The following is a 101,285-nucleotide window of genomic DNA, read 5'->3' as shown; positions in this document are numbered from 1 at the left end:
ATTTCTATTTTTACATGACTGAGTACTTGCGCCAAATTAGGTCCTGAAGTAAAAACATTTGTATCATTCGCAAACAAAATGAGCTTTAACGAATCTGAGACTATGCACAGGTCATTAATGTATAAAGTATATAATGTTGGGCCCAATACTAACCACTGGGGAACACCACATGTAAAGTCCAGGCAATCGGACTCCATATCACCCAGCTTCACAAACTGTTTTCTACCAGCCACGTAACTCTGTTCCCAATTTAGTGCAACCCTTCTGATACCATATCTTTCCAATTTGTTGATTAGCAGAGAATGGTATCAAAAGCTTTTTTGAGATCCAAAAAAATCCCCAAAGCGTATTCCTTTTTTTCTAATGCATTTGTGATTTCTACAACTGCTTCCATAATTGCATATGATGTAGATCTGTTGGTCCTGAAACCATGTTGATTGTCTGATAATAACCCATGTTTTCTATGAATTCATAAAGTCGGTTAACATTTGAAATATGAAATTTTCATTTGTTCTGGAAATGTACCAGATTTAAAAGTTAAGTTAAAAATAAATGCCAATATCAATATCTTGAAAATCTGTAGATTTTTTGCTTTTACATTAAATAAAAATGTCTATGATTTCAATTTCATCCACAGGTTTGAGGAACATTGAATGTGGGTTTTTCTCAGTCAGTTTCAATGAATTTGTCAGCAGTTGGATTAATTAAAATGTTAGCTGCAAACTCAAGGCCTACATTAACAAAATAATTGCTGAAGTTATACATTTCCATTTACTGTAAAATAAGTTCTTTGCCTTGAACAATTATTAGTGACCTTATTTAATTATTTTATATTATTTTGGTTTTTAAACAGCCATTTCTTTTCATATTCCTTCTTACTCTTTCTTATAACATTGGTTAACTTGTTTTTATATATTTTAGAGAGAGAAGAGAAGTTTAACACCATAAATTGCCCATATGGAAAAGCACACACGTTTGTAGTTTGGAGGGAGACAGCTCTACACTAGATATGCGTGTAAAAGCCATTTCATTGTATCAAATATAGTCACACTTCTCCTAATGGCTGTGGCAGCTGTGTTGGTGTGTTTTCATGCTGTACTCCAGTCACTTTGATCAGCTATGCTGTCATGACAGAAGTCACCCTGCTCACAGACACTGCAGCTGCCTGCCACACACTAACACACATATAGGCCACATATGAAAGCAATGGAGCATGATGAGCAGCCTGGCCCCTCCCACCTGCGTCAGCCCTGTGTCACATGACCCAGCCAAGCCGTGGCGTCACATGATATGAACGCAGCTCTGAGGGGATCCCTGTAGCACCACAGCGACAGCACAGCCTGGCCTAGAAATGATGCACACACAGACACAGGGACTGATTTAAATGGCAACAGTTGCATAACATCCCTCTACAGCAGAGTGAGGAAAGAGTGATGTGAGAGTGATGTGACAGAGGTGGAACAAGAGCCTTCAGAACATCCTGGACTAGTAGAGCACAAGGATGGTATTCAGGTTCAAAAGACAGCCATCTGCACCTGCATCACATCTGTAACTAAACCTTACCACACATATGACAGGATCATTGAAGGAGAACTGCAGCTGTTATCTCTCCATGTGCTATGGTATGATCCTTGTGACTAAATAACATGGATTATATATCGATAAGAGATAAGTCTGCGTTGTCCACTGCGCACTGAATATATAAGGCCTACGTGTAAGAGGACTGGGCCCATAGACTGGGTGCTGACCGCTGAAGGCCGGTGCACCCATTGTCCTGAGTTATGGGTGACAGTAGAGCAGAGCAGCAGAAAGGAGCACAGACAGCAGAACAGTGATGGGCGGAATCCAGTCCAAGCTGTTTGGAGCTGGAGGAGTAAGAGTAGGCTTTTGAACAGAACATTTTGTATTGTGCCCAAAACTGAAGGTCAGTGGAGGTGAGGAGTGGTGAGATGTGATCTGAACAGTGCAAGGGTTTGGACGCATTACAAATTAGTTTGTGGTATGATGACAAATAAAATATTCTAATAATTCAGGATTGTCAAAGCCACAGTGAGGACTGGATAAGAGAGGTACAGATAGGCTAAAGCACTGACAGAATAGGTAGTAAACGAAAGCACTTATAGTCAAATCAATCAGTCAAATAGGTCATAAATAACTAATTTGTCCCCTGTGGTGTCAGTGAGTAGTTTCAGCAGAGGTTAAAAGGGGGCCTAGTCAGGATCAGGAAGTCAGGCAGTTTTGTGTCAGGGCAGTTTGATTGAGGAGGATAAGAGCCCTGGGGACAAAGGTGCCCTTCCTCCTCTGTGACTTGTAAATGCTTACACATAGGTCTACATCAGCTCCAAGACAAAAACCCTCTCACCTCTGGCTCTGCCTCCTCCAAACCTGCACAAACACTTTCAAAAGAACTGAGGTCCAGTAATCCAAGAGACTGGATCTGTAGAGGGGTCTAAAGGCTTTACTTAGCCTAGAAATAGCCTAAACTTTATTATTGCAATGCAGACAGAGCCAACTGACTTTCCCCTAATGCCTCCAGCTGTGTAAAACCCAAGGAAAAGTCTTTAAGAAACAAACATTAGCTGTTTATCTCTGTACAGAAGTACTGTAGTGGCAGAGCACAGGAATGAAGGTTCTCGGAGAAAAACAACCAGGGTAAACCGGAGCGACAGAGTGCCCTCCAACATCTGCAGCAGCCCACACTTGACCCTGTGCTCCGCGTCTCCTCCCGTCTCCTCCCGCTGACAGCTGCGGGGCCCGATTGCTCCACACACCCAGACAGGACGGTCCAAAGCGCACATGGATGACCTAGTCCAGAGGAAAATAACAGCGCCGTGTGGGCGGTACGGCTGACACATCACTAAAAGCACAACGCCATCAACTTCACATAGCAGTAACGCCATCGAGTTGCACTAGAGCGGCTGCAGCCCGTTCCACTAAACTAATTTGTTTTGATCACATTACAATGATGCAAGTGCGCGTTTTAGACCTAGTTTGGCCTCTGTCCACAGATCGGGGCTAGCGCTAGCTGCTAACAGCAATCTTTTAACCTTCAGCTGAGAGAAGCGCGTCCGCGCACAAGCTCTCTCCTCCCGCTCTCACCTCTGCAGCTCTCCGAGCTCCGCAGCCTCTGCCCGGGCACACAGCTCTGCTGAGCGCCGCTGATGATGCCGCTTTATAAACTATACCCGTCTGTCTCTGGCACTGCTCCAGCCCTAGTCCCGCAGCACGGAGCACATTCATAGCCCCGCGGATCTAATGCCCCACTCACGCGTATTTACCTGCACATGCACGCTGGCGTCGAGCCCCGTCCTCCGGTGTTCTCTGTGCGCCGCCACCGTGGACACTCCGCCGCTGTGACTGCCCTCCTCAGGAGCACACCCCGCTGTAACACCCCCAGTCCCCGCTCCTCCAGAGCTGCTCGGAAAACTGCTCACTCACCTCGGTTTTCCAACAGCCACCTTCAGCAGTCTGTTTAAGTCTATGTTATCACTAGTGTCTATGAGGGGCCTGTGGCTGTCTATAAGAGAACTGTGAAAGGCTATAAGGGTCTGTGGGGGTCTGTCAGGATCTGTGGGGGTCTGAGGAGTCTGTGCGGGTCTGAGCGGGTCTATAAGGCTCTGAGAGGGTTTGTGAGGGTCCAAAAGTAGGGTCCGAAGGGCCTCTCTCTGGTGTCACCTTAATGACAGGTTGAACATTTCATTTAAAAAGTCTGAATTTTACAGGCTACAAGTTCCAACTTGACTTCCAGCTGTTGCAGATGGCAGTTGCAGATGGTTGAGGACTAAAAAATGTATTGAAGTAATAGTAACGTTAGATCAAAATAATATTACTCAAGCAGAAGTACAACATTAGTCAAAGAAATTACTCAAGTAAGAGTAAAAAAGTATTTGGGAAAACTACTGTTCAAGTTTACATTACATTATATTATGTATGTATTATATTACATTACATCTGATTTATAATTTGAAGTTAATTCAAATGGAAGGACAAAATGTTAAATAATGCTCAAATTCAGATATTTTCATAGGAACTTCAAACCTAATCGTAGGCCCACCTAAAGGAGCAGTGCGAGAAACACAACTGTTCAAATCAGTCTTTGTCACTTATAGACTTAGTCACAGTGGGAAGAGTAGCCAACACTATTACTCAAGAGTACTGTTACTTCAAACTAAATATTACTCAAGTAGGAGTGTGGTATCAAAAAACTAGTCTGAAAAGTAAAATTTCTTTAAAAAGTTACTCGAGTAAATGTAACTGAGTACTACCCACCTATGACTGTCCTTTTTCTTAAAGGGCCCATATTAGACTATTCTCTGCATTGTAATGTTTGTTTCCTCATCAGAAACAGACCTGGAGTTGTGTTGTTTCATTCACACATGTTTGAATAACCCTTTATTGTTTTATCCTGTCTTCATCTCCAGAGCTCAAAATGTTCTGTTCCACCTGGCGATGTCATGAAGCTTCCTTTTATGTTTGAGAGAAGAACTTGCCCTAAATATGCGGGGTGTGTTAAACATGTGTGAATGAAACAAAAAAAACACCACTGGTATGTTTTTATAAGGAAAAAACATTATCACATAGATCAGAAAATAGTCTACAGTAATATGGCTCCATTAACATACAAACCCTGAATATTTAAGATACGTTCTCAGTTCCACCTTGTGATGTCATGTGGTAATACAGAGGAGACAGCTCACCACTGTATTTTTAAACTCAAAACATACACCTTCAATAGACTCATTTGAATAATTTCAGCCCTTGAATTGCACATCTCTAGTGAAAGGAGCTGTTAACTAGAAAACTACCACCTCATGACATCACAGGTGGCACAGATCATTTTGAGATTTCGAAATGTAGACAGGGTTACTCAAATATATGTGATGAAACAAAACACAACTCAAGGTATAGTTTTGATGAGGCAACTACTTTATAACATGACTTAAAGCTCACAAGAGTCCATTTTGGGTAATGTAGGACCTTTAAAAACAACTGCACAACTCAAACTGGTGAAATATGCATGCTGATGAAAACATAGAACACAATATGGACACACCCACTACCACCAGTTATGTTTTTATGACAACATATGGGCCAGTAGATTTTTTAAGGTGGACCTGTGCAGTTCTCCTCAGCTCCTCGAGTCCTCTGTCTAGCTAGTGTCTGCCTCCGTATGGCCTTTGCAGCGTACCTCCAGAGCAGGGCTGTAATTAGGATTATTTTAAGAATGTCCGAGAATCCAGTGGTTAGAGAGAGAGAGGGAGAATGTGTGGTGCAGCCCTGAACCCTGCTGCTTCAGAGTAAGGTGAACACAGAACTGCATTCCAGTCTGTCCAACAGGAAACCAGCCTAACTATTCCAATCAAACAAGTGTGACTGTGCACCACTGTGGCTCCACCAAGACCAAGAAGGGACTGCATCAACTGGCTGAAAGTGGCAGGTTTTCATGTTTTTCTGATTATTATGATTATTATTATTGATGGGGTAGTACCTATGGTTAAACAGGCCATATTACACTATTTTCTGAGGTATGTTAAAATGTTGTTTCCTCATCAAAAACAAACCTGGTGTTGTGTTTTGTTTCATTCACATGTTTAAAACACAATCTTGCATATTTAGTCTCTTTAAAGTTCTTCTCTCAGAAAAAAAACACTCTGTTCCACCTTGTGATGTCATGTGGTAATACAGGAATTGGAATTGCCACTGAACAAAAGCCAAAAGGAAGCTGTTAACCTTAAAACTACCTCTTCGTGACATCATAAGGTGGAACAGAGCATTTTGAGCTTTGGAGATGTAGACAATAATAATTAAGATTTCTTCAAACATGTGTGAATGAAACAAAACACAACTCCAGGTATGTTTTTGAGGAGGTAACAGCATTACAACATGGCTCACAGTTCACAAGAGTCAATTTGTCATAATAGGAACTTATTTATCATACTTTTAAATCAGATTAATGTGGCCCTTTTTTACATTGTGTTTGGTAGGTAATAGTTATGTAATGACTTCTGTTATGTGATGTCAGCTGCCAGTGTCCAACCAGGAAGTTGAAATAAAACTTAAAAAAAAAAAAAAAAAAAAAAAAAAAAAAAATAAAAATCTGTTAAAAAAAAAAAGTAATTATGTTAACTATGTGAAATGGGCAGTGTAACCTGTCATATGCACTTTAAATCTAAATGTATGTGTTTGTTCAGCAGTTTGGCTAACCATACCTCTGCACAATATTTATAGAGCAGACTGGTTTGGGTGCAACAATAGTCAAATCTCATGATACATTAAAGATGTATTGTGTAACTTTTCTGGAAGTGGGTCCATCAAATGCTTTTCTCCATGGAGATGTTATTGCTTTGTCTGGAATGTTTCACAGTATAGTTAAACCTTTCTGTCTTCATGGAGACCAAACCAGATCAAGTTACAGGTCAGATCTGTGGAGAGGTGACCCCGCTCACAGTCAGAATGCCTGTGTTTCTTCGTATTTGAGCTATAAAACCACTGTAATTGAATAAATGTAAGGTAGAGCTGTTTAATGTGATACTGTGGAACATTCCAGGCAGGCCAGTGCTGACATTTCCATAGAAACAAGCAGGTTACAGACCCTCCACTAGAAAAGTTACACAGTTCACCATTACCATTACAGTATAACCCGTATTGTTAGGGCAGGGGTCATCAAACTAAGGCCCGCAGGCTGACTCTAGCCCTCCATGCCCCTTTGACCGGCTCTCTCAGTCCCTCTGCCCCCACCATTTTATTGGCCCAATGAGGCAATCCTCAAAATTTGTAATGACTTTTATTTAAATTACTTTTTGGTAAATAATAACACGTCTGCATCTTGTATTTTGTTGATTTTTTCAATTAAAAAATTATATTTATTTGAAGTATTTATATTTGCTGCCTAATTTTCGTCACCTGACAAGCTCGAGATCAAACAGTGACAGCCAACGCATGTGCAGAGTTCTGTAGTGCAGTTAAGGACAGCAAAATATCGAGTGTTAAAGTACGAAAAGTTGACAGAAAGTGCTGAGTTTTCAAAGAACAGTGGACGACCGATTATTTTTTTGTTCAGTGTAAGGACCATGCAGTTTGTCTGATACGTAAAAAAAAGTGTGGCAGTTTTTAAAGAATATAATCTGCATCATCAGGGTTATACAGTTCTGTTATTCAGCCGACCCAACCCCAGCCCCCACCACAAACAGAAGCAATAATGTGGCCCCAAAGAAAAAAAATTGGTGACCCCTGGTTTATGGGGTCCTGACAACAATACAGAAATTCTGGTCACCTGCTTGTCTCCATGGAGATAGCCTGCAGATGAAAATAAGTCTAATGCCTTAATGTGGAACATTTGAGGGAAAGCAATAATATCTCATGGAGACAAGCAGCTGGCAAAGTCACATACTGCATCTTTAAAGGTATGAAATGACACAAAATGGATTCTTGTGAGCTTTAAGTCATTTTATAATGTTGTTACCTAATCAAAAACATACCTGAAGTTGTGCTTTTTGTTGTTTGTTTCATTCACATGTTTTAGTAATCGTTTAATGTTAGTCTGTCTACATCTCAGAAGCTCAAAGTGCTTTGTTCCACCTTGTGATGTCATGAAGTGGTTCTTTCAGGTTAACAGCTTCCTTTTTAGTCCAGTAGAGATTGGCAATTCCAGGGCTGAAATCATCCAAATGGTTCTAGTGAAGGTGTATGGAGTTTAAAAGCACAGTGGAGCACTTCCTGTATTACCACAAGACATCACAAGGTGGAGCAGAGTGTTTTCTGTTTGAGAGAAGAACTCTAAACCTAAAAATGCAGGGTTTGTGTGTTAAACATGTGTGAATGAAATAAAACACAACTCCAGGTACTGTATGCGTGTGATCACATAGACCAGAAATTAGCATAATATAAACCCTTTTAAATAGCTGACAATACTCGGAAAAATGATTCTCAGGGGAAAAAAATGAGTCTTTGGAAAAATGACTTTAACTTTGATATTGCAACACCACACAATATTGCTAAATCCCTGTCTCACTTCTTTTACTGAGCCATGGTTAAATGGAAATGATGACTTCACAGCACGGAGGCAGAATTTGTCTTTACATCTGGGCCAAGCAGGTGGTAAAAAGTTTGCAAGTAAAATAGTACCCCAGATTTAAGCTTTTCTACTTTTCACAGGGACTTTCCACTTTTCCAGCAAATATATTGAGAAGTGGTTTTGTATTAGTGTTCTTGATGATATTCAAATTCAGGAAAACTCTCTGGTCTCTGAGAGTGAGGAATAACTGGACCACTGTAAACCATTTAAAATTAACTAGTTCTGTAAAAATCAGGTACAGCACCTTAAATAGTGATAGTAAGAGAAATTTCGATACTATAAAAAAAAATGCGGGGGTTAAATTAATACTTATATAAAGCAAGACTCTTCTAAAACTACTCAGGAAAGGTCCAAATTTGTTTTCAGTATCAGTACTTGTCCAATTGAATATAAACAATTTAGTATCAATTAGTATTAGAAACAAAATAACATCAATTATAAACCCATTTTACCCATCCTACACAACATAAGATTTATACAATGTTATGTCATCCTTAAAAACATTGAGTTGTGTTTTGTTTCATTCACACATCGCATTATTACAAGTCTGTCTACGTCTACAAAGCTCAAAATGCTAGTTCAACCTTGTGATGTCATGTAGTGATAGTTTCCAAGTTAACAGCTGCCTTTAGTTCAGTAAAGATTGCAATTACAGGGCTGAAATCATCCAAATGATTCTAATGAAGGTGTATGGAGTTTAAAAACACAGTGGAGCATGTCCTGTATTAGCACATTACATCACAAGGTGGAAGCAGAGTGTTTTCTGTTTGAGAGACGAACTCAGAGTTTGTGTGTTATGTGTGAATGAAACAAAACAAAATTCCACATGTTTGTGATAAGGAAACATTATAACATAGATCAGAAAATGACACAGTATAGACCCCCTTCATTGTTTTGTCAGGCGCTCTTTTCAAAACCTGGATTTCTCAACAGTAGGATTTATAGAGGTTTAACTTGGACATAACTTTGCAGTAGCACCTCTCTGACCTTCCTATAGGCAGTCACTGGGTGTGCGTGGATGACCCCCAGGGATGAACAACTGAACTGCTAATGTAAACATAACCAGAGCATAGCACTTAGAAGCTTTGTACTGGTGTTGACCTAATCTTAACTGAAAGTGCGCTAACTCTTATTCGTGGAAGTGGACACACCCTTTTGCTCCACTGTGGGAAACGCGCCAGGGCCATTGCATTCCAGCTGATAAGAGCATGAGAACAGTGATAGAGGTCCAGAGCACGGCCAGGCTCCTACAGGGAGGGACTTCAGACAGAATGCACAGGGGTCATTTCAAGCAACACTTCATGCCTGGAGGAGGTGCTGAAAGTACAAAATATCTTTCTCTAAATGCAGTACTTGATTCATGATTAAGGTTGTCAAAAATAAAAAATCAGATACTAAAATATACTAAAACTAGTATATAAACTATAGAAACTCACTTTAGAAGGTATCAGGTATCAATTTTTAAAAATCTAATTAAAGGAACTGTATGTAGCCTGAACTCTAGATATAACAAAAGATATAACAATCACAGTTGAACCTGTGTTGCCAGTGCCTTAACCTACAGATAAAGGATATATACAAGATTTTCTCAGTATACGGACACAATATGCCTCATGTGAAAGCTCAGAACCTCCACAATTCACTCAATGAGCTGCAGAGGTTGCACTAGCACTGCTTCATGATTGGCTGCAGGTGCTGGCGATTCAGATCAGAGAAAGTCCTTTTAGGTTTAAACAGACAGTATTTTTGACATGGATGTCGTGTGAGGCTCATACTCCTTTCTGACTGTATAATCATCTTGAAAATTAAAACAACAAATTATAACATAAACAACTTGACCATCGTGCTTAATGTTTTTTGTAATTAAGAATAAATCAGCATTACAATTGTTATTGGTAAAATAAATATATGATTTTTTTCCATCTTCATCTCTGGGGACACAGTTGGAATTCACGGAATTCTTCTGGTTCTTCTGGTATCATATTCAGTAAAAAGTATCGAGTCTATTCCTATATTCAACTCAAATTTGAGATGAAAGTTCAAAATTTCAGTATTATAACACTGTTCGCAATGTCATACATTTTGTTTAACAGATTGTTTAGAGGGAATAACAGAGAATCATATGCAGTATGGACTGTTTTCAGGCTGTAAACATGATGAGTTCATGCTTTCAGATGCTATTGTTTAGATTATAATGAATGAGAAATACACAAAAAAAGGTCCCCAAATGTTGAATCTATTATTTACTCCAATGGAGTGGTCCAAATACATCCCAGTACTGTAGTGATGTCATATAAAACACATGTGATGATTTGTCATTGTTAGATTATATATGGTGTTCTGGTACATGGATAACCCTTAAAACCAGTGTTAAAAGTTTACCAAATCAATATTTTGATTTTGCATAATGCACTGGAGTTTCATGTTCACAATGGCCTTCCAATCAGAATCTTCAGATCTTCAGAATTAGTCCCATTTTAAACACAGCAGATCCACCTTTCATGCAGTTGTCAGTGGATAAATAAGTGTATAGTTTTGCAATTTCTAATGAATTTATGTTGTTTAAAAGTATCAATATCCATCTTGATAAACGTATTGTCAAGAAGTCGGTACTGATATTTTGAGTACCTTTCAAAAATATGATATATGAGGTTTATTGCCATGGCAACATGCCTTGGTTTTAAAGATGCTTGAAACCCATGAATACTTCACAAAATACAATGTAATACAGTTGTAGATTAACTGCATCCCCTCATCTCAAACAAGCCTATTAGAGTGTGTGAATTTGTGGAGTAATCTGGACCATTACAGTTGTTGGTACAGTACATATCATTTCCTTAGAAAAAAAAAAAAAAAAAAAAAAACTAAAATGACTTGTCCATAACTTCATTTCTTCTGCACATTATTTTTGGTCCTTAGAGATTCTAGAAGCCCTTTTATCCTCTCACTGGCAGGTTCAACTTTTCTCTTCTTCCTGCGCTTGACGGCAGAGATCTGAGAGGGCTGGAGCAGTGTGGTGAGGGTTCCTCCGCTCTGCATCATCCACGCGCTCTCCTGACACAGGGACACGAAACGCTCCAGCTGAGCCGTGTTGACGTTCTTACTAACATTCAAGGAAGTCTCAAAGGGGTTCTGGATGTACAGGGGCCCCAGCTCCGGCTTGTGCTCCTCTTTACCCTGTCAGATAAGAGATAAGAGAGTGTGTGATTAGGACTTCACAAGCTATCGCAGGACTATTGGTTCTGCGGTTTGGATGGTTTGGGCTGGAAAAGTTATGTGAAACACTATCTAACTAAATGTGAGTGAATAATATTAGAATTACTTTTTTTTACATCTTTGACTACAGAAAATCTACTTCTTTAAGCCTGGTGAACATAATTCTCTTAAGTTAACTTGTGTTTTACATAAGATTAAAATTTTTATCAAAATAGTTCCTTGGTTTCCTTACAGCTTTTACACACATTTAATTTAAGCCCTCACTGCATTATTCTCTGCACAACAGTCACTGCAACAGAGTGGTCAAGACTTCAACTACTACAGCCCTCTTTTAACTATGCACTTTAGGTTTGATTTATTGTGACGTTTACTGAGGTGGTTCAGGTGTTACAGTGCCCTCTACAGGAAGCAGTTTGATATTGTAACAAAGATCCTGTCAGAAATTACAGTAAAGAAAGTAGGTTTTAATACCTTTCTGATGTTGATAGACATTCTGTTGAAGAGAAACGTGCTGTAAAACTCAAAGAAGTCACTCAGCAGTTGATCTGAAGCAGAAAAGGGTAGTTAGTAATAGTATTAGGGCTAAATGTTTTGGCTCAGTCCCACCTAATGACTCTGTATTGGGCTCCAGCTGAATCTTGTCGAAGTCACTGGTGAACGTGCAGTCATTTCCATCTATGATACACTTCTCTGAGGGCTCTGAAAGGAACAGCATTTTAATTGGATTAACTTAGACACAGGATCTATTCTCTTATGATATTTGGATCTACACTGCTTCAGAGTACATAGGCTTACCTGCAAGCTCTTTAAGGCGGTCGAGTGTGGGGAGAATGGGGGGGTTTCTCCTCTGGAGGAAGAAGACCACCATGAGGGTCAGGGAAAAGTTGGTGATCCAGGCTCCGGGGATGGAGCTGGTGACACCATTAGCTCGAGCCCAACAGCGTACAGTGAAGACCAGAGCCCGCACCCGAGGGTCCAGCTCTCCGAGCAGGTACAGCATCTCAGTGCTCCGCATGGCCACCCTGACAGAAAAAGCATCAAACTCAGCATTTTTTGTAACCTCTGCTTTAAGGCTGGAGTTCCTTGCTTCCTTCTTGTTGTTTTTTGTGCCCATGAGGAGTATATGGCAAAAGCAGCTAGCTCTATCTGCATTTGCATTTTACTGTGACATATTGAGAACTATTTTTGATGGGAACATTAAAAAATTACAAGAAATACGAGAGATAAAATTAAAATCGAAATCTTATCACATTAAGCATTCAGCGGAGTATTTCAGGACTGAAACCCTGGCAATCATTCAGTGAAATCTAAAAATAAATGATAAAAAACAAATGTCAAAATGAAGGCTAATTACAGCCAGTTTGCACCCATTACATACTATGTTTTTTATTGTACAAGAAAAAGGAGTCTCTATGTTACAGAACTGTAGTAATATATGTCAAATGAGTATAGACCTGTTGTTGGCGGTGAGGTCACACTGAAAGCCTGAGGGCTGGTGGGTGAAGCGGACCAGAGGACAGCGAGCATTTAGGATCTTCTGCACCCCCACACAGCCTGGACCAAACTGTTCTAAGCACTCTGCAATGACTGACAGCACGCTTTGAGTTACCGCTCGCTCCGAAGTGGCCCTCTTCATGTGGTACTCCACGTACATGCCAGACTGGGGCTGTGAACATAAACAAAGTACACTCAAGCCATTCTGGTATCAATAAAGGAAAAATATCATGCTAAATTGCCTTACACCTACTGGCCTACTTATGTTCTGGTTTAGGCCTATCTTAAACCTGAATTAGACCTGGTTTAATACCAGATTAGATTTGATTTAAATCTTATGTCCAGACCAGGTATAGTCTTTGTTTTGTCCTGATTTGGTCCATGGTTAACTACTGGTTTAATCCTACAGATTTTGGGAATTTCAGGGAGATTTTTTCACCCACCTGGTTCTTGGCCAGCCCCGCAGCAAGTTTTTGCTAATGATTATTCATTATAATAGATTACAGCAGCTTATACCTGACAGAAATTTGCTTATGAGCTTTTGCTACAGCAACGATCGTGTTTGTCTGGCCCTACGTGGCACATGCCTGGATTGGAATTGGGGGAAAAAACGCCCACCCTTGACATAGCAAATAATGATGGTTAAGTACAAGTTCAGTCCAGGTGTCCTGGTTCAGTCCTGGTGCTATCTTAAGTGTAGTTCTGGTCTAGTTCCAGTCCTGGTGGAATTTTGAAAGCCAAATACTATCTGTGAAAACACTGAGAATACTAATAGTCTAAAACAATTACCATATTTGAGCTGCCTGCACTAATGGCATCTAGGTCCAAAAACATATCGAGGTCACAGCCCAGCTTCCCAAAGCCGTTGACAGAGGATCCAAAGGGCCTAATGGAGCTCTCTGGGAAATAGGCAGCAGAGATGTCATTGAGCAGAGAGCAGACCAGGAAACGCAGACGACTGTTCTCCTCCGTCAGTGAGTGGGCTTCTGTCAGGGACATGATCTGCTGCTCCAGCTGGGTCAACAAAGAGCAAACTTTTCACAATAAAGACATGGAGGGCAGCAAAGATGAGTTACATGGGAGTTGAGAATTAGCACTAGTGGCTACTAACTCAACTGTTTTAAAGCTATGTCTGATTGCATTTGGGCCTGTAATTACATTCAAATAATTACTGTGTTTAATTTCTTCTATTTATTTAATGCAGTTTATTATTTATTTTTACAGTATTATACAATTAAAATTGTTTTTTTAAATAATCCTTAAGGCTTCTGGTGCTAGTGGCATAGTTTCAATACTATCCTTTATCGTCCATGTTATCTTAAACAATATATATCGCATGTCAAAATGTGTTATCACGACAGGCCTAATTGCAATGTCTGCCAAAATAGATGGAATAACAATAGCATAATAATAGTGTTAAAGGTGCAGTATGTAATTTTCTGGTGAAGAATCCACTACATAACACAGAGATGTTATTTCTTTGTCTGGAATGTTCTACAATATACCTTTAAACTCACCTATTTCAGAATTCCAGAATTCATTTTAATTAATTTAGCAAACTTTACTCTTGTGAATTTTAAGCCATGTTAGAATGTTTTTACTTTACCAAAAACATACATGGAGTTGTGTTTTGTTTCATTCGCATGTTTGAGTAACCCTTTATTATTAGTCTGCTTGGTTCCACTTTGTAATGTCATGATGCAGTAGTTATCAAATTAACAGCTACCGTTGAGTTCAGTAGTGATCTGCAATTCTAGAGCAGAAATGATCCAAATGATTCTAGTGAAGGTGTATGGAGTTTAAAAACACAGTGAAGCATTTCTTGCATTACCACATAACACCATAAGGTAAAACAGAGTGTTTTCTCTTAGAGAGAAGAACTCAGTCTAAATATATGGGGTGTATGTTAAACATGTGAAACAAAACGCAACTCTCTGTATGTTTTTTTAAACAACATTATAGCATAAATCAGATAATAGCGTAGCATTCATTCTTACTTAAAGAGGCATAGCATCAGCCAATTCACCTTTTTGTATAAGAAGTGAATTGTATCTTATCTACCCTCCATCACAAACTTAAACTACAGACCCCTAAAAATTAACACCACCGATCATCTTCACTTACATTGTCGCAAGAGGACAGCTGCTGGATGAGCTCGTTGATGGACACAGTTCTCTGGGGCTGACACTGGGGAATGTTCTTTATGTCTGTGTTCACAGTGTTGATGCTTCGTAAGGACAGTAGTCTGGACCTCAAAGGCACTACAGATTCATGACTGATGCTGGGGATAGTTGCACTGTCAAGAAGAGATTGCACCCCGTCGTTATCTGAAAACTCCACCACAGCATAGGTGCCCTGGAAAATAAAACATCCAAAGTGTTAATTTTCACTACAACTACGACTATGACTCCAACTACTACTACTACTACTACTACTACTGTAGTCACAGCTGCAGTCAGTCTGATCATCACCAGTCACTCATGCCCACACAACACACAGGGTAAGATTAGTGTCTTACCTAAAGACACAATAACAGTATGCGGCTCCTTCAGGTTGGTGGACAAGTGCTTGGTCAACTTTAGCCACTGGAATCCAAACATTGCCTATATTTACACCAAGTCTGACCATTATCTGATTTCTGGAGTTGTCAGATTATTAAAATTTCATGTAAACAGTTACATATTATGTTGTATAGCAGCAGTTAGATCCTCATCTTATTTTTTCTAATAACATAGGACATAGTAATTTAAATTTAATACTAAGACTAAAGCAGGTCCTAATATATAGTACTTCTTGGACATAATAAGTGTCCTTGGACATAATACATCATAATGACGTTCTACAATTGGGGGTGGTAAGCCTCTATTACAGTCAGAACTTCCTTGGATTAGACTGGTGAAAGCTTACTTGTGCAGACACTACAGACTAGGTAAAATGTCTTGCCTAAGGACACAATGACAGTATGAACCTCTGACCTTCAAGTGCTTGAACCACTTGAGCCACTGGAATCCATGATGGCAATGTTGAAAATCTGATTTCTTTCTTATTCAGATTTCGACAAAGGAAATTATGCAATAAAGATGTTGTATTGATACACTAGTAGATGAGTGAGTAACACTTTACTGTTTGTGATTACTTGTGAAATCTTTGTAATTTGACATTTTTAACACTCATGACCACTTCCATACTGTTGTCATTCAGTATTACTGTTAATATTCCTCCATGACAGTCAGATAATGCTTTACTTACAAAGCTTTCATAGAAGAAGCATTTGTTGACATGTCCGTGTCTGGACAGGTAGTTGAGGAACTTATTGTGGTGAGTTTTGGGGAGACAGCTGATCAGGACCGACCTCTGCCTCTGCTCGACGCTCTGCTTGAAGGACGTGCAATGCCTTTGGTGTGTTCTTCTTTTTCACTAAGAATGAAACAATATGTTGTTCATTTTTAAGTACACATATTGGTGGTAATTTGTCAGAAGAGTTCAGATAAAAATTGGTCCATTCACGGAAGATATGGATGATTTAAACACTTCCTTTTGGAAACTGTGTGTAATACAATGGGAATTCTATAGTTCTGATTTGAAGTGGAAATGTGTGAAATTATGCCTTCTATAACAATATAATTACTTCCCTATAACAATTTGGTAAGTTTTCTAATAATATAATACATATTGATTTCTGAAGCAGGTTCCAAAATACATTAGATTGGATCGGCGTTTTTGTCAATAAAACACAAAAGGTCCAAACCAAATGGTATCCACATATTCAGTGTAGGGTATTCTTTGCCTGCATGGTCGTCTGTCAGACTTTTATTGGACTGAACATTGAATCACCATCTTACATACACTGCAACATAAACCGGGACCAGCGCTTTACCCACCTCCCTCGTCCTTCGGTGAGCCCTCGGCCCGTGTTACGTCTACACCAGCTCGGGTAGAGAACAACGCTTCAAGCTTCTGGAGACATTTGGCATGACATTTTCTTTCCCTCACATTGAACCAGCGCATTGCAATGGACGTCGCCATTGTTGTTGTGACATAAACGGGAGGACGCATGCGCCAAAACGTCTTCGTAGCCCTTTACTGCCCCGCCCTGGCGCGACAGATTATTACACACTGCTGAAACACACGGAGCTCATGATGCAAAAATGAGAGTCATCGTTTACCAGTAAAAAAATAAAAATAAAAATAATAACACACTCCCATCCACTCACACCTCCCCCGCACCCCAGCAGTGTCCTATCCTCTACTATCCTCAACTGACAATACCCTCCTCTATCACTAACCCTGGATAGATCTATTGTCACTGGCCCGCTCTGACCCCTTTCTTCTCCTCCTCTCACCTCGGTCCTGTCGCCTCCTCTCACTCTTATTAGCTCTCTTTCTGGCAACGAATGTCGATTTCATTTTTTACAAATGTCCATTTCAATAAAATATTCATTTCTGATTCAAGTTAAGACTTTGAACTGTTCCAAAGCAATTCGGTGATAAATGACTGTGTTGTAATCCCCTCCCTATCCTCCAGTGTATGAGGTTGATTGTTGAAAGTGCACCGTGAAGGGGGCTGTGCTGTGCCTGAGTGCAGGCGCACCAGTACCATCTGTCAGCGCGACTGGACCGGTCTGCTGTGAGGAGGTGGCCGGGGTGGGGAGCTGTCGGCGCTGCCGAGCATCTTGGGAAAGTCATTGAGTTCTGGTAAAAAGGATGAAAACGATGAGCGGTCACCAGACGCACCGATGCCAGCTTTGACTGGGGGGACATCGGCACTCATCACCGGAGCACTGCGGGCTCTGTGTCTGCCACAGCCGCAGAGCGCACGGCCCCCCGCTGCCTGCTGCCGTCCAGAGCCCCGCACTGCTCTTACCACAGCTCGCTTCACCCTTTCGGTAATTCAGCCAATACAAGGTAAGATTTCTGTTTCTGTATATGTTTTCTGATCCTGAGTCCACCTGTAGACTAACCTCTAGGCATCTATTTTGCCATAAGGCTATTGGTTCTTTTACTGACTTAATGTGTTTTGTCTTTAAATAATAATAAATGCCATGTTTTTGGATGTTTTATAATCTGCGGTTCTCCTCCAGAGTGCGGGAGGTGTTTTGTCCCCCCGCAGCCGCCGTTGTGATGGGAGAGAACATGTCCAAGCGCCTGAAGCTGCTGTCCTCAGACGCAGAGATGGAGGAGCGCTCTTTCCCAAATCCATACCCAAACTGGGACCCAGGCACGGCCAGCTCTCCTGTGGAGGCAGACGCGGACCCCCGGGAGCCCATCGACGATGGCAAGGTGACTGTAATGCGATCCACTGTCTATATTTTATGATAAACATTCTGCTAAGCTAACTTTAGCTAGACATAAGCGCTCCAAAGCATCTGTTTTGACAGGCCGTGTTTAATCTGTACCAGTTTGTGCTTTGGCACCTTACATAATGTTAAATGCTTCTTGAGTCACTAAATACAGCTGTAGGAATGCATAAATTAAATGAAATATGTCTCAGTGACAAGACAAACACAAGCAGAACATACTGGAGTTTATGGATTTGTACGATTACCCCAGTCAGCCAACCCCGAATCTCGGACAGTTTGAACCAGTTATGTTTTTTTTTTTTTGTTTTTTTTTTTTACACGGTAACTTGTTATCCACATCCAGACTGTGCTCATTGTTTAATTATTACTTTAAACACGCCTTTCCTTCTTTATCTCCAGAAATAGCATTACATGTTCAGTATGCATGGCAAGGGTTTGGTATAGTTTCCCTCTAACATGTGCCTCTGTTTTGTATGTTTAGATAAGTGCATCCTTCCAGAGGAGAGTGCAGAGTAAGATTAAGGACCTTCTGCAGCAGATGGAGGAGGGTCTGAAGACTGCAGACCCTCATGATTTCTCAGCCTACACTGGATGGACAGGTGCCACCTGATGTCAGCTGTTAATTTGGTCCATTATTGGTGGAATGGCTCATGCTTTGTCATATGTGTAGGTATTGCCCTATTGTACCTGCAGCTGCACAGGGTGTCAGGAGAGGCATCTCACTTGCAGAGGGCACTTGACTATGTGAAAAGGAGTATGAGGATCCTTAATGGGCGCAGAGTGACCTTCCTGTGCGGAGATGCCGGGCCCCTGGCAGTTGGCGCTGTGGTGCACCACAAACTGGGCAACACTACTGAGAGCAAAGACTGTCTGTCCCGGTGAGTCCCTGTGAGGACAGCTGTACCTCATGTTACCTTTTTGTATGTTTCTGATATGATCCAGTGCACCCACATGTGTAAATGTGCTGGTGTTTGTGTGTACAGTCTGCTGCAGCTGCAGGCCTCTGTGTTGGGCCCTGATGGGGATATGCCTGATGAGATCCTCTATGGGCGCTCCGGATACCTCTTTGCTCTGCTCTATGTCTGCAAAGAGATTGGAGCTGAGGCTGTTGATGAGGCCACACTCTCACAGGTGACAGGAGCATACAGCATTTCAGCAGACAAGATTTTTCAGATACAATATTATGGTCAATATAGTTGGGCAGCAGTTGTTTTTTAACACTTTGTACTTCTGCAACTGATTGGAGTGACTGTCATGGTATGATCTTATGAGGCTCTGTTTGAATATGTTTAGTGTTCTACTTTCATGATGAAAAGCAGTCAATGCAAATTTGAGGATGGTTGCATTCTTTTTGTTGAAGTAGTGTTACAGCATTGCTCAGTAGTTGTATTTCGGTTTACAGGTGGTGACATGCATTGTGGAGTCTGGAAAGAGCTTGTCAGCAGAGCAGAAAAAGTCTGAACGCTGCCCCCTGCTGTACGAATGGCACAAGAAGCAGTATGTGGGAGCAGCTCACGGCCTGGCTGGCATCTACTACATGCTCCTACAGGTGAGCATATGTCCTTCCCTCTTCGCTATGTACAGTGTAGCCTTCTGCAAATAAAGAGTGAGCCCATACTACAGGACTAATACAGATGACTGTGTGTATGTGCCACAGCCCAGCGCCAAAGTCCACCCTGACATGTTGGCAGAGCTGGTACGGCCCAGCATCGATTACGTCCGCCACAAGAAGTTTCGCTCAGGCAACTTCCCATCGTCCCTGAGCAATGAGACAGATCGTCTGGTACACTGGTGCCATGGGGCGCCTGGGGTCATCCATATGCTCCTGATGGCCCACAAGGTAAGCTGCTCTGCCCCCTGTGTGCAGGCATGTGCACTGCTACTGTAGAGCTGTCACTCATGACTCTTAGGACAACACGCTGCATGGGAATGTTATGTTTGATATATCTGATTATCTTTGCTACAGCATTACTAACAGAATTATTACCATGTGGTTTGTCACTCACATACAGGTGTTTAAAGAGGAGAAGTACCTGAAGGAGGCCTCAGACTGTGCTGAGGTCATCTGGCAGCGCGGCCTGCTTCGGAAAGGCTACAGCATCTGTCACGGCACTGCAGGCAATGGCTACGCCTTCCTCTCCATGTATAAAGTCACTCAGGAGCAGAAGTACCTGTACCGGGCCTGTAAGGTCAGCCTGACCACCACTGTTCAGTGACAGTGTACTGAGTGTCCTGAGTATGGGAAGAAGCTCATGTATGTGTCTGTGTGTGCAGTTTGCAGAGTGGTGTTTGGACTATGGCACCCATGGCTGCCGGATCCCAGACAGACCCTACTCTCTGTTTGAAGGTACACAGAACTCTGAACACTGTATTGGAGTGTATCTTATAGATAGAATAAATCAATCCTTAACCGTGCGTGTATGAGCCGGCTTACCTCAAATCTCAAGATTAAAAAAGCTAAATAAATAAAATATATAATACACAAAAACAGATCTGAGGCCACATTAACAACACTTAATTGAAGTCTGTGGTTTCAGGAATGGCTGGGACCATCCACTACCTGTCTGAGATGGCAAACCCTGAAGCATCTTGTTTCCCGGCCTTTGAGCTCTGATACTGACTTGGGCCCTCACAGAGGAAGGGCACTTGATAGAGAAGAGGGCCCTCAGGAGCCAGGAGCCCCTGTTGTGTTGTACCTGGAGGACTGTGGAGCAGCGTGGACTGTATTGTGTGTTGTCTGTGCTGGCAGCACTGAGGCCAGAGACCCTGGCTGTGCATGCTCTGTGTAACTGGTGTCTTTTTCAGCTCTGCTCCTCTCATCATGAAACACCTGTTTGAACACGACATGTCCAATAGCATGCACAGGGCACAAAGGATGCTTTGCCTGTTCAGCTTGGCTTCACCACCATTTTAATTGACTCTAAATGCATTATTCTCCATGTGCCTGTTAATGCATAGAACTTTGACTCAAAAATATTAATACAAACAATTGTTTGTAAAAGGGGGTTCTGGACATAATTCTTTTTTTTTTTTTTCATGTAGGCCATTAAATATTTAGTCTGGTCAGCTAAGAAAGTAGGGCTGGCTCCTCAGGTTATCAGTATGCAATATTCTAGTTGTGATTGCTGAAGTTTGTTTGGAGTTCTTATATTTCTTTCACTGAATATCTCGTTTTAGGATGACAGTGGTTTAGGGTAAAGATTTCGCCCACAAGTGGAAGGATGCTGGTTCCATCTCCCTAAATTCTAGGTGCAAACTACTGTTCCATGCATACTACTATTAAAGGTACAGGTGCATGTTTGTTTCTGTACATGTCAGGAGCAGCAAGAAACTGCAATTCAGTGCATGGGGACCCATCTCCAGAGGTAAAGAGCCTAGAGGACACTGGGGGAATATGCAAACTCTTTACAGACCTAGGAGTTGAACCAGCCTGCAGGGGGAAAGAATGCTTACCCCTTAGCCATTGTGCCTGGACATTTTTTCCCCATTACCTACTCCAATCTCTATGTCTGGCTGGTTAGAAGGGTCTCTGAGATTAAAACTGCCAAACTGAATAAAGGGATAAGGAACAGAAGATTAAAATATTAGAATATCCTTCACTTTTAGTGACCATATTTATATGACATGTTTGTTTAGCATCCTAATGATTCCAATCTCTTTCTTTTTGACCTCATGACACGTTTCTGTTGGAGTAAACAGTAAGAGGACTGTACATGTGTGTTGTACCTCCCTCTGCAGTGTCCTGTCTGTTATGTAGCTGTGTGTTGTGTGGTGCCGACAGCCCGTGAATGCACAGACCTCCTGAATGTGAGTGCATGCGTCTGATTGGCCAGCCCTGTAACTATGCTTCTGTGTCCATGCAGCCCAAGAATAAGTATGTGCTTGTTTCTATTTCACATTCTAAGTACCTTTAACAGTTCTCAAAGTGCCAACTAATAAACTGGTGTTCCTAAGCAGAGCCTCTCAGTTTTTTCTTTTTTTCAACAGAAAGTATTTTATTGTTAATGATAAGTATACTAAACTAATAATTGCATTTATCACATTCTCGTGTGACAGGATTTTAGATGGATTTAATTTGAGTAGTTTTGTTAGGTTATGTAATGACAACTATTACTGGTTTGTTAATGTTGAAAATTAACCTTGAAATTAGCAAATAAATCTGTTGATAAAAGTGTATTGGACTTATATAGCACTTTTTTGATGTGCAATGCATTATTCATTCACTCTATGGTTGCACTATTGTAGCCACAGCTGCGCTGGGGCAGACTGACACAAGTGAGGTTGCCAATTGGTTATCGGCCCCTTAAACCATGCACACATTACTTTCATACTAGGCACTATGGTTGAAATGTATTGCCAAAGGACACAAACATTTTTGCCACAGGTGTCCCACCTGGTATTCCCAGCAAATATTAACCAAGCCCAGCCCTGTTAAGCTTCTGAGTTCTGACAAGATCAGGCTTTCACAAGGTTTGGTAACAAATGGTTAATGGAGCTGGTATAATTCTCTTACGTCATTAACATAAAAAGGTTTGAAAAAAAGACACAGGCGCATAAAAACCATTATGACCTCCATGACACTAATCAGTCAGAAGACTGAACACTTTCACCCACTGCAAGGCACATTTAGCTGATTACATCAAGGGACATTTAGACCAGAAAAGACTGCGCTTCTTTAAAGGTGTGAGACGCAATGTTTTTATTTGATTTGTTCAAAGGCCTGGCACAGCCACCTGAAGTAGTGCCACCTCAAATACGCACCTCCATTTGTGCTCAAACAAGTCCATCACATTTGTCCATTGTCTGCACAAAGAATACAACATGCAAACATGAGCCCTGCTAACCAGCAACTCCACAAGCTACAAGAAGTCCACCAATCTGCAATGGGAAAAACTACAGACTTGTGCCTGGACAAAGTATTTGGCAAAGTGTCATTCCTTTTTGGTGGCATGGTCCTCTATGTTGAGTCCTCCTTCACTCTTCTTGAAACTTTAGGTTTTGGTATTTGCAGAAATACCGTTTCTGAAGGTGCCGAACTATTCCCACCCCTCAAAGAAGTTTACATGTAGAACAGATCAGCAGAAAGTGTATGGACTTTAAAAACACACAGAAGCACTTGTTGAAAAGGAAGGAGGTGTGGCTCTGCCCAGAAGGAACCAACAAATATACATCCATGTACAGGATAAATTTGAGATGCAAAGATGGACAATAGTTTCAAAGTCAGTAAGTATAAAATTGAAATCCAGCTATCTTAAATTTTTATAATTCAAAAAGTTTAAATCATTAAAGGCCCTGTACCTGATTTTTTTCCATGTTTCTGAGCAAAATATGTCTTGCCCCACTACAGATATTCTATAAGCAGCTCATGAGGTCAAAATAAGCCTGCCATGTACTGTTTGCATCCAATTATAAAGCAGTTTATTGTCCAATAATCAGGAAATGTGCTGTAGCATGCTAGATGTTATTAGCTTAGTGATGGCAAAACTCTGCTGTCGTCTCTGAAAATTGTGAAAAGCATTTATAAACTCATCGTGGTGAATAATTAGAATGCCCTGAATTTAAAAAAGTCTGGAATAACTTTGAATCTCTGCAAACCATTTAAAATGAACTAGTTCTCTTTTTCATGTTTTAAGTAAAAATTAAGGTACAGCACCTTTAATAGACTATTTGCAGGAACAGTTACAAGCTACTACAGTGAAGTCACTTACTCCAAACTGAAATTGTACATACATTTTACTTTGAAATGACCAAAACCTGCCTTTTCATAAAGAGAAGTAAAAAAGGCAGAGAAATATAGCCTACATGTTAAAATTATTTCTGCCAGTGTGCTTTGGATTTTTCTGCCACTCACGTACTGTACCCTGTGTCTTTTGTAAATATATGTGTGTTGGAAATTTGTAGTTTTAGGTTGAAAGTTTATACAAAGAATGTGAAAGTGTCATTAGGACATCTTGAGTAGATCCTGTAGAACCATGCTTTTTAAAGATCAATTTTCCTTTGGCTTTAAGTATGGTCAAACAACCACATTTCAGAATCGCTACTCAGTTACTGACACTAGCCCTACTGTAAGTCCTACTGTAATGATCTTAATGGCCCATCATAATCAAGCTCTTGTAACAGTAAAAAAGGTGTGACATGTGCTCTAGCTTTAACCTTACCTGCATACTGTTGTGGATCACATCATTTTGTTATCTATTATTTTTTAATAGGACACTAGAGGCGCAAATCTAACCATTAAAAGTTAAATAAATTTTCTAGGTCCACCCTCAGCTGTCATAGAAATTTTACTTTACTTTACTTTAAATCATTGCCGTGTCATGCTGTGTGTTTGGTGCTGCAGAACCATTGAAACAAACTCCAGTTCATCTAAGAGAGGGTTCCTTCAGTCCCTCAGTCCAAAAGTCTGTGCTCGGAGTTACGTCTTGTTGCTGTTTTGGAATATTTGTTCATAGGAGGGTGGGGGGTGGTTGCAGTAGGACGGTGGTGGGGGGTAGGAGGCTGGGTACACCACAGGTTCGGGCACTCCGTTCACCCTGTAGGCATGGACAGGGCCTGGCTGCTGGGACACTGTGGACAAGAGGACATCACTCAAACATCATAACATAATAATACAGACAGGGCTCAAAACAATGAGTTGCAATCCCCAATAAAAACAGATGTATCCTATGTAACCGTAGGCCAACAGCTAAAGACAGAAATCTGCTTTTCCTGTTGTTGTTAAACACTTTATTGTCCCTGTAGGGAAATTGTCCTTCAGTATCGCTGGGGCAGCCTGTCAGAAGCAGTGAGCGTTCAGAGACCAGTCGCCAGATCTTGAGCTAGGCTTGGTCAGGACCAGGGCTGGAATTAGCAATTTGGGGGCCCTAGGTGAACTTGAGTTTGAGGCCCTTACTATAATGTAAGTTTTTTTTGTTTTTGTTTTTTAAAAATATATTTATTGTCTGTTTTTCCCCCTTCGTCTTGATACATGCACATCTCTATTTATTTGAATTATGGTGGATTGGAAACTTGTCTTATTAGTCAGGTAGCCTACTAGATAACCAGAACTGAAAGTAGTTTTTTTTTTTTTGCTAATACAATTAAATTTACATCCATTACATATGATTTTTTTTCTTATGATTATTGTTTAAAAGTACATTACTCTCATTTAATGTCATATTGAGAGAAAATCAAATTGCTCTGAGGCCTCAGCGATTAGTGGCACTGAGGGCAATTGTTTGAGGGCCCCCCCAGGTTTGGGGGCCCTAGGGAGCCATCTACTTTTGCCTAATGGTACTGCTACCTCTGGTTAGCACTACCTGGAAAGTACATGTTTTGGGTTCATGGGGGAAAGTGAAGTCAGTAAATGACTTTTTATAGCTCCTTAGATTTACTGATTATAATGACTTACTTTCAGAACACACATGTGCATTTGATACATTAATCTCCTCATGTAGTGCACACACAAGCCTGGGGTACCTGGAGAGTTGACAGGGTGTCTGGTGAAGGACACGTTGAAGGCGGGTTCGTCCCTCAGAGGAGATGGGTACATCCTCCTGCGAATGAAGAAGCCAGCTCCACAGCAGAACAGCACGGCCATCATCAGCAGCAGCCTGAGCACACACGCACACAAAAGCACACACAGACGCACACACAAACGCGCACACAAACGCGCACACACACACACACAAAAACACATAGATGCACACAAACACAGGTTGGATTTCTATGTCTTAAGGGGACATTACTTTGACATTAATTTCCTGGAGACTGATCCTGACCTTAAAGTCACTACTTGCCTAACCTTAATCTAAACCCTAACCTTAACCTATTTTAACCCATATCTTAACTTTATATAATGTTGTTGATCTAATAATAAAGGATTACAAGGGAGACAGGCCCCCATGACGCAAGTGTCCAGATTTTAGTCCCCACAATGTGATAAATACCCACTCACACACATACTCACTAATGTAATGTCTATGCCTGGTGAACCTGAGCATCTGGAGACAGAGAAACGCAATTAAGTCCTCATCGAAAATATTCTATCTCCACTATGCTGTTTTCCAGATCCAAGACAGATATAGTATTTGTCATAGATTGACAGAATCTTGTCATATTATTCTTGAAGGGGCACTATGTAACTTTTCATTTGGGGGTCCATTGCCTGCTTGTTTCTATGGATATGTCATTCCTTTGTCTGAAATGTTGCACAATATGTCATGAAACAGCTATATTTATTCATTTACAGGTGGTTTTACAGCTCAAAAATGCCTATTGCCTCTCCACAGATTTGACCAGTAACTTGGTCTGGTTTGGACTCCATGACAAGAGAAAAGATTAATACCATACTGTTAAATTTCCAGTCAACGCAATAACATCTCCACGGAGAAAAGAATTTGATGGGCCCTCTATCAGAAAAGTTACATAATCTACCTTTGAAACTTTGGTCCTTTCAACTGACAACAATCACATTTTTGGGTTGAATAATGTGGGTACTACTGCAATTGTAAACAAATAATTTTGCTTTTTTTTTTCTTTATGCTGACAAAGAAGATTGTTTCAAGTGGATAGGCTCAGTTATTATGGAACTATTAACCCTAAACCAGATTTACATGTAAAAAAAAATGCAATCTGACAGCTAAGCAGCAAATTCCACCTTGGAATTCTGACCTACCCTCTACCTCAATCTTGAAATCATAATGTCACAAAGGCAAATTATACTTATTTATATCCATATACGCCATAATGATGTATATCCATACAATGAGTCTATCCATAAATGCACCAATCGCTAAAAAGTCTTGACGAAATGTATGCAGGAACAAAAATAATGTAATAACTTAATTTCTACCACTATGTACCAGAACCTTACAAATCTCTATTACTAGGCCTATATTTGTTAGAAGTGAAGACTCACCAGAAGTACCAGAGCCTCTGAATGGACAGAGCCCGCACACAGCAGCGTGTGCCACAGCAGTCCTCATACGAGCGGCATCTGCAAATCACAACATAAGCGTGAGTTTGCATTTTGGTTAAATATAGCCTATTGCAGACTGTACAGTTTGTGTGAATGTGAAGACAGGTAACTAGGAGACCACCTATGTTTACTGATGCATGCTGGTTCTACCATTTCATTGGTTTTAGCTCGGGATGCAGGGATCCAGCTTTTTCAATACTGATTTCAATTCTACGAATTAAAGTATCTGTCAATACCTGATGCCAACTGATACCATTGCAGAGACTGAAAATAGTATTTTATTTCCTTTAAACAAAAATACTATAAGGCAAAACTGATCTAAGTGCATTATGTAGAGGTTATTAATCTCTAAAGTAACTACAGAACAACTTTGTACCAAGAAATGTTCAAACATTATGAGATTTTCTGGGATGACTACGACCAGTAAATAGTTTGGCAACAATCAAATGGTTTTCAGCATTCTAAAACCGATGGAAAGGACACAATGAGACAAAGGAACCACATTATATCAGTATATGACCATGAGTTTAAGGTTATTACACACTTGAGAATGTTCTTGAGTGTTAGTTTTCCCAAGATAAGCAAGTAAATGTACTCTGCGAAATACAAGCAAACACAATACACCAGGTAGTAGGACTGTGCAGTAAATACATTTTTTTGATATTCAGTCTTTTCTAATCGTGAATGATCAGCACACATATTTTTCAGATGTCTACAGTCAATCCTCTAAAAGGCAAAAAGCATGTGGTTTAGGGTGGAGTTCAGATTAGAGTCAAATTTTCAACTACATTTGTGTTGAATTGCACTGGTTAAAATATGTCAGGAAATATTAAATGTCTGTTTAGATTACGTTTAACTAGATGAAATCAAATTAAATTATGATTGATGGTTATGATCTACTGTTAGAAAAGCAATCTACTCACATAAAGTAGATGGGGTATCCTCCTTCAACGTACCAACAGTACTTCTTAGCTTCAGTCACCTGCAACCAAGCATAATTTCTTAGGCTATATGACCACAGAGATGAACAAAGACCAAAACTGTAAACACATGTGTGCTTTGAGGAAGTGGGCTGAAAAGAGCTACTGTTAGGGTTATGCAAAGTGTAATTTTTTTTTATAAGAATGTTTTCTAAATGTATCATTTAGAAAAAAATAAAAATACCTAGATGTCCTACTGGCCCTGTGACCCAGAAAGATTGTCAACCTGCGTCTTAACAACACTAGAGAAGAGATGGCACGTATGGAAGGATGGATGCAACATCTCTTACTGTTGTTATATGTTAAATCCAGGCTACAACGTGTTATAATCTTGTTAAAACTAGTAATTTTCCATGACATTGACAAAATAAAATTACAAATCCACCCTAAAACAAAAAGATCCACTCACCTCCAGCAACAGCCCGAAAACGAGGGCCAGTGGCGGAACCAGTGCGCTCGGCATGTTTGGGTCAAGACAAGAACACCGAGACGACGGGGGGAAGACGCTCCGATTAGCTGCTACGTGGAGGGGGTAGAGGCGGTCATTTGGCCCGAGCATCAGCGGGCTCCTCTCGGCCCTCCATCCGTGCGCAGAGACAGCAGGGTCGCGGTGAGGCGGCGGAGGAGACACGGGGCCTGTTCGGTTCCTGAAGGAGCGGAGACAAAGCTGCATCAGGCGGTGACGTGAGACGCATTACGCACAGTTCCGCCCCAGTAAATCAAACAAGGAGATGCTGGATACGTGGGCATGGATGGCAACCGTTACGTAGGCCTATAATTAGATTATTTTATGATTTTGTTTTTTTTAAATTATCGGATTAGATTATATTGTGTCAGGGAAGTTCATATCCAAACGGAAAATTTATAGTAAAATACTTTATCCTGATGAAGCCTTTGGAAATGGGTTTATTTAAATGTTAAATTATTTATTTATTTTTTGGCAACACGTTATATTTACAGCCTTAATAAAGCGTGACTTAAAGGGCATATATTACGCCATTTTCTGATCTATGTGATAATGTTTCCTCATCAAAAACTTACTGGTGTCCAACTAGAAAAGTTACTTGCGTCTTTAAATTAAGCATAAGACATGGATAGGCATTGTATTCTGTAAAGTATTATCCATAGTGGTGGTAGTTTAGTAAACACACAAGCAAAAAAATATTTTAGTAGCACTTTTGACCTATTATCAATCTTAAATTCAATCAATAAGAATGAGCCCTTACACCAGTCTTTCAATGCTGAAATCGAGTTGGTTAGACAACTACAGAAATTCTTGATCGGCTAAAGTCCTGTCGATCAATTAGTCGAGGGGGCGTGACAAAAGCTCACAATACTATTTTGTATCTCTGTGTATCTGACCCAAACTGTACAAACTACACCTGCACGAGTGTTCAAGCAGCAAAAACAACTATTTATGCAGAAAGTACAATGAAGCAACGTATTTATATAAAGACAGATTAAACTTGTTTGTCATGAGTTTAATCTGTTTTTGTATATATATATATATATATATATATATATATATATATATATATATATATATATATATATATATATATATATATATATATATATATATACCAAGGAATACCAAATCTTCATCTAACTCACTCCCTAGTTCTCCTTTACAGTAAAAGGATTAGTCGACTAATACACATTTTCACACCTTCGACTAAATGAGACGAGCCGAGTTTGTGGTAGTTCCATTAAAACTGTCCGAGTTCCATTAAAACTGTCACTATAAATCTACTAAAGTAGCCTAAGGTGTGTGAAGAAGGGAACGTGGAGGATTTATTGACTTATTATTAAATATTATTATTATAACAAGGTGTAAAAAATAGCCTTATACATTTTTCAGAATAGGCCTAATACCCTTTTAATTCACCAGACCACAACTCTGCTCCCAACACTAATACAGAGACCAGCACTTTAAACAGCAGGATGGAGCCTAGTCATCATTTATTTTCCTTTATCGGGGATCTATATGACCTATGGGAGCCTATAGTCAATATTGTCCTGTCAGTTTTACAAAAACACTGCTTCGTAATACATTCCCTCCACCTCATTCCTTAAACACAGCTCTGCTCCGTCCTTCGGGCTGATGTTGTGCCATAAAAGCCATTAATGTTCGGAGCAGCCTCGTCCCCTTCGGGATTTTTGGGAGAGATTTGCAGGAGCTCAACTGCAGATTGGCTCAATATTTAATCCGGACAAAGCAACTGGAGCAAGAAAACATGAATCTTAATTGGATAAATAAGCGAGCTGAGGGAGGCTAAGACCGCGCAATGGGAGCCTTAATACAAAGCTGAGATGCGGGACTTGAGGCGGACGGTGGTAAGTGCCCCTGGCTGCAGCCCCTAGATTTGGATTTGACGAAATGTGGCCAGAGGTTAGTCGACGGTGGAGCAGCTGTCGTTGGAGGGAGAAGCTCTGGCTAGAGTTCAGGCACTTTAGCTGGAGTTTTGATTCATTCACATCTTAAACACACAAATCCTTTCAAAATGTGTAGGTTCTCCTCTCAAACTGAAAAGAGAAAACAGTGATCCAGGCAATGTTTTCAATACCTGGAATGTTTCACAGTATGACATTAATTCCCATCTCTCTTGCCTTGATATAAAAACAGATGAATTACACTGCTAAAAAATATTTTGAAAAACATGCATTCTTGCTGAAAGCAGGTTTGCCTCTCCACAGATCTGACGTGTAATGGGCCTGGTGAGTATGCCAAGAAAATGTGTCCATGGAGATAACAAATGTAATACCATACTGTGGAACATTGCAGGCAAAGCAATAACACTCCAGAAAAGTTACAAAGCGCAAATTTAAAGATAATACTTAAAATATGTTAGGTTTAGAGTTTTCTTTATTGACAGCGTTGAGTGACAAATGCAGTAAACAATATTAATGTGATTTGACTTATCCCACATGCAGCTCTAAAATGGCATTATGAATACAGTAAGGAACAGGAATTTCTACATATAAAACATTAAAAAAAAATAATAAAAAAAACACACAAAAAAACATAGACACATGAACAAGGCTTGCAGTGAAGGCAACAAATGTAAACACATAGTAGAAAGAACTAGAAAAGAGTAGAAAATATGCACAGCCTGGTGGTACATAAGGCCTCCACAGTGCAGCCAGACTAATGGGTTTAAATGCATTAGAGCAGAGTACTGGTGAATACTGGAGAAGGAGAGAGTCCTGGTTTTTCATATTTCTGATTCACATTTACTGTTATGCGCATTGAGAGAAGACTGTAAAATGTGTAAATAAATGAATAAATAAAATCTGGGCAAAAAACTGAAAATAATAATAATAATAATAAAACACAAGTGCAGAAAATTTGCTCAGTGGAACAGAATTGTGCAGTTGTGAATAGAATTCGATTTTAAACGAAGGAAACTATTGATTCAACAACAGGATTTTGAGCTGCAAAAATTATCACAATTGAAATTAAATCACAGTTTTTGAGCAAATAACAAGCAGCTGTTAGGCAATAGAATATTCTCTGCAGACAACAAATTATCCTGTCTCCATGAGGTCTTACCATGTATACAAGCTGCTAACCCTGTAGCTTAGACCTCTACAAACATGTTCTCAAATGCAGTTCAGGTTGTGTTTAAAATGTGCACAAAAAAACAGAAATTGCAAGTTTGTACGGTTGATGCCACAAAACGTACATTATTGCATATTATACAGTGTATGCACCGGACCAGAATCACATATTGCAGAGCTAACATAAAATACATACACAGAATTCTTTATTAATGTAGATTTAAAATCATGTAAACATGATATACCATTCTAGAAGATAGCAAGTGGAAGACATGCGTAAGAACAGTTCCGGTAGTTGAAAACAGGCCCTAAAACAAGCCCTGTTAAACTATAAAAAGTCAAATTAAATAAAAATTATTTCATTTGATTCAACTAGTCACAAATAAATAAATAAATAAAACAAATAAATCCCTAAAGTACTATATTTTCGCTGCTCTGACATCAGGCAGTAAAGATTGTACTAGTTACATAAAAACACAGTGGAATAGTGGAAAAAGTCTATTTGTTGTATTTTTTGATTCCACCAATGCAATTCTATACACTGTACATCAACATAAGATGTAAAAAAAAAAAAAAAAAAAAAACTTGGGAGGTGATGGCAAATTTACATAGGATTTGAACATTTTGATAAAGATTTTAAGATGAAAATTACTAGTCTCAAATTCTACGTTAAAGGCAATGTACTTGATTTTTCACATTTTTTGGGGGGCAATATTTGACTTGCCCCAGTACAGATATATTGTATAAGCAGCTCTGAGGTCAAAACAAGTATGCTGCGTACTGTCTGCATCTATTTATGAAGTGTTTTATTGTCAGAAAATCAAGTGGAGGTGCACGTTAGCATGCTAGTTGCTGTTAGCTTTACTGTCATTGGTTTCTCAGAGTAGTGAAAAGTGTTTATGTACCACTGCGAACCGTATGAAATGAACTAGTTCCATTTATAACAATTTAAAAATCAGGTACAGCACCTTTAAATGACCAAGAATGTGTTACATAATAATTAACCAGATTGCCAATAAAGTTTACTCTCTTCTTTTTAATGGTTTTGTCATGTCAGGGGCTCTGTATCAAGTAAAACCCTAACAAAATATGCCATCTAATTCAGACAATATGTGGGAAAATAGTTAAGTTTCTTGACCTGCAAGATTCATCTTCTTTAGTACTGTATTTCTGAAAAGCCCGAGCCCAAGCAAGAGTCTATGTAAAGTTCTGATCTGTACTAACCATTGTGTGTTACAATTGTGTCTTACAATGAGATACAGACTTGTGATGCCATCATGAATTGAATTTAAATGTCTATATATCTGAAGTACAATAATAATTTATATCTACATGTATTGTACGTACATAACACTTAATAACAGACTTCTTGAGCATTGACTCTATAAAAGGGTGTTTTTATGGCTGCCTATTATATATTATCCACACAATAAAAATGAAAAAGAAATTAATAATTTTGAAATAAAATAAAATAAAATAAAATACAAATTCTTGCATCCATCACGTAGTCTTGGTGAGCATGTTTACTCACAAAATATTTTTATTGAATGAAAATAGGTATTTATTGATGGATATAAGAGGTTTGCGTCATATCATATCTGTTTTAATGTATTTAAGAGTGCATTTGATCGGCATATATTTTGAAAGCAATAAAAAAGGTGTATACTTATCTGCTATGTTTAGTTTCTGACAAATGTCTCCTTAAAGCAGTCCTTATTTTTCATGTTCAACAGTGTTGTGACCCCGTGTCCTGCAGTGGTAGAATCTGATCTCCACAGACACAGTATGCAGACTGCATGTACCGGCTCCATCTCTCTCTGGAGCGAGGGGGGGTCTTTGTTCTCTGACCCCGTGAGATGATGGCCCGGTGGGGCTCACTCCAGGCCGAAGGTGCTGGTCTCCTCCACAGCTGTCAGCAGCTTCTCATAAAGCATGGAGTAGGACGGGTATGGAGGCAGGTCCAGGCGGTTAAAACATGTGTGCGCCCTGAGAGACGAGACACACAGTTGCAAGTCAGTATTTCACACATTTAAAATCATTGTGTAGAAATATTAAACCTGAAAATCCTACTGGTTTAAAATAGGCATGCACTAGTACAATACTGGTACTGAATATTGGCCCTTATACTGAAAATATATATTTTGGCCAAGAATGTCTCATAATGTTTGAACTTGAACAAAGCTAATCAATAGTTAATTGACAATGGGATGTCTTGTGTAATATGTTAACTGTGTTTTAAGGTAATAAGTGCCATTTTCTGTCCCTACAATGGTATGAGTTAATATCAGTTATCGGCAGATACTTGTAGTAAAGTACTGATGTCAGTATCATAAGTGAAAAAGCTGGATCGGTACACTCCCAGTTTAAAAACAACAATAACATCACAACTGAATCTGGGCTGCCATTAGCTACCATATTGTGAAGGGATATCATAGTATAGACTCCTTTAATGTTTACAAACTGTGGCAAACCACACTGGAAAATTGGCTTGAGAATCAAATCACAAATTTACAACAAAAACATTTAAATCATGTAAAATGTTTTTAGAATTGTGAATAATTATTGTTATAAGTAAAATGAATATATGACCATGTTTACTTCATATCAGTATCTGGGAACTTATATAAAAATACCTTACTATCTTAGAAATTATATAGAATATGATCCTTTTAAGCCATAAATTAGACATTTGCATCACTATATTCAAAAGCTTAGCCCTGAGTCAGCACTACATGGCTAACAATGGGACTGTGAACAAAAAGGAGGTTTCAACAGCAGATTCACTGTATTAGGGATAAACTTGCATACTAGTATAACAGAAATGCATTTTCTATAAAACAGACTGTCCAGATGAGCTTTTGAAAACATTTTGTCAGTCTTGCTTGTGTGTGTCAGACCTGGGCAGTGATGTGATCTTGCCCCACTTCTCGATACAGAAGCGCCGTAAACCGTTGGACCCTCGCAGAGCAGCGAAGCCTTCGTAGGGCACACTAGACGTCCCAGTGACAAACTGTAGGAGGCGCAGTCTCTGCTCGTTGTTGAATCTCTCCACAGCTGCCCAGAACCAACGCATTACTATGTGGCCGTCATGATAGCCTGTCAGGGGGACACACAGAATAGAACTGGGTTTTCCTGGAACACTTCATTTGAGTTTAATACTGACAAGGCAGCAAGTTTGTTTTGAACTATTCTAATAAGTCAAAAGATCTGGCAAAAATAGAGATGGGTAGTGTTAAAAACTATATAAGAACCATAAGTCATATTTACTAGAGTAATTCAGTAATGCATACATTAGTATACTGCTTGGTTACTCTTTCCACTGGGAGTAATCTAAGTATGGCACTTAAAAATGGTACTCTTTGTCAATATATTCCTTATATTTTCAGATTTTTAATCAGTTAGTTCTTTTAGAAATACCAGAATTAAGATACAATCTTTTGTTTAACTAAAACATAAACACGTACTAAGTACTTGGTTAGAAATTTTAGCCAAATATTATGTTAACAATGCTTCAAGACAAGAAAGGCACAAAACCTATATGTAATGAGGTGTGTACATTTACATTTGCATACATTACAACATACCTCCTCTATACTCAGTGTTATTCCTCCAGTCGTTGAGATCGATCTCCACTCTCCCTGCGATCACCAGCTCCAGCTCCCGAGCATCGAACACCGACACCAGCCTGGAGTCCACCACCTGAGGGACACACAGCTTTCAGAGCAGCTCCTCATGCTTTTAATTTTACAGTGGAAAGAGCTGTGTGCTGCCTGACCTCATAGAAGCCCCTGATTAATGCCTCTGTCTGCTGGACCACCCCTCTCTCCACTCTCCACTTGGTCATTCTCTCGATGTAGTCCTTCTTGTTCTTCTCTGTCACCTGGATGTTGGCTCCTCCAGACTTCAGCTCTCTCTCTGTTACCTGTTGGGACATGTAGAAGTTTAGTTAGCATTAGTAGTATTAGTATTAATTGCTAATAATTGAGCCGTTGATAATTATATTTTATTGTATTTAATTGGCTTATTAATAGGTGCCTGGAAAGAGCTAGTTTGATATTAAAGAGCTAATACAAGTGCCTCTGTAATGTCATTCTGAAATGGCCCCATTGAAATTATTCAGGAAGAGCAAATTAACATCCTTCAACAATATAACAATACAGTTTTAGCTAAAAAAAAGTATATTATTATACCGACCATTTTTACTCTTTCTACTTGACAAAAACTAACCAAATATAAAGCACAATTTGTTTATCTTCATATTTAACAATATTCCTGTACAGTTAAGTTTAGCTAATGTTTTGTAATGATGATTTCTCTTAAGGCTTATTAAATGTGACCTGTCCAAAGACTTCCTCGTTGACAGTGAAGGTGAGCTCCAGGATGTTGGTGATGTCATTGTCCTTGACCCACTGCAAAGACTGGTGGAACTCCTCGTCCAGGTACTCCAGGTCAGACAGGTCTGTAGGTCTAAACGCCACAGGAACAAAGCAACTCAAATCAGACGCTATCTCAACATTTTACACACAATTAATGGTCCTATATTTATGCTCTATTTTTAACTTCCTCTTAAAAATATACCTGGATTTATTTTATATACTGTATATCCTTTACACACGGAGTAATCCTGCATATTTAAGATGTTTTCTTAGAGTTCACAATACTTGGTCACACTACACGACTTCATCAAGTGGTAGCCGAGAAAATGCTTTTTTGTGCTCATTGTCCAAATTCATACACCACCAGACACATACATGTATCAGTTTGCATCCAAACTTTTACAGAAGCAGTTTTGTTTTTAACCTCACTGACAGTATTTTAAAGGGCTACGATTTCTAATTAGGTTAACCCTGTTGTATTCTCACATAATACCACTAGGTGCTACCTTAATGTTACTGCTGTCTGTGTGTACCAGGTTTGGTCTGACAGAAGGTGACCACAGGTGAGACTTAAGATCAAATATTTAAGGCCCCGGAAACATTGTAGGGAAAGAAACTCAAATTTTTTATGCCTAAAAATGTTACTCACAGTCTTAGAAGAGCCTTGTAAAATGGACGGGTGAAGAAAGCATCCAACAGGTACTGATGGATCAACGCCAGACCCAAGATACGACCACAGAATCGGAACCTGTAGTGAGTTGAACAAACGTGTGTGAACTGTGTGTGGGGGAAATATGAGAGGGGCTACGTGTGGGTACTACCATTCCAGGTGGTTCTCGACAAAGGCGGACATGGGGCTGATCTGAACAGTGTATGTGTCATTGGCCGAGTATTCGAACAGGCCGTAGTAAGGGTTAAAGAGCTCCTGAGACAATAAAAAGAAAAACTCTCTAGAGGGACCGCTGTAGTCTAACCTGAGAACAAGACAATGAAGAGAGATCAGAGGAGAGATTGGTTAACAAATATTTACTGACAGATAAACTAGTAAAAGCACACTGAGTTATGGATGGGTGGTATATTGTATGAAAATAATAATACAATTATAAGAATTAAAATATTGCCATTGTCATCGGCAAACTCAGTGGAAAAAATAAAAACAACCGTGTAACTGTCAAAACACATTTCTGCACTTTTGTGATCACTTCAGTGGAATATTAGAATCTCAAACAAGTTACATGCACTTTTAGAAATTTTCTCAATTTGACTTGATTTTTGTTGTTGTGAGACTAAAAAAAAAAAAAAAAGAAATTATAATTTATGTCAGTAGTAACCCCCTACACTGAGAAGACTAAACACTGAATCACATACCCTTCCTCTCCATGAAAGGTGACGTAGAGTTTGCTCCGCTGTAATTCTTTGCGAGAATAGGCCATGATCTGGTTGAACGTCCCCTCTAAAAGGTGCTCTCGTCTGATAAGTAATCTACATAGAAACATTGAAGTACATAGTATTATTATATTGGAATAAGAAGGTGTTTGAGTTGATTTGAGTTTTTGAATGTGTGTTCAACTGACTTGATCTTGCCCGGTCCCTGACCGTAGCCTTTAGCTTCTAACTTCCTGTAGAAATTTCGGAGTTTGGCTTCAAAGTCTCTGCGGTACGGAGCAGGTGCCCTGGCTCTCTGCGGCCCTATTTCACACAACAGAAGCACAGTTAACATGACTGCACAGGTTTTAGATTTTACACATAAACTTATCACGTGTGTAGACAAAAATAAACATAAAAACATTGTCTTCATTCATGTTACTTTCCAAAAAACACAAAAATCTACATAATTAATTACAAAGATGTTAATTGTCAAAAGCTGGTCTCAAAATATTGAAAAACATTATTTATTTGTTTATTAAGAATAGAGCAGTCTTTTTGAATGAAAACATGGGAAAAACAAATGTCAACTAACTAATTGCGCTAGTTGATCTAAATTATAAAATTCAATATTCAATGAAAGAAAAAAGCAGCTTGAATAAACACAATGATGATCATGCTTTCTGCCAAACCCAAGTTGTTCATATAAAAGCTTTTATTAATTACACACATATTTGAGTTCAGCCTCTCCTGAATGTCACGATCAATTGCATTAGTGCTCTCCAAGTGACTGCTGCCCAGAACTGTGCCAATCAACCAATGTCTTTCCCTCATGCCTCTGCTTATGTTTGCTACTCACCAAAATGCTCCAACAAGGACAAACTGGACTTTCATTGAATGACATCAATCAAAAAAACAATACATTTTTCTTTTTTTCCCCTAAATTGTAATAAAATGCACAAACCTGGAGAGTTTTGCGGGGACGAGCCGGGAGAACAGCGCGGTGAAAAGCTAAAACCAGGATGGATTGGATGAGGGGACACATAAGACATCACCTCGTCCTCAAATAAACTGCAACAGTACATCAAATATGACCATAAAGGACTGAAACATTGAAGAAAAAATGTAATAAAATCAATTATAAAGTGCCTGTTTTTCCTTCTAGTCACTGCTATGTTTTTACCTGAGAAGAATGACCAGGTCTGCATCACATGACAGCTTCTCCACCGCTGCAGTGCCTTCTGTGCGGATGTAGTGGATCTTCTCTCTGCCAGGAAAAAGCATTTATTCCAATTGATCATATTTACAGTAAGGAATGGTGTTGTAGTGTTTAATATTAGATCTGAGAGGTACCTGAGAGCATGGTTTGTGCTCAGACTTGGCTGGCGATCCTGTAGCATGTCAAAAATGTTTGGTTGTCGGAGGAAGGCCACAATCTTGTCATTGTACGCTGCAAAAAAAAATCTATTTTTAACATTCTGGTGGAGGGTACACCACCTGCTTGTCTCCATGTAGATGTGATTGCTTTTGCCTGGAATGTTCCACAATATACATAATATGGCATGCATCTATCTTGCAATTACAGGTGTTTTTATTGTTCAAACACCTTGGGAAAAAAGTGCATTCTTACTATGAGCACTGTTGCGTCCCAACAGACCAATGTGTAACTTGGTCATTTGTTTGTCTCCATGGAGATAGTTTAATGCCATCCGGGGGACATTCCAGGCAAAACCAATAACATCTCCATGGAGACAAGCTGGTGGCGGACCCTTGATCAGAAAAGTTCCACAGTGTACCATTAAAATTGCTTTATTTGGCATATTAGTATATTAGATGAATAAAACTCACAAGGAGGGGACATTTGTTGATCTAAGTGCTGGTTGCGTATTGCAGCGATCAGCATGTTGGCTGGTCTTGCCATCAGAGAAGTCCCACGGTTTCTAGACACTTCTGATGCCTGCAAGCACACATCACACCATGAACGAAGGAGAAAGCTGTCCTCCTCCAGGCTGAAATAAGGATTGAAATAATTGTGTTTGAATAGAGATGAGTCTGTACCTCTCCAGCACTGTAGCTCCGCAGCCTCTGAAGATGTTGTTTGTGAGCAAGGTAACCAGGAAGACGACCATTTTGTAGAGGGATTCGAGGGTCGATAAAGGTGGTAGCACGACTGTTATGATCTACAAAGAAGGACTAAAAGAAAGAAGTTGAAAGTTACATAATGTAGAAAGACCCATCCAGCCTCCTTATCCATGACTGAACAGAGAATAGTTGAAATGCCTGCCAGGAGAGTTCAGTGTAATACTTACTGACTATCAGAGCTCTGCTGCTGTTGAAACCACTGACTGTTGCCAAATAATATCTCACATGAAATACAATTGCTATTCCCATTTTCTCTTTGTATGCATTATTGCATGGATATGCTTAAGTAAACAAAACAAAGCTCAAGAAAATCTTTGATATTATAGTGTATTTTTTGCAAGAGAGTTCTACTGCTCATTTTGAATTCATTGACCAGCACTTCACATATCGAAGTACATCAGTTAAGTTTCAGAACAGGATTCACTTAGCCAAATCTAATAAGCGTGAATGATAAAATTCAGATGTCTCTCTTCATAACACTAAAATTTGACTACAACTGAACACTACCAGGACTGTTTGCTTACCTTGCCCTGAGGGTCTGTCTTGATTTCCCAGCCCCGCGGCAGCTCCAGTTGAGTATCTGCAAACTTATTAAGGAACACCACCAAGTCTCTGTTGTGTTGATACCGCTCAAAGTTTCTGGCATCACGACGGACCTTTAAGATCATGTGTTTGACACAGCTACTGCTGGTGAACATCCTGTAGGCTGCCTGTCACACAAGAAAGAGAAGCCCGTGTAAGGATATACAACACAAACCATACCAGACACACGAAATATAAAACATTAACTAAGGTATTTTTGAAGTTATCATATCTGTGTCAATACTATGACTCACATAGTTACTGTGCAACACGGTGAAGAACTCCGGATGTGTGATGAACTTGACAGCAGGTGACTGGAGGAGATGGCTGAGTTTGGTGTTACTGGATTGAGAGCCTGGACCTGCACAGGTCAGAGTGGTCAGGATATGGTACACTTACATATTACAGTACATGGGAGAGTAACACAGTGTAAAACAAACACAATTTTGGTCTGTTATCTATTGCATTCAAAATGTGCCATGGGCTATCACTAGCAGCATTAGGACCATATCTGCTGCCTTAGGTGCACTGGACCAGCTATAAGTTTCCTGATGATCTAACTCTGACCACACAAGTGCTCAAAGAGCATACGCACCTGTTGGAGTCCACTCTGCCTGTGTGTCAGAGCTGCTTGTACGCTCCGGCCGCGAGCTCTCCCCATCATCCTCTGTGGCCATTGTCCTCTGGATACTTTCATATCTGTGTCAACAATTATGTTAATCAGTCATGGGAAAAATCATGCATTGCAGTCATCATACTGATATGATTGACAAAACATTATAAAGCCTTTTGTTTGGTTTGGTACTCCTCTAGACCTGTTTTAATTTAAGTCGATTCATGTTTTCTATGACTTGGTTTATACCCAGTTCAGAGGAAGTGTGGAGGCAGACTAAAATGATATTTTTAAAATTATAATGATTGCAAAGCCCAGACATATAATGTTGTCCAAAATGTAATTATTTCCAATCTAAAATGGAATGTTGTTGATATGACAGAACATGTATTGACCTGCGGTTGAGCTGCTCCATCTGCTGGGTGGAGCCGGATCGGGGCAGACCATGGCCACACTTGGTGCCACACTCGCTGTGGTTGGGCCGGTGCCAGGTGGTGGTCCGGTGCACATGGTCCACATAGAACACTCTGCCATGGCTGTCCACACGGGCCTCCCAGTCTGCAGCACATACAGCATTAGGTTAGGTTCAGGATTACTTTATCACATAACTGCACAAAGTTGGAAATTTTGTTGACGAGCAGGTCAGAATTCAGTGGTAGAATTTGTTGTCTAACTGTCAAACCACAGATCCTCGTTTAAGGGTAATATTTCATTGGGCCTAATCACATAAAACTAAGTTCCATGCCTTCTCTGTCAGCTCAAAAGAACTATATCTTCAAAGAGTGGTAGTAGTGAAATTATTTAATCACAAAGTCGGGCCTGTTACATGGACTTTGTGCCATAAGTTTAATATAGCAAACTGGTGGACCCCATTCCCAAAACATTTGTGGATTTTTCATATTTGGATATTTCTTTTAAAATTAGTTAATTGTTTCCAATTAAGTTGTCTTGGTTCCTGCCCTCCATTTAACATGTAATTTCTAGAATAACATTAACATATACAGTAGACATTTTCATATTTAGAAATACTTAGAAATTTTGAAATATTAAGAAATTTAGATATAGGCTGTTTCACTTCCCATGAACAATGTGATGAGAATGACATGCAAACAGAAAAGTAACTGCATTAGTGTGAGAAAGCAGTAGACTCTGGGGTAAGACTGGTGACAAGAGCTTACTTGGAGGTAAGGCAGTGTCATTGGCAGGAGAAAAATGGTTTAGCTCATGGCTGGGTCTCAGGACTGGAAGATGGCAAAGAGGAGAGATGGAGTCTGAGCCTACAGGACATACACCAGAGAAATGGGATGTGATGTTATGAGTATAAGGGATGGACAGAGGCAGAATGGTTAGAAAAAATGATGGTTAATTTCAGACAGCCAACTATCTGTATGTGTGAAGAAAAATAGACTGACAGTTGATGGAGAAATAGCACAGCCAACAGGGTCAGAAAAAATGTTGCCACGGATGAAACAGGATTTGAGAATGTTTTACATTACAAACATTATCAAACCACCTAAATGACTGATGACAAGTAGATGTTGTAGGTAGGCTGTTTAGGCTATCAATCAATGAGAAATCAAAAATCTACAATGCTATATTTCCATATTGTCCAAACATCTAGTAAACCAGAGACCAGTTGTTGTTTATATATTTCTTTTTCCAGTGGCGCATGTGAAACAAAGGAGCTCACTGATCATCTATTATTTTGAAAATTAAATTAACAGAATTTAGTGCCTCGCTCATTGATTCTGCAGAAATCCTCAGTGTTTTTCAGTCCCCTGTGATTTTTTTTCCTTTCTTTTTTTCATTGTGAGCAACAATATTTGTTTTGATATGGACGGACCATGGCTTTCCCTGACTGGCTAAATTATCTGTCAATCACGCCCATAAGAACTTAGGGAGATTTAATGATGCCAGAATCACATCTTTGTAAAAAACTGAAGAAGTGAGTACTCTGGAACCAAGGCATCGGAACCTAGATACAAGATTTAGAAACTTATCAAGGCCATAGCACACACCTGATAGGAAAATCAAGTTAGAAAAATTAAAAACCGTCTTAGACCATGAATTTGGTTAAATCCCTTACTTTTTATTATGAGATGAAAAACAATTATGGTGTTGAATAACCAGACACTGAAAATGGATGACCAACCAAAGATGGTTGGCTGAGATATTTATGTATAGTTCCACGTACCATTAACAATATACAATAGACTTGATAAAGATACTTACCTATGCCATGGCGTTCACTAGGACCTGGGACCCCTGGGACACTGCACACTCCTGTTTCTCCTTGACGAGTCTCCTTCTGGGTGAGAGGACGTCCAGCGCCTCCCTCCTGCCCTTCGTCCAGAGCTGACCCAAAGGCGCTATTCTCCTCATCCTCTTCATCCTGAGAGGAGAACACGGTGCTGCCGGAGAGCCTGTTACTGTCTGCAGAGGAGAGGCGTGCATGGTCCCTGCCCTCGTATATTGAGTGGCTCTGGGCTGAGGTGCTGTAGCAGGAGGTACTGTAACAGGAGGTGCTGTAGCAGGACGTGTCACAGAACTCACAGTCGTGCTCACCCCCTGCTCTGGAGCTACCCCCGGGACCACCTTGCTCTTCCTCACTGTACGAGGAGGACCCAGGTGGCCTCCTCCCCTCACCGCGCTCCAGCAGATGGTTCAGCTCGGACAGGCGCTCAATGGACAGGCTGCGGGGTAGAGTGCGCCGACAGCACCTGCCTGAACACTCTATTACCTACAAAACACCACATGTACAAAGGCATTACTGTGTAGATATAGTACACTTATTGTTCCATTAATGTGCTGCATGAGTTATGTTCAGTGAATTGTAATTATGAATGATGTAACTACTGCTAGGGATGAGCGATTGTTGTAGAATAAATTTAAGTAATCCAAGACTAGTATGAAGAAACATGAGACTGGAGTTCTAATGCAGGAGAAGTCTATTTGCCATCATTACGAGACTCAGAGATATGAACACTCAAGGCATAATGATCTGGCTGTGCTTCCAATATAGGGACTATTATAACCCTGATGATGCAGGCCAAGATAACAACGAATGAGCAGGCAGTGTGGGGCTGGCACAGCACAGAAATGTTATTTCTTTCTTCTCTATATGTGATATACCAAAACGTCACAATATTCTGAGGCCATTAACAAATTTCATAAACACACAGTAGCTCTGCACTTGAATAAAGGGTCACTATAGCCGTCTGCTTCTTCTGAGTTCATACTGCTTTGTGATTGGTTAAATTCTCCTGCCACTCACTCAGAGCAGAAGCCAACTAATAGGAGGAATGCATGGAGAAGTGTGTCTGTGTTTGAGCCTAGAGAAGCGAAGTGATTCGCAGTATGATGGCTTCACCAAAATATCATATCGTCAAAGAGATGAGATCACAGTTTGATTTTTAACATCATATCACCCAGCCCTAACCACCACTGTTTCCAGTGACTTAGCAGAGACAGTCTTACCTGTGAGGGAGACTGCGTGGCTTCATCCTCCTCTTCCTCCTGTGCCTCCTCTGTGAGTTTAGGTGTCTGGGGCTCTGAAGATGTGGTTGGACTCTCTCCCTCCTGGGGTTCATCCAGGCTAGATGCTTGAGCTGAAGGCAGACTGTGGAGCAGGTGGTGTATCCGGATGTAGTGGGACCTGGGTGTCTCTGGCTCTCCGCAAGCAGATGCTATCACTGTCTCCAGTTCAGAAACTGGCAAGAGAGCAAGGGCGGGTCTTACGCCCTGAAGGAGCATGGGAGTTGTAGTTTGAGAAGAGAGACTGGCAGCCACAGGGAGCAGGGCTCGAGTCTCCATTACTCACTGTCTGGGATGTCACCAATGATGTCTCAATATTTGTGTCTTGGGTTGGATCAAATTTATCTGAGTTTTCTGATTCTATAGTTAAAACTTTATCATTAGTTGTTTCTTGTGATGGTTCAATCTTTGTCTCATTGTCAGTATCTTTGGGACCCATTGTGACCTGCTCCTCCTCTATGGGCTGTTCCTGTAACTGCTGATCCGCATCAGTAACGTCTGGTTCTTCAGCCTGGACCTCATTGTTCTCAGTACCATTCGTGACTTCTTCTACTGTTTGTTCTTTGTTCTGCTCTGGGCTGTCAGATTGTGCAGGGAGGGTCTCAGCTCGGGGGACACTGTGCTCCGGTGGACAGGAGTCTTTAGGACTATCACCGGGGAGATCCATGATGTCTGGTCCAACACTGACAGCGTCCTCTTCAGGGTTGTTGTGGTTAGTGTCTTCTGCATTGGCTTCAGGTGCTGGTACTTCAATGACAAGCGATAAATCCTCATCATCTGTAAACACAAAGTTACGAGATTACAAATTGAAACATAAGTAATACTGATATAAGTCAGTGTGCCAAGTGCAAAAGAACATTTTGTCGTAAACGTCAGATAAAATACTGGATTGGGCACTGCAGGAGACAGGTGATTTAGTGATTTTTGGGAAAAAGCTACTCTCATAATGACTTGCTGGACTCTACTGGTACTTGCTTTTGCACAAAAAGACCTCATCCTTAAATTAATGAAATACTTAGTAATAAACTATTTTGTTCTAGTTTCTGTGCAACCGTGATGCAGTGTTTACCGTGGTATTGAAGTTAAAAATAAGGACAGCAAAACTGAATTGAAATACCTGGGTGAATAGATGAAGTCAACTCAAAGCGGAACTGCAACTGTCCACAGACATGATCTGTGGGCAACCTTCGACCTAAGGTGTAACTCACAACACGATCACTACAAAAACAGTCACAGAAAAAGTTAATTAAATGTTCACTAAACAAAAAGTACAATAACAACATGAAGTTAAATGGAATATAGAACTTAATCACACATAGAATTTGCAAGAGCAGATAAGACTTTGAAATAAGAGAATGAGAAATTTGATGATTGAAAGGACAGTACAAAAGCTAAAACTAATTACCCAATGGCATGTTTTTCCAGTAGCCTCTGAACGGGGATCGACAGTTTGCCAAGGAACCGTTTGATGATTGGTCGACTTTTGGCAAATTTGTCCTTGACCTCTATTTCCAGGACATCAGTGGGAAGAGACACAAAGCTGAACCTCTGCACACAAATACACACAACTTCACGCAATCTGACTGTTAAAAACTTAAAAGCAAATAAATAAAAACAATCATGTTAGTTGGTCTATAATATGTAATGTAATGTACCTCTGCAGTCCATTGAGGGTTGACAGTGTTGCAGGCCACTCCAGAGCGCTTCTCCTGCCCGTGGTGAGGCAGCGATGGGAAGATGCTGTGTTTGCCCGGCTGAATGCACAGTTTCAGATAGGGGTCCGGGTTAAAAAACATCCCCTTCTTTATCCCCACAGCTTGGATGTCTTTAAAAAGTATACAAAAAAGTTCACATTTAGAAGCCATAGTTTTTACAAGAGACTGATCGATATGGGTTTTTTCATGACCAGTTGTTTAGAATCCAGCACAATTGATGCGCGGTAAGCTCTGCAAATATTTTGTGACCAATATGTAGGATCAGTTTTGATTATTTACTCCTAATTATCTCATTTGAATTTAGTACCAACTCATCCAGGATATTGTTCTACCATAAACTGTATAAAGAGATCTGTGTATTTTGAACAGTACCTTTTTAAGTCTGGTACTGGCTGGTCAAAATGACATCCAATTCAAATCTACTTATTTATCTAACATATTTTATAAACACAACAGTTTCCAAAATGTGGCGAAGGGACCAAAAACTATGAAAACATCATGAATAAATGTCAAAATTGGTTTAGCTAATCCTAAAAATAGTAAAACCAGTACAATCAAATAAAAAACAAACCTTAAAATAGCAATAAATAAGTAAAAACTATTTTAACTATTATAATGAACCACACTTTTCTAATTTTTAAAACAAATATTATTCCAATCTAAACACTGATATAAAACAGGGTAAATTAAATTATTATTGTCATACAAACAGTGGATTGCACACTGGATAAAGCACAGGCTGGGCAAACAAGAGACGGGGGAGAAAATCAACACAACAATATAAAGGATTGGCTCCAGTGAAGTGAAAAAGAAACACTGAAGAACATTGAGATCTAGAACTGTAGTGAACATTCATCATGTAAGACTATAATATACTCTAAATACAACATAAATCATGTATATCTCATATTTCAGACTCCAACCGACGAGTGTGAAATATGAGAACTATAAAAAAGACCCATCAAGAACCAACTATGACAAAGATAAAGTGTTACCTGAGAGAGTGAAGCTGATGAGTCTCCTCCTGCCCTGTTCAGTGTTTACTTCTGGGCTCACCACCGTCTTTGACACCTGCAATCACAATGACTCATTATTCAAATGAATTTAGGTGAGAAACTTATTCAGAATGAGCAGGTACCATGGGAAATCACCCAAATGGCTATCTCTTCAACTGAAACCTGATGCCTAATAATATACATTTTAGTAGTTATATAGTATATTGTACTTTAAAGGTCTTATATTACACAGAATTGACACTTGTGATCTTTAAGCCATGTTAGAACATTGTTACTTTCTGAAACAAAACATACCCAGAGTTGTTTTGTTTCACTCACACATGTTTAAGTAATTACTTTATTATTATCTGTCTCAAAAAGCTCTGTTCCACCTATTCTTCTCTAACACCAGTTAATTTTCCTATTGACATTACATACAGTGAATTAATCACAAACCTAGCAGATATTAAACAATGATATCCATTATAACCTTTGTATTTTTGGATTGCAACAATGTGTTGAAGTGAACCATACTGTAGAAGTGCTGGTCTTTATGGTGACACTGGGGGTGGTTGCTCTCAAAGCTCCACTGACTCCGTGGTAATACCTGAAGCACACCTGAGTCTCAGCTGAGGACACACAGAGGACACAAATGAGAACAGCTATCCACTAGACAGAGTAAAGGACACACAACTAAAAATACTGTTATTATAAGGGGAATTAGTTCATTTCTAATGTTTTTCCTCTTCTGTGTGATATATGTGATTTTAATATCAGCTATGTAGAAACCCCAGTTATATTTTACTGTTTTATTATATTAATCTTCTAAGTTGTTAAATCTGTACAAATGACGTAATTATTTCTTGTGCTACATGTATAATTGACTCATAATTAAACTTACCATTAGGGAAGGGTATGGTTGTGTCAAATTTCCATACAATCTGTCCTTTTTGGGAACCATTGATTCCTCTGCTTTTGTAATCTAGGAAGTTTTCAGAGGACGTTTCATCTGGAAAAAGAAGACTCCAGTAAGACATGACTTTAATTATTCATACTATTTAAAATTACATTCAGTTTGACAATACAGGTCCAGCTAGTTTGATTTATTTTGCTCTGCCTGGAACATTCAACAGTATAGCATTAGATTTCTCAATGGTTACAACCAGTTGGCATTGCTTTGGTTCAACAAATCAGATCTGTGGAAATGTCAGACAGCACATGTTTTCAACATATTATTGCTAATAAAAACAACTCTAGCTGAATAATGCCATACTTCCATACATTCCAAACAAGGCAATAACATCTCCACCAGAAATGTCTCCACCAGCAACTTTAATATTTATTTTATAAGGTAAATCATGAATTCAATCAGCCTGCAAACCATGCCACCTTATTCAAAAATAATTACTATAAAATCAACAACAATACAACTTATTTATTACCAAGGAGATACATTCCAATCCAGTCCCCAGCATCCACATCCTCTTTAATGTCCCAGGATATGACCAGATCTTGGGACTGTCCTACGGTGTAGTGAGAGGCGCTGGCTGTGAGAGTGGAGCGGGCGTCGGGGGAAACAAGGTCGGTGTCACTGGTGGAACGGGACAGACCAAGAAGGAGGGAGTTGGAGACGGCGTAGGTCTCTGGGCTGAAGCTGAGGCGGACCACATCCTTGGAGCGCTGCTGGGCCTGGCTACTGCGTGAGGGGGAGGCCATGGACGCCAGGCTCAGAAAGCAGTTCTGGTGCAGGTTCTACAAAACACAGTACCTTTTTTTTTTTTTTTCTTTTAAAGCAACCTTCAGGGTACCATTTTATAATAACAACATATAAATTTGCCTTAACAACTAATACTGAACAAATACTTCATAATTAACAAATTGTTTCAGGCATAGTAATTACAGGTTAGATTTAGGGAATTAATTAAGCAGTTACTAAGCCTAAATAATTCTTAATAAACTATTTGTTCATTAAGACGTGTTAATTAAGTGTAGTGTTCACTTTCTGAGTAAGGAAAGCTAAAATAAGAATGAAATTATGTAAATTACATCATCATCAAAATTTAGCCTCTAGCAGTGTAATATGTTTTGTTTATTTGATATTTGCCTTAGAGCCCAAAGTTTGGGAGAAAGGTGGAGGAAAAGTAATTTAAATAGTGTTTGTCACAGATTCTGCTGTGACTATGATAGCACAGGTAATGCTTATTTGATTTTCTTTTAACAGTTTAGAGTAAAAATGTCACATTGCATAAATTTAATCTTTTTTTTTTTTTTCTTTTTTTTATCAGTACACGTAAGTTGCACTTGTTTATGATAATTATACAATTATATTAATTTGCCATAACAAATTATTTCGTCAGTTTTTAGACTATGGGGGGTCAGAGCATGGTGTCGTCTAATGGAAAAATGGGAAGATTTTGCTATTGACATTACACTGATACAGGAAATTAATCACAAATCCAATTTAGACATATTTTGACACTTAATTAACAAATTCTCGTAAGATTAAATAACTGTACCTTTAGAAAACATACATTTCATAGGCAGCATCCTTTAGCCTAACAGACTAGTCTCCAGTGGCTGCTATCAGTTCGCAGAAACGGAAGATTGACATGTCGAATACTAAAAGATCTTAACTGAGACTCATAAATCATTGAACAGCCCGTAATAGAGAAGCACTTTGCGTAGCCCTGTTCCTCTCACTGTTATTAATGGTAACGCATGACTTGGATCGTTAACAATCACATCCTTCCATTTCCAGAGCGGAGGATGGTTGGATGTCACCCGAGAGCGGAGCTAAGGTGCGGCCGCTGCTGAGGAGGAGAGGAGGAGGCTACATCGTTTAGCATCACTCAGAGATGGTGGCAGAGGCTAAACGCTCCTACCTGAGAGAAGAGGACGGATCGGATCATGCTCCGGCAGAAAAGGTCCAGAGCCCAACGGCATACACGCGTGCTGATCTAACGTCCAACAAGATCCATCGGTTCTGGGAAGGCAAAGCGGAACGGACACAGGAGCACACGGACGGGCCGAGTCACATCGTTCTCTGGGATAATCGATAGTAAAGCCGGACAAATACTGAAGGACTTCCGGTACTTCATCAAAAAAGTGCATAGCATATACGGTCAAGGGAAATGCTTTTTGATAGTTATAATTTGATTGTATGTGATTTTGTCTTCTCGTTTTAAGTTACTAATAAAGTTACGCCTCATTAATTACAAAATAATTCATACAGACTTTTATTTTGAAAAACAGCGTCCGTGCTCGTGTCACTGTAGGTCTCGTGACAAAGATGGGCTGCGTTACCCTTTAGCCCATTGGAGCGTGAATTATCTGCGCAAACTCAATAACATGCGTGTGCGTGTGTGCTGGAAGGATTTAAGGGGGTCGAGTTTGCGCTATTTTTATTTTATTTATTTATTTTTTTTTACTTCAAACATGCAATAAAATATAAAATAAAAGGACAGCAACGTGTGACTTTAATTGGATATTAAAAGGCGATACTGTCTAAAATTAACCACTATATGCTTTGTTTATTAAAAAATATTTTTTTAATTAAAAAACATTCTAAATGCTTTTTGTTGTTGTTGTTGTTGTTGTCTTGTAGGGTTAAACATGGGTGAAAAAGCATTGATAACAGTTCTTTGCCTTGGGTCGCAAATGTCCAAATGAGGAGCTGTCCCAGGGCTCCAGTGCTGAACGGGCCCAGGCGCGTACGAAGGCGGAGCTGTCAGTTTCAGCACCACCGCAATATGACAGCTTGTAAAAGGCTATCTAACTTAGGGACAGAGTATAAAACCAGTTCCAGCTCAGTACTTCCCTTTTTATTGTCTTGTCAATACCTAAATCAATGGTCGGTTGCTTTCACACCTTATTCATATATTGATAAATGTGTTTAGGGCGACATCTTCTGGGTATGCAGTATATAACTACACAATGGTTAAGATTTTTTTGCATAAAAAAAATTATAAAATAAAAATTATAGGATAGAGTTATTTTTCTACTGCCTTGTGATTGGCTGATGTTATTTTTCTGTTCTGTGATTGGTTGCAGAAATTCTCCCCAGGATGCTGTTACCCATCTGGATCACAATGGGGGTCACCTGCACCCAGCATGACTTCTTTTCACTGCCTCTCCTATACTTTATTCCCATAAAAAAGCTTTCTGTCAGAGCAAATAATATTCAGAACGCTCAGACAGATACTTAGATACTTTCAAAGACACTACACTAGATATTTATCATTCAGTTGTTAAATCTCAAATTCAATTTTTGCTTTATTTAATTACCTTCTTTATGGTCCTGGAAATTGCATGTTAGTAATTTAAATGATTTCCCCTACAGTGGACAAGTTTAATTATGAAATTCTTAGCATTAAAATTGGCCACATGGTTAACAGTATTATATATCACAATATGTTTATATGTTAATAACACCAATCAGATTTTCTGGCTAATATTCCAGACTGTTGGACACATCATAGGCTATCATTATCATCTTAGTACTATTTATTAGACTTTTCAGGGTTAGCAAACACTGTAAGGGCTAAACCAGGCCACAATAAGGAAAGCTCATGCAGTCGCACAAATAAGGAGACTGTACATTGCTTCAACAGTTTCAATATGATTTTGTTAAATTTAATAAACAGTGTATGGTAGTTTAATAGATCAATTCTTTTATAGCATTGTTTAGGTTGACATAACTTGGAGTTGCACTGAATCCAGAGGCTCTCAACACTCCAAATGTTGTGGAGCGAAAGCGGTCGATGAAAACAAAGTGGAAAAATGTTGTTGTGAATGACTTCCGATTGAGTGTTTTTCTTGTCATTCCCTTTCATCACTGAACGACAAAAAGTCCATAATTGCACAAACAGTGCAATTGCACAAAAAGTGTCACTTGATAGTCTCTAATATTTGGTCCATTATAACTGAGAGAAGAGCTGAGCCGCATTGTCTACATTTACAGCCTCTTTAGGGGTCTCTTTAACTACCTGAGAGATAGAAAAGAAATGTGTCATATTAATAAATGTAGGTTTATTTTAAGCAATCTGAAAATAAATTTTCCAACTTTCTATTTTACCAGCGTTTGCTTCTTGGGCTCAGCACCAACTGATTTTGACACACTTTTCATATCCCTCTGGACTTCTGTGAACATCTGATTGAGATTCTCCACCTTCTCTTTCTTTAATGTATTAATCTGTAAAAAACTAAAGTGAAAAGAGATACACAAAACATTTCTTGCGCAATCCAGATAGAAACTTACGTGTTTTAAAGTGGTCTTGACTGGTTTGGCTTTGTTCTTCACCTTCAAATGTTTGTTTGCAACTTGGAAAACATTCTGCTGTTTTTTTCCTTTTTGTTTATTTTTCCCCATCTTTCCTGCAGCAGAGAAAAATTTATAAATTCAAAAATGATAAGTCTTATAAAGAGAGACATGTAAAAATCTGATTAAGTTCCATGACATGCTGTCTATGTCTATTCCACAATATTAGAAGCAAGCAAATATTTAAGGTCCCATTCGTTATTACCATGTTATTATCTGTTTATTAATGGCCCTATATTATGCAAAATTGACTCTTGTGAGCTTTAGGCCATGTTATAGTGTTATTGCCTCATCAAAAACATACCTGAAAGTGTGATTTGTTTCAAGTGTTTGTGGTACCCTTCATTATTAGTTTGTCTACATCTCCAAAGCTCAAAATGCTCTGTTCCACCCATAGAATGTACCTTTTGACTTTAGTTTAGTAGAGATCAGAAAATCAAGGTCTGAAATAAAACAAATAATTCTATTGAAGGTATATGGATTTTAAAAACACAGTAGAGCGTGTCCTGTATTACCACATGATATCACCAGGTGGAACAGTGTGATTTCAGTTTGAGAGAGGAACTCAAGTCTAAATATGCAGGATTTGTGTGTTAAACATGTGCGAATGAAACAAAACATTCCAGTTATGTTTTTGATGAGGAAACAACATTATATTGAATCAAAAAATAGCGTAATAAGAGTTATAAAAACAGATATAACAGAAGAGTAACTAAACAGTGCTATCATAGTGCACGATTGAGGTTATATTGATGTGTCATCTTTCTTTAAATAATTTTCTTTTTCATGCAAAAAAGCTTGAATTTACATAAGTGGTTTCAATAATCAGAAATGATATTCAACATAAATATTGGCTGTTGAATCATAAAGAAGCTTGATAGACGTGTACGAAATAACATTTCAGACTGCAGATTTAAAATTGTAGATTTAATTCGAGCTAAACCTTCTTCCCTTAAGAAATGTAGTACTCCTTTAATGGGTTAAATGCCAGACAAACGTGATATAAATACCTGTAAAAGTGGTTGTTGATGTTTTCACGTGAAGCTGAGAACTCGTGCGTCCCTTCTAAATCACGTCATTTACGCGCGACTTGTTTCCAGCCCCTGTGACCCAGCTGTGGCCACCAGAGGGCAACAGAAGCAGGTGCTGGGAAAGAAATTCCAGCACTACTCTGTAACAGTTATCTTTTAATTATTTATCTGTTATTATCTGTTGTTATTTTTTATTTTATTTTTTGTAATGTGTTAGAAAATAAAGGATTTTTTATTTTTTTTTATTTTTTTTTTGTTAAGATCTGAGGCTTACGGGGAATATGTGGAAAAAATATTGGACTAACGTAATATATGATGTGATATGATTACATTATCTTTAGTTTAGATTATGTTATATAAGGTTACTTGGTTACTAAAGCCAGCACTATGTTGTTTGGGTTAGGGTTATTTTTGATAACTATAAATAATTATATTTCATTATTATTTTTACTAATCAGTAAGAGTCATACCTAAGACAGCTTGATCTAATACTCACTCTGAACTCTCCTCCTTAAAGCTCATTTGGGCTGCGCTTGAGGGCTATCATCATTCATCATCCCTCATAGATATGAGTGTCATATAATTTGCATGATTAGTTTAGCCTACTTTGGAAAAGGTTCTGAGGCAAATGTCCTCTATCCCACTATCACCAAAATTAATACGCTGTGTAAAATTTGCATAATGTGGCCTTTAAAATGATAATCGCTAACCATCACTGATAGAAAATATGACATTTTTATTTTTTTTTAATCATTGCATTGTTAATAACTAAACAGCAGGTGTCACCAGAAACCCACCACTGTCCCCTGCGTAACCAAGGGAACACGGTGGGTTTCTGAACGACAATGTCATTTATCTTCTTTGAGGACATCTGTGCAATAATATGGCGTGGGGATCTGATTTGGCGCTTCTGGGCTCCCCCTGTCGTTCTATTTCACGGTGCGTCTCTTGCGCTTTTACGCATTCCTTCACAAGTGAATAATGATTGATGTTTGCCTTTGACTGGCGTGTCCTTCAATGAAAAACACTCACTATTGATTAACTCGGCTTGGGAAATCAACGCGAGATTTCGGTGTCAGGGCTTATCCTCGCCACACAGCCTATCCAAGCGCTACTGTGGGCCGCGTCGTGTCATCACTGTAGAGCGCGTGAGTGCAATGGAAGAAGAGGAGCCGTATTGATCTATGGCGGGCTATGCAGCAACGGTGCAGCTCATCTAAACTCCTCCCGACCCCGTCAGAGCGCAGGGACCGTGCACAGTCAACGCCTCCAGTCCGATAGTACCACGCGCGCGCGCGCAGACACGCACGCGGCCTGGACGGGGGGGACCCTATATAAGTGCTGCAGCTGTCAGGTGGAGGACACTGCCTGCCTTTGCGTAAGGGGAGCAAACACGTCATTGGGATTCCTGACTCAAAGACCCTCACACAGTAACCATGTCTTGGGGATACGCACCACATAACGGTGAGGAGAAAAACCTGGATGGATTTAATTGTCACTGTGCACGATTCAATGCATTTTCACTTAGGGTGTGAAAATTATGTATTGATGTTGTCATTGCAGGGCCAGACAAATGGGCCGATAACTTTCCGATCGCCAATGGACCACGGCAGTCTCCCATTGACATCGTTCCTGATGCGGCATCCTACGACCCCGGCCTGAAACCCCTCAACATTAATTACGACCCATCCACCTGCATGGACATCCTCAATAACGGACATTCCTTCCAAGTGACCTTCCTAGACGACACGGACAGCTCAAGTTAGTCGCATATTTTTCTGAATTTATTTTATTAAACTACAAAATCACTATAATTAATTGCAAGAAGTACTGGTGATTCACATTCTCTGGAATTCTTTGTGTTCCAATCACCATATTTGCACTGAAAGCCTTCCAATTGGGTTCCCTACACAAAGAGACTGAACATGATTGGACAGCACCTGCAGACCACCTCACCACCAGCAATATCTATACAGCATCCTATATAGGCCATTACAAATAATACATAGTGTCCTACTTGCATCCTATCTGACTTTTTTTTTTTTTTTTTTTTTTTTTTGCATATATAGCTATTCTCTAAATTTTTAATGAACTGAATCTCACTGTAGGCACTCAGTGTTCCCATGCAGAGTACGAGCACAAAGCACCCTAATTGTAATTGAATTGGTAACACAGCCCATGCTCCTAATTTTTTCCCACAACAAAGCATTTTCTCCAAAGCCGTGGGGTCAAAGGACTAGAAAACGAAGGTTACGATGCAAACAAGACTGTCACGCTAAACTATTAATGGGCCATGTCAATCCTTCAGGGTCATATGACAAAGGACTTCATGTTCTGTTAAGATGTAATTCCTCCTAGTTTTTATCTAGATTAAAAATGGTAATTGAAAATGCTGGTTATGTAATCACACTATGGATTATGTTTCCACTGATGTAAAAAAAAAAAAAAAAAAAAAAAAAAAAAAAAGCCGCTTAATTCTTTGTCATCTTACTCAGTATAGGCTTTAAAATAGTACTCTTGTCATGTCTTGTCACCGCTCATGTGATGCATCATGTGTTGGAATACATGGAACCATAGTTATCCTGCATTAGTTCTATTTACAAGTTGTCTATTTCCTCACTTCAGCTAATACAGTAGGACAATAGAGAGGCTTATGCACCAACAATATACATAGCTGCGACCACAGCCCCTCCTCAGATAGGTGCATTATGTAAGGAAGCTGATTTGAAATTGTTTAACAATACCTGTGCATCAGCTTGAGTGTCCTTAGTGATTATACAACTTGGGTCCATCAGATATTAATGGTTTTGTGTAGATATTAAGTGTAGAAGTCTTATCACCTTGGTTACATATGTGTTCACTTATGTTGGCTTCTTTAATAATAAGTTATAAGTAGATCTGAAACCAATGATTTTGCATGTGTATAAAGCTTTTTAGCACCTGAGTATATTAAACTAGATGTAATAACCAGAATAATCATGTTGACAATTCAATCAGTTCTAATCATCAGTGACCAGCTTGGGTCTTTTTAATGGAGAGGTATAAAGCTAAACTTGTCCATAAACACAGGTGATTCAGAGCAGAGTTCAGTTTTCTTATCTTTTTTGCAGTAATTTGCATATATCATAATTCAGTTTAGGAAGTCAAAGTTTTTGATAAGACGAATAAAATTTAATTACACAAATTTTTAATCTTTCATTCAATCTTTTCAAATTTATTTTATTTTATTTAATGAGACATGGACAGCGCACAATTTTTACTTTAACCTTAACAGGAGAGATGCATTGTACCAGTTTGTAGGACCAGTGCTAATTTACACCTGTAGTCCCGGGGCAGGTTCATTGATTGATTGTATTTAACTTTTAAATTTAAATTTTATTTAGCATATCGCTGTAGCCCTTTCCTCTGATCTATACCATAACTTCATGCTACAACAGTATTATCTATTTGGATTGCATAGAGTAATAACTGATTGTGCTTACATTCTGCAGCTCTTCGTGACGGGCCCATCTCAGGAGTCTACAGGCTGAAGCAGTTTCACTTCCACTGGGGGGCCTCTGACGACAGGGGCTCTGAACACACAGTGGCTGGGACCAAGTTTCCTGCTGAGGTAAGACTCCTTTATCAATATTTCAACACAGATATAATGTTTGCTCATGGCGTAACAGTGTTCTAAAAATATGTCTTTTTGTCCTGAAGCTCCATCTTGTGCACTGGAATACCAAATACCCAAACTTTGGGGATGCCGCTAGTAAACCTGATGGGCTTGCTGTGGTGGGCGTTTTCCTGAAGGTCAGTGCAATTGTATCTGATAATTTTGTATACATCTCAGGTTGCCGAGGGTGACGAGAGCAATTGTATATGTAACCTGTGTAGTGTCCTATAACCATCAAAGAGCAGAACATTTATTGGTGTGAATTACAGTGGAATTATTCAAAATCATATTGAGAAGATATTTAACCACCAACTGTTCTACCTTCACATTCAAAAAGTTATTCAATTGTGTTAATTTAAAATATAACACATACAAAGTGTCCATATGTTCAAAATGTATGTGAACATTTATGGTAAAATTCTGTATTTTCGGGTATGTAGTTCATAAGTAGAGCTGCTACACATATGCAAGACAATTGAACTTTTTAGATCTGTATAGAAGGTCCCTCCCTGTTGTAATTTCTTCACTCAAAATAACCCAAAATCTCCTAAAAATTGATGACGATTATATTTCCTCTCTTTTCAGCCTGGAGATGCCAACCCCAACCTCCAGAAAGTACTTGACTGTTTCGATGCCATCAAGGCCAAAGTATGTCCCACTGCATTGCACTACACTTACAGCCAATTGCATGCTTCTGTCTCACCTTGCATTTGTTTGTTTTAAGGGCAAGCAGACCACCTTTCCTGGCTTCGACCCTTCCACACTCCTGCCCGGGTCTCTGGACTACTGGACGTACGACGGCTCTCTGACCACGCCCCCTCTGCTGGAAAGTGTCACCTGGATCGTCTGCAAGGAACCAATCAGCGTCAGCTCTGAGCAGGTAAGACCATTACGAAGTACTATTCAGGTTTTAGCTTACACCTGTACCGGATCACTGCCTGTTTTCTTCAGTAGCCGTTTTCTAATACACTCAACAAAATAATGGATTAATTGTTTGGTTATCCGTGCAACTGAAATGTGAGGATGACTGCATTAGTGATAAACCTTTACTTAAAGGGTCCATTATTACATTATTACATTATTACATTATTATTATTTCTGTGTTATAATGTTATTTCTGCATCAAAAACATTTCTGTTGTTGTGTTTTGCTCATGATACAGCTTCATGGCATCACAAGGTTGAACAGAGCATTTTGAGCTTTGGGATGTAGACAAACAAATAATGAAGGATTACCCAAACATGTATGAATGAAATGAAATACAACTGAGGAGATAACAACATTCTAACAATAATCAATTTTGTGTAATATACGACCTTTAAAGAAACTTAAGCTTGCAAATGTCAAGTGGTTTGTTTACCCAACTAAGATGCACTAAGGTGGTGACGGTAAGAAGCATGCAACACTGCGCAACAGATATTTAAACACAGTGTTGGAAGTGAATGTTTTTCAGAATGATACTATCTATGTTAATGCTGTGTACTTTTGATGAGCAATAACCAAACTATAGATAAGAGACTTATGACATCCACAGAGGTTAATTTCCCTTGCAAAGTTCTGTATAATTCAATTGACCACATTCAAAGCAGAGATAGGTTTAAGTTGAAATTTGCATTATAAAATTATAGTGGTTTTCTGTATCTATTTGACTTTAACACTAGCCACTAGGTGTTGCCGTCATTTTAACCTTTACACTGATTGCAAAAGATAACAAACAGTCATTAGAGAAGTCATTAGATTATATAAACATAAAACACACACAAGTAATAACTTAGTAATAATACTTTATTAATGGTAGTGCCAGTGTTAATGAGTCATTTGATACCAAACCTAGATAAATGTAATAAACCTTTCTCACATTTGCATATTGGAAGAGTAGTTGAAACAGAAGATTCTAATGCATTGAAATGTGTTGTCATTAGAGGTTAGGGATCACATTTTAGTGTTACAACAGAAGAAGAAATATTTAAATTTTATGATTATTCACAATGATTTAAACCATGACCAAACAACATGAGATCCTTAAAGGGCTTTTGACTCTTGGAGTTGTGATTTGTTTCATTCACATATGTTTGAGTAACCCTTTATAATTAGTCTGTCTACATCTCCAAAGCTCAAAATACTCTGTTCCACCTTGTGATATCATCAATTGGTAGTTTTCAAGTTAACAGTAACCTTTTGCCTTTAGTTCAATAGAGATTGGTAAAAAGTTGATTTTAATAATTTAAATTATTTAAATTGGTCAAAGGACTGAAAAGATCCAAATGATTCTAGTGAAAGTGTATAGAGTTTAAAAACACAGTGGAGTACTTCCTGTGTTAGCACATGTCATCACAAGGTGGAACACAGTGTTTTCAGTTTGAGAGAGGAGCTTAGCCTAAATATGCACAGTTTGTGTGTTAAACATGTGAATGAAACAAAACACAACTCTGAGTATGTTTGTGATAAGCATTATAACAGGTGAGAAAATAGTGTAAGATGGGCCCTTTAAGATTATATTTTTATCTGAATATTCACAATTCAAGTAGCCAAATCTTGACAAGCCTAGTTGTTATTACTGATCTACACACATAAGACAATGCCTTTTCTCACAGTTTTCATAGACTGTTTAGCGTGACCTAACTTCAGCCCTGTGTTGTCTTTGGTGAGTGACACGGGAGTCGCTCTAACCGTCTCGTGTTTTCACAGATGGCCCGATTCCGTAGCCTGCTCTTCACGCCTGAAGGTGAGGCCGAGTGCTGCATGGTGGACAACTACAGGCCTCCCCAGCCGCTCAAGGGCCGCTCCGTCCGCGCTTCCTTCAAGTAGTGCCCCGGCCCCTCCTCCATCACGACCCCCATTCTGCCCCAGTGCCCTCACCCTTCCCCCCTTTGCCCTTTGACAGTTGCAGTGAGCACACACCTCGCCCGTCCATTCAAGTTCTTGCACTGAGATTAATTACTAAGGAGGGAGCAGTGGTCATGTAAACCCTATCACATTTGATCCAACCAAAAACAGTCAACTTAATATTGGGCTGTTGCATAGTTTCAAGCCATGTGAGACACCTAAGCTAAAAATAGCAGGTTTGATAATGCAGCTTAATGATAGAACTGCAAAAAAGGCATTAAAGACTCTTGCTGTTTATCAAACAACCAGAAAATGCTTGCTGATAAGCTGTATGCTTTAGACATATGGCACGTTTTAGATAAGTAGCTTAGATTTGTTGACAGGGTTTGATTTTATTCACTATTTTTGTTTTGGGTGAAATGTACTCAAAAATCATGAGTTAATTTAAGTTGCGACACCAACTGCTAGAAAAAAATCTTACTTCTCCTTTAAAGAATTAACATCTGCCATCTATGGATTATACAATTTTGTGCCAAACTCTTAAGCCATAACAAAAAGGCTTGCCGTTCCTTACATTTTAAACCAAGAACAGTCGTGTATAATTTTAAAAGGTGCTTAGTCATGAGGTAGCTTGGAGTAAAAAGCACAAGCAACCTGACTGGTGTGATGGGACAGGACCGTAGTACATATGGCCATCTGTGAAGCGCAGGGTACAGATAAAAAGACCTCCGTCCTACTGTCCCTGCCCCTTCCACTCTGAGCGTAATCTGTCCGAACGAGTGGCAGCGGCTTAGTAAAATGTTCCGGACCACCCCCATCTCCGCCAAACGAGTCCGAAATCCCCCTCTGGCCTTTACACATAACATCACAGTAAAAGCACACACTAGTATAGGCACTGACCTTCTTATTGATTCACAGAGTTCATGAGGACAATGGATTGTGGTAGCCTCACACACCAGGACAATGATCGCTTTTTGTTGTATGTATGTCTAGGTGGATTTTTTAAGTCTGATGCATGGTTTGGCTACATTCCGTCATGCAATGATTCATTTAAATACAATAATGTAAAAAAAAAAGAAAAAAAAATCATCTTAGCTATTGAAATCACAGCAACCTATTGATTATAATGGAATGAATGCATTTTGTGGTGTACATTTAGCCAAGCCTGCAGAGTAAAGTCTTAAGTCATTCTGTACCAACATGAATAATTTTGATACCCTGATATGCAACAATATGATTGAATGAAACGGCATTTTAATATTGTTACAAATCAAGCATGTGTTGATGCTTTAAATGCGCAATCGTCAGGTAAGCTATGCCATAGACTGGTCAGCAAAAACAGCTAGACTGTATAGCCAAGGAAGAACCCTGCCAACTGAAAAGTCCCTGCAGAATCATTAACAAACTTTGTCCGCGTTGTAAAGGGTCTCTGTCAGCGAAAATGCAAAGAGTGGTTCAAAACTGCAGTATGAATTTACGTTCAGATTGTAATTAACTCAAATGGATTATGGAAACGCCTTATGCCAGTCACTTTTTCAACTCGTCCAGCACAATGTTCTTGTTGTGGACTTTTTAGTAGTAATAAATATATTTTATGAAAAAATAACTGCAGTTTTTGTGTCTTCATTTTATGTTGTCTGTAAATCACCAGAATCACAGCTCAGCGCACTGATAATATGATAATTAATAATATTATTAATTATAATATTAAGATAATATGTTGTATAGAGTCCAATATTAGAGCTCTGTTGGGAAAAGTTTAGAAGATATTGCAAAAATGACTGTCAAATGAATTACAAACAAACAAAAAACATATAAATATGATAAATGATTTGAATTCTAATAATTATTGCAAATTTTTCTCATGTTAGTTAATCTTCTTACCTGTTCCCTTTACTTATTTCTACACTACATGTAACATTTTAGATACGCTCGCTAAATGAGTAGGTGGACTTTGCATCTTTGTACTGTCCCCATGTTTACGCTCATTTGCAAACACCCACTAAGGCACCCGAGGAGGTCACCAACAGTTCAAACGCTGAGGTCACCGAATCTGACGTATAAAAAATCATGTACAAAAAATGTCAATCATGTCTAAATATTTCAAGTTTTAACTGCAAATGACAATAATGACTAGATCTAGAAGCTGCAGCTGCGTTTCAGTCACACGCTACGATCACTTCCCACCTCTTTCATAAATGCTTCACAGTAAGTCGAGACAGCGTTGCTATCTATTCCTGTTACTGCTGCTACCAGATCAGACATGGAATAAATGAGAGTGGCCAAATGATTCATGGATGTCTCCTATGCACTAAATGACTGGCTGTTCCCTGCCAGAAATCGATTTATAATGAACTTGTAAATGGAAAGTTGTTTGTTTGGTCTAGAGTAAACCATAGATATTGTGTATGTTGACCATTTTGGTGTAGTATTACAATTAGGTTTTGATGTTAAAAAGGATTTGACGGCACACAAAATCTGCTATCTCCACAATATGGCAATACTGTCTGCTTATTTAATTCGCCAAGGTCATGAAAGTGTTATTGCTGCTTTGATTTAAAGGCACATGTAACTTTTGGTAAATAGTCACATTTTTATACATCAAGGAACCACTCACCCATTCACGCACACATTCATACACTGGTGTATGCAGACACTAGGAAAGGGGTCTCCAACCTGTAGCTGGGGAGGTACCGGTAACTCGCCACCCCCTTCTTAGTAGCTTGCCAATTACATGTATTGTTCTGAATAAGTAAAATGTGATTAATTAAATGCCTATTACCATTGTACCTGTATCATTTTAGTGTCTAACTTTGCATGGTTTATGTTTTATAGGTATCTAATTGTATGGCTCACGTGGCTCTTAAATATACATAATTTCTTTTGACTGCTAAAAATAGCAGCTCTCTGGCATTTTCATTTTTTCATTTTCGTTGATCACCAGAGGAAAAAGGTTGGAGATGCCTGCACTGGGGCAAGTTGGGCTAAGCGTCTTGTCCAAGGACACAACGACAGCATTCATCTAAGATCAAGAGAGCTGGAATCGCATCGCCAACCCTGTGAGTCAGTGGATCTGACCGCTCAACCAATGATGTTTATGTCGAAAGCGGGATTCGAACTTTCAGATCAGTGAACAAACACTTTACCAACTGAGCCCCCGTGAGGATATTATTGCTTTGTCTGGAAATGCCATGCCATTAAACATATCTACATTTCATTACATACTTTTTTTTTTTTTTTTTGCATTTATGTGATTACATGTCAAAGAGTTAAAAATATCTTTTAAAACATGCATTTTTGCCTCTCCACATAAGCCTTGTAAGTTGTCCTGGTGGTGCTACTTGCTTGTGTCTATTGAGATCAATATATGTAATGCTTCACTGTGGAACATTCTAGGCAACGCTATCAGCTCAGGGTCGAAAGTAGCAAGCCTATTGATTAGTACAGCTCTGATCTCTATCCAACAATCAAAACCCCTTAGCCATTTTTACACTGCAACAACATTATGTCTGTCTGAGTTCTCCAGCCACAATCAATATACTGTACACTACCAACATATATATTATTTACTTTCATTATCTAGAGCATACTTGGAAAATTCTTACAGAAACTTGATATCTTTTTAATAGAGTAAAAAGAGTTATGATGTAACAAAGTGGTAATGCATTAGTCTTAGTAGTGTTAACACCCACACAACAAAGCAGTGCCGCAAGTCCTCTGATGTTTTCGGTGTTATGACAGCTGCTGAGAGGAAGAACATGCTGGGTACCATCAAATATAGAATCTATGTGAAAACCTCTTATCTAGTCATATTAACTGCTAGCAGATAGACAGCATTGATACTTCGCGGTGACGTCATGCTGGGGGTGATTTACATGTAATATCTCTAATGGTAGAATGTTTAGGAGTACAGAGTACTGCCTTTAATCAGTATCACAGCCCCATGAATGCTGCAAAGTGAACCCTTTAGTACAAACTGAAGCCACAGAATACTGCAGTCACTTTACAGTTGTTACCATAGCCACCCTCCCCATTACTGCAGCAGGTTGCATAATGAAGCGTGTCCAGATAGTGACATATATGAGGCAGACAGGAGCTATGCCCATGGCTGTGTTGGGAGAGGACAGCGGGTGACGGATGGGGGGCACCCAAGGCAGGTTCACATGGTTGGGAAGGGTGTTGGCTACAAGATAAAGAACTGTATGAATATGCTGCTTAATAAATTATGCCTTATTTGACACTAATCTGAACTTACTTTGAATTCATTACTACCATGACTACATTATTGCTCATTGTTATTATATTATATTATCATGTGTCTGCTACTGTGTCCAAATTATTTCCCTATTAGATCAGTAAAGTTTGTCTGAGTCTAATTTTTTCACTATTTAAAGACTTTTTTAATTAGTAAAGCAAAGCAAACAAATGTAATCTAGTTGTCTGTGCAGTAAATGAGTAGGTAGGTAGGAGGTGTAGTTTACTTTTATGGGGTATTGCTTTCTAAAACGTAACATATTTAGATCATCATGTTACCTTTCTTGTTACCCATTTTGTGATTGAAACTACTGCACATTGCATCAGGTTTGTGAAGTTGTAGTGTACTGTTTTGTATCATGTGTTTGTATATTTATGGAGAATTGTCGTGCAGAAGCATGGGTGACGTAGGTTTGTGGGCTGAGTCGTGGACAGAGTCGTGCTTCTAACCACAAGGAGGGTTTGCATAGGTCATGGGAGAGATTGTCACATTATTCAAACATGATATCTAAAACCACCTCAGGCAAGTTTTTAATGGAGGGAACAATGTTATAACATGGTAGAAAGTTATAAAAAGTCTATTTGCATAACATCCCTTCTTTAATATTTATAGCTTGCTCATATTGCCACTACAGGGATTTCTTAGGATGTGGGTCTTTAGTTTGGAAAGATAGGCCAAAGGTGCAGCCACATTCTTGGCAATCTGCCCCCGGGCAACTATGGCAACAGAAGTTTATATGTAGTGCTGTCCATCTCCAGATTAAGTTCAAATCCATTGGTGTCCTATGCTTGAATGCTATGGGAGTCAGAAAAAATGTCAGTCATTCATTCTAATCACCCACTATCTGTCTTTTGTGAATAATGGTTCCAGCAATTGATTTGAATGTTGTTTCAATGATAATTCATCTGGTGACATGAATAGTGTATTCTCTCAGTTATACACATGTTCAGGAAGTGTCCTCTCACCAAAGGCATTTTTCATTCTGTCCACAGGAACGGCTCACGTAAACATCTCAATGGTTAATTTCCTCTGTGAACTCCGGCTCATATTTTTCTTCTATAGAGTAAACATTTAGATCTTAAGATGTCTGTTTGACAACTATGACAACAATTTGTAATAGCAGTTTCAAATAGTCCTTTCAGTTACAAAAATGCTGCAATCAAAAATACAGTTACTTGCCCCTCAAAAGCCTTTTACTGGAATTACAAAGCTCCAGATTAATGGCACAATGGATTTCTGCAGCTAAACGAGCTTGGAGGTAATCAAGTCCTACATTAATTAGGCTATGAATGTATTTTAACATAGATTTTTTGTTTGTTTGTTTGTTTTATTTGAAAGATTTTCATTCATCATAACAATTCAGAAATGTTAAGTTTGTATATTGTCAATTAGCATTAAATAGTGTAGATTGTAGAAACTAAAACCACAAAGTAAAGTTAAATGTTAAATGTTTTTTGTGTGTCTAGTAGCTTTTTTTCTTTCTTTAGCTGCTATGTAGCTACAGCACCTGCACATTAGAGCACATTGCATTTTCACTATTTTATCAATTTCACATAATTTAAACTGTCAGTATCAGTAACAGTATATGTACAGGGCTTCATAATGCAGTCTATTTTTCACAAACATCTTCAGGGACCCTTTTTAATGATATAAGAGGGTGAGAAGTAAACCAGATGTCCAGATATTGCAGAGTTAACGCAATATACCAGATCTATGTCTATATGATACTTTAAAATCACACCCATGCCAGGTAAGGGTCACTTATGTTTAATCTGATTAGTTTTAAGATAAATCAAATCATTGTCTATGATTTAATTTGATAATAATTTAAAAACTCCTAAAGGGGTGCCATTCATACATCAGATTTAGTCACGTGGGTGCAGGAGCTCTATACTTACTCACTTATTTACTTACTTATTGATTAAAGGGTCCATATTACATAATTTTTCCATCAATTGTGTTTTGTTTCATTCACAATTGATAACACAACCTGCATATTTAGGTTGAGTTCTTCTTAGAAACAGAAAACACCAGAATTTTAACCCTCAAACTGCCAATCTCGACTGATCAAAGTTTCAGTAAAGTAGCTGTTAACTTGAAAACTACAGCTACATGACATCACAAGGTAGAACAGACCATTTTGAACTTTGGAAATGTAGACAGACTAATTATTAAGGTTTACTTAAGCACGTGTGAATGAAACAAAACACAACTCCAGGTATGTTTTTGATGAGGTAACAACATTCTAACATGTCTTAAAGCTCACAAGAGTCAACTGTGTAATATAGGACCTTTAAATTTGACAGTGTAGAAGTAATAGTGGATTTCAATAACGAGTTACTAATCACCTTTCTTCTATAGGCTGGATCTGATATCGTATAAATGTCAGCACTATCTGGTCTGAGTTCCTCTCCTGTACTAACATGGGGACAGCAGGATATTAACATTGCGCGCTAGGGCCGTGCTAATCCCTTAAAATGACAAGTCAAATGCAGAGAACATATTAAATAACAACATACACATTAATACTGCAGTAATCTAATCACAGAGCACTTGATTTTATTTCTCATGGGGGAGCGGGAATAAACACAGCTGTCTCTCGCAACATGACCTAGGACCTCATATATTAAAGCCAAATAATTATAGTGGATTAAAATATACATCCAAAAAGATCTAGTGTAGTGAATAAATAGGAGTTTCTGACACACAGGCTATACAAATGCCAGTCAGTGAGTGAGTGTGGTCAGTGAGGTGCTGTAGTCTACTCCACTGTCTGCACAGACTGACACAGCTCTTGTTTTAATGGGCTCAGGCTAATCCATGAGAACTTCAGTCTCTTAATACTGACCACAGGCAGACACAGGTCGCTTTCCATTGGATTTCCAGGAACAAACATATTTAGTTCAGTCAATTAACATTTCCACAATTCATAAAAACAAGTAAGTCTTTAATTACACACAACTTAACCTAAGCCAGCCCTCTGAACATTTAAAGAGCTCGTATTAAGCTATTTTCTGATCTGTGTTGTAATGTTATTCTCTTGTCACAGACTTACCTGGAGTTGTGTTTTGTCTCATTCACACATGTTTAATGCACAAATCCTGCTTACTTAAGCTGAGTTCTTCTCTCAGACACAAAACACTGCTCCACGTTATGATGTCATGTGGTAATACAGGAAGTGCCCCACTGTGTTTTTAAACTGTATTCAGTTGAAAATTACCGCTTCATGACATCACAAGGTGGAACAAAACATTTGGAGCTTTGGCAATATAGACAAAGCTCAAAATGGGAACTTGCAAGTCATGACTTGGACTTGAGTCAGACTTGAGTCACTATTTTTAGGACTTGAGACTTGACTTGAAAAAATGGACTAAGACTTGGGACTCAACTTGGACTTGAAGATCAGTGACTTGGGACTTGACTCGGACTTGAGGGCTTTGACTTGAGAAGACTTGAGAAGCACTTTTAAATCTAAATTATTTCTGTTCTGACTGTAATGATTCACTCATCAAGATCAAGAATCAAGAATCTACATCTTGTCAAGACATTTAAAAAGGAAAATTTTGCATTTCTACAACTCATGTAATACTCACAAATACTCATGTACATATAAATATACCATAACTTTTTAAGAACAATTTTATTTAAAATTCTTATACACACACACAAAAAAAAATATACAAAACTCTAAGCTATATTTGGTACTTTGGTTTAAAGACTTGAAATGACTTGAAGCTCAAAGCAGACAACTTGCACTTGGACTTATGGGTCGGTGACTTGAGACTCGACTTGGACTTGCCTGTATTTGACTTGGACTTGAATCGGACTTGAGGTCAAAGACTTGAGACTTGGTCCCTCAAACATACTCAAACATGTGAGAATGAAACAAAATGGGTATATTTTTTGATATTATAATATGGCAAAAAGCTCACAAGAGTCAATTTTGCATAATATGTTTTGCATATATTTTCAAGGACTTCTATAGTCCTTGAAGTCTATATTCAAACAGTAAATTTGACTGAACAAATCTCAAACCTGAGATTTTGTCCAAAGTATGGTTACTATAACAACTACAGTACTTGGTCCAAAGTTGATAAATGGTTCCAAGGCAATGACAAAGCCCATGTAACAGTATATTGTTACTGTATGTGACATAATGCAGTATTGATCCTGCTCTGTATTTAGCGCCTGCTTGCTGCTATCTCCTTCCGTACATATCTGTGTGCAAACATGCTAGTTTTTCTCCTGATAACAAAGAGAGAGTTTGATGATAGCGAGGGGGCTTTCACCAATTAGATGCCGCCCCGCTGCCATGTTGTTACGCCCGCCCCTTATCTAGGTCACCTACAGTAGCGTTCCACTGGGCAGGCTGATAAGAAGAATGGCTCTATTGAATGGGCCTGTCGCACTGGCAGTTTGCTCAGTGACAGTGTGCCAGACCTGAGCGGTCCCCAGATTTTCTTTGTCCAGCTGATTGCTCATTTCGACTTCTCCTTTGCCTTTTGGGGCTTTAGCTTTGAATTGCAGGAACTTTCGCTTGAATAAACGCAAACAGTCGGTCACCTATCCACCCCTCTGTTCACTCCTCCATCCGCTCTTTGATTTCACTGTCCCAGATCGCTCAAGCTGGTCGTTCTCTTCTTGCTTCTTTCTACTGGTTTTGCCCTTGCAGTGCCCCATGACATTTTGGTACAGTCTGAGCACCTCCTCAATGATGTATGTGGATTATTCTCACTAGTGGAAAGTTACTATGTACAAAAGTATAAGTAGTCTACTTCTATAAATCTTATCTCAATCAATCAGAGGTATCTGTATTTTACTTGAGCACATTTCACAGTAGTTTTTACTTTACGACATCAGAGTGCAGGTATCTGTAGTTTCGACTCCACTACAGTGTTAATTGGACTGAAAAGTTTAAATATTTTTTCTTGTGGTTTGATACCTGCTTAAAGGTTGTATAGAGGATTTTCCAAGGAACGAGAAATCCAGCGACTGTTTTTGTCCTTTTTCAAATGTTGCGCATGCGTGAAACCACCCCCCCTCCCCTACAGCTCCCTACGTAGAAACGCCTTCTCCCGCCTCCTCACTACGCCAGAAACAGGTTTGTTTACAGCCGGTGAGCTGCACATGACTTGTAAACAACTAACTACAGTGTTGGTTAGGCAAGGCGGAGAAGAAGTGAGGAGCGGGGGAGCGGGTGTGCGGACATTTCGTTCGCGGACGAGAAGTGAGGAGCAGGGAGAAGAGCGGAGCAGGGAGCAGGGAGAGAGGAGAGGGGAGCGGTGCGCGGAGATTCCGTGCCCGTAGAAGTGAGGAGAAGGGGGAAGAGCGGAACGGGCAGCGGGGACAGGAGTAGGAAAGGGGAGCAGAGAAGGTTGCGCGGAGATTCAGTGCGAATGAACTAGCTACAACACGCAGCAGCAAGCGGACTCTTTCTTTGCCTTGAAAATTACGTTTTCAGACATAGGATATCGCTTTCGTGTCCTGAAAAACGTTTGACTAGCTCTTGGAAATAAAGTACGTTTTCATAATAAGCAGAAGTTACCTGTCCAGGAGTAATTTGGCGACCAATGCGTCAGTCTTTAGACCCTGCGTCTGCTTCAGTCGCGCCATCGCTGGAATGAATCTACAAGAATCACCTTAGTTTGGCTTCGCTGCTTTTCCCCTTGTCTTCTTCTTTCAGCGACCTCAAAAACGGACTTTCTTTTGCGGCTAACTGCTCCTGGATTCTTGTCTGCCATTGCAACAAAACTTTGTGCTAACTGCGAGGAAGATATAGGTCAAAAAAAGCCGCTAAGAACTGTTGCGTTGGTGGAGTAAACAGTGTCTGTGCGTCTTGCGTCTGTGGACTGCGTGACAGGCGTACGTAAACCACGTACCGGCGGCGCGCAGGCAGGTCAGTTACGCTAGAAACGTAGGGAGTTTGATTGATAGCCTGTCAGCTAACAGATAACGAGGCAGTGTCGTTATCTATTGGCAAATGTTTAGCTGGCCCCACCACGTCCAGAGTTGATGAATTTTTATTCTCTTTTTTTTGGTCATCATAATTACAAGGCTACTGCACCTCTATAATGCTATCATTGACAACTTGAAACAAAAAAAACAAAAAAAAAATCCTCCATACAACCTTTAATTAGTAGGGGTGTGCAAAAATAATGAAATATCGTATCACTTAATGTGATGACACAGTATCGACATTGTGGGCTGCTGTATTGATATATCGCCAAGAGTATTTTTTTGTATATTTTTCAATTTCTCAATTATTTTGTTACAGCACTACAGTTGTGTTGCTTGTTTAGAGGAAGGAAACCTATTTATGCAACACATTTGACATTTTCACTGTTTTGATGATTAAAATGGGTGTGTTTCATATTCACTTTGCACAAAAAGTTTGCAAAGTTCTTTCGCAAAACTTTTAGCATCACAGCCATGATTTAGCTATTATTTTTACTGAACTGTATCCAATTGATTTGAAATATTTCGTATCAAATTGGAAGTGCATTGTATCGAGATATGTATCGTATTGGCAAGTTCTTAATGATACCCAGCCCTATTAATTAGTTTAGGTTGTATGTTCATGGTGACATCTTGCCTAAAGGTTCTGAGTTTAAGTACCGGCTTTGAGCAATCAAAAATTTATGCATTAAAATAGAGCTCTTATTGACTAAAACAGCCACTTCTTTTTCCAGAGTACTACATTTTGACTTCATACTTAACTAAAAATACCAGTATATGTGAAGTACTTTTACTTTTTTACCCCTTAACATCATTTTTAGTAGCAGATGTGTTATGTGATACCTTTACTTTTTAGTTGTGTACTTCCATCACAGATTAGTGTTCATAAAGGGAGAAAAGAGTGTGGCGTAACACTCAATAACTTGCCAATGTTGAGAATCGATCCAGAAGTGTCCAGGATACATGAGCAGCTAAAATCCATACACTATACTGTGCTACAACAAAACAAATATACAAATAACAGAACCTTTTTTCTCAGTGCATGAATCACTAAGACCACAGTGCTTGTTTTATAAGTTTCAATAGTGTGCTTCAACTATTATATGCAAAGTTCTCGTGTACCATCTTTGCGAGACACTGTGTAACAGTCTAACAGAAGCTGGGATTGTATTTGCGTGTCCATGCTCCCTTGCTGCCTGCCTGGAATGCTATCTAACATTACCCAGGGGAGTAGGATTTCTCAAGGAGCAGTGCGGGCTCATGTATCGCACGTTACCACCTGTTGGAAATAAGGCTTTTGGGTCTGTACAAATGTGGTAACAGACAACTCACTGACTGTGTTTTAATGGGGAGCTGACAGTGATTTGAGATCGGGATAGCGCGTAAAGAGTTCTTCTAATGGCTTGAAAGGTGTGTGTGTGTTTGATTAAGGTTAGATATTAAAGATTTTGTTTGGCCTCACGTACCACCAACAGTGAATGCTGTTATCTACAATGAAATATTTAGCTTGATATTAAACTCTTGTTAAACATTAAACTGATTTCTATTATTCCTCATCAATCATTAAAGGTCCATAATTACACAAAACTGACTCTTGTGAGCTTTAGGCTGTGTTATAATATTGTTACCTCCTAGAAACAGACCTGGAGTTGGGTTTGGTTTCATTCACACGTGTTTGAGTAACTCTTTATTATTAGTTTGTCTACATTTCCAATGCTCAAAGTGCTCAAATGGTTTCATCTTGTGATGTTATGAAGCTAACAGCTCCCTTTTACATTTTGTTACATTTTATCCCTTGTACATTTTGAGAGCCTGGACATTCTAGAGCTGAAATTATTCTAGTGAAGGTGTATGGAAACACAATGGAGACCTTCCTGTATTAGCACAAGGCAGAACAGAGTGTTTTTTGTTTGAGAAAAGTATGCAGGATTTGTTAAATATGTGTGAAAAAACAATTCCAGGTATGTTTTCAATGAGGAAACTACATTAAAACAGATCAGAAAATAGTGCGATATGGGCCCTTTAAACACAGCCTTGGTGATGACTAGTTTGGGGAACAGAGACTTCAATGTAATGGGATTGTTACCATAAAGAAGACGCACAATGATTTCATGATTCTTATGGTATTGTTCAGCTTTTTTTTTTCGCTTCCTGTAAATGACTCAGTAGTAAGTTACTGTAATGACAACAGCACATTTACAAACAGCTGTCCAGAATGTCATCAAACAGTTAGTATAACTGGTCAGCTAAACTTGATATTGTACTAAAAGAAGCCATGCATATGCACATAGTCCCCATGCACGGTTTGTTCCTGTCTTTTAAAATATCATATGAGGAAGCATACATGAAGCACATGGTCCCACAGACTCACAATAGATCAGATCTGACCAAGATGGCTGCCTTAGATGCTGCAAACAATGCCCAAGTAGACTGTTTGATGGTCACGTAACATATTATGTAAGGAACTGTAAGGAACTTAAGGAACTGTTGTTGAATCTCATTGATATTGAAAATAATGAATTGAAAATATGGTAAAATGATTTAGTGAGTGAAGGTTGTGCTGCAGTGTAGATCTTTTTCAACATTTTGTCAATGGTAAGTTCAAGTACAGGTGTGTGTTGTCTTTATAAATTCAAATTTTCTACCACGCTATGAAAAAATATAATAGAATTTAAATAAATGATGAATAAATTTAAATAAATCAGTAAGATATACACCCAGTAATATAAACAAAAATAAAGGGTCACAACAGCTGCATATGGAGAACATGTCTGGCGCCATACGGTACATACGAGGAAGGAAACTCTTTCTCTACATATCAATGCACACACAGATCCCTCTGGTGATAGAACAGGACAGTCTAAATAACTTCAACAAACAGAAGCCTAAGAGACCAAAGGAAATGTGCCGCACACTACAGGGGGTGATGAGGTGATAAAGTGCCTAAGTGCTTATCATTTGCAGACTACACAGCTGGGGCATGTAGTAGGACAGGTGGCTCAAAGAGATGTGTTCAAGGCCTTAGATGTTAACAATGACAAGTATGATTAATGATACAACTGCACCACCTCTGAAGAAGTTTGGTCATTTAGTAATACACATTAAGGTCCTAAACTATGTAAAATTGACTCTTGTGAGCTTTATATTAAGAGTTGTGTTTTGTTTCATTCACATGTTTGAGTAATCCTTGTTTATCAGTATGTCTCCAAGGCTCAAAATGCTCTACCTTTTGCCTTTTTGCCTATTGAGTCGCTAATGGAAATTCAAGATCTGAAATCATAAAAATGAATATAGTGAAGGTGTATGGAGTTTAAAAACACAGTTGAACACTTACTATGTTTTCAGTTTGAGAGAAGAACTCAACCTAAACATGCAGGGCTTGTATGTTAAACATGTGAATGAAACAAAACACAACTCCAGGTTTGTTTCTGATGAGGAAACAACATTATGACATAGATCATAAAATAGCATGATATGAGCCTTTTAATGGAGGAAAATTGGCTTAGACTTAGACAAGTCTAAGTCTAAGCCAAGTTTAAGTCTAATACATTGTAGTAAATGTGGTGTGCAATGGTGCAAATTGGCACCCTCACATTAATCAGTTGAAGCTACAGTTATAGTTTGTAGCTATGAGTGAATGAACATTGATTACTGTATTACTGTACTGTATAATATAAAATTTTGAGTAGCAGTAGTAGGAATAGTAGTAGTTTGCACTTGTCAGATGTATTGTTGTCAGCTTGTCAGCTAGAGCCACTGCTGCAGAAAGAATTGCAAATGGAAAAATCTTGTTCTTGTTAAAACTCTAATGGGAACAACATATTTTTACCATAAGTGTGCATCATCTGATCTCTATAGGTTTCCTGACGGAAGTGAAGGAGCAGTGAGGCAGATTTTATGCATCAGCGGACGGTTTAATGAAGGTAAACAAACTGTCACAGGGGACATTTGGCACTGGTGTTCCCGCTCAAAAGATTATTATGGAAACAAAACAGAGCATCGCAACAGAATGGGTCATGTGCATCAAAACAACATAGACATAATTCAGTGGTTTATGAGTGGGTTTTATAGTGTGTAGAGTAGTTTGGACCTGGAGTTGTGTTTTGTTTTCATTCACACATGTTTGAGTAATCCTTTACTAATAGTATGTCTATGTCTCCAAAGCTCAAAATGTTCCACCTTCTGATGTTATGAAGCTGTAGTTTTCAAATTAACAGCTATTTTTTACATTTTGTTTAGTACATATTGGCAATTCTAGGGCTAAAATTCATTGTTTTCTGAAAAGAAAAAAACTCCAGCCTAAATATGCATGGTTTGTGTGTTGAAAATGAAACAAAACACAACTGATGAGGAAACAACATTGTACCATAGATCATAAAATAGCATAATATCGGCCCTTTGAATAATTGTTTTGGTTTCTTCCAACATTTGACGCTAAATAGATAAAAGCATAAAACAATGCAAAGCACGTCAAAATCTTCTACATGTGCATGGATGGACCTCACAGTATCTGATGCAGCTCAGGGAGGGGCCTCTCAGACTGTCTGGATGTACAGTATGGTGGCAGCCCGATAACATAGAGTCGCTTGGAGAACACAGTGTTCTTATTTTTAGGTGAGATAGGTCAAAACAATGCATAAACAACAAACCATTCTAAGAAAAAACATTTTAGTCTAGAAACGAAAACTTTCAAAATCTTAATGTGAAAAGCAACCATTAAGAATATATGTGGGTTATATTTAATGCATGGCCCATATTACACTGGATAACTCTGGATATGTTTTTGATGAGGTAACATTAATTAAACATGGCCTAAAGTTCACAAGAGTCAACTTCACATAATATAGAACCTTTAATAAATCTAACCAAAGTAGAAAGGAATACTTGAGAGGACAACTATTTTAGCCTTGAAAACAGCCTTTGATTACATCACTTATGGAATGTCCACTGCTGTTTATAGCCTAGCACTAAATCCTATTTCTGCTCTCATTGGACATTTGGGCATTTCCTTTATATAGGCTACTGCATGCAGCTTTTTACATAGTCATTTCTGTTGTGTTATGTGCCAACGTTATAGCTTAAGATGCTACGATGCTTGTGCAGTGAAGCAAGTGCAGTGGGTTGCCTCCAGGCCCCACAGTTGTGTGCTCCAACACGGAACGTCAGATTCATGCTGGATTTAACTAACAGCACACCACAAGGTCAGGGATCAGGGCTGAAAATGAGTGGGTAAAGTTTTAAGAGAAAATGATTATTATTCTATTATTATTATTATTAAATGTTGTCACTGTAAGATGAGTTCACATCGCAGCTAGTGGTGTGATGTTCGGCTCCTTTAAACAGTTCCTTAATATGAATGGTTTGAATCGTATCTCAATTCTTGAAAAAAATCTTTTATCTTTTTCTTTCAAATTTGTATGCATTTTTATACTGATTAATGCTGAACCAAGACAAAAATCAGCACGGAGTAGGCAACAAGAGGCAGAGATTGTGCACAAAAAACATCACAATAATAGTTTTTTATTAGACTTTAATTATTATCATAGTGGGAAGTTTTATTCAGATAATGCAACTTTTCAAAGAATAAACACACTCCCACACTCTCTCACACTCTGGAACCATTTTAAACAAATCCGAGCCAGTCTTTTGAATTCTTCTTTGAAATGAACACGTCCAAAAGATTTGAATCATATAAAAGAGTCCAAAGTCCCATCACTAACTCTATGCTATGTTTATTTAAACCCTAAGTTACATAACCAAGCAGTCTGTGATTAGCGTTTGGATGTTTTTGTAGATAACGATCACTACTACTAATTACTAAGCTATCTTACACATGGTAGGATGCATGGTTTTCCTATGGAGTTATTTCCTCATGTTTCCGTCCCTCTGCTGATGTCCTTGGGCTAACGGTGTTCCTTGTACAGTCCATAGTGGCCACTGAGTTTCCCTATAGGTTAGCACTGCAGTGCATAGTATGGCTTAATGGAACTCTATTCATTCATTCATTTACCATGTACTTGAAAGAAACTCCATACAGAAAGGTCAAGCTGGGAATAGGACCTTCAATCTTTTTGTTGCGGGTGAAACTCCTAACCACCTTGCCACTATAATACTCATTAATTAATACATCATTATCTATCTTATTATATTTATATGTATTATATTATCTGTGCCTCCCCAAGAACAGAACTCCCCAAAGAACACTTGGACTCAAACCCTCCCGACCCCCCAAAAAGACTGAACTATATGCCTTTTGCACTTTCTACCATTTATCATTTATTTATTATGCATGGCACTGAGAGAAACGTAATTTCAATTCCTATGTATGTCTAGTACATGTGAAGAAATTGACAATAAATCAGACTTTGAACTTTGATTGTCAGTCTTTGAGTTTTATTCTAAATAGGCAAGCCTACTCATACTTACTACAGTGCACTATGTATGCTGGTGGACATTCTGCTGCCTACTTGTTTCCATGGAGATGTTATTACTTTGCCTGGAATATTCCACAGTATGGCATTAAACCTTATCTGTCTTACATTTATTCAGTCACATTTATATTAATAATAATAAATAATAACTAATAAATGCCTAGGAAAACATGCTTTCTTATTTTGAATGGGCTTCCCTCTCCACAGATCTGACCTGTAATTTGGCCTGGTGTCTGTAACTGTACTCTCCATAAACACAAAGAAGTGTAATGTCAAACTATGGAAAATTTTAGGTATAAATTAATACATAAAAAGTATAAATTTATCAATTTAAAGTCACCCTACCACATTATTCTTGACTCCTCACTGACCCCTGCCATTGATATCTCCACAGCAGCTTTCTTATCAAAAAAAAATAAAAAATCAAGATACGAGCTGTCAAGATGTTGGCAAAGCAAGCACCGGCATTTGAACTCAAAACAGGAGTTAATGGTCTAGGCGATGGCATCACACTTCCTCCCCAGGGACACGCTGAGGGGCCTGCTCCTTACGTAACACAGTAATTTGTCCTCTTTTGGATATTAGTACACAAGCCAGTACTGTGAGCGAGGTGTGTCAAAGTAGAGCAAAGATAAAAACCAAATGCTTACTACTGCAGTTCACCGAGTGGACATCTTGATGACTTACATTTCAATCAACAGTTATGTACTCAGGTAGCCAATTACTTTAAATAAATACAGTAAACTAAGCATAATCAGTTTAGAATCCAGTCTCAACAATCAGCAAATATATTCTCTGCTTTTGACATAATGCACAAAAACCAATTGCTCTTGCACAAACTTGGGATAATGCATTGTTCCTATTATTTATTTCACTTCTATTTTCACTTCCACGCCAGGGAATGAATAGGAAAAATGCTGTTTTGCTTTATTTTTACAATTTCATATTTATTACACAGCCAAATTAGCAAGCAAAATGGCAAATTTAGCAAAAAGGCCACACTCTACAATGTTTCTCAGCTGGATAAACAAATGCCACTTTTTGTATAAGAACACAACAAGCAACACATTCATTTATAAATACTGCTGAAAATTACAAGTGTGTCCACTACAAGTCAAGTTTAGAAATGTAAAATGGGTTTTAGTTTGTGGATTAAAGAGGGGGAATATGACTTCTGTGTATTAACTGCTAACACATAACATATTTAGATCACCATAGTACCTTCTATTGCTTCAAAAACACTATATTCACCAAACACACAAGTTTCACTTTTGTTTCGAGTCTCTCCTCCCGTTGATCTCTACGCCGTCACTGCCCTTCAGAACATTTTCTACTACTACACATCGCATCAGGTTGCGAAGTTGTATACAGTTCTGTATTGTATGGAGAATTGTTACGTGGGAGCATGGGTGACATTAGCTTGTGGGCTGGGCATTGGACAGAATCTTACAGCTGAATAAGGGGGGTTCAAATACCGCTCGGGAGAGATCACAAAATGATTGAAACATGCATTGATGACATCTTCAGGAATGTTTTTGATAAAGAAACAATGAGATAAATTTGTAACTATTTGCTTGCAATCTACCTGCCATAAATTGAGCAAAAACTGAGTAAATAGGGGTCAACTTCACTCACCTCCTCTCAGCTTTGTGTCACAGGCTAATATTTTTACTCACAACATGGACCTGTATGCAGCTTATTGTGGTATTACACTAACCTAATTCCCCACACATAATCCTCCCTTTTCCTTAATACGCTTAGCACAAAACAAATGTCAGTATTCATCCAAAACCTGTTCAAAATGTATTTGACACCTTAAGTTTAGTTATGCTTCATAGCCCTGGCGTAATAAGTTTGACAAATCTGGCGGAAAGACAATGTGCTGGTCTATTCTGTTGTGTGTCAGTCTATTTCTTATTTGACCCCCATAAGAAAAGGCCTTGTTTAACATCATTTTACAGTAAGCTTGGTTTAAAGTATTATCGTGGTAACCATTTCTACATGCTAAGGAACATGCATGAGTGGGTTTATGATTAGTTATGCAGACTTAAAATGTAAATCAGTGTCAGTTGCCCTAAATGAATGGACTGAGTGTAACTGATGCTAAATATTTATACTGATACTCACTGAACCCTTCTAGAAAAACATATTATCACATATTATGCTTGCTATAGAGTTAGAATCTATGATACCAATGGCTCTCAAATATTTTGCACATTTTAATAATAGTTATATTATAGTGACGGAGAAAAAGAGACACAAATCAGTTAATTATTGGCAGAGATTGTACATTCTGAGGCATTATAGTTAGTGGGAGGCAGAACATTTGTCATTTTTACAGTAATAACTTCAATCATAATTTACAGCAGCCAAATGAGTACCATGGTTTATAGTACCAAGCCCTGCGCAGATAAGATAAAGTGGATGTGTTCTAAATGTATTTCAGGGAAGTGGGTCACTCAAGAGGTGAATTATTTAAGACCCTGAGAACCAAAGCAGGATGTAAATGAAATATGAAGGGGAATAAAAATAAACTGTGTAATGCAAGATAATAACACAACCTGAGGCTTACAGGTGTTTTGTGCTTTCTACTGGAGGTAAAGTATTTAACTAAACAATAAAGACTTTAAAACAGTAATAAAGACAGTCAGGGCAGCATTGGCTGATATATAAAAGTTGTTGTCCACTAACCTGAAGGTCAAATTATGTATTCCTATTCAGACAAGTGTATGCTGTCCTTGTGCAAGACACTTCCCCTGAACGTGGCGTGTACATGAGTGAATGAATGAGGTATCTTGAAATGTGCTATTCCTGGATTTCAGATTACATCACAGCATTCTCATAAGTCAATAACATTTAATACAGGTGAGGGGCAGTTAAAATGCAGATTTTTGTTGTAATTTATTTACATCAGTTAATTGTAATACAGTGATTTCTAGTCACTAATATAAATGATCAGGTTCAACATCTGTGAATTTACCTCTTTTTTTTTTTGAAAGTACAGTGTGATCAACAGGGAAATCTGCTTCTTGTGCCCCATTTGGGAGTATGATATCATCACATCCTAGATGAAAACAATCCCCTGGGTGAGCTACCTTTACATTATCATCATCATTTTAGCTGTTTCAGGAAGTACACATAAGAGCCATGGCAAGATATGCCATGGGGTACAGTTAGATAAAACATAAAACATGAACCATTATTTATTTATGAGTGCAAAAAGTCAGGCATCAAAATGATATATTTACAATAATAATAATAAGGATTTAATTAATCAAATTTGAGATATTCAGGACAATACGTGTAATTCAGAAAATCCTTGGCAAGCTACTTGGAAAGGGGAGGAGAGCTACTGCTACTGATAGCTCCCGAGCTACAGGTTGGAGACACCTGTTCTAGAACAAAATCACCGATCGATACTTTGAAGCTGATATCAACAATATTCCCTAACTGTGAGATTTGTAAATTGCTACAGCTTATATGAAATAAACATCACAAAATAGTATAAATTACTACAAAATCACATTACAACTGCCAACAATCAACTCACAGCTAAGAAATTGACTGCTGATTACACGGCTTCTGGCTGGTTGCACATAGAGCGGAAGAGAAATAGAAGAAGTAGAAGAAGTCGCAGCCTCACACAATAGACTAATGTGATAGTACAGTACAAAGCAGCAGATCCCCGGTTAGGCCAAGCAGACAGTGAAACAGACAGGACATGACACAGAGGTTTAGAGCCCTGTCAGGAGCAGAAGTCAGGGACAAGATCAACTTCGCACCCATGTGGCACTGCATCATCATAACCGTAACGCAACCATAACACCAACCTGCACTCAAACAATTACACAACGGGTTTCACTGTTAATATAAAATGTTGAAGTTTCTATTAAAATTCCTTCCAAATTCCTTCCAAATATGTCTACATGTATCTCAAATGTATGTGTCAGTTGTTGTGGGGTGAAAAACAAGAGGCATATATCATCTAGAGTTCAAAATGACATGATTGATTTCAGTTGCTATAGTTTTGTCACTGTAAACATGAAGTTCATTGTTAATCTCTCATGAGGTCCCTTGGTTTGCTCTGATAATAAAGATTTACAAAACCAAGATTTAAAGGTGCATTTTGCGACTTTTCTGGTGGAGGGTCTGTCACCTGCTTGTCTCCATGGAGATGTTATTGCTTTGCCTGGAATGTTGAGCATTTATTAATTACGGGTGTTTCTATTCAAAAATACAATAATTCGATCTGTGAATAGGCTTGCCTCTCCACAGATCTGACCTGTAATGTTGCCAGCAGTTGTCTCCCTTGAGATAGACAGGCTTACTCTCTACGGTGGAACATTCTAGACAAAGCAATAACATCTCCATAAAGACAAGCAGGTGTTATGCAATGCAGGAATACACAACTCAGGACCAGTCCACCATTGTAAACATTAAGAAGTTTCAATAATTTTTTGGAAATTACTTGGAAAAAGTGCTTCTAAAATGACCATTCCAGTACAGACTAAATCACAAACTTTGAGACAGGTGGATAAATATTGAAAGTGGAGGAAAACTGACAAAGCTTCACACAGACAGACCCAACATGGCGGCAAGTGTCAATAGAATCTTTCAATGGCTCTTTGAATTTCTGCTTTTTTTTTAGAAACTGTAGGCTGAGCTTCAAGCCTTAGAAACCCAACTCAGAACACGAACAGAATATTAATGGGACTGGCCAGACATTTTTCCTTCCAAAGATCTGCCCTGTGTCCCCTCCATTCAGATGCATATGAAGTCTGCCGCTCTTGGCTTCGGCTCAGCTCCTCTTTGTAAGCTGGGGTCCCTCCCTCTGCAGCTCATTTTCAGGGTAAAGTGTCCGGTGAATAGCTCAAAGACCACATGAGGTGCTGGACAATGAGGCCTCTACACTGAGGAGATGTGATCAGCATAGCAAGTACTGAGAACATAGTGCATATGCTATAACATAGTGCAACATACTCAAAGTATAGTAGATGTATTTCTATGTATTTAGAAAAGGAGGTGGTTCGGACTGCTTGAGATTCTGGTTCTGGTTCATTAATCTTCAAATGGACAGCACGTCGATGATGGAGGAAAGATTGTATGTCCATATCACAGCCAATGGTGACGATATAAGCTGTCATCAAGTGTATTTACTGTATGCCCGAGTAGTCCAGTGGATCATTTACAGAGTCAACATGGAAGTGTTTTGGAATTTAGGTGTAAAAAATTGTGCTGACATCAAAAAATTAACACTAAAACCATTATAATGAAATTAGTTTTTAGTTGGCTTTTAATACCATTTAGTTTAGGTTACAAATACTGTGGTACTTTCCTGAAGGATTAGATATTGCATAATGCTTAAAGTTGATGGGGGAAAGTGGAGCACCTTGAAGAACCTCCACTCAAAATAATGTTCAAATATCTATTGCTAAAATATATTTTCTATGAATTAAACTTAATGTAATTTGTATGTTTTTATATTTTTGACTTCCTGTGGTGAGGAAAAGGTATGTTTAAAAGTGAATTATTGTAGTGGATGATGGTTTGACAAGAAGACATCCAAAACATTTGGTTTCATAAATGCTCTATGTAAGCACACATCAGTCACAGGACAATACCATTCTAAACAGTATCGTACAATTGTTTAAATCCATAATCCTTGAATCTACTACAAATTGGGATTATGTGCCTCTTTATTATATAACATAATCCCTGAATGCAAATCAAATGTGTGCCCTGGATCTCAGCATTCTACACACAGCCTGTACATCCTTCATAAACACACAGAGGCCTCATAAGGTCCAGCGTCTACCTGCTGTGAGCCCCATACACTGACCAGACCAGTGCCATTTATCATCCTGCCTTTGACACTAATGAAAACAAGACTGCACTCTTTACATTCACCAGTCTTCTCACCAGTCTCCTTATCGCCTCTCCACAGGGACATCTATGAACTGTTACATAAGTCTAACACTAGTATCAGCTTTTAGATTTGATTGTGGTTATGCCTCAACATCATAGGCCCAAGAGATTTGCATATAAAAGAGCAAATAAAGCAAAGAATCACTGAGAATCAAGCTTAAAAAACTTTTGCATTGAGTTTGGTATATAGCTGAAATTCAGTCATTTATTCATTTTTTTCTCATTAAAGAAAGCTACTCGACTTTAATTGGGAGTGTAATTTACAAGAGTCTATTAAGAAGCCTGTTCCTGATGTTTATTCCTTCTAGTTCAGGAAAAACATTTTAATACATTCAGTAAAAAACATTGCAATAACATCTTTATTTGGAAAAAAAATTGAATACATTTGAATACATGTTTTTGGTAGATGGAACTGCCAGGCCTGGACAATCTCATCCGATCAGACGCATTGATGAGAACCATGGACTAGTCAAGTTCTGATTGATACCAAATGCTGTCATATTCATTTCTGCTGAGCTACTGAAAGTATAGATTCTCATGTAAAAATATCAGTGTTTAAAATTTGCCCCAAAATTGTATAATTTTTATTTGTATTATTTATTTATTTTATTTTATTTATTTATTTTTGCATCTATAGTCAATTCTGAAATTTTGAGTAATTTTTTTGTGTTTAGTATCATATATTTCGCACACTGTATATTTAGTTAGGGAGCAAAGGTAATGACAGCAAGGTTAAAAATATATATATATTAAAAGTGTTGGCAATGTAATGCAATTTAAAATAAAATTCCTTCATATCAGTATTGGATCTATGTTGTGATATTAGTCATAGTATTACTTAGTATTAGATCAAAACAAAAATGTCCTGTACTGTACATCATTCATGTGGATTCTCTGTACCTATCCCAGTTTTTGTGTCATGGTTCAACATCTGAGTAAGCAATGGGACAGAGTGTGCGGGGTTTAAAACCTGATACATGTTCTTCGTTCATTTGAAATCAGGTACAGGACTTTTACTCTCACTATCGTTCAATATCAGTTAGTGCATATGTGCTACAACTCCACCACTGAGCAATAAAGTAAAACATTATACGCCAAATGTCTTTTGTTGTCCATAATAAGACATCAGCTACACAGACTGTCACACTGTACCATGACTCAGCTGTTTTGGTTTTGGTCCGGTTGAGAAGTTTGGGCGGAGAGAATCGGAGGTCACATTCAGACCCTGTCTACAGCCCTGAACTCCTCTGCAATTTAGAAATCAGGAGCTATACTTTACAGGGATGACTGCAATTTGACCTTTTCCACCAAGATTATAAGGAACACTCCAACTTCCAAATGACAGTCAAAATTAAACAAAGCAAGCGGTTTTTGCTATTTTAGTAAGCGACACTGGTGTTGGCTCGATTAGGAAAATAAAAAGCTACGTGACATGAACTACTACCACTCAGGTCAAATGAAAGATATGGATTTCAAACATTTGCATTGTTTTAACTAAAGGTAACCTTGTCATCTACAGAACATGCAAAACTATCCAAACCCTGTCATTTGTATAAAAGATGACATGTTGACCTTTTTGGAGCATCATTGTTATTTCCATAACCATAGCGTGCATTTTTATTGTGCTGTATATATCATTAGCAGATTTATGGCAGTGACAAGTAGCTAAGTTGCCAACTTGCTGAGAATGTCATATTGTCACAAAAATGTCAAAACTAAGAATAAGACTCAATACTCAATACCAATTTTGTAAAAAAAAAAAAAAAAAAGAAAAATAAAAAAAAAGAAACTCTATTGAGACAATAAAATACCATCTTCAGTATTAAATTCCAGTACTTTCTTTAATATAACCAGTGGTCTTATGTCTGTGTAATCGCTCAGTGGTCCAGGTAGGTTCCATTGTGGTCCATGGGTGTACAATAGTCTATGTGGTCCTATAAGTATCCTGATACAGCTCCTAATCATTCTAATGGAAAGGTTCATTTCTTCCCTGTGAATGTGAGTTTTTTTTAATATCAATACTTGCTCAAATGAATATCTTGTTTCAATATTATTTCAAGTATGGAGTAGTATCTGATTTTCGATACTTTTCACAACCCTACAAGAATGCATTTCTAATATTTTTGTTAAATATCTGAAATTTATTTATTTTAAAAATATGAATTAATACTTAACTTTATATCTACAATGCATTTCTAAAAAGAATAAAAATTGCATAATGTTCATAAAAACAGTCATTATTATTAGGTCTATGAATATGTCTGACAGTCACACTCATAAAGGTCAGGACCCCTGGGATGAGCCGGATCAGATGGTGAGGGTAGAAAATTCAGTGGCTGATGAGGTGATGGATTACTTAACACTGTAACAGATATAGCCTCTGCACTCAACACTACTCTACAAGGGAGGAAGCCATGGTTACTATTTAACAGCTATGGCAGCTGAAAGAGGCCATAAGTTGATCATACTGATACGTTTCACATGAACCTTTTGACCGACTGATTGATGTTTATTGTGGGAAATGACTTGTTAGGCAATGTATTGTCTAATGAGGTTGACTCCCACGGGTGTATTTAGTAAAGGTGAAAGATGAGGAAGTAAAGGTGCCAAAAAATAGTCATGAAAAAGGGAACGAAGTTAATAGCATCATCAAGCAATCACTGACTTTGTAGTCGTAATAGTAGTAAAATACAACACATTATGACTTTACAAACATAAGAGTGAGGTCTATTCATTTAATATATGTAAAAAAAAGACTTACTTGTACCATTATTGAGGACTTTTATTATCCCAGTCCTATGTCTTCCCCTTGTCCCTACCCCATTCTCCAGTTCTCAATGACAACTACATTACTTTTGATTTAGAGATGAAAAAAAAAAGGTTTTAAGATAACATGACCTTTAAAATCTTTGCTTTGTTTTCATCTACCTGCTCCCCAGTCTCAGGTATTGTGACTAATGCTAGAAAGCAATATCTCAAGTATGCTAGGATTGCAACATTTCATACACTCTTGGTACTCTCTCACCCACTTTGTACATTACGAGTCTAGAACAACATAAGAACATGATGGACCAAAACAAATCAATACATCTGCACTGCAACATGATGGCTGTTTTGATATTCATTTTGCATGATAGACACTGTTAGATGTTAATAGGATGTGAAAAGGATTTCTAAAATTGGCATCATAGCTACTAAAAAGCTACAGTTTCCTCTTACACTCAGTATCTACCCCTTAGATCTAAAAATAGCAAGATGGTTTCTAAAGCTCACAGTCTGGCCTATAAATGCTGTCTGCTTACTTTTGAACAGACACCCGAACCCACAACAGCTCCATTGGTTTGCATTACCTACCAATTATGAATTATGGAGTAACAGAGCACTGGTGTCCTGCGCTTTAGGCCTGGTTTGAGTGTGATGCAGCAGATCTGATGTGATGAGACATGGTGTGTTGTGTGGCTATAAAAACACATCAAATTTTGTACCGGGCCAGTAGGGGGAGTCAAGAGCCGGTGAAATATTTGGAAAGTTGAAATGCTAATTAGAAACTGAGATACTCAGTTGTCTTTTCCAACAACCACACCTAATAAAAAAAACATATGTGGTTGTGGTTTTGTAACTATACATACACAGCAACTCTGCAAGAAGTACCTGAAACTGAAAGTGAAGTAGACCATGCATTACTATTGAAATGTCTTCAAAGAATGCCTTAAAGACCTGTTGTGTTGATGTCTGCTATATAGCTATAATTTATGATACCTGTGGATCATTATGTTATAATTTGCACAATATTCATCCAATATGATATAATAAAAGAAACATGTCAACTGACTTCTGAGTTAGAAAACTGCAGTGCCCAATGGGAGCAGATCACAACAGTGTCAGTGCCTGCAGAACTCGCCAGTGAGCAGCAGATTTTTTATTTTTTTTAAATGTGTAAACTACGCAACACTGAAAAACCCTACACATATCAGTAATTAAGAAAATAAAAGTAGACGATAATGTAAGTACAGAGCAGTAGGTGTATGCCAGTGGTGGTGAAAATGGGGACTGATGTGGATGAAAATGGGGATTTGGCCATATGGCGTCTTGAAATTAAGCAATCAAACATTGCACAAACACGCACAAATCACTCCAAAGAAAACTTCAGGCGAGTAAATGGTGAGGGGAAATGACTGTAATATGGTTAACAGCAAAAAAAAAATCTCATGTACTTATTGTACTCATGTACTCATGTACGTATTAAAACCGTATGTGAAAAAGATCAATTATAATCGTAATTCAGTGAAGCACAAATAACTTTTCTTTAACCAAGTTCAAGCTGAAGTCATCGAGATAAATTCATGAATAAGATGTATGTATATCGACACATGGGAGGATATAATTTCTATTAAGAGATTCTGGATTACCTAGACGACAACATATAGCATGGACAACCTTCACATGAACTAACGGGCGGAATTCTATTGGGAATTTAGGGAACGTGAGAAAATACTTAGTGGTCATTATCAAGGAAGCTATACTGGGGGGCTAAATGGGACCATGTGTTTGGAACTTAAATTAAAATAGCAATTATGAAGCCATATTATAGATTATTATCAGGGACAATTATTGCAACTATTACAGGTCAGATATGGGATCAGAAGTGAATTGTGGGTGAATGAATGGCAGGGTTTATGGGTTATGTAACCACGTGGAGAGATGGAGGCTGGACAATGAACAAGAGGGTGAGAGGCCAGACTAAACAGAGGACTAAAGATGTACTGGGAGCTTTGTGAAGGTGGTGAATGGTCATAGATATAATCATGATTCTAAAAGATAGACCTGAGTGTACACAGCAGACTGCCGGTCTGTGTGTGTTTGTGGGCAGGTCAATGAGGGAAGTCACCTTGGAGTCAAATGTAACTATAAACATCAGGAAATGCACCTATCCGTTTATGCATGTAATCTGAGACGGAAGAGAAGAGCATGAAATTAACTGTTATCAGGATTGTTACAAGTTGCATGGGTAAAAAAAAGTATATTAAAATTGGTTTAAATTAATGACTAAAAATAAAATAAAAAAAAATATGAACCAAAATTATAAAAAAATAGGATTGTAAAGTCAGAATAATATTAAAGTAGAAGTGGAAATTACTAAATTATTTGCTACTGTAATTTTTAAGGCATGTTTGACATTTAAGTAAAATAATAGTCTTTGTGGCGATGAATAATGCACTTTGCACTTTTTTTTCATTCAGCTAAATTTCAGAAGTTGTGTTGAATAATTCAAACTTTTTTATACTGAAATTTGAAATTTGAAAAGTGTTCTGGTCTCTGCGATTATATGCACACTCAAAATCTGGTTGTTATTTCTTGAGCTAAAAGATTATTAAAATGAAATGTAAACAGCAAAACCACCTTATTTCATCATGGATCTTATTATTACTGGTAACACAATTTTAATGGTCTAAGAACGAGATATTAATCAGATTTTGGGGAACTTGTAAGCGCAGTCAGTGCATCAGTAGAGGGAGTAAAGAGCTAAATACATTTTTCTCCTTTCAGCAGCACAACAATCTATTTTATTCAAGTGCTTATTTGCCATTGGTGTGAAAGTTATTCTTTGAGGAGGCTCTGAGGTCTAATAAAATCTAATAAAGCATTCCTGAATTCAAATGTTCAAATCAGGTACCTCTTTCCAGAGCACTGTTTGATGTGTACCGCTGACCTTGGTGTCGTAGATAGGCTGACTCTGTTTGGATAGGCTCACTATGTTTCACATGGTTAATACTGGCAAACATGAGATTTTAACCTGCCCAACTTCTAGACATCACAGTCCAACGGGCCACTCTCCGTAGTACAGCATTAATGGTAAAATGAAACATGCTTGTATTTTTTGTATTTTTTTTGTGAGTATGGGGACATCTTGTGTTTGACATGACTGCAATTCCTATCTGAACAAGCAATGATGAAACTTACATTATAAATTAAAAAGTGCAGCTTGTAATAATTTATTGAGTTTCTAGTCCCACATTACAGTTATATTGATGCAAATGACATCACATGTATTTGCACAAATGGAAATAAAATGTATTGAAGATTGAAAATATAACATCATAAATATTTCTGTGTTTTTGTGTCAGATGTATAACAATGTATAAAGAGTTTTTGGTTGTTTTTTTTTTTACTTTTGTTCCTTGTTTTGTTTTTTGACCAATATTGATATGCAAATTATTTATTTTTATATTAAAATAACTAAGCATGTTGGATGCCTTGGATCTCTTCTTTCACCTAGTATGTTGTGTGACAAATGCCTATTGTTTGTTTGTACATAAATACAAAAGATGTATTTATGTTTTGTATTATACATATGCATTCATGTTTTTTGCATTACTGTCTGAGTTTTTCTGTACTTTTCTACCCTCAAGTTTACCAGCCCACTCGGGATCTGTAGCCACAGGACTACAGATGAAAACGAATATGCACTATCCCTAAATATATTTTCAGTACTACTAATATGCAGATGTTGAATTGATAAAAGTATATGGATTGTATTATTCTGAAAGTAGAAGTGATGAAAGACAGCGGAATAATAAAAATGGCTAGTAACTGGTATGATTATTGGTTGTATTAGATTTGACAATAATAGAATTTTTACAGTGCTATGACCAAATATCCTGTCAATGTTTTATTTTCAGTCCTTATTTGTTTGTGTTTGAGTGTAAAAATAAAGTATACATCCTCTCGACTCCTATCATGCCTTTGTCCCTGTCTGGTCTAATGAATTGTTCTCATTGCTTATTTAATGCATCCTCTGCCTCTCTATTGTGTTTTGGTGGTGGTGGGGTGCAGAATGTGGCGCCGCAGCTCAGAGGTAAATTGTTTTGTCTAATTGCACAGCAACAAGCCATATACGGCAGTAAACAGGCGGGGTGAATATCAAATAAATATATGTATCATAGCAAGAAAATGGAACAGTGGAAGTATTTTGAAGTATGAGGTCTGATGTGTGAGCAGTTTAGAAAAAAATAACACAACTTTCTACTTACTTACAGTTGAAAACAGGTTTCAAGTACTTTACATTCAGTGGCTGTTTATGAATTTCTTACTAGTACAACGCATACTAACCTTTGGGAACCGGTATCTTATATTCTTGGACTGGCTAGGGCAACATTGCTGAGTCAAATTTTAGGGAAGGAAATCTCTCTAACGCACAATCAGCTGATGACTGGCTCAGTGTTTCCTGTTCCAGTGATCTTCTCGACACCTTGAACCTACTCTAAAAATGTGAGTTAAACATTCTTCCTCTAGAGTCTTATCTCAGTCAAGGACAGATTTAGCCAAACACTAACCTGCTAATCTGCAGACATATCAAATCATGTAGGCTGCTGCTCCGTGTCCTTCAGCTCATACAGCCTAATACAGTCTATAGGTGGTCCTGAGCTGCCACCTGCTGGACAAAATAGGAAATACAGTACAGTCAACCGCATTTTTCTTTTCTTTTTTTTTTTTTTTTTTTTTTTAACATAATGGTCTCATATTTACAGAGGCAGCTCATTCAGTCTATAGGTGGTCCTGAGCTGCCACCTGTTGGACAAATCACCTGTTTCTCTTTTTTATTTTTATTAATTATTTTTATTAATTATTTATTATATCTGGCAAACTGGTGGCATTTTGGAACTCTGGAAGGCCTGACCCTCGGCCCCGAGAGAGAGAAAAAAGGAAGATGAAACCATTTTAACAATGAATAATTAAAATTGTGTAAATAGAAAAATACTTTTTTCAGTTACTCTGATATGTACACATTAAGTAATTTTACTGTAATTTAACTGAGTAAAGTCGGTTATCAAATGACACAAGCTTAAATTAATAAAAGCACTAACTGTGCTTTATGAAGCAAGATTAAAATGTTTGTGTGTTAGTAATTGTCTGACAGGCATTACATTGTCTTTTAGAAGTTGACTCATTTTTGGAATGGACTTGTCATGAAACCATGATTTGGCATTTTTTTACGCTAAGTCAACCCTTTTGTCACAACATGAACGCACAGCGCAAGGCGTAAAGGCGGGACCTATTTTTATCATTTAGCCAATAACAGCGCTCGCGGGATGGTTATGCACTGCTGATTGGTTCAAGTCTTTGTCCATCAGGCTTTACTTTTCACTCACTATTCCGCATTTACAGATTTAACCGGTCTTCCAACAATCTGTTGCTGTGTCTAGCGTACTGAGCCGAATAAGACTGATTTAACAACTGTTATCAACTCATCTGTTGGTCTTTGTATTTTCATCTTTACACTTTTGTGGACGTGATGCAGTCTATAAGGTAGGAAGTTCACCTTTGGAGGCTACATTTAGTAATTAAAACAGCCTACCTTTCTGTTTATTACGGTAACATAATACTACTTAACTTGCACTTTGACATGGATGGTAATCAATTATAATAATAGTTTAAGTTTTCAGAGCTGTCATTTGTAAAAGAGCTTTTTAGTAGCCTACAGGTTTAGACTGGCAACCGGTTTGTTCTTTGTCTTGATGTTGCAACACCTGTTTGAGTAAGTTGTGTGTGTTTCTTCACTTGACAGAAGATTTTTCCGCTCTTCCTGGTCTTCATCACAGAGGCTGGATGGTAAAACTGTGGTCATCACTGGAGCCAACACTGGCATTGGCAAAGAGACAGCCATTGACCTGGCAAAGAGAGGTGAGTGTGCAGGATTGGGTTAAAATGGTATATGATCATATATACTCTCAAAGCACTCATTCACACACACATTTAAACACCAGTGTACACAGACATTAGAGGCAAAGCAGGTTAATTGTCTTGCCCAAGGACACAACAACAGTGTTCACCTGTGAGACTGAACCGCCAACCTGTAGCTCAGAGGACAAGTACTCTATCAACTTTACTGCGACCCAGAATAGAATAGAACTAATTAGTTTTTACACTATCAAATTCTCTGAACTAGATCTAGTTTATTCAAATAATAATAGTCAACAAAAAGAAGTAAGAAATTTAAACCTAGCTCTTTTCATGTTTCTGTTTTGAATGTCCTAAAAATGTTAGTTTGGTCATTTTTACACATAAAATGTCATATGCATGATGAAAAACATATTTTCTTTCATTTCAGGCTTTTCATAATTGTAAATTCTCAATGTTACAAATACATTGTACAAATACAGTACAGAAGACCTTTATCATGCTAAAAGCAAATAACACTGCGTAGCGTCTTTGGTGTTGCTTCTTTTTTGCTCAGTAACGTAATGATTCTTACATTTTGCATGACTTTCTCACATAATTCCAAAGTATGTTAACAGTAGGAGACTATTTTTCTGTAATTGTAAAACCTTTATTTGTCAAGGGAGGGCGCTCTTTCACCATGTACGTCATATGTTGGTCATCGTTCACATTCCACCAGCAAATTCATCATGTAATAACAAATAACTAAAGGTGCTGATGTGTGTTTTGTCCAGGAGCAAGAATCATCATGGCCTGTAGAGACATGGAGCGAGGTCAATCTGCTCTCAAAGAAGTCATTGAAAGCTCAGCTAATGAAAACGTAGTCTGTATGAAACTAGACCTGTCAGACACCAAATCCATAAAAGAGTTTGCTGACAATATTAATAAAGGTATGCATCTGTTTTCACATGTCTTAGAGGTTAAATAAATAGGAATGATTTATTGATGATCGTCAATATCTGTGCAGATTTTAATAGGTATAATATAGAAAATGTAGCTGAAATTTCGCACTGATTTATTTATTTATTTTTTATTTTTTGTTAATGAACTTTTTATACATTTTGTTCTTATTTTAAAGTGAATTTGTGGACATAATTATAACTTGAAATGTGTGGTACCTGCTATGGATTTTATATGCTTAATATCTGTATTGGCAAATCTCGGTTATCGGCCACAACTGCAAGACAAATCACATTAGCTCAAAAAATAAATTAAGAAAGAAAAAGAAAAATCTGTCCATCCCTACAACAAATACATATTAAATTATTTTGTATTTTTGTAGGAGAGGAGAAACTCAACATCCTCATCAATAACGCTGGTGTGATGGTGTGTCCGTACGGGAAAACTGCAGATGGATTTGAGATGCAGTTTGGAGTTAATCACTTGGGTAAATCAATTCAGAATTATTCATTTTAGATTAAAAGTTTAGAGCAATATTTGAATAGACAGTCATTAATGAGGACCTTTAAGTACAATGTGACTTAATGTAGACGTAATCTAGAAAGAGTTCCAATAAACGGTCATTTGTTAGGAAGGATGAAATTAGTTGTATGTACACAGAGAATGCATTATTTCAATGCTTCTCAAACTGTGGTATGTGTACTTGTATTACCATTTTTACCAGTTTTAGTTTTACCACTTTCAACTCAACAGTCAATTTAAAAAAATATAAATATATATAAATCAGCCAGCCTTCAGTTAAAAGTGAAAAAGTTTACCTACCCTTTGACGTAGTTATGTAACTGTTATTGATCCCTACACCATAACTACACAACAACATAATATAAATAAAAGTTTGTTATGAGACTTGATAATAATAGATAATAAAATGTTTCTATCTGTACCACTGGTGCTGCCTCGTGTGCTAAGCAGGCCCTCCACAGTTTGAGTAGATATTTTACTTACAAACTACTTTACAAATCTAATTTTTGTCCTCCTTTTGAAGTAATCATTAATCATTCCTTAGATCTGCCATAATGTGGTCAAATTTTAAACCTGCTTAACCCTAAGTCTGATATTGTTGTATTTGAAAACCAAATATTTTTATAGGTGTTACTTGGTGTGAGAACACCTGTCCTATTTCATGATGTGGGAAAAGTAATAGTTTCCTGTAAGGCATAAGGTTATAGTCTAAAGCCGCCCTCTTGTGGACAGATGTGAAATATAATGCACAATGGAGCAAGACAAGCAGCAAGATTTTTTATAATCCTTATTAATTGCTGATTACATACACATAAATATTAAATCTAGTATACTACTATACTATACTATTCTACTATTTTATGTCAGAAAATTTGGACCTAGCAGTGAAATAACAAAACAGCCATTATGCACTGCAATTCCAGTTATGTAAAGGAAGAAAAATATCAGTCACGCATTGTATTGCATAATGGAGGAGTTATGCATCTCTTGAGTTAAATATTGATGGGTGATAACTGCAACTCTGATTACACATAGGTGCCAATGCAGATAATAAGGAAGCATGGTGTAAAGCACTTGTAAAATCAAGGATCACTACTTTGTACAAGTTTCTGTGTACAAATGTAGGGCTACAATATATATCTAAATTATTGTACTTTTTACTTGACAGAAATAGAGTTACAGAGGTGGGTTGTACTCACTTACATTTACTTAAGTAGCCTTTTAAAGAAATTGGACTTTCCAGAGTACTTTTCTCACACTGTACTTTTACTCCTACTTGAATCATCTTTTTATTGAAGTAACAGTTGTGGTTATTTTGCCCACTGACCATTAACCCAAGCTTTATGTTAACAAAAGGTTTATGTTGACAATATGAAAAGATTTGAACATCTGTGTTTCTTGCAGTTCTCCTTCAGATATGATTTCTACCTTATACTGTTGTCTACAAATAGTATACAGCTTCAAATTATAAAGCAGATGTTGCATCCTGACAGTTCTCTCTCTTAAAGTTACTTTTAGTGTAGTGTGAAGTAGTACTTTGTCTTAATACTTTTTACTCTTCCTTGGATCACTACTTTGTGCTTCTACTTAAGTAATATTAGTTTAGTAACGTTACTCTTATTTTTCTAATTGATTTTCATAATTTACTTCTAGTTATGTTGTTTTAGTCCTCTAAGTTTTAGAATGAACTAGTAAATGCATCTAGTATGTCATCTACCTACCAATAAACCACTTTATCACCCATTATGTAGAGTCCTACCCTTTTCTTGTCTTCTTTAGGTCACTTCCTGTTGACATATCTCCTGTTGGACCTGGTTAAAAAGTCCGCCCCTGCCAGAATCATCAATGTCTCATCGATGGCGCATCAGTTTGGCTCCATAAACCTGGAGGACATCAACAGCGAGAAGAGTTACGACAAACAAAAGGCCTATTCGCAGAGCAAACTGGCCAATGTTCTCTTCACACGCTCATTGGCCAAAAGACTGCAGGGTATGGCTCTGGAAATTAGTCTTATAATAACATATTCTGGCATACAGGTCGGTACAGGTGGGGGATATTTATATATATCCACGGAGATGTTATTGCTTTAATTAGATTGCTCCATAGTACAGTAGTGAATGTATCTATGGCGAGATCATTGAGAGAGACGAGGAGGAGATGTTGCCAGGCTGTTACAAGTCAGATCTGTGGAGAGGCAAATAGTATAGTAAGAGTGAAAAAAAAAAAAAAAAGTAAATAGAAAAAGTTTAGTTTACCATACTGTCAGCAATTCCAAGCAAAGCAAAACATCTCGATAGAGACAAGCAGGTAACGGACCCTACACCTGAAAAGTTACATATTGATATATTAGTGTTTCAGTTCATCTCACCTTCTCTACCTAAGTGTAACTCCTGTATTGTCATGTATGTTAGATACTGATGTGAGCGCATATTCTCTCCATCCGGGCGTGGTGCAGACGGACTTGTGGAGACACTTGAACGGGCCACAACAGTTTGTGATGAAGGTGGTCAGTCCATTCACGAAGACCTCAACAGAAGGAGCCCAGACCACCATTTACTGTGCAGTGGAACCCTCCCTGGAGAACGGAGGATACTACAGGTAGCACCTACACCTCTCAACTCAAACCATTGAGTTTTAATGTATTTTTATTATTATTATTGATTATTTTGGTTTGGTGGGACACAGAGATAAATATTCATCATAAATTTACATGAGTCAAGTGGGAATTTGTGAAGAGAAGTAAAAAAACAAAACATCTAAAATTGCAACTGATATCATCAACATTCCCTGGGGGTGTGAAGCTAACTGTAGGTACTACTTTGTCTGAAGCTCTGTTACTCAATTCAGACTTCATTGTTTATTTTATTTGATAGGGTCATTACACTACATATATTGCAAAGACCAGATAGTTACAAGCCAATTTTCATCTGTTGTCTCTGGGCAGAGGTAAAGCGAAAGATTAACAGTGCAAAGATTTCCTAAAATGGCCCATAAAAAACACCAACAACTAAGCACCAGCAGAGGGAGCACCTCACCAACAACCCAGATAATTTAGTTTACAACATTTAAATATTTACATTTTACATTATTCCTACCTACACTAAATTGCTAATGACTCAACACCTGATCACACCTATCTTTAGGCCTCTTCTTTAGGTTGAATTTAACTCTCATGATGAAAGAGGATTTTTCCTAAAATGACCAAAATTACCTCCAATTACTTGAGCTGTTTGTGATGATGAGACTGTAGTTTTGGCCTCTGCTGTCTGATTTACTTTGATTATAAATGGTAACAAGCTCCATGCAGAAGAACATCAGACTTCAAATCCTGCCTAGATTCTTTAGGGTAAATAAAAGGAGAAGTAAAGCTGCTGTCTAGAGGGATGGATGGTCTAAGAGGCAATAGATTGAGCATTTGTTGAGTCTTGACAATTCCCTTTTCAAAGCTGAAGCCCAAATCACTAAAATGAGATTCAGAGACTTGTTATAATGCAGTGGCATTGCTACACAAAATATTAGGATCATAACCGTAAACCCTTATCTAAACTGGAATAATTAATTAGCACAATGAAATGTCCTATCCTCTTGAGACCCTGCGTCCTCATACAAGGACATTAAATTTTTGCCTCTTAGCACCATGATACTCCATTTTTTAGAACTTTGACCTGTTTGCCACACTTCTGGTGATATCACAACATTACACCAATTTCAGTGAAAGAAAAATGGCGGTTTATATTATTTAAGTTTATATCCAAATTTTATGAATGAAACTAATGTATTTATGTAGAATAATGTCTCTGTCTTCATATGGCATTAAAATTTAACACATTTTAGTAGTCATAGCAGACTAGAACATCAGTAAATGTCATGTCCTCGTTTGAGGACATTGGGACTATGTAATGTTGATTGTACCATGTTGTTAGCTAAACTTGGGAATATTTAGATGAGTTTACTAGTGTTGTAGTCAAGACTGCACTATTCAAGACCAAGACTAGTCCGAGACCACAGAGTCCCGAGACCAGGACGAGACCAAGACAAGACTGAGACTTTCAAAGGCTGAAACCGAGACAAAGACCGAGTCCAAATGTGCTCGAGTCCAAGACGAGACCAAGACAGTAAAAAAGCGGTCTACCACACTAGAGTTTACAGTTGTAAATAGTTCATTTAAATGGTACATTTGCTTAAATAAAGTTTTAATATACTTAAAAAGTTTATAGGCGTAAACACTTGTTAGATGGTGAAGATAATAATTTTTTAACCAATGGTGTCTATTTGTGTCATACAGTAAGATCGACCCATTATCCTCATATGAGGACATCATATTTTGCAAAAACTACTTCCTGTATAAAAACAATGTTTAGTTATGATACTTATTAGGTCCTACTTATCCCAAATATCAAGGAGAAATAAAAAATGCACACCAGACAAAAGTTCGGGTCTCAGGAGGCTATATTACACAAAATGCATTTTTTTGAGCTTTAAAGCATGTTATAATTAGGGCTGGGTATCAGTAAGAAGTTGCCAATACAATACATACCTCGATACATAGGCCATGATATGGTACATATCTCGATACAGTGAGTTTTTGATACGCTTCGATACCATATATTTCAAATCAAATCGATATGGTTCAATAAAAAAGAAAGATTTGATAATGGCTAAATCATGGCTGTGATGGTAAAAGTCTTTGTTAAACCACTTCTTGTGGAAAGTTAATATGAAACACACCCATTTTAATCATCAACACTGTGAAAATGCCAAATGTGTTGCATAAATGAGTTTCCTTCTTCATCATGTATCATCACATTAAACAATATGATATATCAATATATATATATTTTTTTTTTCCATTGCCACATGTTTGAGTAACCCTTTATTATGAATTTATTTACCTCTCCAAAGCTCAAAATGTTCTGTCCCAATTTGCGATGTCATGTAGTTGTAGTTTTTGAGTTAACAGTTTACATTTAGTTCCGTAGAGATGGACAATTTCACGATTGAAATCGTCCAAATGATTCTAATGAAGGTGTATGTATTTTAGAAATACAATGGATTACCATATAACATCATAAGGTGGAACAGAGTGTTTTCAGTTTTACAGAGGAAATATGCAGGGTTTGTGTGAAATGTGTGTGAATAAAAAAAAAAAAGACTTCCAAGTATGCAAGTATGTTTTTGATGTGGAAACAGCTTTATAACATAGATCAGAAATAGCGTAATATGGGCCCTTTAATTAATTTCATGGTTAGTTATTACATGGATATGTTTACTCTCAAACCACTTCACTTGACTTGTTAACTTAAAAACAAAATACTGAGACCCAAAATAACACTGTTCATCTCTCATGTATTGGATAAGGGAACATCAATTTTACTTTTTTACCCACTTTCTTCTTTCTAATCTTTTACAGTGACTGTGCCCCAGCTAAGTGCTCAGCAAAGGCCCAGGACGATGAACTGGCCCAGAGGCTGTGGGAGCTCAGCTGTCAGTTGCTCTCCATCAACTGGGAATAACCCATAACAGACCCAAATCTCTCTGCTCTATATCTTGAAATACACCAGTTCACTCTCATTGTCTCTGCTTTCCTTTAGTTACATTTGAATACAGTATTTAACTACTAATTTAGAAACTGGAAGCATTAGTTTTATAGATAGTGCTAACATTAAAGATGCACTATGCAACTTTTCTGGTTGAGAGTCCGCTTCCTGGAGATGTTATTGCTCTGCCTGGAATCTTCCACAGTCATTAAACTTGTCTATTTCTACAGACACACGATAAATCGTTAGATAGTTAGATCAGTGTTTTTTTGGGGGGGGTTTTGCCACCAGATCAAAACCAGGTCTATAACCAAACTAATCAGGTCTAATCTAAAAGTGGATAAATACTTAGACCCACAGACTAAAGAGCTGTCCAAGTACCACATAAAGGAGCACACATATCACAATTTGAGAAACACTCTGTGGAGAGACGATCTCACTCACAATAAGAATACAGGTTTTTCAATTTATTTTTTAACAATAAGATATCTGTAATTGAATAAATATAAGATAGATCAATTTAATGCCATACTGTGAAACATTCCGGGCAAAGCAAAAATTTATATAAACAATTCATTCTTCATTATGATATAAATGTGTAACTTTTAAACTCAGTGAGCAAAGTAATAGAATTGTCTTACTCTTAAAAGCACTTTTATTGATTGTCTGAAAGAAATATGTTAACAATTACCTGGAGTTGTGTTTTGTTTCTTTCACATATCTTGGGCTGAGTTCAGAAAACACTCTGTTCCACCTTGTGATTAGATGTAATAATACAGGAAGTGCTCCACTGTGTTCTCCTTACACCTTCACTAGAATCATTTGGGCAATTTCAACCCTGGAACTGCCAGTCTCTACCAAAGAAAAGGTGAACGGTAGCTGTTAACATGAAATCTATCGCTTTATGGCATCAAGGTGGACGAGAACATTTTGAGTTTTGGACATGTAGACAGATTATTAATAAAAAGTTACTCAAACATGCATGAATGAAACAAAACACAACTCCAGGTCTGTTTTTCATGAGGTAACATAATTTTAACATGGCTTATAGCTCACAAGAGTCAACTTTGCGTAATGTGGGACCTTTTAATATTTATAATTAGAGCAGAAATTATAACTGGATTAGATCTGTTTTATGTAGGGATTGACATTGTTACACTGGACTATAAACCATGCATCTTTGTTAGCATAGGTCATACAATCTACTCAATTATAAGATGCGACAACTCCTGAAAGACGTAGCCAATATGAACTGCTTGTTTTAGCTCAATGTGTATGCGACAAGTGCCTTTAAATTATGTATTTAACAAAGTAAGTAAAGTAAATATGTATGACAGTATCTTATTTAACACTTCACAGCTGTTAGTTTATATAGAGTAATAAACATGTGATAAGTTAGTTTCACCTTGGCGACCTTGTCTCTGATAAAGCAATTAAAAGATAACATTGTAATGAATGTACTTGGACATCAAAGGTGGATGGAAAAAGATGGATTGCAAAAATCTGTTTTATAATAGTGTATTCAGGGATAGGAAAATATAGTAGGAGCAAGGGGAAATAGTTGAGTAACTTTCCTTCTGCTTGAATAGTATATTTCATAATGCAATGTTTGACTAATGTTTCGGTTACATTTTGGTTGCTAACTGCACACATTCACCACAGCAAAATACTAGACTAGACCAGAACAGGACCAATCCAAGTCTACATTAGGACTAAATTGGCTCAATTTAGGACCAAATAAGAACAAGTGTGAACCTACAAGTGACAAAAATGTTATGCTGACTATATGAAATCATTTAACTTGTAGTTTCTGCTTCATTTCTAACCATTTCTTATGGTCTATCAGGTTCTGTGCATTATTGAATGTTTCGTCCATCCTGCTCAGCTTGGCATAACACAACTTGTGCTTTCTTTGGAAGCTGTCAACTTTTTTACATTTACTGTTTTATCATTTTTTATTGTTTTACTTTGTATCTGACTGAGTTTCTTGTTGTGAAGCACACTTTTTATGGTTGTTTTTAAATGTGCTTTACAAATACTACTCGACCTGTCTCATATTATTGCCTTCTCAAAATGCTTTATGTTCTTGTGCTTTATGCTGTTGATACTTTGCAGCTGATGTCATCAACATTCCCCAGGGATGTGATGCTTAACTGCTCTGTCTGAAGCTCTATTACTCAAGTTAGACTTAATCTGAACTTTTAATTTACACGACTATGAACATTCATATCGATCACAGGCTCCTGGAAATGTGTTGTTTATGCATTTTGTATTTTGTATTTTTAGTTTTCAGACTTCTTAAAACTTTTTTGTCTGTGTTTGCCTCACCATGGTAACTGCTGAGTGCTGGTAAATGGTAAATGATCATTTTATATAGTGCTTTTCCTCCTTCAAGGCACGCAAGGCACTTTGCAACAAGGAACCACACACCCATTCACACACGCATTCATACACCAGTGTACACAGACACTGTAGGAGCTGGAATCACACAAACAAACTTAGCAACTGAGCCACTGTCGCCCAATAGAGATATATGTAGAAAAACCCCAGCATGATGTCAGTGCAAATCTAAATTCTTATGAGTTTCAGTATGCATTCACTAAGTTCAAAAGCTACGGCCAGACTGCTCACTAGTTTTAAAAAGATACCATATCAGGCCCATCCTAACCCAATTCCACTGACTACCTGTTAAATACAAAATTAGTTTTTAAATCAGTTAATTCATTTGTGTATATCATGGATCTCTTAACCATACACACTGCCCCTGGGCCCGTCAGGTCAAAACTCTCTCTGTCTGTGCCACCACCCTACCTCAAAACTAAGAACTTGCTCCGTCATACCTCATTTTAAAACGCTCCTAAAAACGAATTTATTTGAGATAGCAGTCCTTGTGTTTTCCTTGGAACAGTTAACTTTAGACTTTTTTACGGTTTTATTGTTTTACTGTGAGTTTTTTACTTGTTTGTTTCTTGTTGTAAAGCACTTCGATGCAGCTTTTTATGGCTGTTTTAAATGTGCTTAACAAATAAAATGGCTTGATTAAATATTACCAAAGAACAAATCATTTTAGAGCGCAGGTAGAAATACTTAAGTAACCTAAGTATCTTTTTATGAAAATTGTATTGTTGAGTAGTTTTCAGACACCACACTTTTACTTTGACTTGATTTGACTGAAGTTTTGGTTATGTTTTGGTTTGGTTACTAAATTAAAACTAAACCAGCTCTAAACATAAATGTAAACCTGGACTAGACCAGAACAGGGTCAATCCAAGTCTAAATCAGGACTAAATGGGCTCAATTTAGGACA

At 38.1% G+C, this 101,285-nt stretch overlaps 7 protein-coding genes across 7 annotated transcripts; 3 read left to right on the top strand and 4 right to left on the bottom strand.

Annotated features, from left to right (window-relative positions):
* Window positions 1-9,917: 9,917 nt before the first annotated feature.
* On the bottom strand, window positions 9,918-16,810 carry mtpap (mitochondrial poly(A) polymerase). Its single transcript, XM_055150820.1, has 9 exons — window positions 16,666-16,810; window positions 16,034-16,197; window positions 14,909-15,139; window positions 13,574-13,798; window positions 12,745-12,956; window positions 12,086-12,312; window positions 11,897-11,989; window positions 11,762-11,835; window positions 9,918-11,251 (listed from the first exon to the last, which is right to left on the bottom strand). Exons 1-9 carry the CDS (start codon window positions 16,808-16,810, stop codon window positions 10,961-10,963), a joined length of 1,662 nt encoding a protein of 553 aa, XP_055006795.1. The 3' UTR covers window positions 9,918-10,960.
* Window positions 16,606-22,037, top strand: lancl2 (LanC lantibiotic synthetase component C-like 2 (bacterial)). The gene is made up of 10 exons (XM_055151051.1): window positions 16,606-17,689; window positions 17,866-18,064; window positions 18,566-18,683; window positions 18,755-18,962; window positions 19,068-19,215; window positions 19,487-19,633; window positions 19,742-19,924; window positions 20,097-20,273; window positions 20,359-20,431; window positions 20,622-22,037. The coding sequence occupies exons 2-10, from the start codon at window positions 17,906-17,908 to the stop codon at window positions 20,696-20,698; spliced, it is 1,290 nt and encodes a 429-aa protein (XP_055007026.1). The 5' UTR covers window positions 16,606-17,689; window positions 17,866-17,905; the 3' UTR covers window positions 20,699-22,037.
* Window positions 22,038-22,766: 729 nt separating this feature from the next.
* vopp1b (VOPP1 WW domain binding protein b) lies at window positions 22,767-28,701 on the bottom strand. The gene is made up of 5 exons (XM_020930725.2): window positions 28,433-28,701; window positions 27,967-28,025; window positions 26,984-27,061; window positions 25,543-25,676; window positions 22,767-24,651 (listed from the first exon to the last, which is right to left on the bottom strand). The coding sequence occupies exons 1-5, from the start codon at window positions 28,694-28,696 to the stop codon at window positions 24,500-24,502; spliced, it is 687 nt and encodes a 228-aa protein (XP_020786384.1). The 5' UTR covers window positions 28,697-28,701; the 3' UTR covers window positions 22,767-24,499.
* A 2,180-nt stretch (window positions 28,702-30,881) lies between these two features.
* On the bottom strand, window positions 30,882-51,358 carry LOC110165525 (E3 ubiquitin-protein ligase HECW1). The gene is given in 30 exon segments (XM_055150878.1): window positions 30,882-33,570; window positions 34,482-34,680; window positions 35,169-35,283; window positions 35,360-35,506; window positions 35,922-36,051; window positions 36,610-36,708; window positions 36,782-36,934; window positions 37,329-37,442; window positions 37,535-37,649; window positions 38,290-38,396; window positions 38,509-38,592; window positions 38,679-38,775; window positions 39,174-39,282; window positions 39,384-39,518; window positions 39,992-40,177; window positions 40,304-40,410; window positions 40,645-40,748; window positions 41,058-41,220; window positions 41,841-41,939; window positions 42,895-43,402; window positions 44,140-44,379; window positions 44,381-44,973; window positions 45,314-45,414; window positions 45,602-45,744; window positions 45,852-46,021; window positions 46,907-46,982; window positions 47,441-47,535; window positions 47,808-47,915; window positions 48,349-48,658; window positions 49,789-51,358. Coding segments are annotated over 30 exon segments (4,746 nt in total). The 5' UTR covers window positions 49,816-51,358; the 3' UTR covers window positions 30,882-33,458.
* A 150-nt stretch (window positions 51,359-51,508) lies between these two features.
* Window positions 51,509-53,361, bottom strand: rbis (ribosomal biogenesis factor). The gene is made up of 4 exons (XM_020930782.2): window positions 53,234-53,361; window positions 52,164-52,279; window positions 51,981-52,097; window positions 51,509-51,891 (listed from the first exon to the last, which is right to left on the bottom strand). Exons 2-4 carry the CDS (start codon window positions 52,272-52,274, stop codon window positions 51,823-51,825), a joined length of 297 nt encoding a protein of 98 aa, XP_020786441.2. The 5' UTR covers window positions 52,275-52,279; window positions 53,234-53,361; the 3' UTR covers window positions 51,509-51,822.
* Window positions 53,362-54,400: 1,039 nt separating this feature from the next.
* On the top strand, window positions 54,401-61,341 carry LOC110165516 (carbonic anhydrase 1-like). The gene is made up of 7 exons (XM_055151052.1): window positions 54,401-54,718; window positions 54,818-55,015; window positions 56,746-56,864; window positions 56,954-57,046; window positions 57,495-57,557; window positions 57,634-57,789; window positions 59,598-61,341. Exons 1-7 carry the CDS (start codon window positions 54,691-54,693, stop codon window positions 59,715-59,717), a joined length of 777 nt encoding a protein of 258 aa, XP_055007027.1. The 5' UTR covers window positions 54,401-54,690; the 3' UTR covers window positions 59,718-61,341.
* A 29,106-nt stretch (window positions 61,342-90,447) lies between these two features.
* rdh12l (retinol dehydrogenase 12, like) lies at window positions 90,448-100,019 on the top strand. The gene is made up of 7 exons (XM_020930720.2): window positions 90,448-90,608; window positions 90,868-90,983; window positions 91,754-91,909; window positions 92,302-92,406; window positions 94,221-94,430; window positions 94,853-95,039; window positions 97,852-100,019. The coding sequence occupies exons 1-7, from the start codon at window positions 90,595-90,597 to the stop codon at window positions 97,952-97,954; spliced, it is 891 nt and encodes a 296-aa protein (XP_020786379.2). The 5' UTR covers window positions 90,448-90,594; the 3' UTR covers window positions 97,955-100,019.
* The last annotated feature ends 1,266 nt before the right edge of the window (window positions 100,020-101,285 follow it).

Source organism: Boleophthalmus pectinirostris, unplaced genomic scaffold (assembly GCF_026225935.1).
Source record: "Boleophthalmus pectinirostris isolate CB_2022bp ecotype Guang Dong unplaced genomic scaffold, ASM2622593v1 HiC_scaffold_15, whole genome shotgun sequence".
NCBI classification, from domain to species: Eukaryota; Metazoa; Chordata; class Actinopteri; order Gobiiformes; family Gobiidae; genus Boleophthalmus; species Boleophthalmus pectinirostris.
This window is presented reverse-complemented; position numbering and strand designations above follow the sequence as displayed.

Excerpts from the sequence above, each read along its gene's own strand:
- mtpap (XM_055150820.1), bottom strand. The coding sequence starts at position 16,810 with ATGGCGACGTCCATTGCAATGCGCTGGTTCAATGTGAGGGAAAGAAAA. Across the intron at positions 15,140-16,033 it reads GCTTCTTCTATGAAAGCTTT|GGCACCTATGCTGTGGTGGA; the intron begins GTAAGTAAAGCA and ends TTTATTTTCCAG. Across the intron at positions 11,990-12,085 it reads CCGCCTTAAAGAGCTTGCAG|AGCCCTCAGAGAAGTGTATC; the intron begins GTAAGCCTATGT and ends TGTTCCTTTCAG.
- lancl2 (XM_055151051.1), top strand. The coding sequence starts at position 17,906 with ATGGGAGAGAACATGTCCAAGCGCCTGAAGCTGCTGTCCTCAGACGCA. Across the intron at positions 19,216-19,486 it reads ATGAGGCCACACTCTCACAG|GTGGTGACATGCATTGTGGA; the intron begins GTGACAGGAGCA and ends TTCGGTTTACAG. Across the intron at positions 19,925-20,096 it reads TGCTCCTGATGGCCCACAAG|GTGTTTAAAGAGGAGAAGTA; the intron begins GTAAGCTGCTCT and ends ACTCACATACAG.
- vopp1b (XM_020930725.2), bottom strand. The coding sequence starts at position 28,696 with ATGCAGCTTTGTCTCCGCTCCTTCAGGAACCGAACAGGCCCCGTGTCT. Across the intron at positions 27,062-27,966 it reads GGATACCCCATCTACTTTAT|ATGCCGCTCGTATGAGGACT; the intron begins GTGAGTAGATTG and ends TGTGATTTGCAG. Across the intron at positions 25,677-26,983 it reads CAGAGGCTCTGGTACTTCTG|GCTGCTGCTGATGATGGCCG; the intron begins GTGAGTCTTCAC and ends GTGTGTGCTCAG.
- rbis (XM_020930782.2), bottom strand. The coding sequence starts at position 52,274 with ATGGGGAAAAATAAACAAAAAGGAAAAAAACAGCAGAATGTTTTCCAA. Across the intron at positions 52,098-52,163 it reads TCAAGACCACTTTAAAACAC|ATTAATACATTAAAGAAAGA; the intron begins GTAAGTTTCTAT and ends AGTTTTTTACAG. Across the intron at positions 51,892-51,980 it reads AGCCCAAGAAGCAAACGCTG|GTAGTTAAAGAGACCCCTAA; the intron begins GTAAAATAGAAA and ends TCTATCTCTCAG.
- LOC110165516 (XM_055151052.1), top strand. The coding sequence starts at position 54,691 with ATGTCTTGGGGATACGCACCACATAACG. Across the intron at positions 55,016-56,745 it reads AGACGACACGGACAGCTCAA|CTCTTCGTGACGGGCCCATC; the intron begins GTTAGTCGCATA and ends TACATTCTGCAG. Across the intron at positions 56,865-56,953 it reads GGACCAAGTTTCCTGCTGAG|CTCCATCTTGTGCACTGGAA; the intron begins GTAAGACTCCTT and ends TTTGTCCTGAAG.
- rdh12l (XM_020930720.2), top strand. Across the intron at positions 92,407-94,220 it reads GTTTGGAGTTAATCACTTGG|GTCACTTCCTGTTGACATAT; the intron begins GTAAATCAATTC and ends TGTCTTCTTTAG. Across the intron at positions 94,431-94,852 it reads ATTGGCCAAAAGACTGCAGG|ATACTGATGTGAGCGCATAT; the intron begins GTATGGCTCTGG and ends CATGTATGTTAG.